General features: G+C 45.3%; 2 protein-coding genes across 7 annotated transcripts; one reads left to right on the top strand and one right to left on the bottom strand.

Moving 5' to 3' along the window:
• Nucleotides 1–3,973: 3,973 nt before the first annotated feature.
• On the top strand, nt 3,974–56,279 carry DENND11 (DENN domain containing 11; the record flags this gene model as incomplete). 3 transcript variants are annotated; one of them, XM_080819059.1, is made up of 9 exons in its annotated part: nt 3,974–4,241; nt 19,069–19,168; nt 20,143–20,301; nt 31,978–32,131; nt 38,721–38,859; nt 39,802–39,933; nt 40,136–40,286; nt 41,123–41,191; nt 55,858–56,279. In XM_080819059.1, the coding sequence occupies 9 exons, from the start codon at nt 3,974–3,976 to the stop codon at nt 55,985–55,987; spliced, it is 1,302 nt and encodes a 433-aa protein (XP_080675185.1). In that variant the 3' UTR covers nt 55,988–56,279. The 3 variants fall into 3 exon arrangements, with proteins under 3 accessions (XP_080675185.1, XP_080675184.1, XP_080675183.1); XM_080819058.1 differs by lacking the exon at nt 55,858–56,279 and adding an exon at nt 43,057–43,398; XM_080819057.1 differs by lacking the exon at nt 55,858–56,279 and adding an exon at nt 41,289–42,330.
• On the bottom strand, nt 50,954–122,558 carry AGK (acylglycerol kinase). 4 transcript variants are annotated; one of them, XR_013967676.1, is made up of 17 exons: nt 122,389–122,558; nt 119,583–119,700; nt 99,858–99,897; nt 96,964–97,043; nt 91,363–91,438; nt 86,333–86,425; nt 84,573–84,605; nt 83,176–83,270; nt 75,661–75,730; nt 69,271–69,350; nt 66,211–66,268; nt 61,912–62,059; nt 61,394–61,491; nt 54,334–54,922; nt 53,656–53,763; nt 52,904–52,988; nt 50,955–51,974 (listed from the first exon to the last, which is right to left on the bottom strand). XR_013967676.1 is itself a non-coding variant. In XM_080819060.1 (16 exons), exons 2-16 carry the CDS (start codon nt 119,681–119,683, stop codon nt 51,837–51,839), a joined length of 1,266 nt encoding a protein of 421 aa, XP_080675186.1. In that variant the 5' UTR covers nt 119,684–119,700; nt 122,389–122,558; the 3' UTR covers nt 50,954–51,836. The 4 variants fall into 4 exon arrangements, 2 of the variants coding, with proteins under 2 accessions (XP_080675186.1, XP_080675187.1); XM_080819060.1 differs by lacking the exon at nt 53,656–53,763 and having other exon boundaries at nt 50,954–51,974; nt 54,852–54,922; XM_080819061.1 differs by lacking the exons at nt 53,656–53,763; nt 122,389–122,558 and adding an exon at nt 119,820–119,871 and having other exon boundaries at nt 50,954–51,974; nt 54,852–54,922.
• Between the last annotated feature and the right edge of the window lie 887 nt (nt 122,559–123,445).

Here is a 123,445-nt window from a genome sequence, read left to right as displayed (position 1 = left end):
ACTTCATTATCACTTTAGCAATATAAACATTGATTAGATTAAGAGATCATATGTGGAAAACCAATGTATAAATAACTAAAGGAATAAAAGTGAATATTGATCCAATTTCTGGGCGGGGACCAAATTTCTAAATGTCAACTCAACATAAGAAATCGCAAAAAGAATGGATAAGTTTGACAAAATAAGATTTAGAACTTCTAAATTTCATAGAACAATTAAGCAGCATTGAAACCATAAAATAAATTGGAAATAAGATTAACAAAAATTATGCCAGACAAATGTATAATATTCTTACTGTATAAAGAACTCATGTAAATTGATAGCAAGAGTGCGAAGACCCCAGCAGATAAACAAACAGAAGGCATCACAAGCAGAAAGAGCGACCACAAATCACCAACATAGATTTCGAAACCATGATTAGATTCAGTCACAAAACATTAATTTAAAAACAAAATGCCATGTTCATCCGACAAATTGGCAAGAAAAAACTTTAAATGGCAATATCTAACTGGGACAAGAGTGAAAAGAAATTGATGCGCTTATATACCAGCGAATCAACAATTTGGCAAGATTACCGAAAACCTTAAAAATACGAATTTATTTCAACCCAGCATTGCCCATCTGGCACTCCGTCATAAACCAACATCCCAAATAACTGATTACAGCTGCCCTGTCTGTCACCCCTTCTTCTAGATTTCATTCCTTGCCTGACAGCTGCCTTCCCTGCTAGGCTCTAAGCCTGATGAGGAGGGATGTCTGCTTTCTTCATAGCTGCCCCAGTACTATGTGCAGGGCTTGGCATATAACAGGCAGTGTTAGTTCAGAGTGAAATTTGGCCAACACTTTAAACATAACAAAAAGAGGAAGGGCTTGATCATCCAACAAGGAGAGAATGGTTAAGTAAACTTTCAAACACACATACCACGGGAACCATTAAAATGAAGCATATAAGAAGTTCCTAATAGGATGGGGAAATGTTCATAGTCTGATGTTATGGAAAAAAAAGAATACAAAACTGATATACGGTACGATTTCAACATAAACGGAGAAAACTTTTAATTGCATCATTTATTTTAAGAAATCCCCTTATTTTTTACATGCCACTAAGAATTTTAGGATGTCCCAGCTGCAGGGTCTAGCAAGGTAGCCCCCATGCAGCTGTGGCAAAGAAACCCCCCACGCGGAGAGGGCAGGGACAGAAACTTGCTCATCTCCACTTTGTGGTTGGCTGGAGGGAAGGAAAACATCTCGCCCAAGAACGTGAACTGCAAACCAGTGTTTGAGCTAGCTTGCATTTTGCATTCCCGCTACCAGCGTGGTCCAAAGAACCTCAAGCAGAGAATTTAACTCAAAGTCGTCTCGGGTTGGTGGTGCCTCCCGATGGCTGACAAGAGCAAACCCAGATCTCCTCCGTGAGAACTCGACCTCCTCCGTGGGGCTGGCAGCACTTCTGAGTCACCATAGCGATGTTAGCAAGTGAAAAGCTTCACCCTAGAACTGGTGAAATAGAATAAGCCAAATCCTAACAATGGCCAACTCAGTGGTGAGCTTATCGATCAAAATTACTTGTAAATAATGTATTTTATACACATTTTTGTGTATTATAGATATATTTACATCATGTAGGTATGTTTTTTAAAGATTTCATTTATTGGGGCACCTGGGTGGCTCAGTGGGTTAAGCCTCTGCCTTTGGCTCAGGTCATGATCTTGGGGTCCTGGGATGGAGCCCCACATCGGGCTCTCTGCTCAGCAGGGAGCCTGCTTCCCCCTGTCTCTCTGCCTGCCTCTCTGCCTACTTGTGATCTCTCTCTCTCTCTGTCGAATAAATAAATAAAATCTTTTTTAAAAAAATAAAGATTTCATTTATTTGAGAGAGGGAGTGGCTGCCGGGGCGGGAGCGGGGGTGGAGGGGTAGGGGGGGAGGGGGGGAGGGCAGAGGCAGAGGGAGAAGCAGGCTTCCCACTGAGCAGGGAGTACAATGCAGGGCTCAATCCCAGGACCCTGGGATCATGACCTAAACCGAAGGCAGATGTTTAACTGAGCCACCCAGGGGACCCTAGGTATGTTTTATATACTGTGTTTTATAGAATGCAGATATATTCACTATTTGGGAACATAGAATTATTTTATTTCAAAATTTAAATATATGGGGCTCTAGGGGAACTCGTTCTAAAATATAACACCATCCTCAGGTCTCTGTGACTGCCCTGAACTTCCTCTTGCCTTCCACACTCCTTGCCCACCAGAGCTACTCTAATAGCTAATTTTAATTAGTTTCTTTCCTATCATTTTGTGAAATTCAGTATATCCCGAGAAGATAAATCTGATGGTCAGGTATAGAGCCTCTTTCAGACTGCTAATGTGTGTCGAAAGGTCTGTCTTCCGCATCATTAACATTTCTGAGCACCGTTAAGTTCAAGATACTGGCAGGAGGAGCCATTGGAACAGAGGGGTGAGTCTCTACTTCTATTCCCCTGCTTAGTTGACAAATGTCTGTTGTGCACCTGTTATGCAAGGCCTTAGGAATCTGATGATAGACATGGTGACAGTTGAGCTATAATATACACACATATAAACGGAGACTGGGAAAGACTCTAGGTTTAAGGCTGGGACATCTGAGTCTTCTGTTTACATAGCAAATTATATATAGGACATATATACATAGGATGAATATAGTATAGAGACTATGAGTTTGTTTCTTGGTATATACACAAGCTGAAGGTATTAAACAAGGGGATTCAGGATGGAGTTCATACAAAAGATCCGGAAACAGAAGTTCCTCAGGGGAGAAAGGCAAGTCAGAACCGAAACTGATGGTTTTGGAAATCGACTATGGATTTTCTAGGAAACCCCACTTTTATACTGAGAAATACTATTTCGAATGCCTCAACCCTTGAGTGTATCTGGTGGCTAAGTAATCAGAGGAGGTGGAAATAATGGGAATAGGTATTAGAATAAGAAAGCATGAAGCGAGGAGGGAGACTAGTTCAGACACCAGATTCATCCAAGGTTCAGGAAGGCCCAGCAGTTGGCTTGCTCTCCGAAGGGCCCAGGGGATTTATGCAGGGGCTGTCCCCTGGGGGATGTTGATGACTCCCCATCCTATGTGCCCTATGTGCCAGAGATACAATGATGATACAGTTGCACCCCTCTGCCCAAGGAGATGGTCAGTGACTGCCCAGGGCTGCCGCTTCCAGGCCGAAATCTATGACATAACAACAATCTATTTATGCAGCATTTAGCCTAAAGAAAGGGGGCTGCTTTCATCGTTTATCTTTTTACCTCCACCTCCCCCCTCCCAACCCCAAGGTCAGGTAAGTGACCGTCCACCACTCTCTCCGGAGACCTGGTCACCCAAACGGATGAGCCCCGGGCAGGGTCCGGTGAAGGCCAGGGCTGGGCACTATCCAGCTCGGTCAAGGGCACAGCAGACTGGGTTAGAGACACAACTACTTCCGGCCAAATACCAAAGCCCACAGCTCCGGGAAGCCAGGCCCAAGTCCAAATACCATCAGAACGGCCGGGGCTGCCTCTTCTGCTTCACTTCCCAGCCCAGCGCTAGCTTTAGCCGCACTTCCAGGATTATGTAACACATTTTTGTCACGGTCCATATGACCAGGGGAATGACAAAAATAATGATGGCGTGTAGACACGCACGGTGGTACAGTTATCCGACGGGATCCTAGGTGAGAAGGCACGTCAGCCCAGCGCAGGTGGACAGAGCCAGGTGGACGCGCGTCCGTGCCGCGGGACGTTTCCTGCAGCGGGCACACACAGGCATCGGTGACTCCAAACTCCGCACGCAGTTCGGCGAAGCGGGTGGGGAGGGCGCGGGACTCGCGCGGGCGGGGCGGCGCGGGGCAGGTGCGGCCTCGGGCGGTGCGGCGGCCCGGCCCGGCCCGGCGAGGGGAGTTCCCGCAGCCCGCCCCTGCGCCCGCCCCTCGCCGCCCGCGGCTCCTCCTCGCTTCGCCATGGTGGAGCGGGGAGACGCGGCGCCGCTGCTGCGCTGGGCCGAGGGCCCCGCCGTGTCCCCGCCGCAGGCCCCGGAGCTGCAGGCTGGAGGCCGGGGCTGGGGCAGCGGCGGGGGCGGCCGGCCCGCCGCGGAGCCGCCCAGGAGGCGGGAGCCCGAGGAGCTGGGCGCCTCCGAGGTGCTGCTGCAGCCCGGGCGCCTGGAGCTCGGCGACGTGGAGGAGGACCAGGTGGTGGCCGTGTTCGTGGTCACCTTCGATCCCCGCTCGGGTGAGAGCCGCTCCGGAGGGGGGCGGGGGGCGGGGGGCGGGAGAGGGTCGTCCACCCCCGGGCTTTGGGGGCGGCGGGGGGAGGGGCTCGCTGCGCGCGCACCCGCACCCACACACCTGCACCCCACCCCCCCTACCCCGCCGCCGGGCTCCCTCGGAGCGAGCAGAGTGCCCCCGCGAGGTCTGGGCGCGGGACGCGGGGCTTTGTTCCCTGCGCCCTCCGAACCCCTCTCCTCCCGTCCCGCGGCCTCCCAGCAGAGCCGCGGTCCGCGCCCCCCTCCCCGCAGCCTTGTTTGCACTTCTCCACGGCTGGCGGATCCTGTGTGCGGCCACGGGCTCGCTGGCTTTTGTTTTGTTGCTTTGCTGAAAGGTTTTTTTTCCCATCCAGAGCAGAAACGCCCCCCAGGTGAACTCCTGGAACGGGTTGTACCGAGCGTCCAGGTTCCCTGCTGCCCCGCCCTCGCTCCCCATCGCTCCCCGCACGGTAACTTTCCAGGCGGCCAAGTTCACTCGCTCTGACAACGTATTTTGAGGAATCCGTGCAGGAAGCATTAAGGGGTGGGAGTGAGGGATTAAGCTGGAGACGGACTAAAGGAGAAGCCTCCTCAAGTAGACTCTTCCTGGTTTATTTGGAGAATTAAAGGGTTATCTAAAATAATCTTGGACTTAGCCACCCGCAAAGTGTCCAAGTGAAGGGTAGGAGACTTCATGGGGGTTCAGAAGTGAGTGAATATGCTTCCTCGGAAATTCTCAGGCGGCGGTGAGGGGCGTCAAGCCCCAGCGCATCTGCTGTCAGCACTGACGGAAGCAGGGCTGGTAGTCCTTGCTCTGGGGTTTTAGGAAACCCAGGTATTTTTTCTGACCCTAACTCCCCGTCGGAGTCCTGGAGTGCAGAGTGCCTGTTAGTGGAGGACGAGAGCTTCCTCCTGGTGTCCAGGGATGGGCTCCGAAGCCCCGGATGGGCTGCCATGGGGAAAGGGTTGGGATCTTCAGGTGCGGGAAGACGCAGTTACCTGGCCGGGTCACCTAACTAGGACCAGGGATTCTAAACCAGCAAGACTCAGAAAGAAAGAGTGCCAGCAGGTGGAGGGACTAGGCCTTTGTTCCTTGGCCCTGGGGCTTTGAAAGTTCTTTGCCGGTGACCCACCGTTGGAAGTTAATTTCACATCACTGTGCGCTCATACACACTAGACTGACTGAAGTTCCATGAGATAGTACTAACCTCTTCTACCTGTAGTACATCTTGGTATTTTCTTTCTTTTTTTTTTTTTTTTTTTAACACCTCCTGGTCGACTGGTATGATTAGGACTCCCAGATACCAGTAATTTGAAAAGGTACTCTTTTGACCAAAGTGATCCTTATTGCTAGACAAAAACAGATACTTTGTATTAACTAATAATATGCCCTAAGCCCTACCCCATCACCTACAGGTGGATAGATGCAGGCGTGAGACTCATTCTGGGAAATGCGGGAGGATAACCAGAAGAAACAGCAAGGGAACACCAACAGGGTGTGATTCAACAGTGGTAGCTCCAGCAGCAGAGTGTAGGGAGGGGAAGGAGAAAAAAAATCCTACACTAACCACAGATGGAGTTGATAACATCGAAGAGCACAGCAGAGCTGGGACCCTTCCGCTGCTTTGTCCGCCCGAGCTGTGACCGTGGTTTGGCCAGGTTTGGGTATATGGAGTATTTGTGTGTTAAGTGTGATGGTGTGATGCACATACATACAAGGATGTGTCTGGAATGGTTTTCATATTAAGGCCAGTGTGGAAAGAAGGGCTTGTAACTGATACTTGGACACTGTGCAGGCATTTATTCTCAGTGGCGTTTCATGTAGTTGTGAGCATCGTTTATGCCCAGGTCATCCAGGAGCAAGCAGACCAAGGATGAGTAAGTAATTTGGAGCTATTAACTAGCCAATACACACTTGACCCTAAGTCCAGTGTTCTTTCTAGTGTACTGCATTGCCTGAACCTCTGTCCCCCAACTTTTTATCATTACTGTGTCCGGGGAGTGGAGAGGAAGGGAAGGAGCAGCGGGAGAGGTCAGGCAAGAGAATGAGTGTTTCACCTTGGTTGGTGGTTTTTTGTTTTTTTTTTTGGAAAGCATTGTTATTCCCTGCCATTTGACTTACCTCTCTTTTGTCATCTTTCCAGTCCAGGATGGCACTTGGCATCTTGTAAAAGTACTCGGATAGTCCTCTGTAAAGTGACAATTACAGGGTACATCTCCCGAAGTGGAGGTTTCCGGATCCCCCAGGGGTCCACCAGGACTCAGAGCTGCACTGTCCCTTGCGTGGTGGGTGAGGAAGTCATGGTCTAGAGAGCTGAGATGCCATTGCCCAGTGAGCTGGGGACGGTCATGGGACCAGGCCATGTCTCCTGGTTTTAGTTCGATGTTCTCCTGACTCTGCTGTGAGGCAGATCTGCCATGTGCTACTCTTGAATCTTGGTCCACCAGGAGTGGCCCGGTGGCTCAGTGGGTTAGAGCAGAGTGCTAGTAACCGGGACCCACTGAGACTTTTGTCCTTCCTTAGCCTGTGATACCAGAAATAATAAAGTGAATACTGGCTTCTTTACAAAAATCAGAACATATCACAGAACTTCTCGTGTTGGAGAAATTGTCTAGACTCTCTCTTTCTTGCTTACCTCTCCACTCCCCCCACCCCGTGTTTCTTCCACCTGTGTCCTGTTTCCTTCCCTAGAAGCTCCTCCCTTCTCCCCAGACCTACCCAGTCATTTACTGCCCGGCCCATGGCGATGTCATTCAGCTTTCCACCCGGCATATGTCCCCGTTGGCACCTGTGCACACAAGAGGGCGAGAAAGAAGGTGCAGGAGGAGAGAATGCACAGCTGTGGTGCATCTGTGAGGTGGGCGTGGTCTGTGCTGCGGGAGTGGTTGGAAAGAGAGGGTATAAGGGAGGAGTGGGGCCTTGCTAGGGTGTGGGTGGGTGTGCACACGGGCGCACACACGTCTGGCAGGAATACGCCGAGCGATTTGCAGACTATGGCGGTGAGGCACTAGTTCTTTTGTACTTCTGAATACAGATTTTCGGTTGGGCATCTGTAGGAAGAATCAGAGAAGATAGAGGCATAAAGAATGTGATTTTCTTTGGATTCATGGCTTGAAAATTATGCTGGTCAATCAATAAATGACATAAGGACTAAGGACTTTGGGTTCGAGTGGAGTAGAGGTGCACACACTCGCTCTCTCCCCCTCTCCCTCCCTCCCTCATTCAGCCTCTCCCTGGAGCCGGGAGCCCTTAGGATGGCAGTGCTGGCCATCTGGGCTACAAAGATGCTATTGACGCCAGGCCCAGATGCTAACTATGCAAGCCAGGTGGGAGAGGTTTGGCAGCCAGAATCTTGTTTTTTCATTGTGTTCAACCCATGATTCAAGCCCGGATTTTTCATTTGTATTTCGTTCTTTGAGTTTCTAGTACAATTTTCGTACTTCTGCCCACTTGTGTGTGGGCCTGCCGCAGATAAGGCTTTGGACACAAAGTCTGACACCAGTGACTCACTGGAGTGTTTCTTGATAAGAGATCTGCTTTAAAAGGCTACATCACCCCCCAACACTGAGTTATTTCATGGGGAGGCTGGGGGAATTCCTGTGCATTCTGTTTGCCTTGGGCTGCTGGGGGAAGGCTCCCGGGAGGGCTCTGGGGAAGTCTTGGGCGGGGAACTGAGGTTAAGATCCCTCTTTTCCCTTTGTTCTTCCTGATGAAGGATTAATTACTACCTGTTCTTCCCTCGCCTGCTAGCCACTGCCTAAATTATACCTCAACACCTGCTTAATTTCATCTCAATGCTCCTGTTTATGTCAAATGAGTGTTTTTAAGATCACTCCCACTAATTTTAATCTCCATACATTCTCCATGCAGTCCACACAATGCAAGCATTTTCTTTTACAACAGCGGAGACGAGGGGACCCAGCAGATTCGAGCCAGCTAGGTGTCCTAGACACAAGGTTGGAGCACTGCCCACGTCACCTGACTCGCGCAGATAGTAAATGGCTCCAGCCGTGGCTGGGGACGTGACCAAGTAGAAGGAGAAAGGAAGGTTTGGAACATATTTTGAGATGCAAAGAGCAGTCCTGAGAATAGCCAGCTCAAAGGGCAAAGAGAAGGCCTGCTCTGCCAGTCAACCGGGAGGCCCTTGGAACGAGTAACCATGCCGCATCGTTTCTCAGTAGTTCCCTCGGATGTCAGTGGAATACAGTTGTGGTTCATTTCATTAATCCCACATTGGCAGAATCTTCCCGGCTAATGGTGATTCACCTGCTTGTGGTGTTCGGGGAGAAGTCCGTGTGTGACCATCTGCTTTGAATTCTGTTTCTTTGCCTAAACGATAAGAGAGTAAAACAGGAGTGGGAGCCATCGTGCCCACTCGTTATGGGGTGCCCACTGTGGTCGGGAGCTGGGGTAGAGGTTTCAGCGACCTGGCCTCTGATCCTTCCAACACTGCTCGTCACTGCCATAGTGAGGAAAGTAGATGCACTGAGCCGTTCAGTCGTCTCAAGTCATGGAGCAGAGAGAGCAGAGCCCAGTGGCGAGCCGGGTGTCCGGGACCTTGCCCGCCCTCCACACACTGCTGTCAGGGTAACATGGTACAGGGCCCATGCAATGGAATGGTTTTCCCACCTGAAATTAATGCATTGGAATTTAGCCATGAATTGGCCTAGGGCTGACTTGAAATCACCAGGATTGATTTCTTCCTGCCTGAGGTTTCTTTATACGGACTCTTCTGTGCTTGGCGCTTACTCTCATCCCAGGTGGTTTTAAAACTTTTTAAAAGCATTTAAGACCGAAAGTCGATAGAGGCTGTTTCCTTTTCTGGTGTTTGGAGTCTTTTGAGGTTTCTTCCTTCTCTGGCATTTGGTGGCCCCCAAAGGAAAGGAGGGGAATGTGGTGTAGAGACTACAAGTGTCCCTGGATTCTTGCCTTTCTTCTGGAGACAAGATTCCTTTTTACTTCCTGGCCAGAATTAGCGGATGTATGTACGCTGATGAGGAGAAGCTGATGGACCCAGTTAAAAAAAAAAAACCCAAAACCCAAAGCATATGTTGAGGAGGAAAGAGGGCTGCAAAACTGCGCTCCTGAGGTCAGAAGGAGCTGTGACAGGAGTGTGAGCTGACACAGCCACTGCTTCTAATGTGAGGACCTCACGAGGAAATCCTTTTTTTTTTTTTTCATTGAAATTCAATTTAATTGCCATACAGTATATTATTAGTTTCAGAGGTAGAGTTCAGTGACTCATCAGTTGCCTATAACACCCAGTGCTCATCACATCGCGTGCCCTCCTTACTGCCCATCACCCAGTCACCCCATCCCCCCACCCCCCTCCCCGCCAGCGACCTCAAGTTTGTTCTCAGTTAAGAGTCTCTTAGGGTTTGCCTCCCTCTCTGCTTTCGTCTTTCTTTTCCCTTCCCTTCCCCGGTGTTCAAGAGGAAATGCTTGATTGGGAACCACCCAACAGGAGGGAGGAGGAGGAGGAAGGAAAGTCACGTGTTTCCCCTTAGAGATCATTTTGGGTAAGATCTTGTTCTACTTGAAATATTTTGAGCTGAACTTTCTAGCAGGCAGCAGCAGCAGCAGCAGAGGTCTGCTCTCCCCGAGGAGCACCGGTTGCCAAAGCCCCCTTGCATGGAAGCAGAAAGAAGACAGAGGCGGTCCTCCCTGTCGGGGACAGGAGCGAGTATGTCTTAGCGAGCCCAGGAGCTCCTCGCACATCAGCCCTGAGAGGCGCTGGTGTGCACACAGCTGCGGGCTGACCTTCCTCGCTTCAGAGTGGCGGGTTCCAACCATCTGTCCATCCACAGCCAGCCTCAGCCCTGCCCTCTAGCTTCCTTCCCCCGGGTGACTGAGCTGCCTGCCCAATAAGCTGGGCAGTCCTGGTGCCTTTCAACAGGGACATATTTGCCTTTGCATGAGCCCAGCCCCTGGCGCTTGCTGCCAAGCTCTCCTCTGCCAATATTTATTGAATGGCTGGCTGGATGTACATAATGCACTTGGCCCCACGTGGCCCTTCCCTATGAGTTGTGTTTGCAGCTAGAGGTGAGGCAGGGCCTCGAGGTGGGTCCACGGGTGGCCAAGAGGAGGGAGGAAGGAGAGAAAAGTAAGGGGGGAAAAGCACTTGTCATTGTTGACTCCTCTCTTTTCGATGGATGGCCCCTCAGATGAGCCCTTTCTGTCGACTCCTTCCCGTCCTCCGCTTCCTGGCAGGGTCCCTAAAGTACATTGAGAGTGTTTGGGAAACCAGAGGGCTTGCCGTGGGAAGACCGAGTCTGGGGTGGCTAGGATTTGGGGAGGTTGGAGGGTGGGTTCTGGCATTAAATGCCTCGCCACAACGATTTTAGTTTTGCAGAATCACTTACCTTGAAGCCTCTGTAAGTTGTATGTGTAAACTGGTTTCCAGCTTTTGCAAATAGTGTAATATTTCTGTTAAGCATGACCTTTAGCCAAGGTGCCTCTTTATTACCCTATTTATGACACGTTGCCTCCATTAAATTTTGCTTTTGCAAAGTCCTTTCTGCTTACCTTCTGTTTCTTCCCATCCCTATTATTTGCAGTATGCTCCCCAATTTGTATGTTCAAATTTTTTAAACCTCAGAAGAGTTGGAGGAGTAGTGCAGTGCAAACCTAGAGCCTACCCCCATTTGTGGACGCTTTGCCATATTTGCTTTATCCTTACGTTGCTCGGCGCTGATGTGAAACATGCATTCCTAAAAATCACTGTGTTAGGAAAGACTTGAGGCAAAAGTCACAGGGTCTATGGAGAAGATGGGGTCGGGGCATAGCACTCAAAAGCTGTCAGTGACAAGTTTAAAAGAAAATGGGAACCGAATACAAATGGTAGGACCGTTTTATATTTGGTAAATAGTTAAGAAATACATAAATACTCAAAGTATGGCACTTGACCTTAAGACCTGTCTTTGCGTAGGAAGGTGGATGTCTGAAGGGTTGAGCTTGTAATTTATGGTGCCGTGGAAGCAGGGCTGTGTGCCGTTTGATGGACAGTCATGACCCTGGAAATGACAGGTGCATATCCTAACATGGTGGGCTCTGATAATGCCCGAGGGCTTGAGGTGTGGAGGGGGCTGAGTCCTGTGTATTTCTGTGTGGCTCATTTCAGCTGGGTGCATTTACATTGTGACCGTTGTGATCAAAATCATGGATCAGCAGACAGGAAATCCTCTGTGATCAGATTGTCCCCTAATGTATCAAATGCTTTGGAACAAATTCAGCCAGCATTTTAGCAGAACTGACTCTGTGTAGATAGGAGTGCTTCTCTTTTTCTGCTGAACTATTTGACAGTAAGTTCCAGGCATCGTAACATGTCGTTTCTGAATACTTTAGGATAAATCTCCTGAGAATAAGGCCGTTTTCCTATATAACCACAATATCATTACCAACCCTAGGGTGATTAACCTAGGTTAATTCATCCCTTAGTTTATTTTTTTAGTTAATAAATTTAACTTTCTTTTAGACCAGTTTCAGGTTTACAGGAAAACTGAGCAGAAGGTAGGGAGAGCTCCTGTGCTACCTTCCCATCTAGTTTCCCCACGTTACTAACCTCTAGCATTCCTGTGGGATGTTTGTTACAGTTGCTGAACCAGTATTGATAAATTGTTAACTGAAGCCTGTAGTCTACATTAGGATTTACTCTTTGCGTAGTACATTCTATGGGTTTGTAAAAGGCGCAATGTTACGTATCCACCGTAACAGTATCACAGAGAAATAGTTTCACTGCCCTGAAAATCCTCAGTGCCTCACCTGTTCCTCCTTCCTTCTTCGCTGATCTCTTTACTGTCTCCAGAATGTCGCAGAGCTGGCGTTCTGTAGTATGTAGCCTTTTCAGACTGGCTGCTTTCACTTAGTAATATGCACTTGAGTGGCCTTCATGTCTTTGTGGCTTGATGGCTCATCGTTGCTGAATAGTGTTTTATTGTCTGGATGTCCCGCAGTTTGTTTATCCGTTCACCTGTTGAGGGACACCTTGGTTGCTTCCAGTTTGGGGCAGTTATAAATAAAGCTGCTGTAAACATTCACGTGGCGGCTTCCGTGTGGATATAAGCTTTCACTCATCTGATAACTGAAGGAGCGTGCTTGCTTGCTTGATCAAGAATATGGTAAGACTATGTTTAGATTTGTAAGAAACTGCCACACTGTCCTCCGAAGTGGTTGTATCATTCTGCATTCCCGCCGGCAACGAATGAGATTTCCCGTTGCTATGCGTCCTTGTTAGCATTTGGTGTTTTCCATGTTTTGGATTTTGACCATTCTAATAGGTGTGTAGTAGAATCTTGTTTTGATTTGGAATTCCCTGATGACATGTAATTTTGAGCATGTTTTTCTTATACTCATTTGCCATCTGTATATCTTGTTTGGTGAGATCACTGTTCTAATCTCATGACCCCGAGATCAGAAGGCGCATATATGTATATATAGGTGTATGTATATATACGTACGCACACATTGTTAAAGATTTATTTTTTGTCCATTTTTTAAATAGGGTGTTTATATTTTCTCAATGTGTTTTAGATTTTTTTTTTAAAGGAGGCAAAGAGGCAGGCAGAGAGAGAGAGATGGGAAAGCAGGCTCCCTGCTGAGCAGAGAGCCGGATGTGGGGCTCGATCCCAGGACCCTGGGATCATGACCTGATCCAAAGGCAGAGGCTTTAACCACTGAGCCATCCAGGTACCCCATGTTTTAGGAAATCTTTGGCTATTTTGGATTTAAGCCTTTATCAGGCTTTAAATATTTGTAAAATATAAAATATAATATTTTATATTTGTAAAATATTTTAACAATATTTTAGATTTTACAAATATTTTACAAATATATTTGTAAAAAATTTTATAATTTTTAAAATTTTTAAAGTTTTGTAAAAATTTGTAAAAATATTTTCCAAATATTTTCTCTCAGTATATGGCTTGTTCTTATTCTCTTAATAGTGTCTTCCACAGATCAGAAGTTTTTAATTTTAATGAAGTACAGCTTATCAATTTTTTCTTCATGGATTTTGCTCCTGGTGTCATATCTAAAAACTTGCTGAACCCAGGGTCATTTAGATTATCTCCTGTGTTACCTTCCAGAAGTTTTATAATTTTGTATTTTGCAATAAGGTATAATATTTGTACTGAATTAATTTTTGTGAAAGTTATAAGTGTCTCTGTGTCTAGATTTTTTTTTTTTTTTTTTGGCCTGTGAACATCCATTGTTAAAAGATTATCCTTTCTCCATTGTATTGCCTCTGCTTCTTTGGCAAAGATCAGCTGACTGTATTTGCATGGGTCTATTTCCGGGCTCTGTATTCTGTTCCCTTGATCTGTTTATCTAATCTTGTCTAATTACCATCTTGATTACTATAGTTTTTTATACTGTCTTAGAATTGGGTAGTGTCAGTCCTCCAACATTTTCTTCAGTATCGTGTTGACTATTTGGGACCTTTGCCTTTCCATATAAACTTTAGGATTAATTTTTTTTAATATCCACAAATAACTTGTTGGGATTTTGGTTGAAATTGCATTGGATCTATAGCATAAGGAAATGTGAAGTTTCCTATGATCAGATTGTTCTCCATTTCTAATTCAGCAAGCATCATATCTGAACAGACTGTATACAGAGATAACTTTTTTTCCTGCGCCCTTTGGAAGTAAATGCAGACACAATGATACTTTACTCCTAAACTCTTGAGTATAAACTCTCTAGGAAGAAGAACATTTTCTTACATAACCACAATATCATTACCCCTAAGGTGATTAACATTAGCTCATCAATGAGCTTTAAAAAAAAAAAATGCTTGTCCACAATAAAGCTGTTTTTCTTTCTTTTATTATTATTATTATTAAAACCCATCCTGTCCTGTGCTAAGCAGTGTGCTGTGTTAGGATCTGCAGGTAAAGTCTGCAGAGTTCCTGTTTGGAAGAAGTCCCGTCTCCCATGGAGAGACATCTTAGACGGTGATTCTGTCGACGGGGGTGAGGACTATAGTAGCTTCATCTACTTTCCTCTCATTCAAGGAGTGTGTCTGCAGAGGCGTCCTCCCTGCAAGGTAGAGAGAACTGTGCCCAGAGCCACGTTCTGGAGCTGGTGCTCATTCCATGATCCACCAGCTGCCCCTCATGGAACTTTCCCCTGAGGGACTTGCATCCATCTAGAAGTTAAGAATGTCTCTCCCAGGGTGTCATTCCCTCCATCTGAGTCTCTGAGTTTCTGTGCAGTGAGGATTGGACAGGCACAGTGGAACAAGGACAGTGGCTTTGAGAACCAGGCTGAGGAATGGGGGCTTTATTCTACAGGTCAGTGGTATTGAGTAACACGTGGAATTGGCCATGAATCCCGGGGACCCAAATTAACAGCAGCTTCATCAAGATAGGAGCTGATTCCTCTGTCATGCAACAGGAGGTCGCTGGCCTGGGGCTGGCACGCTGGCTCTGATCTGTGGGCTCATCCGGGGACCTAGACTCATGATGACTTGTCACCACATCTGCATCCCAGGCAGTAGGACGGAGGAAGGGGAGCAGACAGGAAGTACCCTGCGAGGTATCTTGGCTACTAGACCCCTCCTTCTGTCCAGATCCCACTGGCTAGAACCAACCTATGTAGTCTTACCTAGATGCAAGAAGGTACTGAGAAACAGTTGTCGTTTGGAAGGCCATGTACCTGGCTAAATAGAGGATATTCTATTCCCTGTAAGAAACAAAGAGTGCTGAGAAAGGAAGAAAGGAAGAGTACTGAGGCTAACTTGCACCTCCTTGAATACTAGCATATTTTCTTTTTAAAAAAAATGCCTTCTATAAAATTAGTCCCTTAAGATGCTTCTTAAAAATAGGTTTATTGGGAAAAAAAAAAATGGAAATGTTAAGGTCTCAGAAATTCACAATGCAGAGTAACCTATTAAAGTCTCTGAGAAGTTCTGCAGTAAAGAAATGTGTCTATCCTTGTTTAACCTAAGATAACTTGGCCGAAATCCCTTTTTAAAAATTTGTTTTATTTTTCGCAGAAGCCCTATTAGCATAAGCTTTGGAAAATGCCGCTTTGGGGATGATTAAAGGTTTCTTAGTCTGCAGTGATGTAGACATTTTTGCAGTAGTTCTACTCCTAGGGTTGTTGTCAACAGACATGTGCGCGTATTATGTCAGTCAAAGTTTAATCAAAGAAACAGAACCACTAGGAGATGTCTGAAGGGATTTATTGCAAGAATTTGATCTTACCCAGTCGTGGGAGCTGGGTGGACAGTCTGTGTGAGGCTGCTGTTTTTCTGCCTAATGAAGGAGCTTGAACTCTAGTGAGCAGGCAGTTACAGAAGAGGAGAGTGTATGTGGTTGGGAAGATGGAGAGAAGCTGGAACTCTTGAGACCCAGGTCAGTCGGCCTCCAGCTTTAATGATGTGGGTGTCCTGATGAAGCCGATGCCCTTCATTATGGAACCAAACACGCATCTGGCTTAGGAGTCAGAGAAGGTAAGAGAGAGGACCCAGGGGAGGGTGGGTCCAGCACTCACAGGCTTGGTTGCACTTCGCCCCTGCCCCCAATCGAGGTGGCCTGCAGATGAGCAACAGTGCACGTGAAGTGCCCGATGCTTCTGTACCAGCCATCTGCATGAATACAAGATGCCTACTGCTCCCCTTCCGCGTGCCCTGTCTCCCGGGGAAACATACAAGGAAGGGAATTCTGAGCAACCTGGTTCAGTGCAGGCGGGCTGACCCATTACAAAGCCACCACCCATGTATTCACCAGGTGACGAGCATAGGAATTTTTATAGCGGTCTCTTTGTAATGGCTTTGGATTGGAAATAAGCTCAACGTGCATCAGCAGTTAAATAGCTACTGTGTTACATGCCAGAATGGAAGGAGAAATGAACAGACCATTGCTTTGTGTATCAACATGAATGAATCTTGCAGAAAAGTATTGTGCAAAAGAAGACACAAAAGAATACAAACTGTGATTGTGTCCATGTACATTTTAAGACAACCCAGCTAATTTACCATATTAGAGGGCAAGATAATAGTTCCCGTGGAGAGGGGCTTCTGATGCGCAGGTGATGTTCTGCTGCTTGATTGGGTGCTGGTTCCACAGCTCTGTGCCTGTTGGGAAAATTCACAGAGCTGGTTTTGATTTGTGTGCGCTCCTGTACATGCAGTAAAAAAGTTTATAGGTCAAATTAAAGTTTTAACAAGTTACTGAGCAGTCACGGACCATTTCCTCCTCGAGTGGGAGGAAAGAGATGAAGTTAGCACAGGAGAGAAGGCATCAGGTATGGGAAGAAGCAGGTTCTGTGAGGGAGGAGGACGGAGTCTACCTGAGGGGCATTGCAGCTCTGTCCCAGGCTGTCCCTTCCTGGGACATGTGCTGCCATCGTGAAGGGTTAAGGCCGTGGACACAGAGGCCAAAGCAGGAGCTCACCAACAGACTCACCTCCGTGGCACGAGGGTGGGGACCATGATCCAGTATTTCTGGGGTCAGCCCCAGCCCTTTTTAAGTTCCCTGAGGCACTCCACAGGCAGAGAGCAGCTGAACTCCAGAGACCGGAGACCTGGATGGTAAGGGGAAAGGATGGGGATACCTTTATCCCCAAGTTCACCCCTCTTTCAGAGTGCACTGTGCTTTTTTTGTCTTTAACCCGGACACATACAACATCGTTCTAGCCTGTTTTATAAAATACTGCTTCCCCTTTCCAGGCTTTTTGTTTTAGCTCCCTGTTAGATTCATGATTCCTCTCTTGAAAGCTAACTATCCGAAAGCTCCGAGGCTGTGACTATGGGATTGGGTAACCCTCTGTGATGTCTGCCATGTTTGGAGATGGATCGTCTGTCGGGAGACTGGATACACAACCTCTCTGATGCTTCAAGCAGTGATCTGCAAGGCACGCTGGCTGCACTCCTGATGGCATTTCTAATGCCTATGAAAGTTTGTTCTGAAATAAAATCCCATGGTCCCCGCCACCCCATTTACCCTCACAGGCCCACCGCCCACTCCTGGGCAGACCATCCCAAGGCCTGCTGCTTCCGCTGCTCCCACCCCTGCCCCCCAACCTCTTCCCACCCTTCTCTGGCTTTGGAGGGCTCATTTCACACTTTCTCTCGCACCTGGCCAAGGCTGGTCCATGAGGAACACCAAGACCTGTGCCAGGTGCTCAGAGCACCTCAGAGCCTCTGTCTTCAGGGAATTCGTGTCCCTCTTGTACTGGATGCTTGGGAATTTATTTATTTTTTTTTCCCCTTCATTTAAGTTAGGAATTAAGTAGCTGGGAGGGATCTTACAGGTGAGTCAGCCTCCTCGCTTCCTGAATTGCCCTCACATTGCAATGAGGCAACCAAGGGTCAATAGCTTTTAGCAAAACCAAGCCTTGAAGCCAAGTCTCACCTGGCCCAGGTGTGTGTTTAACTGCTACACCACCATCCGCCACCAGGGGGCTGGTCTAGCCCAGTGCAGGGGGTCCAGGCCAGGCCCCTTAACTCCTGACAGCCCCTTCAGGGTGCCCGCTCAGCTGGTTAGGGGTGACTAAGCATGTTTCCTTAATGTCTCATTTCCTCATATGTAAAAATGGGAGAAAGTTGAAAATGTGATGATTACACAACTCTCCCTTGAATTGTGGGCTTTGAGTGAGTGCACTGTACCGTATGTGAATTGTGTCTCAGTAAGGTTGTTAGGAAAAAATGAAAGTGAAATCTCACATATAGCTTAGTATTTCTATTTTGAAAATTTTTGAATACGCAAGAAAATAGTAGTAAATATTCCATAGTGTTCTGGGTAACACTGTTAACTGCATGTCTCTGATTGCCTCAGTCGGATGAATGCTCATGACTGCTTGGTTCTAAATCCCATGTTCTCCTCTATCATGGCGTTTATCCCCCAGAAGTGTAATCATTTGGGCTCCTTGTTAATGTCTGGACTCTAATCTCTTTGAGGTCAGGGGCTATGTCTTACTTGACTTTGTAACTCCAACATCTAGCTCAGTAGAAACTCAGTAACTAATGATGAGTGAATGAGCCCCAAGGTTCTGGAAGCAAAGAACCAGTGGCTGAACCTAGGATGTGGGCCTCACCTGGGGAGAGAAGAGAAAGAGTTTAGGAAGGAAACAGCTACCTAGATCAGAGAAGCAGGGAAAGAACCAAAGTACTAGTCCATCATGGAAATCAAGGAAAAAGAAGAAGAAATTTTTTTTTAAGATTTTATTCACTTATTTGACAGAGATCACAAGTAGGCAGAGAGAGGGGTCCATGCTCCCTACTGAGCAGAGATCCTGATGCGGGGCTCAATCCCAGGACCCCAAGATCACGACGTGAGCCAAAGGCAGAGGTTTAACCCACTGAGCCACCCAGGCGCGCGAGGGAGAAATTTTTGAGGAACTCTCAAATGCTACGAAGAGGTCAATGAAAATGTGACTCAAAATACAGAGTTTGAGGTCTGTCAGAGTCAGTAGTTGTAGAAGGACAAGATGGGGCAAGAGCTCGGGGGGGTTAAGGAAAGGAAATGGGGAGCGAGGGTAAAAACACACCCTTGGAAGTGAGGCGGTGAAGGAAAGGAGGTTTGGAAGTGATTAAGCAGAATGACATCACCAAAGACCGTATCCGTGCTAGAAGGGAGTCTGTGCCCATCCCAAGGCGGAGATGGAAGGCTTCTTCAAGGCCGGTCTCCTGGCACTTTGGAGTAACCAGGGAACTCTGCCAGCATGTGGGGAGCGGATGAGGTGACGCACTTGAGCATCTTGGTGGCGGAGTCAGCGGTGCATTTACTGGGCAGCTATATGCCCTCAGCTCCTGCACAAGGCCTCTTCTTTGAATGATTTTCTTTTAACTTGGATCCTTCCTTCCCCTGCAGGAAACATGGTGGAATGGTGCTTACCTCAAGATATTGACCTTGAAGGTGTTGAGTTCAAGTCTATGGCCAGTGGGTCCCATAAAATTCAGTCTGACTTCATGTAAGTATTTCAGAATGCCAGTCTTCCGTGGACCATTTCCTCTCCTTACATCATTTCCCTTCAGAGTAAGGGCTCTCGTCAGAGAGGCTGCCAAAGGTGTGTGGAAAGGCCCTGAAAGTATACGTGTAGTTTGTGTTTATATCCGTTTTCTATCAAGAAGGTCCCCAGCTTTCATTAGAGTCTCAGTGGGTTTCACGACCCCCGAAAGTTAAGAACCATCAGACGTTCTCTCCCTTTTAGGAAAACACTAGACTTCTCTTGAGGTTTGGTTTTATCGAAAGAGTGGACTTTCAGTTCAGTGTGGGTTACCTTAAGACACTTATGTCCCCACACTTGAAGTTGCAGCTTTAAGTGAGGCCGGGTGATAGTCGTGTGTAATGTAGATCGGTGTGAGAAGGAGCAGACAGCTACAACATCAGGGTGATGAGGAACGAGGTAGCTTGAATCTTCTCATGGGGCTGCAACCAGGCTAGGAGGGTGAGAAAGGGGAAGGAGTAAAGGACAGCCCTGGTCCTGTGCCTGTTAAAAGTGTCAGGACTCAGGAAGTGAGAAAAAAAAAAAATCAACGTGGTTTATGCTCATAAAACAGTTCCGTTCCAGATGGTCCTGAAGAGGAATCATTGTTTTGGTTCCCTCTCACGGCATGGGCTGTGTTGCCAGAGAGGAGGAGGGATCTGTCCATGGTTGGGGTGTTGAGCGGCAGGCTTGCCAGAGGTCAAGTCCTGGCTCCCGCTGGATGAGCGTCGGTGCATTCCATAATCTCCTCGAGCCTCGGTTGTCACGTCTCTGGGGTTGAGTGGCTTGGACCAGTGTTCCCCTGTGGTTCTAAAAACAACATCTTCAGGCCGAGCCTTGTCAGGTAGAGCCCTGGACGCCGTTACTTGTTTTCCTCGGGACTGCATCTCAAATTAGAAAACAAAGCTGAACAACATTTCTCTGATGGTGATCCACGCTACACATTGGGTCCGTTCTAGCTATTTCCGAAAGGGGCCCTTCTTCGGCCTGGCCTGCTTCGCCAACATGCCTGTGGAGAGTGAGCTGGAGCGCGGCGCCCGGATGAAGTCCGTGGGCATCCTGTCTCCGTCCTACACCCTGCTGTACCGGTACATGCACTTCCTGGAGAACCAGGTTCGGTACGTGGCTTGCGTGCGTGTGTGTGGGGAGGCCACAGGGATGTGCCACCGGCCGGGGGGGGGGGGGCCCGTGTGTGAGGAGCTCTCCGAGGGGAAGCCTGTGTGCCCGCGCAGCAGATGGCCTTCCACGGACATCCATGGCCACATTTCATGCCTCAGAGGGGGGTCTTTCTGTCCTAAAGATTCTTCACGCTGCAGGGAACGCAGGATGGGTTTGCCTTCAGCTTGTGTTTTGTTTAATGACATAATCTGTTGACGGTTACCTGATCTTTGTTTACCCTAAACCACAGGAAATACCTGCTTGCCGAAGGTAGGCAGACAGACTATAAACTCTTCTTAAGCCTAATCCTTTATTATCTGGGGTTATTATGACCACTTGCGGTAAACGGAAAGGAATTTTTAACAGAAGCAGCAAAACCATTCATGATTTTATACATTTTTTTAATTGCTCTAATTTCATTTCAGATTTTAGCAGAGAAATCTATCCCTAATCCCTGAAGCATTATTAAAATTTTGGCACATTTGTCTCTTTTCTGGTATATATGTATTATACTTATAAAAAATATATACTTGGCATCAGACTCTACCTATGTTTTTATACCTCATATTTTTAAAAATTTATCATTTTAATTTTCTTATATAACAATCTTTCTTGGTCATCTTTGAAAGAACATGAAATTTGTTGTTTATGGGGAAAAGCTTATTTTTTTAAATATATATAAAAGTACAAATGATTTTTTTAAAAAAATTCTCCTAAATTTTAACACCAAGATATCCATTATGAATATTCAGTGAATGCCAGTCTAAAAGAAAAATAGTTTTACAAAAATAGGATTAATGCTTTACGAGGATTTAATTTTATCACATAGCGGGCTGGTTTGAAGTCCATTGAATTTAATCTTCCTTACAGAGTTCAGAGGAAAAGAATAGTGGAACTGAAGGAATTCTCAAACCTCCAGTGGATGTTTGGTTGTTTCCTTTTTTGTTTTTTGTTTTTTGCAATGACTTATATCATTTCTTGAGAGATTTCCTTCAAAGTTAAGGAAAAAGATTATGAAAACCACAAAGATAGTGTGTCGTTCCTATTTTTGTTGAGAAATAACATATATATTCTCAGCATAAGCGTCACTGGTGGTTCTCAGTGTCTCAATTGTGGACGTAGTCGGCCATCTTGTCTACCGCCTCTCAGCTCCTCTGCCCTAGTTCACATCTCAATTCTTACATATGGTGAGACTTACTCTATATTTAGTTCGGCAGTCCTGCTTCCCACTGTTCTTCAGTCTCGGTTCCATGTGTACCACCATGGCCACGGCTTGGCTGTGGCTTGCCCTGTTCCCCAGCTCCTGACTGGATTTATTCTTGGCTGGTTGGGTTTTGTCATCAAGTCCATCAGGTGCTTTATTCTGTCCCCCACGAGAGGATCATCGGTGCTGCCTTCCTTGAGGTCTTGAGCCCTTAATCACGTGTGTCTGTCACCATTCCTCTGGATGGGTAGAAGTTTCTGGAATCTTTCCTTCTTCCTCTCAGGATGCTGTAAATATTGCTGTTCTATTTTCTGATACTCATTGTCTGGAAAAGTCTCTGATTTCTAGATCCACATAGATACTTAACTCGTGTAGTGTCTGAACTTTCTTTCCAGGGATGGTTTGTCCCTTCTGATCTAGAGATACGCCTTTTATTTTTAATTTCGGGAAATTTCCGCCTGTAAGAAAATATTCAACTTTCCCATTGCATTTTTTTTCCTTTTATGCCCTGGTTAGGCATATGTTTCCTCTGCGTCATCCTCTGTATTTATCATTTTCGTGATTATTTTAATAACTCTGTAATGCTAGTTGTTCCATAAATTTTCTCAATTGTTCCCTATGGTTGAGCACTTAGCATGTTTCTGATTTTTTTTTTAATTGCTCCTCTGCACTCTGGAACTGCGGAGAACACCTTCATTTAGATCTCTTTTTCTGTTTTTGAAATATTTCCTCAGTTTTGTGTCTCAGAAGTAAGATTATGGAGTTAAAAAAACATTTTTATTGGGATCCTGACACTTTTTAAAAAATTATTATTCCTTTTGAAAAAACTGATTTCCCCAAGGAGACAATATTTTCTCATGGCTCAACTGTTAAAAATTAGAAGATGGCATTATTATTAGTTAGGGTCCTAGCTAAATGGCAGTTACAGGGGCCCCAAAATACAGTGGTTCAAATAAGGTCGAAGACTCTTTCTGATGTAATAGTCTGTGGTAGGCAGGTGCTCAAGGTGGGAAGCCTGCTGTTCCCTACGGTTGTTTAGGGACCCACACTTCTTTGCTCAGATTGTTCTATCATATCCTAAGAGTAATGATCGTATTCTAAGACATTTGTATTCAAAGCTGCTCACCACTACCGTTTGCATCTAGCCCAGAGGGAGGAGGGAAAGCCCCTGGAAATTGCATCATCTTTTCTCACTCACCATTGTCAAGTTCTCCATCACAAAGACACACCTAACAGGAAAGGAGACTGGAAGAGGTGGTCTCTAAGTTGGTGACCCTATGACCAGTTAAAAATTGGGTGATACTGTTGCAGACAGGAAAAAGGGACAGATGAACTTTGGGGCAAAATTAGCAGCCCCTGCCTCAGTTTGCCCTTTTCACTAGTCAAGTATCCATGGGCACTGTTCTTCCCACATGTAGAGGACATTCCCCACACCCCAAGTGAGACCTCATAGGGGCTCATCCATTTAATCCATTTAATGCTTCTAGTCTAAAATCCAGGATTTCCGTGTGGTACAAGGCCCCATCATTAGATCACCACACGGTTCCTCGTACCCTGAAAACCTACAAAAGAGTAGACAAGTCCATTCACTCCCCACCTCCCAAATGCAATAGAAAAAGTAGAATGTGGGGGGTGCCTGGGTGGCACAGTTGGTTAAGCGTCCAGCTTGGTTTCCACTCCAGTGATGATCTCAGGGTCGTGAGATCGAGCCCCACATCTGGCTCTATGCTCAGCTGGAATCTGCTTAAGACTCTCTCTTCCTCTGCTCCTTTCCCTGGCTCACACTTGCACATACCCGTGCACTCTCTCTCGCTCTCAGATAAATAAATAAATCTTTGCAGGGGATAAAAAGGCGGCCTAGGAACCACAGTACCGATTCCTAGATTCCTATTTGGAAAAAGGAAGGATGAGAACTCCAAGCCGCTATTGGTCCATAATGATAATGAACTTCTGCTGGGCGGGGATTGCAAAGCCTTCTCGTCCTGGCAGAGCAGTGTGTTCCTTGCTGAAACCCTGGTTCTGTTATTGACAGCCCCCTTGCCCATTTTCCTCCATGGCTCCTGGCTTTGCCTTCTAGGAGGTTCTTTGTCCATTTCCCACTGTAACCACTTCTGAAGCAGGCATGCTCTCCAGCGTGATCTTCTTGAGGCTGCATAGCTGGAGAACACATTTCCCGCTGATGTACGTCTGTGAGTGTAGTGGTTTCTTTAAAGATTGAGAAGTCACGGGTTTTTGTAGACCAGGCATGTGACAGTACAGATCCCTCAAAAACTAAATAGGCTTCTGGTCTGTTTGCTTCCAGTCCATTCCAGATAAAAGTATCCACTGCCAAAGATTTCTTTGGGGTCTTAGTTTTTAAATCACTGGACTACAGACTAGTTACTGGTGTTTGTGCTTGGTGTCTCTATCCTTTCCTCCTTTTAATGGCAACCGCCTTGAGGCTGCACCCTAAATCTGATCTTTGCAAATGGACATGACTCCTGTGACTCTGCTCCTAGCTAGAGACTTCCATAGGAGCTTTGAGAGAAAAAAAAATTTTTTTTAAAGTTTCTCTTTATTTGACAGAGAGAGCATACAAGCAGGGGGAGCGGCAGGCAGAGGGAGAGGGAGAAGCAGATTTCCTGCTGAGCAGGGAGCCTGATGCAGGGCTCGATCCCAGGACTCTGGGATCATGACCTGAGCAGAAGGCAGATGTTTAACTGACGGAGCTACCCCGGTGTCGCTTTGAGAGAAATTCTTCTGCATTTGGGGTACAAAAGCAGTTGACTTTTCCAGACCTATAGGATCCCAAAATAATTGGAGTCCTGGGTTCCTGAGTTCATCAGGACACACTGCCCTTCGCGTGTATCTCCCTCAGGCTGTATCTCCTTCCATTTCGGCTTGCGAAGCAGCCGGTTCTTACCTGTTTGCGTCTTCTTCATCAAGAGCCATCAGCGTTTTATTTCTACCACTTCCCCCTGAAATTACAAGTTCCAGTGACACAGGGCCTGTCTTCTAAATTACTGAAGTTCTAGCAAGTTTTTGCGACAGTGGAACAAGGGCTCCCAGCTTTCTGGCCTGCCACACCCCTTCTCACCACCTTCCCTTGCCAGCTGCTGAGCCGAAGGCCACAGTGTCTTTTCTGATACGGGGTGACACATTTCCAGGCGCCATCTTCTGCTTTCGCTAGAGTACAGGCAAGCCGCTACAGCAGAGAGACCCCACATGTAGTGACTCGAGGGAGACCGACGTATGGCTTTTCTAGCACAACAGTCTCGGAGGGGGACAGGCTGTCGGGGGGGGGGGGTAGGTGACTCTGTTCTGCTGGTTCATCCTGGGACCCAAGACTTTCCGTCCTATCTGCTCCTATCTCCTAGAGCATTGTCCTTGTTGGCGTGGTAGAAGTGGACCCACCGTTATCATGCCATGAACTTCTGGCATGCAGGAAGAGGAAAAACCACAGGAATGCCCCAAGTTGAACACATCCTTTCTCCTTACACGCCATCACGCAGTTCTTCGTTCCTAGCCACGCCTGGTAGCAAGAAGTCTGACAGTTGTGGTCCTTAATGAGGTGACTGTGTGCTAAGCTACAATCAGAAAGGTCTGTTACACAGGGAAGAAGAGAGTGGCAGGCTCTACCACTGGCATAAAATGAAAAGTCTAGGGGCACCTGGGTGGCTCAGTCAGTTAAGCGTCTGCCTTCAGCTCAGGTCATGATCCCAGGGTCCTGAGATCGAGCCCCGCATCTGGCTCTCTGCTTGGCAGGGAGCCTGCTTCCCTCTCTCTCTTTGCCTGCCTCTCTGCCTACTTGTCATTTCTGTCTGTCAAATAAATAAATAAAATCTTTAAAAAAAAAAAAGATAAAAGAAAAGAAAGGAAAGCCTTCACCCATTTCCCATATCCATCCAGTATTCCCTGTAATTGGGAATTTCTGTTAATTTCTCTTCTATCTTTATAAAATGCAAACACAAATAGATATTCTGTGTCCCCCCCACTTTGATGGGAAGAGCATCAAGTTAACCATGTCGTTTTGCACCTTGCCATTCTCGATGATCAATAAATCTAGGAGATCATACTCTCCTATCAGTACAGAGAGTATCATGTCTCACAGTTGTGTACGTGCCCTATAGAGAAGATCCACACTTTCTTTATCAAGTCTTTTTTATTGATGGACGTTTGGTCATTTCCAGTCTTTTTCTATTATGGATAATGAATACCTACGCACAAGTATCGTTTCACGTATGAACAGCATATGCGTACCTTAAATTTCCAGAAATGAAATTGGTGGTTCAAAAGGGAGAAGCATTTGGAATGGTAATAGATATTGTCAAATTGCTTTCCATAAAGATGGTACCATTTTGCATATCCCCAGTAGTGCAGGACAATGCTGTTTCCTCCCAACATTGCCAACACAAAAACAAAACTTTGAGAGTTTTGGCATTCTGATGGGTAAAACAAGGTACATGAGTATAGTTTTAATCTGTATTTTTCCTATGAGTGAGATTGAGCACCTTTATATTTGTTTGAGTTACTTGTTTTTCCTCTTCTGTGAATCGTGTCTAACCTTTGGTCCAGTTTTCTTTTTTTTTTCTTTTTTCTGGTTATTGGCTTTATTAATTTCTAGGAGTTCTTTGTATAGTAGGGAGATTTGTTCTTTGTGGAATAAACTGAAAATAGTTTTCCATTTTGTCACTCATCTTTTTAAAAAATTTTATTTGTTTTATTATTATTATTATTATTATTTATTTGACAGAGAGAGACACAGTGAGAGAGGGAACACAAGCAGGGGGAGTGGGAGAGGGAGAAGCAGGCTTCCCACTGAGCAGGGAGCCCGATGTGGGCCTCCATCCCAGGACCCTGGGATCATGACCTGAGCCGAAGGCAGATGCTTAACAACTGAGCCACCCAGGCGCCCCAGATTTTATTTATTTGAGAGAGAGAGAGAGAGAGAGAGTGTGTGTGTGTGTGTGTGTGTGTGTGTGTGAGAGAGAGAGAGAGAGAGAGAGAGAGCAGAGGGAGGGGCAGAAGGAGAGGGAGAGAGATAATCCCAAGCAGACTCCGTGCTGAGCACAGAGCCCGATGTGGGGCTCAATCCCGCCACCCTGAGATCATGACAGGAGCTGAGATCAAGAGTCTGACGCTCAACTGTCTGACTGAGCCACCCAGGTGCCCCGTCATTCATCTTTCCACATTACCTTTTGTCATGCAGATGTTTTTCTTCATTGAATTCATTTATCTTTTCATGGCTCCTAGATTGCCCAGTCACAGCTAGGAAGGTTTTCCAGCTTGGTGATTACAGAGGACTTGAGGTGACATGAGGGGAGGGACTTGCATGAGGGTGGGAGGGGGAGAGGAGTATTTGAGGTAAGCCCAGGCCCAGGCAGGGGCTGTATTGGACTACAGCAGTGACTTGTGTCTAAATTAACTAGACTTGATTTCTGAAAACACTGAGTCTGTGTTTTCTATCCATTCTTATTTTTTCACCCCAAATTTATTTACTAGATTTTCCTCCACAACTCTTAGCCTCAATATCTCTCTAGTTAATCCTTTCTGTGACTAGTTCTTATTAATCAGAAGACATTGGAGAAGTACCTTATAATTTTTAAAAAGTAGAAAAAGAAGGAGGAGTGTTACGGAATAAAAAGGACTTAGAACACGTTACCAGATCTCTGGACTGTGCTCAGATCATGATTCAAACAGCCAGCTGTAAAATGTTTTGGGGACAGTTGGTATCATTTGAATATGGGCTTGGTATTAATTTATATTCGGGCTTCATTATTAATTTTGTTAGGCGAGATGATGGCGTGGTGTTTTTGTTCCTTTTTAAATAGACTTTATCAGTTAGAGGTGTATACCAAAGTGTTTCTGGGTGAAATGTTAGGATAAGAGATTTGCTTTTAAAGTATTCTAAGAAGAATGGCAGTAGGAGAACAGGGTGTAGGTATAACCATATTGATTAAATATTAATCCTTGCTGAAGCTAAGTGATGGGTAATGGGGCTTCACATTCTTTTTTCTACTCTTTGTATAAGTTTAAAAATTTCTATAATGAGAAGTTTAAAATGCCAAATATAAAATTATCATGTAATTATTGTAGAAGACTGAAAAAAAAAGAGAAAAGCTCAAGGAAATAAAAAGAACATGATCCCACCAGTGAGACGTATCTGCCATTAACATTTATATCCTTCTAGTCTTTTTTCCCATATGTAAATGTATATGTATACAATAAAAAAATACAAAGGTCATTCAACATCTGTAATGTCTGAGCTGGTATGTTAACCTCCCCATGAATATCGTGCGTAATAGTTCTCAGCATCATGATGGTTTTTCAAGCATTTCGGTGTAGAGATGTATCATGACTTATTTAACTATATCACTGCCATTGGGCTTTTAGGTTGTTTCTTTTTAAAAAAAGATTTTATTTATTTGAGAGGGAGAGAGAAATAGCAGCAGAGATAGTGAGACAGAGCATGGGCGGGGAGGAGAGGGAGAAGCAGACTCCCCATGGAGCAGGGAGCCCAACGTGGGGCTTGGTCCCGGAACCCTGGGATCATGATCTGACCTGAAGGCAGCTGCTTAACCGACTGAGCCACCCAGGCGCCCCTTTTAGGTTGTTTTAGGTAATTTTGCCCCTGGAAACATGAGCATCACTGTAGGTAAATGATCGTTCATATCCAGATACAGTCGTTTGAGCCACACTCCTAGAAATGGAGTCACAGGGTCAGAAAGTACATGCAGTGTACAATGTGATCCAGATTGCAGGCAACCCTCCAGGAAGGTGGTACCCTTTTGTACCTACCCCAGCAGTAAAAAGAATGCCTATCTTTCTGTACTTGCAAATCCAGAAGACAGATGGGCTCAGACTGGGAGTGAATGCACAGAACGATGCAAGGTAGCCATCCCACAAAGGCATCTCTGGCTCTGACATTGAATGCATCAACGCTGGGGCGTGTAGGGGAAGGCAGGGTTAGCCGCAGTGGGCGTCCGCCTGGTCACGGGAGCTTATGTTCTGTCTGCGAAGGGGCTTGGGTTTAAGGAGAACCCCGTGTCCCTGGCCCTGCAGGGGAGCTCTCCATCTGGCCTGGACGCCTGCCTGAGGCTTCAGATCAGTTAGCATATACCGTGCGCCTCATTCTCTAGTGTTTACGAGGTTCCGTCTTGGACTCCCCGCATAGATGGCTTAGCCTGCATTTTGGTGTGGTACTTCCTTGTCTAAGCATCCGTAGAGACAAGATCGTCCGGAAGGTCCCCTTTTGCACATCTCTGAAGCTCAACACACGTTTCAGCTCTCAACCTTGCTTTAGTACCTTTCGGGTTATCTCGGTATGGCGGCTCGCTCATCAGTGTTGTCTGTTGCAAAATCTCCAGTGGGTTTACATTTTGTGGCTTTCGTACAACAGTTGTAACATTGACCTGGAGCTGCCAGTTCTGTTTATGCCCGTGCTCAGATGCGGTCGTCCATACCAGTGCCCTGTTCCGCTCCACCCGTCAGAGATCTCTGAGACTGTCCGAGGACAGGCTCCGGAAACTAGCTTTCTGTCTAAGGTTCTCTAACGTAGTGAGCTTTTCTTTAGAAAGCCAGTTCAAGTATAGCATTGTTTTTGTTTTTAAAGATTTTGTTTATTTATTTGACAGAGATCACAAGTAGGCAGAGAGGCAGGCAGAGAGAGGAGGAAGGGAAGCAGGCTCCCTGCTGAACAGAGAGCCTGATGCGGGGCTCGATCCCAGCACCCTGAGATCATGACCTGAGCCGAAGGCAGAGGCTTAACCCACTGAGCCACCCAGGCACCCCCAAATATAGCATTTTAAGGTAGTCAAACAGAAAAGACCATCAGTTGGGCATCCAATCCACAACCTAGGAAATGAAAAGTAACCCTGAAATTACCCTGGATACAGCCCCCCTTTAGTGCAGAAAACAGAGTATTGAAAATACAGTGAACTGATTCTCCCTGTTCCTTTAGGGAAATTACATCCTAGTGAAAACACCTTTGAACTTAATCATCTTTGCGTTCTTATGTGTTAAGCAAATTTTTGTCTGTTGGACACACATCCTTAAAGGTATCTAGAATCTGCCATTGTCTCAGAATTAAACAGAGCTGAGGCACCACAGGTTTCCCAGGGAGCACACGAGTAAGAGTGAAAGAAAGGGTTATAAGCCCCCACCTCCCATCGGCAGGCATTGTTAGGTCACGGGATTGCCTTCTTGTGCAAAGCTTAGAATGGAATGTATAGGAACCCCCAAATTAGAGAGCCTCCCCCCCAACACACCCTAGAGGAACTTACCTGAGTGTTAAGTTTCTAAAATGTAGTTGATGTTGATTTTTTTTTTCTTTTTTAAATGTGAATTTGTCCTAAGACCTCCTCCAGGAGCTTGACCTGACTCTTCCCCCTTTACCCTTTACCCTGTGTGTCGGGCCCTCACCGTGCACCCAGCTACATGTTGTAGGATAGCTGGGGAGGAAGGAGCCACATGTCATGAGTGACCAAAGTGGGGCATGAACTGCGTGAGGTATTCTTTCTGCCTCATTTTCCCCTCAAAGACTCCAAAGGTGAGTGGGGAAACAGCGGATTTTGAACAGTGTGATAACTTGCCTGAGATCTCACCGTATGGGGTGGCGGCATTGCCTTGGCGTCAGGAGCTGGGAGTTCCTCTGGAGAGGAGGCAGTTCGAGGGCAGCTGGCTCCCGGCTGGACTGTGAGAATCTTGACCCTGAGCAGTTTATGTCCAAGTTTGGGATCGGCCAACAGCGACGGATTAGGGCACTTGCCTATTGTGGTCATGGTTGTTCCGCAGCTAACCATGATTGGCTGTATTTTGATGCTTGATTGTTGCAATATGACGGAAATTGTAGGGCACCAGGAAAATAAGACTAAAAGGGTTGTTATGCCTTGTATTCCTTCCTGTGTTTGTTTCCTAAGGCTGTACTAACAAAGTATCCCAAAGTGGGGCTTTAAAGCGACAGGAATCCTCATGTTCTGGAGGCAGGAAGTCTCAAATCAAGGTGTCGGTAGGGTTGGCTCCTTCTGTGGCCGTGAGGGAGCATCTGCTCCTTGCCTCTCTCTTGGCTTCTGGCGGTCTGCTGGTGATCTTTGGTGGTCCTCACTCCTGACCTCTGCCTCTGTCTTCACGTGCTGTTCTCATGTGTATCTCAGTGTGTCCAGATTGCCCCCTTTTGCTAAGGTCATTGGTCCTCTGGAGTAGGATTCCCTCCAGCAACTTCACTTTAACTTGATTATCTCTGTAAAGACTCTGTCTTCAAAGACGGTGCTCTTTGGTGCTGAGAGTTAGGGATCAGCAGATCTTTTTTCTGGAGGAGTGTGAAGAGGGACAAATCACCCCTGAGCACCCCCATTCAACATGGCGCCACAGAATACCCACGATGCTCCTGTGCTTGACCCTGAGCACCCCCATTCAACATGGCGCCACAGAGAACCCACGATGCTCCTGTGCTTGACCCTGAGCACTCCCATTCAACATGGCGCCACAGAATACCCACAGTGCTCCTGTGCTTGACCCTGAGCACCCCCATTCAACATGGCGCTACAGAATACCCACAGTGCTCCTGTGCTTGACCCTGAGCACCCCCATTCAACATGGCGCCACAGAATACCCACGATGCTCCTGTGCTTGGCCCTGAGCACCCCCATTCAACATGGCGCCACAGAATACCCACGATGCTCCTGTGCTTGACCCTGAGCACCCCCATTCAACATGGCGCCACAGAGAACCCACGATGCTCCTGTGCTTGACCCTGAGCACCCCCATTCAGCATGGCGCCACAGAATACCCACAATGCTCCTGTGTTTCACTTGAAGGCAGGATTCTCCATGTCCAGATGCCCCAGGGATTCAGTGTGGCTTTCTTGGTTTGGGGGACAGTTGACAGGGCTCCCCACAGCCCAGTCTCTGCAGGCCCAAGCAGTTGGGGTGGGAAAATAATAGATTTTGAGTTTTTTTATTATTTAATTACTTGATGCAGAAAGTATGAGTCCTGATGACATCCAGTAATGATCGTTTTCCCTTGAGACACTGAGGGGTCAGCTTCCTCTGAGTCTTCTATAACAAAGCAAACAAGCATGGTTTCTCGACAGCGAGCGGCTTTAAGCTGGGGATTTGGGGTCTTGCCAGCTGTCCCTGTCTCCGCGTTCTCCGGGAAGAGCCACATGTCCTTGAGCGCACCTTGCCCTAGAACCATGGACGGTAGTCACAGTGTGTTCCTTCTGTGAGTTTCCCTCAAGGAGGAGAATGGGATTGAAGGCGTCAGGGAGAATCAGACCCCACAGTTGAGCTTTCCATAAGGATCTTCTGTAACCAAAGTAGGCATCCGAGACAACCTCAGAATGGGGGTCTTTTCGGTTTATCACTTTGTCCTTAAGCATTCTAGCCCGTGGGACGAGCAGAGTGAGTGGCAAACCCCGGGGCCGGAGCTGTTCTCACTGTGCGTGTGTTTGCAGACACCAGCTGGAAACGCCGGGTCATTACTCCCATCTGGCTGCATTCTACGAGGACAAGAAAGGGGTGCTCCACGCCGGGCCGGGGAGAGGCGGCAGCCTGCCCCCTGTCTACTGGCTGCCTTCCATCCACCGATACATGTACCCTGAGATGAAGGTAGGGCTAGCCCTGCGTTCACACGGTCCTGGGCTCATGTCTGCTACCATGGTGGTGGTTCTCGTTTTTGTTTTTGTTTTTTTAATTCTTAAGGAATTTATGTCTGGGACCTATGCCCAAAGTCTGGTTTTGATGGGTTTCCCACCTAAGCATTTGGGTTCTTTTAAAACACAAGGCAGCAGTATGCTTTCTAGACGTGGCTGTCACCATAGAGCAAAGCCACGTGTGAGGCTAGGCCAGTCGTGGCGGAGTCCTAGCAGGGGAAGGGGGCTTTGATCCTGGTATTGGCTGAGATAGTTTAAAACCAGACCCTTGAACTGAAAAGATGAAAGAAGAAGAACGTGATGAACAGATGTCCCGTTTCGTGGTTACTGTCTGCCTGATGCTGCCTTATCACGTTTTGTTCCAAAGTCCTTTGCCTGTGTGTCGGAATGTGTTCCTTCACAGTTCACAGCCTGAGGTGTTGGGAGGGTGCAGAGATGAGTAGGAACATGAAGCTCCTTCTCCCTCCCCTGCAGGTGGTCACAGGGAACAGAGCTCCCTGGTGGGGATTCTGTGCTGGGGTTTGAGGGAAAATTCCGGCATCTTCGAAGAGGAGTTGGTCCCTGAAGTACTTGGCTGGGTGAGAAGTAAGGGATGCTGATTCCAGACCGAGGGGAGGCTCCTGGGAGCCGTGGTCTGTGGCTCTCTCAGAACGTAGGCATTCTGCCAGTACTTGTCTATACCTGGTGCAGCATCTTTTTTAAAAATTTTTATTTATTTATTTTTAAAGACTTTGTTTATTTATTTGACAGAGATCACTAGTAGGCAGAGAGGCAGGCAGAGAGAGGGGGGGAAGCAGGCTCCCCGCTGAGCAGAGAGCCCGATGCAGGGCTTGATCCCAGGACCCTGAGATCATGACCTGAGCTGAAGGCAGAGGCTTAACCCACTGAGCCATCCAGGCGCCTCTCTTTTTTATTTTTATTTTTTTTTTTAAGTAAAGGATTGTTTCATCCCTGTTTTCCAGATAAACCAAGTGAGGTCTGTGAAGGTTCAGTGATTTAAGGCCTTACAGCTAGGATATAGAGCCAGGATTTAAACACGGGGCTGGAGCCACAGGTAGTACGTGCTCCCCACCCCACCAGCTCTGTGGAGAGGCGGGCGGAAGAGAACACAAAGCAGGTTCACAGGACAGAGATGCCGCGGGTTCGGCTCTAGACCGCTGCGGTCCAGTGAATAGTGCAGTAAAGTGAGTTCGATGCAGTGTTTGGTTTCCCAGTGCAGACAAAAGTTATGTTTACACCATGCTGTAGTTTCTTAAGTGTGCAATAATGCTGTGTCTAAAAAAAAAAAATGTACATACCTTAATGAAATAATAATTTATTGCTAAAAAATGCCAATCATCATTTGTGCTTTCAGTGTGTCATAATCACTGATCACAAATGACCATCGCAAATATAATAATAATGAAAAAAAAATTTTTTTAATTTATTTCTTGGGGCGCCTGGGCGGCTCAGTGGGTTGGGCCTCTGCTTTCGGCTTGGGTCATAGTCTCGGGGTCCTGGAGTCGAGTTCCGCGTCGGGCTATCTACTCGGTGGGGAGCCTGCTTCCCTCTCTCTCTCTGCCTACTTGTGATCTCTCTCTGTCAAATAAATAAATAAAATCTTTAAAAAAGAAAAAAAAGATTTATTTCTTTTAGAGAGCATGAGTGGGTGGGGGAAGGGAGGGAATCTCATGCAGACTCTGCTGAGCACGGAGCCTGACACGGGGCTTGATCTCAGGACCCTGAGATCATGACCTGAGCCGAAGCCATGAGTTGGGCGCTTAACCGACTGAGCCACCGAGGCGCCCCAATAATAAAGAAAATTTTGAAAAATTGTAAGAATTACTAAAATGTGACACAGAGATGCGATGTGGGCAACTGCCATTGGGAAAATGACACCAATAGTCTTGCTCGGTGCAAGGTTGCCACAGACTTTCAATTTATAAAAAATGCAGCAACTGCGAAGCCCAGTAAAGTGAAGGGCAGTAAAATGAGGTCTGCCTGTGTTTTGATGAGGATCGAATTTCTGTGTCAACTGACCAGGAGAGAAACGATTGGAAAAATAGGTTGGAATCAGATTGTAGAGAACCTTAAATACTTGAGCAATGAATTTGAACCCAGTAGGTACCAGTTAGGGTCTTGCCAGGAAAACGTAAATTATATTAGATGTTCCAAGAGTCTTCATGTTTAAAAAGATTTTATTTATCTACTTGATAGAGCACAAGCAAGGAGAGTGGCAGGGAGAGGGAGAAGCAGGCTCCCCACAGAGCAGGGAGCCCCATGTGGGACTTGATCCCAGGACCCTGGGATCATGACCTGAGCCGAAGTCAGACGCTTAACCCACTGAGCCACCCAGGTGCCCTCCAAGATACTTTAATACAGAGAATCCATAATCTAGGCACTGGAAGCCTGAAAGAGCAAAATGCGAGCAAGGGAATCTAGATATTTGTATTTATAGATAACTCCCACCTTCTATTAGTTACCTACTGCTGCGTTACAAAGTACCCCAATGTTAATGGTTTGAATTAATACATATTTACTATCTCACAGTTTCTGAGAGCCAGGAATTCAGGCATGTTTTGGCTGGGTCCTCTGCTTCGTGGTCTCCCATGAGACCGTAGTCAACATTTCAGCCAGGGGTAGGGTCTTGTCTGAAGGCTTGACTGGGGAAGTATCCACTTCCAAGCTTACGCGGTTGTTGGAGGATTGGTTTCCTTGAGGGCTAGTGGACTGAGGCCTACAGTACGGCTGCCTCTGTGTTGTCCTTAGTCCGTAGCAGGTAGGTCTCTCCAACACAGTGGCTTAGTTCATCAAAGTCAGCAAGCGCAAAAGTCTCCTAGCAAGGGGGCAATCAAAATCCTTTGTAACCTAACTGGAAGTGACAGCCCCGCAAAGTCGCCATCTTCTGTTGGTTAAAGCAAGTTGCTCGGGAGAGAGGATTACATAAGGCTGTAAATACCAAGAGGTAGGGATCACCGAGGGCCCTCTTAGAGGCTACCAGCTGTGTGCACCCTCCCAAGGCTGGGATAGCAGAGGCCAGGATGACATTATCAAAACTACAGGGCCTTGAGGAAGGGCCCTACACAGCCTGTGCTCAGGTGTCTTAGGCCCTCTGCACCTGCTGATGCTGGACCCTCGGGGGTGGGGGGGTTGGGGGGGATATGGCTCGGCTGCAGCTGCTGGGAGAAGCTGGAGGCCAGAATCAGAGATGTCCTCTGCTGCTGGTGAGATACTAGCAGGAGTGAGACACTGAAGAGAGCTCCTTCTCCCTTCCTTCTGCCTTCCAGCCAGTCATTTCATCCCAGGGGAGGAATATAACAGGAAGCCGGCTGCCACGGGAGTCCAGGGAACGTCGCTTAAAGAGTTCCCCACACCACAGCATGCCCCGAGAGGCAATAATTAAGAATTGTTCATTAAGGGTCATTAGGCGATTTTGGGTCTGTATTGACTGAACCCTGATCTTGTCCTCGCCACTTCTCACTCTGACCCACCTTTTCCTTCTCAAATTGCTGCTGGCCTATCTCAAACCCACAGGGACTGACCAGCATCTGACCGGGGTGTCCCTGGATTCCTCCTCCCCATAGGCCATGAAGGAGGGACAGCAGGGCGGGAAAGGAGAACCGCCTTCTGCTTTTGCTCCATTGAGGGCGGCTCCTGAGCACACATGTCAAACGCTACTTCCTGCAGGGGCAAGGGTACTTGGATAGGTCGCACGTGGAAATGTGAATGATCTTTTTACAAAACAGTTTGTAAGTACTTGTTAAAAACACCCATACCCTTCGCTTTGGCAGTCCCTCTCCTTGGGATCTGCCCTGTATGTGTAAACCACCAGAATACAGTGATGTCCCTCTAAGCGTATTGAAGTCAGCAGTGTAGAGAGTGGTCGAAAGTGAGAATGCCCCATATATTAGACAGCCTGCATAAATAATGAATTAGAGCATACATCGTTGATGTGGAGGGTCTGCCAGGAACTGTTTTTGGATGAGAACAGCAAAGTGCAGAAAGCTATATGTGATACAATCACGTGCTTTTGTACAATAATCACAGCATCAGGTGTGGCTAGCATACTACACACACACACACACATCAGCGTGGGACAGGGCTTCGGTATGCACTAGGTTACTAATACATATATTACCCGGGGGTGAGATAAGATATGGAGGGATGGTGTGGATAAGTATAAAAAAGGAAAGGACCAGGAGAAAAATGACAGCACTTGAAACAGTGGCATATATATGACCTGTGGTCCTTTATGGAATATCGCATATATGTACATATAAAGAAATGTCTATAGAAGCTTTCTCTTGAAACATAATATTTTGTAGTCACAAGTACATAAATATGTAGTTCAGTGAATTTTTACAGAGCAAACACCTATGAAGAAAGGTTTAAGTAAGCGTTTAAAGTTGGGATCAGATCTGAGACGGTTGCAGAGACAAAAATCACTGGCAAGGGAGGAAGGAAGGCTCGAGGCTTCTCTGATGGGCCCAGCAGTGCCTGGTAGACATCCCGCCGCAGGAAGTGGGGAAGTGGGAGAGAGCATAGGGACTGCGCCCCAGGACCAGATGGAGTCCCTGGGCGGCGGGTACGGGATGGAGGGGAGGCGAGGGAAGGAGACAGAGCCCACAGGGTCACCGGCCACAGCCAGGGAGTGAAGAGAGACTGGAGTACGTCCCTTGGAAGGCCGGAGGGAAAATGTGAAGGTGGGAGCTGCGTGAGTCAGGAGACGAGTTTCCTATAAAAGCTACAGCAAAATGAGGTCCAGACCAGGGAAACAGATTTTGGTAAAAGCAGGAGAAACGTCCCTTGATGTAACCCCTTCCCTCATTGCCCAGGCACAGCCCAGGCCCCACACCTCAGGTACTGGCAGTTCCCAGGAAGTAATGTGTTGTCTCTTGTCTCCGGGCCTTTGCACACACTAGTCCCTCTACCAAGAACACTGTTGGTCCACTTCCTCCTCCATGTTCAAGCCGAGACGTACCTGTCTCTCTGAGAATCGGGTTGGGTACCTCCTGTGAGCTCCTGCAGCCCCTGCCCTCTTCCGTCAGCTCTCAGGCTCGGATTGGATCGCAGGTGCACCTGCTTTTGCCTGTAGTCCCTACACTATATGGGGGGCCAGGGCCGGGCCTTTCCAAGGTTCATTGTTGGACTGAGCCTACTTTGCACACTTAGCACAAAGTTAGCATGTGAGAAATATTTCTTGTCCGAGTGCATCCGTGTGTGCATCCGTGAATGGATGAGTAAGTGAGACCAGAATTAAGGACGGATCATTTTATTCTGGGATCCTAGGACCCAGGACATGTTGAGGCAAAACACTACTGGGTCTTCATGCAGAGGAGGAGCATGCTCGGGGTTTCAGGATCACCAGAGGGGAGGCTGGAAGGCGCCTGAAGGGGCGTGGGCTCCTGTTCCTGTCCCGTTGCCTGAGTAATTTTGTGAAAGATAGGGGTTGGAGCAATCTGACCAGACCTGGTGGTTCAGGGCCTCTCCTGCTGGAGATCTGGGAGAGGCGTAGCACAGGGACGGGACAGGGACCCTCAGCAGAGGGCAGCCTTTCTGCCTGTGGGGGGCAAGTGAAAGGCGCAGATGTGGGGACGATGCCGTCCCAGGAGAGGGTGGCTCATGCTGCAGGTCCCCAGGGCTCCCAGCCAGCAAGCCCAGCCCTGGTCTCTGTGTGGGCGCAGCTTCTCAGACGTCCTCTCGCCAGCGCCCCAAGTGGGTGGTGAGCGCTATTGCTTCTGACACAAGGCGTGGAAGTGACCTTCCAAAAGCACTGCTGAGGGACAGAGCCCAGGGATTTCCTGTTTCATCAGCGCCTCCGTGCTGAGCATTTCACGTGGTTTTTTTCTCAGATGGTCCTGAGAGCCATGTGAGGGGCGGGATTTCACAGATCAGGAGAGCGAATAGGAAATGTTGGCTAACTTCCCCCAGGCCTCCCATCAGTAAATGGCAGAGCCGGGATTGGAATTCAGCTTTTCTGGGGTCAGAGCTCCTGGGGACTTCCTGGCCCAGGGCTCCTAGAAGCAGCCTTGAGGGGGTGACAGCCTCCTTGCACTTGGCAGGAAGGAAGAGGCTGGACCCCACGTGCAGCGTTGCTGAGCGAGGAGGCCCTTGAGGTCCTCCTACCTGTAACCTGCACACTCACTTCCCACAGTAGAGCGCCCGTACACATGGGGAGCTCATCACCTCACCCCTTCCAAAGCTCAGTAATGGTTTTGAGTTGAATGTTCTCTTTGAGGCTCTAGTGTCGATTCAGAAACTTTTCTGACTTTTCAAAAATTACGTTCAGCTTTGTTTCTTGTGAGCCCCCTCTCATGATCCCGAAACTCAGACCTCATTTCATTGTATCAGGGGAGCCGTTGGAGGATCGAAATCTCATCTGAAAGTGAGGCTCTAAAGTGAATAACACCATTTTGTGTGGAAGTAGCCATCCCTCGGTGCCTCTGTTGGTTGTTCTCTGGAGTTTGTGGGGGGCGGGAGGTAGGTGTTCAGCACACAGCTGTACTGAGTCATTTTTCACATCTTGAATGGGCTTGTCTCTTCCTCTCCTTTATTTTTTTTTTCAGATCACGCACCCAGCTGGCTGCATGTCTCAGTTTATCAAGTTCTTTGGAGAACAGATCCTCATCCTTTGGAAATTCGCCTTACTTCGAAAACGCATTTTGATATTTTCTCCCCCTCCTGTGGGTGTCGTGTGCTACAGAGGTAACTAGAAGGCAACGTTCGGTTTTCTAGAGCAGAAACCGCCTGAGTCTTTGCATTGTTGACCAAGTTCGGAAGAGTTTGGGGTGTCCCGGGGGGGGTCCCATGTTTCCAGCGTTCGACTGTCAGGGTTGGCCTTGTGTTGTTCTAGAATGGGCTCTCGTGGCAGAACAGAAGTTGGGTTGGGTGATGCACCCATAGTCCGGTGGGAAAGAATAGATGTGAGAGAAGGTGACTCTGATATGTCGAGGAGGTAAACCTGGCAGATGTTGGTGTGTGATGTGGGTCATAGGGTTCTGATGTGTGTGAGGTAATGGAGGAAGGGTCCAGGATGACAAGGATGGTAGGGCCACCAGGTGGGGGCCCAGGAGGAGGAGAGGGGGTGGGGTGGTAGCCTTGGCCTTGCACAGGAGGAGGACACCAGGCACCGGTGCGGTCGGGTCGGGACCTCGGGGGGAAGTCAGGCTGGAGAAAGAGATTTGACGGTGGCACAGGATGGGTGGTGTCCCTCGGGGAGAGCCAGAGTGAGGGGAGGTGATGTAGGCACAGGAGGTGAAGCAACACACGGGGACGACAAAGGTGACTGAGCGCGGCCAGTCAGAAAAAGGGAGGGAACCAGGAGATGCGGGGGTTACCACAGCCAGGAGTTACCAGGAAGGGGGTGGCCGACACTACCAGATCTGAAGCAAGACCTCGTGAGGGAAGACTGGAAACCGTCTGTTGGCTGTGTGAGGCCTCGTTGGTGTCCCTTGAGATCGCGCTCCGCTGTGGGACCGGACAGGCTGGCGCCCCTGCCCAAACCCCTCAGAATGCCAGAGCCCCGCGGTGACTCGGGTTCTAGGACAGGCTGCCTGCCCGGAGGGGGCGGCCAGCAGGCTGCGAGGGAGGAGGGGCACGCTCTTCGCCTCACCCCTCCTCCTCCCCTCTCCCCTCCCCGTCCCACAGTGTACTGCTGCTGCTGTCTGGCCAACGTCTCCCTGCCTGGCATCGGGGGCACCATTCCCGAGTCCAAGCCTTTCTTCTATGTGAACGTGGCTGACATCGAGAGCCTGGAGGTAGAGGTGTCCTATGTGGCCTGTGAGTACGGGGCCCTCCCCGCGTCCTGCCCACACGCCCTCGGCCCGAATCCCTCCGGCAGCCCCGCCGGAAGCCGGCTCCCCGGGGGGCCGCCTCCTCGCAGACGCGGGGCTCCCGGACCCCTCGTTTCCTCGGCGGGGCCGGGCGGGTGCGTTTCGGGGACGGCGTCCGGGTTCCCAGCCCCCGAACTCGGATGTCGCAGGCACCACAGAGAAGATTTTCGAGGAGAAGCGGGAGCTGTACGACGTCTACGTGGACAACCAGAACGTGAAGACGCACCACGACCACCTGCAGCCCTTGCTGAAGATCAACAGCGCCGACCGCGAGAAGTACCGGCGGCTCAACGAGCAGAGGTGCGGGGCGGGGGCGGCCCGCGGAGCGGAGGTGCGGGGCGGGGGCGGCCCGCGGAGCAGAGGTGGGGGGCGGGGGCGGCCCGCGGAGCAGAGGTGGGGGGCGGGGGCGGCCCGCGGAGCAGAGGTGGGGGGCGGGGGCGGCCCGCGGAGCAGAGGTGGGGGGCGGGGGCGGGGGCGGCCCGCGGAGCAGAGGTGGGGGGCGGGGGCGGGGGCGGCCCGCGGAGCAGAGGTGGGGGGCGGGGGCGGCCCGCGGAGCAGAGGTGCGGGGCGGGGGCGGCCCCGCCCGGCCAGAGGGGCCCGGGGTCTGTCTGGGAGGCCCGCGCCGCCCGCGCTGCGTCCCCTCCCCCGTGGTGCGTCGGGGTGGCACGTGCCCATGGGGTGACTTCTTTCCGGAGGGCCTCGGAGCCCTGGCGACCCCAGGGACAGCACCAGCCTGGAAGGAGCCCCCAGTGAGCCCGGTGTTGCCAACGTGCTTATGCGTCCTCTCACCTAATTCTCAGACTTTGGTTCTGTGACGTGAGTGGCCTCGTGCGGTATCAGTGGCGAGATCGATAATATCGTCCCCATCACCCCTGTTCGGTGGGCGATTAAGAAAGATGGTCGCTTGCCTGAGATCCCACGGGGCCGCAACGGGCCCGCACCCCAGGGGTTGGACTCCAAGCCCCGTTTATTCCTTTCCCGTCCGTTTTCCACAGCTTTGGGGCCGGGGCCTGGGGCTGCCCTTCCTGGGGTGGGGAGGCCCATGCAGGGGCCTGACTGAGGACCTGCCCGATGTCGGGGGTCCTGGAGCAGCATCGGAGCATGATGGTGGCCTCCCTCCCTCCCCCCCCCCCCAGGCAGATGCTGCTGTACTCCCAGGAGGTGGAGGAAGACTACAACCCTTGTGAGGAGGACCTCTTTGTGCTGTAAGTGAGCCCGGCGCGTGTGGGGTTTCCCTGAGGATCCCGCAGCCGCTACCGCTTTGGGCCTTGACCCTGCCCCCTGTCACCCTCCCGAGCCCAGGCACGTCCTGTGTTGCTGCCAAGCGCACTGGGAGCTGGGCTCCCTACGGAGTCCGCCTCGAGCCCTGAGATGCCATCGCGGGGACCCCCCAGAGAAATTAAGGCGAGAAGCAGGGAAGTTCAGAGAAAATGGGAGTCCCGATGTGTCTTTCCCGGGAGCATTCCCTGCAGACGTCCACCGCATAGACGCGTCTGTCCTTCAGGACTCAGGGCTTCTCCTCCATCGCCTTGTTTGAATAAAGCCGTTCCTCACATTCAGTATGAAGGGAGAATCAGAAATTGCGACTTTTGAACCCAATGAAAGCTCTTTCCCCTGAATGTGATGGTGGTCGGGGCAGGAGCCGTGGTCCGTATACCTCACGGCGTTTGTCTCCCGTCTGAGTAGCTGTGGGAAGCAGCGATCAGGGAGGAGGACAGAACAGCGCTTGCAACAGAAGCCATTCCCCCAGGTCCCTGTTGGTCTTCCTTCCCTGTGTCCTGGGGGGGGCAAGAAAGGGCCCTTGCAGCTAGAACGGTGCCTGGCTTGGAGACCTTTTTTTTTCTTTTAACTTTATTTATTCATTTGAGAGAGAGAGAGAGCGCGCGCGCACATGCAGGGGGAGCAGCAGGCAGAGGGAGAAGCAGGCTTCCCGCCGAGCAGGGAGCCCATTGTGGGGCTCGATCCCAGGACCCTGAGATCATGACCTGGGCCGAAGGCAGACATTCAACTGACTCAGCCACCCAGGAGCCCCGCGGATTGGAAAATTTCTGATAAAGTGTACCTCCCAATCCTCCCGTGATGTTGACATGTGACAGTGTATGAAATTGAGCAAAGAGCCCGCAGTGTCGTCAGGGTGTGACATGTTTTGCTGCATCTGAAATTCCCGAGCGTTGAGAGTCGCTTTGGGCCCGAGGAGCCTTTGCCGAGCCCGAGACCCCTGTGGAACACAGCTAGAAAGTTAGGAGAGTGAATGCCTTTTCTGCAAATGGCTCATATATTTATGTAGTACCACAAACCCATGACATTCAAATCATGCTCAGTGTATAATCCCACCACCACCAGCAGCAGCAAAAAAAAAAAATAAAATAATCAAAGGAAAACAGATATGGGGAACCATGGCAGTATTGGTGCCTACAGCTAGGCTTCCGTGTCCCCGTCCCCCCCTCTCCCAGTTTTGCTGGCTGTGAGACCCCCCTGGGCCTGCCCCAGCCCCTGAGCCCCAGCTCTGCCCGGCATGCTCTGTGGGGTCTCGGGCCCCCGGTGGCTCAGGCTGGGGGCTGGACCGGTCTGGGGCCCTGCTCTGTTCCCACCACGGCTCGCCTCTGCTGCTGGCTCCAGTGGCCTGGCCCCAGGGCTTTGAAGGTGAATTTTAGTTTCTCACGTTCAGTGTGGACCTCAGAGCTGCATCATCAGTGGGTTTGGGGTTTTGTTTGTTCTCTCTCCTCCCCTTATGACTAGGAGACAGAGGAACACAGAGTACGGGAACGCAGTACAGTATCTGTAGGAACCTTCCACAGGAAAGTTGGGTTTTGGCAGTCGGGCCATCACTGGTTCAAAGACTTTGCCAATCATACTGTGGTTAGTGTCCATGGTTTCTTTGCTAAACCTAGTGTCAACCCTGGAACTTTGATCCTATTTCCTTATTTTCTGGACTATTTCTGAGTTTGAAACCATTTAAAAGCACCTTAAAGCCATGTAGTCCCGGTTCCTCATGTGGGGATTATTGGGTGACTTGTTTTGTTTTGGCTTTTCTGCCCTCCCTTCCCTGTGTCTTCTCTGGTGAATGCAGGTTTTTCTTAGAGCAAAACAACCGGATATTTCAGACTTTGCTGGAGGTGTCCGCCAGTCAAGATAAAACTCTGACTGCTGAGCATGCCCGTGGCATGGGTCTAGACCCCCAGGGAGACCGGAGCTTTCTGATGGACCTGCTGGAGGCCTACGGCATCGACGTCATGTTGGTCATCGACAACCCCTGTTGCCCATAGGAAGAGTGAGCCAAGGCTGATGAGCCTCCCTCACGTGGGGATTTCACAACGGGCCCCAGAAGACCTCATTTTTTATTAAGTTGACACAAAGGATTATGGTTTCTACTTTCCAACAAATGTGATGTTCGCAGTCTCCTTTCTTCGCTTCCTCCCTAGTGGTAAGACGAGACCATCTTGGTTTTATGTCCTGCTTTGGTACGATGCCGGGATCCACCACTTTCTTCCAGAGCAGAGTCTCTCATCTCTTTGTTGAGTGACTTTGAGGGGATGCGGTGAAGGCCGTCTGTCACCAGGAACGGACTGAGCTCTGGAAACACTGGGGAGGACTGTTTGGAAAGTCTCTGTGGTTTTCATCCCTTGAGGTATTGGAGAATGAGAGCGCTGTCCCCAGACAGCGGTGGACGTGCATCTCCTGGAGGTGGAAGCTAGACCTCATGACCCTTCACGGTTTTTCTCCATGCCGGGAGTCCAGTGTCAGGATCAAATCCCTTTCCCTGTTCACTGAGGCAAATCTGAGTCTTGTCTGTTCGTGGGAGTAGAGACCTCAAAGAGGAACAAAAGGATGTTTCTGTCACTAAGGAGAGCTTCTCCAAGGACAGAATGACAGGAAGAGGTTTCCTACCAGCCAACTGGAAAGTAAAATTGTAGAATGAAGCCTGAAGCTTTCCGCAGAGTAAATTGGTGGTGGCCAGTCCGTGCCCTCCTTTCCCCGCGTCCCCCTCTAGGGACATCCCTAGACTCCCCTCTAGGGATGGCCCTGGAGCTTGCAAGCAAATTCATTATACAATGTAGTTTCTTTGAAGGGCTAACTATCCTTTTGGGGTAATTTAGGTCTTTTTAAAGGGTACTGTTTGTTGCCAGGAAAGGCAGAGCAGTTGGGGTTCAAACAGGATAGAGAAGACGTTTCTCCATCTGAGAGTTCTCTGGACACATCATAGCAGAGCTTCTAGATCAAAACGGAGATTGACTGGATTCCGTAATCCAGCAAGGATCTGAGCTGGTCACTCCGACTTTGGAGCAAGACTGTGTACCAGTTGGGAGCCCCTCACAAATTTCTCTTCCGTGGAGATGACATTCCTTGAGCTAAGTAGTTGGGGCCAGAGACTCCACATGTGTCAAGAGCGAATTTGACAGTGCCTTCACCTGGGGAAGTGGTTGGACCCCCGAGTGTCCGTGATGAGTTCACCTGCATCCCCCTGACGTGTTTTGGTCTGAAGTGACTCCCGTCGGTCCCTGCCTCTTCTCTTCGGCCGGGCATCCCAGGGATGCCGGCTTCGAGGAGACAGTGGTTGTTTGAAGCCAGCTCTCATGGGTAGAGTTTAGGTCTTTCTGGCCATAGGATTTTGGCTTGGGCTTCTGGGTTGTTGGTGACCGTCTCTTCCCTTCGCCCTTCTTGCCTGGCTGTGTCGTTGGCCCAGCCGTCCACGTGTCCACGTCTGTGACCGGGTTCCCACCAGACTAGTACACACAGCAGAGAAAGAACTTTCGAATGGATGGATCGCACGTCTCATCTCAAGACTAGCTTTTTAGGGCTCATTGCTTTATTCAGAGACGTTTTCACTGTAGCTCCTTGATATGGGACTCAAGACTAAAATTCACATGTACAAATGCAAATACCTACTGGTTAATCAAAGTAGCATCTTTTATGTAAATATATCAATAAGTTTGGGCGTTGAGGTGTGAACTGTGCAGCTAACACTCTTCTCTCCTCTGCAGTGTGGGTTTAGCCATCATTTCAGTAACGTACATGTTTACAAAAGCAGCTTCGCCACCTCTCTCCTTCGAGAGCAGCCTTCTCTCGTCTCTGGGAAGGAGCGGACTTTCTGACCTGCGTCGAGTAACAGTTACTTTTCGTGGTGTCTGAACGCTCAAGGTTTTCAACATTAGGGGGTGGTGTGTCAGAAGCAGGGCTAGGGGTGACAGAAAAGGTCGGGTTCTCTCAGTGGACGTGGGCCCTCTTTCTGGGGACCTGAGGGCCTTTGTGGGAAGCCGTCTTTGAGCACGTCTGCGCCCATGCCCTCCTGCACGCAGACACCTGTGTTTCTGTGGCTTCGTGTCTTGATGCTCATAGGTGTTCACGTAAAGGTCATAAGGTGAAAATGAGGTTCTGGTATTTTCCTTTGAATGCTGGGTGGGGCTCTGGGCTCCTAGCAGCTCCACACCCTTCCAGGTGGCCGTGGGGCCTCTCTGTGCGGTCCCCTCACACTCACGCAGGGGGCAGGATGGGTGCCGAGGGGAGTGCACAAGCAAGCCTGGGCTCAGCTGACCCCGAAACAGAGCTCCCCCACCCAGCCTGCATCCCTTCTGAGCGCGCGCGCAAGGACTCGGTCCTTCCCTGCAAGCTTGCTTCTGGGCCGGAAGTCCGGCGCCGCCCCCCTGCGGGCTGGCTGAGCAGCGTGCCCGGTGGTCACTGTTCGCATCCCCCGAGTGTCTCTTGCCTGGATTGTGATAGGAGCCTCTTGTTTCTGAGGTCACCTTTTGGCATTGTACCTGACTCTGCTCCCTTCCCCCCACCTTCTCCCCACTGTGTGCAGTTAGCAGCCCCACCCAGCGTCCTCTGCCGCAAAGCTCTGCTAAAAGGGGAGCTGGGGGGTGAGGTGACTGGCAGGACTCCCCGTGGTGAAAGCAGGAGCGAGAAGCCACACGGACCTGCTTTTCTGCCGTTGTTGAACAGTTTCCTTAAAACCCTTCTGTTTAGAAGACATGATCAGCAGTCTTCTTTCCTGCCTCGTAGGTCCATAAACTCTGGAGGGTCAGGGATTGCTGAAACAGGGCTGGAATCCTAGGGAGGAGGAGCTTAACTGATGATCGCCTTCTACCCCCTCAACTGTTGAGCCCCATCCCCCCCCCCCCCCCCCGCCACCCCTGCCCCTTTGGCTTGGTCCTTCCGAGACCTTGAAGCCTGATCTGGTGCCGTGCTGTGAGCCATGTGCTCACCTGGAAACATGGCTGACCTGAGACATCTGGGCTGCTGTCATTCCTGAATCGAGTCTGACAAAAGCCAGGTGGCAAGATGCCTTATGGGGCCAGGAATCCGGGCTTAGGGTTTACTGATGTCTAGCAAAATGTGACAGAGGCCTATGAAAGTGGGTTTTTTTCCAATTCTGCGGGCTTGGCAGATGGTAATATTCAGCCTTGGAGAACATGTCCAGTTGTGCTCTGGCTTAGGAGTCTCCTCGGGAGTCAGAAGCGGTAGGATTTCTCTCTTACGAGAAACAAAAGTGTGCGCCAGTTAGTTTAGCATCAGGGATGGCTTTAATCGGCAGGAAGCACTGCTTGGGCCTGGTATGGATCTATCTGTCCAGGGGGCCACCTGGGACCTCGTCCAGTCCTCCATCAGGACAGCTGTGAACTAGAAGGCACCTGCCCCCTGCAGCTGCCACCCAGCACGGCAGCTCTTCTTCCGTTCGGCCAGGGAACGGGTGCTGAATTCATGGGTCGTGGTCGAAATCATTGGGCCCAGAATTTGCATTTCAGACTTAACCTTGTTTTGTTCCCCATGAACATCAAGATGGGAATTTTCAGAGTAGTACAGCGCACAGACCTGAGCAGACTCATTTGTCAGTGTAACTACCTGGTATTTTAGTGAGACGATAAAGGTAAAGATAAGTCAGAGCTGGGTTGTTTTTCATTCTGGTGGCTAGGAGGGTGAACTGGCTATTTGTCTTGATACACTGAAAGCCCTTCCGAGACAATAAAAAGATGACATTATTCAGGGCCCTTAGGGAACCTTCTGTAAAGGGCAGTCATGAATTAAATTCTTAATGGTAGGACAGCAGCCCTCTGGGAAGAGGCAGGGACCTCAGGGACCTTTTTTTTTTTTTCTTTTTTCTAAAACTGTATAGCCCAAGGAATGGATTAAGATACTTCCTCCAAGTCCCTGGACAGATGAGACTTGCAGAAGTAAGGGCGCGCTAAGGTGCCGAATAAATGATAAGGCAATGGTCAGCCAGACTGTGAACTTGGCTTCGTTAGCATATCCATTCTGAAAGAGGCAAGAAAGTGAACATGGGGACCAACGTATCACGCAGGAGCTTTCACCTCCTTGTCCAGTTCCTTGCTAGCAGGCTCGGAATCCGTGAGGTCCAGCCCGAGGATCTTCCTGCCCTGAGCAAGGCTCCCCGACCTGTCCCTTCTCATTTCAGGAAAACCGTTTTCTGATTCAGGTAGGGGAAGAGGAGGAGTCAAGGGCTCCTTACTCCTGAGTCGTGGATTTTTGGGATTCCACTATAAGACTCATATACCTCTCTGTTCCCAGGAGCTGCTAGGGCACCGACTGTTGGGAGAAAAGCTAACTGTGAATTAAGTTCATGTTTTTCTTATAAGAAATGGGAGTTTATTTTTCTATCAATATTACTATGTGATGAGTGGAGTGTGCAGATGTTGAAATGGAAGGAGATTCCCAAACTATAAGCCTTGAAAAAATGCGAAGTTTTGTAATTTGGAAGCAACTGAGACCCCATAAACGTTTTAGTATTTGTTTTCGAGAGTGAGTAAGGAGATGGTGCTGTGAAATCTAAACCGCACTCTCTAGGAGATGAATGTGACAGCCTGGGGGAGGATGACACGGTCCCCGACCTTAGGGAAAATTCTTGTACAGTGTGTAAACGTGATAATGCTGATTAGGGAGCCTCTTACTAGAGTGGTGTGGTTTTATAACCTGGCACTTTAATTCTTTTCTGGAGCCGGAATACAGGGGCAGTTGGATGAAACTGCACATTTAGAAAGGAAGTGAAAATTTCATAGTGCTTATAAATGAAGATGGAGAAATAAAGCCCTTTAGAGTTATTCTAGAAGCCCAGCATAACTTGGGCTTTTAGCGGTAACATAACCTCAGTTCAGAAAATTTATTTACTTACCACGGGAGAAGGATAGGTGTGAATTACTTACGTTGGTTTTAGAATGCGGGTTTAGACTCACGATACATTTACTCTGCTTTTTTGAGGACAGGTAGGGAACACAGGGGTAGGTTAGGGCCTTAGAAATTAGCCAGGGATTATCCACAAAATGAAAAATCCCCACAGTGGTCACTAAGTTAGCTGGTTGCAAATATACTTCATTGCTGTTGGAGTGAAAACTTCCTTAGGCCAAATCGAGCGAAGATAAAAGTAGACAAAAATTCTGAAGGTGGCATGAGGAAGAGTTGGTAGCGGGCGCCCACAAAGTCCATCGTTAGGAAGAGTATGGAGTCTGTGCTTTCGAACAGACTGGGCAGGAGACTTTAGAGGTATAGAGTAGAGGAAAGCAAAATTAACCTCCTACCTACCCGAGCTTATTGGGTAAAATTTTTTATTTGTTGTAGGTCTGGGATATAAACCTTTTCTGAAAAAGGAATACTTGTAGCCTTGGAAAAATGGTTTTCCTCTTTCTCCCCAGTTAGGATCAGCATAGCCTCCGTGTCGCCTTAAGTGTCAAACCCCTACTTGGATTAATACCCCAGCGTAAGACTTAGAGCAATAGGAGACACTGAATCTATTTTTGTTTAAATTCTTTATCTCATAGTATGAAATTAGTAAGACAGTTGATCATTTTACCCTGAATTCTAGTGCATAGAAGTATGTTGTTCTGTTTCAAATGGTAAGAATTTTAAGGGCCTGAAGCTAGGAGTAAATGTTTAACTGATTTTGTTCTGTGGTACCAGTGACATCTGCATATACCCTGTCTGTAGATATCTGAACCAGGCTGCGTGCAGAGAGGTTGATATAACTATATTTACAGAATACAGTTTTTACAATTAAAATTCAGATTTTAACATGAACGTGTCTGCTGCAGTCCTTCCCCGGCCTGAGAGATGGGTTTGTGGCAGGAAGGAGGGGTGGCCCGCTGGAGGAGCGGGACCCGAACGCGGACAGCACGGTGACGACAGAGCCCGCCAGCGAGTCTGGGGCCCTTTCTCCGAGAGGCCGCGGTCCGCGCAAACCACCTCCAGGTGATGGGAACAAGAGCTGGGCCTGACTGTACCATACGGAAGAGAGCCCTGCACACACATAGCCACACGCTCAAGTTTTATTTCATTTTTAACCCTTTGGGGAGTTCTTTTAAGGCAGTACAGGGTAGATTCCTAATGTCATTGGCGCTTGTGTTCAAAGCTGGGTTCCTCCTTTCCAAGGTCTGTGACCCCCATCTGACGTCCCCTACTTGCTAGGGCTGGGGTGAGAACCGAGGGAAGTCCTTGCGTGTGTAAAGAAGGCACCGACACGTTGTCACTACGGCTGTGTGCACGGACCAGCCATGGGGCTCAGCCAGCGACTTGTGTCCTGGAAGACATCTGTTGGGGTTTTAGTGGAAATCATCCTAGCTTCTGAGTAAAGCCTTAGCCAAAGATTTCTACATGCAGGAGGTGGTCAGGGCTCTCCTCCACGCCTGCCTTCAGGGCCGGGCTGCCAAGGCTCTCTCTGAGCTGTACTGCGCGTGTCCTTCCCGTGGACACCGTGCGCCAGGACCAGGGCAAGAACAAGGCCGTAAACGAGAAGAATGTTCTCACGGGAAACAGCCTGAAGCAAGAAAGCAAAATTCCCACAGGGATCACGGATTTCAAAAGGAATAAGAATATTAATCTCTTAAATATCCTTCCCCGATCTTATGCCCCGTGCTTTCACTGGACGGATCAGAACCGCTAAAATACACACACGTGCCGGCCGCCCGCTGATCAAGGAAAAAGCCAAGCAGCGTGGGCGCCGGTCCTTTACAATCTGTCAGAAAACCGAGATGGTTCGGGACTCGCCTGGCTCCCGGAGAAACTGTCCCCGCGCCCCTCTGTGGGCACCAGGGAGTGGGGGCTCCTTGTGCAGGTTTGGACCCACCTGTTTTTGGGCAGCAAAGCACAGCTTTTAACACCTCTGAAGGACAGAACTGAACAGGTAAGCCTTGTTTTTAGTGCTCTTTCTTCATATGCTCTTTGTAGCTGCTTTATAATCCTTTTAAGCATTGGTCTTCATTCTCCAGGGGATTCATATGGTCCGAAAACTGATCTGTCTGGGGAATGAGCTTGTGGCCAAGGCCTGTGAGTTCTGCTTCCCCTTCCCCCCTTCACTCCGTGCTCCCTCTTTATAAAAAGAAAGGCTCAAAAAAAAAAAAAAAAAAAGCTCATAGCTCATGCATTCCGGGCACTGCCCTCTGGAGTATGGAAACCTCAGGGGCAACCAAACACAGGAAAATCCTGATGGTGGCATTAAAAATGAATGATAAAGCCTGACTTACGAATCCTTAGCAAATCAGGTACTTTCTAGTTCTCTATCAACAAACAAAAGGAAGATCTAATCAAGCTATTAAGTTAAAAGGGCTGTATGACATGAGAATTCTTTCTCTTGTCTAACTTAGGTGCTTCGACCTATAAAAAATGAAACAAGGAATATAAATGATGTTGAGTCCTATTTTAATCTTAGCTGTAAATAATGTTCTTGGACTCATTAAGGTAAAGAGCATTCTAAAAGTGTTAGTTTTTAATTATCAAAAATTTGCAGTATTGTTTTCATCAGTACAGTTAATCCTGTACCAAGTTAACACTCAAAAATTATTTCCACTTATATTTTTGTTGGCAAGAAAATAGGATAAAAGTGATAAAATGTCAGGCCTGAAAATAGATTACATTATGATAGCATTCTTTGCTGAACACAGAATGGAAATACCAAAGAACCTATTGGTTTCTTTTTGTTAATGGAGAGTAAGTATCAAATTGCTCTACATTTAAATTGCACCAAATATGTTAAAAGAGTGATATAACAGTTTTATTTTAAAATAATCAATATTTACATGACACCAGGAAACACATACTTTGGCAACTCTTAAGTTGATATCTAGAAGGGGGATACATGATCTTTCAAAATGCTCTTAGGGGGTGCATAAGCATAATAGCGGGGGGGTATGCTTTACAACGGTGAACAGGTGAGGTTGGGGGACCTCTTGGAGTAGAAGCACCTGGGGGAGGGTGCCTGCTTTTTACAAATGCAGATTCCTGGGCTCTACTCCCAGACTGAGTGACCAGGTTTGGGGTGAGCCCCAACCCTGTCAGTTTTTAACATGCATCCCAGGTGGTTCTCATGCAAACCCACAGTTAAGCACTACTTTAAAAAATAATACAAACTAGCCTTTTACAGTTTCTTAGTGAAGGCTGAAGACAAAAACCCCTCCCAGGTCGTTGGATTGAGCGTAGAACTGAAAAAAACTTAATTCGAATCTGAGCTCAGAAAGTAGCAGCACCCGTGGAGAAGCCTAGAAAAAGGACGGCAGCGGAGAGGGCAGGCACCCGCACCCCCTCAGGTCCCGGGAGCGAGACCAGGGAGGCCTGGACTGTGGCTGCACGCGTGGGGACCGAGGAGGTCTAGCCCTTTCCCAGCCTGCGCAGGCGGGCCTCTCCGGACCCCCCGGGGGGCAAACCACTGGAGGAGGGAGCAGGGGGCGCAGCGAAGGCTGAGCACGCGCTAGCGGGAAGCTCGGAGTAGGGGGGAAGCACTGCGAGGGCGGGGTGCTTGCCATGGAGGTGCCCTGGGATCCTGGGACAACACTGCGGGGACAGGGCAGGCTTCTGGTCCCACTGGAGGCCTAAAGTGCAGCGTGGGGGTGGCCGGCTCCCCACCTTGATGGCTCACGGGGCCGCGCCGGGCAGCATCTGTTCCCTCTTCCTGGGATCGCAGAAGAACTGCAGCTTCCTGGGGAGCAGCTTCACCTGCACAGGCATCGCCTCGTACTCCTCACTGTCGATGCTGAAAGAGCCCCCCGTGCCCTGTGGAGGAGAGGAGATGGGGGTCGGCTTCTATCGCCTCCCAGAGTATTTGGGGATTTGAGAAACAAGGCCATGATTTAAAAATATTGACTAAAATACAGGGGTCCTGCCGCACCTTCCAGGAATTCCTCAAATACAATGTTCTAGGACCTTCTCAGCCCTCAGCTGAGGAAAGCCGCGATGTCCGCTCGTTATTTTCACGGTTCTTCTTTAGGACTTACTAGGCTTTAGCCCTCAAGTACAGCAACATCAATGTTACAGATTCTGTAAAACCTTCCCTAAGTCATGCATTTAGTTCAACAGTGGCCATGTTGAAACGACAGTGCCACCCACTGTGGGGAACAGCGTCTGTTTTACCTACTATCCTTTCTGAGTACCGGGGGATGACGGGCCCGAGTGTGCAGACGCCATCTGCGGGAACTTCCTCCGGAGCTGTGACTTCTAGGATGACTACATAGTTTAGACTACATTCCTAACATTTCCCCCACTTATATAAGGTATTCCGAGCTCCGCATTTTGTAATACAGGAGACCACAGTGCCACCCCAAAAACCGTTTCCAAGACCTTTATTTACCAAAAAAAAAAAAAGAAAAAAAGTGAAGGTAGGCTCCGCTATGAGTATCTGCCAACTAGAGAATTCTGTGTGTCTTAAAGCACAGTAACCTCTGCATCATGGACATGCAGGAAACTAAAGGCCAGGAGATGTAAAGATCACCTTACAGAACCGCGCTGACCAAAGCCGGAAGGCTTCAGGAGTCCCCAGCTCAGCCCCAGACTCCAAAGGGCGTCCTCTCAAGTATCCCTTAACGTCACCCAGAGCCTGGCCAAGTGCTCAGCCTATACTAGGCAACCAGACATGAGGGTCTGTTTCTAGAAAGGAAGACGGGCCAAGAACGAACCCGACGCCGTGGGACGGGGACCCCGCTCACCTCAGGAAGCAGCAGAGTGCACTGGCTGGCCTGGAGACACTCGGTGCCGGCCGCACGCAGCTCAGGGTCCCTCACCTTTCTGCTTCTGTCGGTACAGGAGAAAGCACGTTCAGACACCAGGCTGGAGCCTGCATGCGACCCCAAGAACGTAGCGAGCTCCTTTGTTGAGCTTAAACAGATGGACTCATGCTATGCTGAACCATGGAATGTTGTGAATAACTTTCCCACAATGATTCTGCTTAGCAGTGTGACAGGTATTCCAGAGTGAGGAGGTTAACCTGCTGTAGAGAACTGCGTGTGAAGTTAAGACTGAGTGATTCTGTACCTAATTCTTGGGTCCTCAAAAATCCTGAATTTAGAAATTAGACTGAAATGAAATTTTTTTAGGGAAAATACTAAACTTGTGTTAGCTGGTACTTGTGAGTCTATCATTACTTGAAGGAGAAAACATTTTTTAAAGTAGACATTTCATATATATGATTCTCTATAGTCATTAACAGTCTGCTTAGCATACTACTATCTCTGCCTTATAGTAAACTTATCAGACTACATACACACACACACTCACACTCCCTCTCTCTCTCTCCTCATGCACGTACATCCTTGGGAGCCAGTCGTGGTCAACAGGATGAGTAAAAGGTAATCCAAGTAAATCAGTCCATTCTTTTTATCATTAAATGATAACATTAATTCTTTAGTATATGAAGCTTCAGAGTTTTCTAGAGTAACCTCACAATGTTCTAGTCCCATACCCAGAGGAAGCAGACAGTATTCAATCTCACTTCCTGTAGAGACCAAAGGAAGCCGTGTTCCTGCTGCCGAAGGTGAGGACAGCGGTGGTGCAGAACATCTGACTTCACCTGCATTAAGCAATAGAATCGGTTTTCTATTTTGGGATGTCAGTTTTATGGAGGAGATTTGAGTACAGCTGGCCCTGTGGGCCAGACTCTCAATTAAGACAGTGTGTGGCTTCTAGACACTCTCTAGGAGAAGGGAAAGGTTTCCCTTTCTTCCTTCTACTACAGATACAGCGAGGGAATCAAAGGCTGCAGAATCAGCTCTTCAGCATCTGAAGAATTTGTACCAAAGGCAAGAACACGACAAAGCAAAGACGTTCTGCCTCGGGTGCTGGTGCGGATAATGGAGTAGCCATGGAGACCGGGCTAGGGCAGCAGCGATGTCTGCTCCTTTCGTGGGCACAAGAGGGAGCTCGGAGACAAAGCAGGACGCACCATCGCTGAGCAGATTCCCAAGGTGCCATGGCAACCTGTGGGCTCAGAGGCTGCGCTCAAGCAGCCGGGTGGGGGTCAGAGCGTTCTTAACCAATAAACCTCCGGCAGAGGTCGGGCTTCACAAATCAGACAGGACTGGGACGTTATTTTTTAGTGGAAAAGGGGGAAAGCCTGGAGATTGTGCAAAGTGCTCCATACCTCTGCGGGTTTTCCATTACTGCCCTGGAAGGACAAGGTTGGGTGAGGTGCTTCCCTGCGAGAAAGACTTTCCCACACGTCCTCTCATCTGAGACTGCGAAACAAGCCTGAGGTAGTTAGAGGTGATCACAGTATTCCGTTCCACAGAGGAAAGGACCCAGAGGATTTACCGATCTGTCCCAGTCGTGAGGCCATGATGTGGCGGGATTGAGATTTGTAGCCAGCAACTCTGACCCTGAGCCAAGGTTTTGGACACTGGGCCATGCTCTCAGGAATCCTTCATCTCCCTGGAAAGGCAGCCTGCCCCTACACTCTGATTTTCCCAAAACAAACAGGAAAGGCCGAAGTAGGAGAGGTACATCCTACATGTCAACCCAAACACTTGAAGGAAAGAGGCTACACAGTCCCCAAACCACACAAGTCCTCCACTGGGTCTGCGACTTCATGGGGATCTGCATAGTAGGTGCTAGAATACAAACTACTCAGCCCATGTTTCCTACAAACCGCAGCCCACTTACCCTATGGTTATGAAGTCTCCTTTGCTGACCGTGTCGGGTTCAATGCAGATGTTCATGAAGTCTTCTTTGCTCTGCAAGGTCAAGAAGACTGACATTAATCCTCCCCATTTTGGCTCATGCAGCCTGTTGTCCTCCTTCAGCCTCAGAGGTTCATATCTCAAAGCTATTTATTATATAGAGACCTTCACTTTTAGTAACTTAATCCTGAAAATGTATATGTATTTTTTTTTTTTTAACATTAAGACCCTTACTGAAGTACAATTTACATACCATAAAACTCATCACTACCCAGATAAGCTAAACAAAAACTCAGGTTTGTCAGAACTCAGAGTAGGAGGTTTGGGAAGTTCTGACACTAACCATCACAGCTGTTGTGGTCTCTGGGGTCCCCTCCCCGTGGGTCAAGTTCCAGCCCATCTACCCCAGCCGGCCTCCACCTTCACTGTGCGTCAGCATCACACCACACCCACGGGATCAGCTTCTTGCTATGCAGAGCCCGAGTATGTGCGGGGTTTTTTGTTTTTTTAAAGATTTATTCATTTGAAAAAACTGTGTGTGTGCAAGAGAGGGGAGGGGCAGAGGGGAAGAATCGTCAAGCCGACTCCCCACTGAGCGCAGAGCCTGACATGAGGCTAGATCCCATGACCCAAGAAATCAAGACCTGAGCCGAAACCAAGAGTCAGATGCTTCAAGGAGTCACCCAGGTGCCCCCTAAGTGTGTGTTTTCAAACGCGCTGTGTGCAGTTTTGATGTGCAACCAGAGGTGAAGGGCAGTAGTCCCTTTCTGCCATGGTGATAGTTTAAAGACTTCTCATTACCATCCAGCAAAAGGTCTGGAAGAACTGAGCTCCAAGGCAGTGGCTATAAAACCAGACCTGGTTCTTGGGCCACTCCCCCCAGTTCTCTTCCAGTCAGTGGCTAGCAGTTCGAACCAGGCTCTCTCTTTAAATCAGAACCCACGCTTCTCTGCGTGCTTCAAACACAGGTATTGTTTCTTCTTGGACAGGTTCACAATCTGTTGCCCCAGGATAATCCATGAGCTGCTGGGAGCAGACAGCCTCTGCCTAAGATTAAAGAGCACCACCGAAGCACAGCTTTCTCCCTCGTCCGGGAATTACAGAACACAGAGGCGATGACTTGGCTCTCAGCTCACCTTTTATGCAACAACTTAGTGTCGACTACCATAAATTCTTCTAGGTGCTTGGGTTACTCCAATGAACTGAAAAACCAAGTATTTCTGCTTACGAAGAATCTGTCTTCTACTGGGGAGTGGAGGGAATAAACCAAAATATAAAATCTAACCATAATAAAGTAACGAGTTACAGGATATCTTAGAAGCACAGAAACAGGAAATTATAGAGAAAAACAATTGGTAAATTATAAAGTATATTAGAACATAAGTATATTAGAAGTATATGAGCATTTATTAGAAAAATGACAGGAAAAAAAAAACACAAGAAACACCAGATGGTGTGGGTGGTAGGAGTGACATTTTTAAAGACAGGGTCTGGGTGAGCCTCATCGAGAAACAGCTCTGAGCAGACATGGAGGAGGTGAGAGAATGAGCAAGGGGGGTACCCAGGACCATGGTTCTCCAACGTGAGCAAGTATCACCTGGAGGGCCTGTTAAAACTCAGACCCCGGCCCCATGCTCAGAGCTGATGGTTCAGTAGATCTGGGGTGAGGCCCAAGAACGTCCATTTCTAACGAGTTCCCAAGGACTCAAACCACTGGCCTGGGGAAGGGCGATCCACACAGAGGAAACCGCCAGGGCAGGGCTGTGCGGAGGAAGCACACCTGACCCGGGAAAGAACAGCAAGGAAGCCGGGGTGGCCGGAGCAGAGCGAGAGAAGGCGACGTTGGGAGACGAAGTCAGAGCAGAGGGGAGGCCGGAGCCCAAGGGTCTGTAGACCATTACAAGGCTGTGCGGCTGAGTGAAATGAGGAGCCGGTAGAAGATTCCAAGCAGAGAAAATATGATCTGCTGCTGTAGTTAGAGAGTTGGGGGAGAGGGGGTGGAGTCAGGAATCCATGCACTCACCCAGGTAAAAGACAGCGGTGGCTTGGAACAGTTAGCAGGGGCGTTGTGTTAAGCGCTGGCAGTATTTAGAAGCCAAGATTAGACGTGAGGGGGGACGGGGCAGCTGCAAGAGGCCGGGCCTGAACAAGCGCATGCACGGAATTACAGCCACCAGCCGAGGGGCGGACTGGATGGAGCACGTCTGTCGGCAGGTGGAAGGGAAGGCCAGCCGCTCAGGGTGGGACACGCGGAGACTGAAAGGTGTATTAGCCACCTGAGAAGAGAAGGTGAGTAGACAGTTGTACATAGAAGTCTAGCGAATAGTCCAAGTGCAGAAATCAACGTACGGTACTGACCAATTCACATGACACGACTATCTCAAAAGATGCTGGAAAGAAACTGGATAAAATTAAATACCCATTCATGATACAAACTCTTCGTAGATTAGGAACAGAAGGAAACTTCCTTATTCTTATAAATGGTATCTGTAAAAAAAATCCCACCAAACTCAAGAACATAGCAATGAAACCACATATATATATACATACATACATACATATATATATGTAATATACACACACACACACACTCACAATATGTGTGTGTGTGTGTGTGTGTGTGTGTGTAAAAGGTTTTATTTATTTGTCAGAGAGAGAGAGCAAGCGAGCACAAGCAGGCGGAGCAGCAGGCAGAGGGAGAAGCCGGCTCCCCGCTGAGCAAGGAGCCCAATGTGGGATCATGACCTGAGGCAAAGGCAGATGCTTAACCAACTGAGCCACCTGGGGCGCCACAATGAAACCAGCAGGAGTCTGACAACAATGTTGCTATCGCTATTCCTACTGAACACTGGACTGAGGTCCTGGCCAAGGCAGTAAGGTGAGAGAAAAGATTAGAAGGCTTAGTATTTGAAAGGAAAAACAAAACTTGCACTATTTGCAGCTGATATGACTGAATCTATACAAAATCCAAAGGAATCCATAAATTAGTAAGAATTTAGTTATAAGGTTGTTGATCCAGTATCAGTATTAAAAAAATCAATTACATGTCCATCTAAATCAAATATTTAAAAACAAAATTTTAAGGGATACCATCTATAATCGTATCAAAAATTAAGATAACCAGGAACATATCCAGCATATCCATAAAACCTCCCTGAAAGGCATTAACAGCCTAACGAAGAGCTATGTCACGTTCATACAACAGAAGAGTCAATATTAGAGAAGTGTCATTTTTCCTCCAATTGATCTACAAGTTCAGTGTAATCCTGTGATCAATATAACAGATTTTTTTAAAGATTTTATTGATTTGACAGAGAGAGATCACAAGTAGGCAGGGGCGGGGGAAGCAGGTTCCCCGGTGAGCAGAGAGCCCGATGTGGGGCTCAATCCCAGGACCCTGAGATCATGACCTGAGCCGAAGGCAAAGGCTTAACCCACTGAGCCACCCAGGTGCCCCAAATAAGAGATTTTTATATGGAACTTCATAAAATAAACCTTCTAAGGGATTTATAGAGGCCAAAGAGCCAAGAATAGCCAAAGAGACTCTTAAAGGAGAAAAACAGAGGGGACTCACTGTAAAAGGAAGATAATCAAAAGCAGCACAGTACTAATACAGGTTTAGACAAACGGAGCAACTGAAGAGAGAACCTACAAACACGCCCAAGGGACACCAGCTCTCACTGTAGAATAGGGGCTTACTTCAGTAAACGGTGCTTGGACAAGTGACTTTCTCTGGGCGAAGATTATAAAATCAGAGCCTCACCTCCATCGTTCACAAAACTCAATTATAGGTGCAAGTGTTTCTTTTTAAAGAAAAAGAGAATCATGTAATCCATATCATACCAGCCTGGGTTTTAACAATACATGATGAGTATCTTTCCGTGTCACTAAAGAGAGAACGTCTTAAATAAATGTACCAGAATGGATTTCATCAGTCCCCCGGTTCATTTGTTTCGCATATTTTGCTATTATAAATACAGTGAACAGAGCTGTACAAGAGATCCTAATTTTCACACATTCCACACCCCTTAAAGCCTCTTTGACTCTGAATGTACTTTTATAAATGATAAACGAGTTTGGAGCTATCACATGGCAGCTTCATTGTCTTTGAATATTTTATTGCATTTGCTTTTATTTTTAAAGAGGTGTGGAAACAGAGAACGAATGTGCTGCTCCTCGTGATAAGCAGCACAGAATCTTACGCTCTCATAATTGGCACCAAGATTAAAAGCACTCGGCACTCTGCATGTGGCTAATCTGGGGCCACAATCACAGCCTGGACCCAACTCCATCGGTTCATTGGTATTCCGTCATCAGAGAAAAGAGCCATGTTAAACAGCAAGAACAAAATACTAGAAATACCTATTATCAGAGACAAGATATAAAAGCAATGTATAATTAGAAATTTTATCTTTCTTTTTGAAATTCCTCTAGCATAGAATCTGTTTTTTTCAACCTTAATACCTCCATTTTCACCAGTCTTTGCTGAACTCCATTATGTAAGAAATAAGGGAATGACTACACCATGTATGTGTATGCATCTGATTATTCCTGTAGGACAAACTCCTAGAAATAGAAGCACACCCTTGGCCCTAGTAAGTCTTTTTTAGATGCTTTGGAGAGACCAGCAAGACACCGAGAAAGGGTGTCGTGATTTATAGATCGAGCAGGATTGCATGAGCGCCCATTTCCCCATGCACACCAACATGGCACAACCCAGCATGCTTAATTTAGGACATTTCTTTGTTCTTTTAAATTTGCATTTCTTCGATTTGAACACTTTTCCTGTTTCCTGACCTATCACACGCATATAAAAGTTATGTCTTCATGGTAATGTAGTTGTAAGAATTACAGGAGTTGACACGATGTAAAATTCTCAGGGCAGTTCCTGGCAGAAAGGACGTATTCAGCACATAGAAGCTATTTTTCCAAGTTTATGTTCTTTGTGAATTTCTGTTTTTGCCTGTGCCTGTTACTTAAAGGAGTCCTTTGCCTACTTCTTAAGAGTTTGTTGGGGGGCTTGGCGGGCTCTGAGCCAGTATATCTTTTCCCAGATACCAAAGGTTTTACTAAGAATAAAGGCCCGCCTACCGTAAGGAAAGCTATTAACTCCTGCTCTAGCACATTCTTTTTCCCAATTTGTCATTAAAGTTTTTGTTTCTAGTTTCTTCAATTGTAAGTAGACAAATGCATCAATATGATTTTTGCCTTAGACGCCATGCTTAGAAAGGCCTGGTCCTCCCCACATTTATACTGATAATCACCTCAATTTCACTCTATGCTTCATGAATTTCCTAATTTAATTCTTCAGTCCAACTGGGAGGTGAAGGAAACTGTTATCCACATGTTTTACAAAGGACATGTGTTACTTTCCTAATTAGAAAACAACTCGCTCCTCCACTAAACATCAGAGTCAGACTCCTAGGCGCATGCGCACGTTCATCAACACGTTCAAGTCCACCTGCAGCTTCCAGACGGACCAGGTCAAGTGTGCGCGACTATGTGGATCTGCATAAAACCCAACATCGTAATGCGTCCACAGGTCAGGGTAGCTTTCCTATTAGCATTCTTGCGAATACAAACTACTCAGGTTTCTTCTACAGCACAGGTCAGGAAACTCTGGACGGCCACAGAGTCAGAGGCAACGACCGACTCTGCCATCAGGGCACGAAAGCAGCCCCAAGCAGCGTGCAGGTGAATGAAAGTGGCTGTTCCAATAAAGCTTTTCTTATGGATATTGAAACCTGGATTTCGTAGGCTTTCTGCACATCACAAAATACTCTCTTGATTTTCTCACAGCCATTTAAAAACGCAGCGTCAATTCTTAGTTTGTGTGCCACCTAAACAAAAATAGGGGGCAGACTAGTTTTGTTAACCTCTGCTGTATTTCAACATTTTTTTAGCATCTGGTCAAGAGGCGCACCATCCAGAACTTTCTGCACCAACAGCAACATTTTGTATCTGTGATGGCGACTGTTTTCCAGTGCAGCAGCTGCTCGCCACATATGGCTAATGGGCACCGGAAGTGAGTGCTAGATTTTATCTGACTCAAAGAGCCACCATACTGGACCGTGCGTGTCAGCAGAGGGCACTCTATGTGTATGAGTATGTGTATTTTTTTTTTCTCCTGGAGACCTAAATCCATATATTTAATATAGTCACAAAAATAGTGGTATTCACTCAAGTAAACGTTCCACAATTTTTTATTCCTGAGACAAAAGGGAGCAGGCTAACTTTTTGTTTCTAAAGGTCTTCTGCCCTCAAGCCTCAGAAAGCCTGGCGGCTACGAAGCAGGGCCCAGAATACTGGCTCAGAGCCCGCCAAGCTTAAACCTCCCGCCTCACTCCACTGTTTCTTCCCATTGCTATTATTCCTTAAAACCACACCATACGCTCTTTCCCCTGATCCTTTCTTCTCGCCCCAAAAAGGCTAAAATAAAAATACCCAATTAGCGGAAGGGCAGGTGGCCTTTGTCACTTTCCCCAGATACCAAAGGCTTTGCTAGTAAAAAAAAGGCCCGCTCACCGTCAGGTCAAGGTGACTGTTCCGCGTCGTGATGGACAGTTCGATGGTGGACAGCTGCACTTCTTTCCAGACCTCAGGGCTCACCTCTTGGGAAAGGGCTGTGTGGGGGCATTAGATTCGGGTCAGTTTCTTCCGCTAACATTTCCCCACTCCCCCACCAACGGCGAGCTGCTGGCGCTCAGCCTGGCCACCCAAGCCTGCCTGCGGACTCTCTGCCTCAGTTTGATTTATCACCTAGCTTCTCACACACAGGAGGAGGAGCCAGGCTCCCAGTTAAGTCTCTATACCCAAACATCCCTGCCAAAGCCAGCACGACGACATAAAGGTCAGTGCCAGAAAGAGGGAGCCATGATCTGTCACCAGTGACGCAGGCTGTTCCCATGCATCGGACAGTGCTGGTTTGGGTCGTGCTCTGTGGCACAGTGGCCCTTGAAAGGCCTCTCCTGCATGAGGCAAGTGGTTCACATGGATCTGGGGGCCCAAACCAACCAGGGCTCTGTACCCAGCACGCGGCTCACCGTCCTGCGGCTGCGCCCAGTAGGACGCGAGCCTGCGTAATATTCTCCTGTACAAAGAGGGCCGAGGAGGGTTCTCTTCTGCTGCACTGGGAGGTCTCTCTATAGGTCCCGTGTACGAGATGGATGCTTGATGTGTCTGAGGCCACTCCTTTTAATGTGAAGAGAGAAAAACTTGTCATGCGCACCAAAGTCCAAACTCAGGGAGGAGCTCTGCAAAGGTTAGTCATCCACCTATGCCTGCCTGCAAGCAAATTAATCATCTCATGGAATGGAATTAGCTCTACTCTGGAGCACGGACTCCGCAATTTCTTTTCCTACTGAGGGCTGGTCTTGAAAACCATGAACTGGGTGACGGCTGCCTTCAACTGCTCTCACACACACACAGCAGAGAAGTCCAAGCAGACTAACCACTGTTTATACTTGTCAAAAAAAAAAAAAAATCAGTACAAATGAAGAGAGAATCATCCCATAATAAATTTATCTTTGGTTTACAGATGGTGACACAAAAATGAAATGCGTCAAATACCTTCTTCCCTTCCGGAATCCTATTCCACTCAGAGCCCAGAATGGCTTAGGCTAGCCTCGTGATCGAGCCAAGGCTTCAAAGACCATCATTCTCAGACTCTAGATTGTCTGTCTTCTAATTCTTGATACCCCAATCCAGTCTCATCAGTGTCCACAGGAATAATTAAAACACTCCCTAGTCACTCAGCCCCTGATGCGCTCTCTAACCCCCTGGCCACCCACTTCCACGGCCACATCCTGGTCCTTCCTGTTACCCAGAACTATTCCATCCTGGAAATCTAAAAGCTTGATGCCTTACTCTCTAACCACGTCCCATATTCTTCTGTTCTTCTGACTGGTTCTTTGTGTTCTTTGTGTTCAGTGTGTCTCTCAGGGTGACCCACTCCCCTGTTCTCAGGTTTCCATGCGGTGAATGACAAAGGAGTAACAATTCTGGCTCCTCTCTCTCTCTTTCCCTCTGTCCCCCGAAGTGGCTGTCCTGGGGATTCACTGCTTCCTCATGCAGTTGGCTTCCTATGGCAGTGTCTGCCCTAAAGGAGTGTCTGCCCTAAAGGGATGAATTCAATTCAGAGTATCTGGAAATCTGTGACCGCATTATCTAAGCTATGTCCTTTAGTCCTGCTGACATTTAGAAAGCTGGTATTTTGATTTCCATCTGCCTGGTTCCTGCATTTTTTTTCATAACTTGGTTCAAACTCCGAAGAGTAAGAGAGGGGTGTTATATTTTGGCCCCTGAAGATCCAACCCCACACCAAATTTCCAATCCCACTGAGAATTCTAGTCCCTGACCACACCATTCTCCTTCAGTGCCTAACTAACAGCTGATTACCTTAAGTCACTCTTTTTCCCATCACTGTTGGTCCTCCTGTGTCTTTGGTGTTACATCATGCGCCCTGAAAAGCCCCTATTCTGGATCAATCCTGTCACTAGCTATCTGTATCGCACATTGTGGCCCCATGTTATCAGAGGGGCAACCAATACTCCGGCTCAGTACACCTGTGCCATGACAAATTCTTGGTCCCAGGTCTTCAGTACCACTCGATAATCCTTCCAAAGCTCCCTATTTTCATCTCTCTTCAAAATCCCCCACCGCTACCACCCACCTCACTTTCAACAGATCACCTTGCTCCCCATGCTTCAGTGAGACCATCAGGACGTCAGGGAGAACTGCCTAGCGCTCTATAAATTTGTTTGCACCTGGACCTCTGTTCTAGTTTTCTCCTTTCTCAAGGAAAAAGGCGCCCTTCCTCTGCCCAAGGCTGACCCAGCACTGCGGGCGCCACGCCCTCGCCCCTGCGCCCGCGCTTTGCCGACTCAGTCTTGCTCTGCATCTCCTTGTCTCTCACTCTTTCCTTTCTTCTTGGCTTTTATTTCAGGGTAGAAAGACACAGCCCCTCTCCAATCAATAAAAACCACACTCGGCTGGCCCCATGTTTCTCACTAGCTTTTGCCTTTTCTATCTCCTTCCTTTCGAAGTGAGGCCTCCTGGAGGAGCGCCCCAGCCCTGCTGTCCATGCGGCTAACCCTACCTTTATTCCCGAACTTCCGTCCATGGGGCTCAGCCCCTCTACTTGGGAGGTGAGCAAACCTTCAGAGGCTGCTGAGTGCAGCGGGCACCTTCCTGCCCTGATTTAGACCCTGTGCTGCCGCTTCGTGACGCTCTGGCTCCCGCTGCCTAGCGGGTCTCTCTCGGGACTCTCACGGGGACCGCCCCTTCCCCTCAGGTTTCACGGGCAGCTCTGTGGCTCTTCAAATGCTTCCATTCCTCCGGGTTATCCCTGGCCTGTCCGTGCCATGTGCCAAACTGAAAATTGCATCTTTCTTCACACACGTGATCCTATTCTAATCTTGTCAGTGTTCATGAAAAACTCTAGATTGCCAACTAGTCCGGACCTCATCACTTCTCCCCTGGCTTACTTGAACAATCTTCTATCTGGTGCTCTTGCCTTAAACACCCACAAGCAATCTCTTGTCTACGCTGCTGACAAATAACTTTTCTGAAATGCAGATCCACTCATGTCTTTCCCCTGCTTAAGACTCAGTAACTCCGGGGTGCCTGGGTGGCTCAGTGGGTTAAAGCCTCTGCCTTTGGCTCAGGTCATGATCTCAGGGTCCTGGGATCGAGCCCCGCATCGGGCTCTCCGCTCAGCGGGGAGCCTGCTTCCCCTCTGTCTCTGCCTGCTGCTCTGCCTACTTGTGATCTCTCTCTCTGTGTCAAATAAATAAATAAAATCTTTTTTAAATAAATAAATAATTAATTTTAAAAAAAAGACTCAGTAATTCCCCAACACTGTCGTGGTCAAAGTCAGCTGCCACAGCCCAACCTGCCACCACCTCCCTTCCCACCCCTCGAACCCCCCTTCCTGCCATTCTGTTGTCCTGGCCACGTGACATCACGGCCACTTCCCACGTCCTGGCTCCTCCACCTGGAATACCCTTTATGTAGTCCTGCGTAGATTCAAACTTGAGAGGAAGTGTTCCCTGCCCTGGGAAGGCTGCTGCCCCTGAGGCAGATACAATTGCCCCCCCCCAATCTGCTCCCACCTTATCTTTCCATAGGCTCTCCCAGCACTTGCCACGCCCCTGCTTTACTGGTCCCTCACACTCCCCAAACACGGATCCTCCTTGAGGGCAGGAACCTGCCTTACCTGACTTTGTATTCCAAGTAGATAGCAGGGCTGGCCACACTAGATATTTAATAACCATTTGCTGAAGAAATGCTGGGAAGAGTTTACAATCTCCCTGATGTGACAGCTTACACACACAGCCACTCTGCTCTCCCCAACGGCACCCCCACTCCACCACTGAAATTATGCCCTTAAGCAAGAGTAACAATGCATTTTACTAAAACGGTCTGCCTTCAGTGTAGAAAGGCATTGCCCTCCAAGTTCATGCTCATAATCATGTAAACTGGCCACCCCCAGTACTTAGGGGTTTTGTTTTTTACATTTCTTTAACGCAACAAGAATTTATTTAGAAGGGAAAGGGAGCTATGTTTTCCAAATGTTCTGAAATGGACATGCATCACTTTTACAATTAGAAAAACACTTGATGCTCTGAATATTAACATCAGAACCAATATTTTCACAACAAACTTGATCTGCCAATTTTCAGACTGACTTGCCAACTTTTGAACATACTGCTTTGATTTGCATAAAAGCTGAACACAGGATGTCATCCACAGATAAGGATGACTTTGCTATTAGCATTTTCATTAATATACACCATTCAGCTTTTCTCTATGACAACATTTGTCAGTGGACAGGCTATAGTAGCAGCGCCCGATGGGATGGTCTCTGATGCTAGAAATATTCCCTATTTGTACTGTCCAAGACAGTAACCACTACCCATATTTTTGTTAGCACAGTTTGAAACCTACTCTATTATACACAAGCCTGTTCAATTACATACATTCGGATGCAAATCTCCAATTCATTTCCAGATACTAATGCAGACACCCTTACAAATAATTGATGAGATACAGGCATTCTACTCCAGGTTTGTCTGGCAAGAGTGAGTGAATAAGCAAAAGGAAGTGGAATATCAAAGAGAAATTAACTATGGGTTTGGTAAGGGAAGGAATGAGCTGGTAGATGAGGGGTGATGGCTTATGTAACAGGAACGCTTCCTGCATTCGTTTCTGAGTAAATCTCCCCCATTTGGAACATGTCATATGTATCTGTAACAGGGAATTTTTAAAAATCCAAACTGACACATCACAGAGTAACAACAAAATAACACAGGGCAACTTTCTACACTGGAAATTTCATTTACCTTAAGAGTGCTGAAGAAGTGAGCTGCTTTGGTTTTTAGAGGCCCGAGATACCAGTATCTGAGAATGATCAAGACAAAAACCTGGTTAGAACATTAAGAGAACTCGGAAAGGGCTAGACATCATTCAAGAAGAATAGTATGTTAAAAGTGCCCCTCCACTGTGGACACCCTGCACAGTTACCTCCAGTGTGAGGGGTGCACTATGAATACACTACTCCCAGCTCTGGAGGCCTGGGGATTGTGCTTTAGCAGAAAAAAAGAAGGATAGTTAAGTTTTTCATCTACATTTCAATGTCGTGTCAAGTAGCGCGTAATGAGTTACACAGTGGAGAGACCCTTGCAATTTACAAGAAATACATAATCAGCGTCTCCCTCTCTGAATTCACAGGTATCACTAATATATACTCTCAACCACAGAATACAGCAGAGTCTACATTCAAAAGGGCAGTGAGTGGAGGATGGTGAAGCCACAATGAGACGCAGATGCCGGGTGGTCTGGTGTGTGACTCACATGCTAAGTGTGAGTGGATCCTGTCTACCATGTTCTCTCACACACAGACGAGCACACGCACACACACGCGCATACCACTTAAAATCTGTAAATCAGCCTAACTTCACATTACTCATGTTATGCAGCTTCTAAACGGGAAATGTTAAATCTGGGAACGAAGAGTGTCTACTGCATACTGCTAAATACATAAAAGCTAGTGTAGAGAGAAAGATGCCTAATGGGAACTAGAAAAGTGACATAAAATAGATTCCTCTCTTAAAATTTATCTCTGTCTCCTACCAGCTCATCTTAAGGGCTCCCTATTTGATTCCACTCAATATGCATTTATTTAGCATTTACTATGTATATGAAGGAAAAAGAAGTAAAAGCATAAAACTCCTGCCTTTGAAGGCTTATAATTTGAGGCAATAAAGCCCAAAAAAGTAACAGAAAACAATAAATGGCTGTGTGTGTGTGTGTGTGTATATATATATATATCAGTGCCAACTGATATATAAATAAATAGAATATAACATATGATATACAAATATATACATATATATATACATTTCACATATATATCATGATTTATTGGTGAGGAGAGTCAAGGGACAAGAAATCACTACGGACTGAAAATCATCGGGCAACCAAGCCTGCATAAGAGCAAAGTAAGGGCATGGAATTTAGAGAGATAACCGGTTTAGATTTAGATCCACGAAAGAGGGAAAGAAGTCATTCTAGGCGAGAGGAGTAGCAAAGGCACAGGAAACACTGAGAACAGTAGCCACAGCAAAGACTTAAAAGTAAAGATACATAACTGTAGAATGAGGGTTGATGACGGATCAAGCTGGGCCTTGAATGCCAGAATAAGGGGGTTAGATAGAATCCAACGAGCAATGTGGAGCCATCCTAAGAATTATTCAGGATCACACTGTGATGCTATCCTAATGAGGGCCTTGATCATCTGATTTTTTCTAAGCTTACATAATAATTTGTTTCATTTCCCAGCTAGCCAGAGAGAAAGGCAGTTTATTCCTAACTATCCACAGTTCCACTCATCTCTACCAATGACACTATGCCTGTACCTAATGGCCAGCTAGGAAATCATTTCTCGCATGCCCACTGTTTCTCCAATGGCACACAGAGGGGCTCCATGGAAGGTCCCGGTCGAGGTGTTAGATAATCACCACCAAAATTTTAAAATTCACTGTTCAAAAATCAATCAAAAGAGGGGCAAGCGTGTGAGATCCTCCTAAGGGGGCCGACCTATGCTAGGGCTCAGTTGTTGATTAACACATTTCATGAAGCAATTTGTTCTCACCAGACATTTTCAGGGAAAACAAAGCAATTACTCTTGGCGAGTTGCTGGTATTCAAGATCACAGATAAAACATAAGGTGATTTGTTGGGTTGCCTGGGTGGCTCAGTTGGTTACACGTCTGCCTTTGGCTCAGGTCATGATCCCAGGGTCCTGGTATCAAGCCCTGCTGTGGGCTCCCAGTCTGCTGCTCCCTCTGCCCTTACCTCCTCCCCCCACTTGTGCACTCTCATTTGCTCTTATTTCTCTCAAATGAATAAAATCTTTAATAAAATAAAACACCATATGGTAATTTGTGGAATCAAGGTAATCACGGCCAACTTACAAATAAAAACAATGTAAAATGCTCAACAGCACAGCGTGTAAAACAATACAGCACCTCCCTCTCTGGCATTCCACCCTGGAGAACCTCATTAGCAGGAATAACAAAGTAAGACAAGTAAGAGAAATTTCCATAAAGAAAGCGTGGCAGGAAAGCTTATGAGGGGCAAGAGGCATCTTCTTGATAAAAGCTGTGAGACTGATCATAGTTCATTTAAACCATACTAAAATCATAAGCCAACGTTAGGGAAAAAAAAAAAAAAAAGGTAAAGAGAAAGCACTACCCACCAGACACGGAGTCAGTGCCCCCTCGGGAAGCCTGCGCCTGCACCACCCTCCACTTGGAACAGGACACGCACAGCCGCTTTCCAAGCCAACATTTTCATTCGGCACAGTGAACTCTCCGAAAAGAAGTCCACTCCCATGGAAGCCAGCCACGGCCCTCTCCTCACTGCCTCGGAGAGGCCCGTTTCCTCCAGCTCACAACACAGCCCAGCGTCCGCCTTTCCTTCCGTCTGCAGCCTGTGGTCTCTCGATCCACTAGGCTTTCAACAAGAATACCTCTCAGAGCCAGTCTCCCAGGGCTGGAAAAGCTCCATGAGGCTGGGCCGCCCGCAGGGCTGGCCCCACAGGCTGCAGGATGCCAGGCAACTCCAGGCCAGCGTGAGCCTGCCCTGTGCTCAGACACCATGGCCAGAGACACGGATGGGGTCTTGGCCGCTTCACTGCCAGCGAGTGTGGAGGAAATGGGCAGCTGCCCTAGCCTTTCTGTGTGTCAGATCTAAACCTCTGTCTCTCTTATTCATAAGTAATTCAACGTCCAGGCCCATCCAATTTCATCCTAGATGACCACTGTATATTGAAACCGCAAAGACGGGAGCAGAACAAGAGTTTTTAAAAAATCATCCCGCATCAGTACAGTAATGCTTTACTTGCTAACTTTGACGCCAGCATCTCTGAAGGATCCCCATCGAAGGCCGGTCACTGCGAACACGGGCTGTTCCTTTTCACCCTGGAAGTTAAGTACATTCATCTTCAGTTAAGGATTACAGTTACTTGGAATGCTCTACAGGTAGGTCCCCAGCAAATGCTCAGGGCCTACTTTTCCTCAAACCAAATTCTGGAAAGATGTTCAGAATCTCGGAAATTAACCGAGTAGTTAGTAAAAGGACCTGAGTAAACCACACTGTAAAATGAAATTAATTTTTCTGTAGTAGACCTCGTGAATCTGCTGGCCAGGAACATGTTACCGTACTTCAGACTTAAATTACAAAGTGGCTGACTACACTGGCTCATGGACCAGTCAGTCACTGAGTCGGCCGGAATTTCTCCTCTCTCAGAGACACGTCCAAGGCAAAGCTAATTTAAGCCTGCATTCTCTTTAGTGGTCCAAGAGCTCTCAAGTCAGAGGAAAATCCTGGTACTCTAGAACGTTTCACCTGAATATCTAAAACTACAGTCAGGTCTCTGTCATAACAAGTCAGAATAAAAAGTGATTCGGATTTAGTCCAGTGCTTTATGGTAAAATATCGCATGTTACGATCAGTGAGTTACTAATAAATCTATGAGTTAAGAAATAGAAAACATGCACAATCGAGCCACTGTCTTTAAGAGCTTGTACTTCATGACGGACCTTCCTTAGAGTATAAATATATGTGTGTGTATATGTGTATATAGATACAGATATATAAGTCATAAAAGGTCCTTTTCCCATAGCTCAGAATTACAGCCAAAGCCCAAGACTCTGCCCATATTCTAAACAGAGCTGTCACATGTGAGACACACGACTCCCCAGAACTTGCTAAATGGGGAAAGAATCAGTTCGATTTCCATTAAGCCATCGTACAACCAGCATCGGTGGACGATTAGGAACGGGAGGAGCCTTGACACTGTCAAATGCTGGTCTAGAGAAAGGACGTGAAGTCTTCCCCTCCATCGCACTTTACGACACCGAAACGAAGTGAAGGATTTGCAGGAGAATCATGCACTAATAGGGGCAGCTTACAAGGAAAGACACTGGCCTCTCGTCCTCGGTGTGTACCTGCTCAAGCAGCACATGTGCTTTTCTGTCCCTGCACCAGCTTAAGCAAGGAGGAGGGAACTCGGGCGAGGGACGGTGGTGCACAGAGGTGCTGGTGAGGCACCTCAGCCCAGCACAGCAAGGATATGCTAGTGTCCTGGGGCCAAGGGGATGTTGTGGAACACAGCAGGGCCTGGAACCATCCTGATGGTAGAAAGCTCACCAGTTTTCTCATGGAATTATCACTAATGAATACATATCCCATATTAGGGACTAGCGATACAAAAAGTATCTGCCCTCAAAGAGCTCCGGGTGCGAGGGGGGTATGCAGACATACACAATGACAGCACAATGCAGCGGGTTCACATGACGCAGACAGGCGTCGAGGTTTATGAAAGCACAGAGCAGGTGTGACTGTATGCGGCTGGGTAGGGAGGGGGCAAAGGAGACCGATGGCCAGTAAATACAACCTTTATAAACATTTAATGTTTATAATAATAATATAAACATTTAATTTATAAACAATTTTTATTAAAAAACTTAATACTACATTAAATTTTAAAGAATAAACTGCCAGGATTGAGGCAGGTTGAGAAGCATGGAGAGACAGAAAAGAGAGAAGAAAGGGTGGTCCAGCGTCAGGGAGAGAAGCAGCACCGTGTGAGTTTGCAGTATCTACAGGAAATACGGGACTATTTCCCCCAAGTGTTCCAGAGGGACTAGGAAGTGTCACAGCTAGTAACGACAGTAATGATGATAGAGGATTCCATGATGAAAGGAGTTGAGAAATACCAGAACTCCTTGGTTTGAAACATGTTTACTGCAGTTCTTCTTAGGATCTTTAATATGTTAATGTACATTATAAACTTCCAAAAGGAGAAATACACAGTTTCCCTGAATTGTTAACTACACCCCTTCTCTGGGAGGCATTCTGCATAACTAATATTCCTCGGGAAAGGCTGAGCTAAAGCATGCACTGTCACACCACGTCCTGGTTTAGTACTCAAGCCTTCCCAACTGCTGCACTAAGAATATTTTCTCTTCCTTCGGGGGGCGGGGGGTAGGAATATTCTGTCAAGATTAGCTGCAGAGCCGTGTAAGCTCAAGGTGTCATTGATTTGAGGTGCTATTCCTAGCTAGGGATGGGACTCTGGACAATAGGAAATGAGTGTAGAAAGATCTAGAGAAGCCCAGCTATCAGCCAGATGGGCACAGAGCCCCAGGGTTCAGGAGAGGCCTGGGGGTCCATAATGGAGAGACTGGTCCCTGTTGGGGTGCACAAAAAAGATGAACAAGGGCAGGCAGACAGAGCAGAAGCCGACAGACAAAATACCACCGGATGTTAACCCGACGAAGGCCTGGGTGACAAGAGTATCAGATGGACAGGTCAGTAAACAAAAGCAGACACAAAAGACAGGCACACAGCCAGATTTTAACAGCAAAGAAGATATGTTGTCCCAAGTCACTGACCCCCTGGAAAGAGAAAATGGCCTAATGGTTTGCTAAAACAAAACAACACAACACAAAACAGAACAAAAAACTAACTCAGAATTCTGGTTGGAATAAAAGCTTAAGGGACAGTGAAAAGAAAACCATTTTGGTCAACTAGGTAGGTAATTCTTAATTCCTAATCCAGGAATTTTAGGAACTCTAAAGAGATAGAAACAAATAGAAAAAATTCAGAAGTACTGAGGTTTTGCTCAGTCAGGGTTTTAAAAGAAGAAAGCCAGGCATGACAGAAGAAAGGGAGAAATTCTAACTTCCACCAGCAACCCTATCCTCCTCTTTGGGTTCTCGGTTGACAGGTTCTAAGAATTCAACTGACGGAACAAAAAGAAAGAACTAGAAAGACTTCCATAAGTCTTTCCAGTAATTACTTTCAAGTCAAATACTAGGCTTTGTAGGTGTCCATATGGGAAAATATCCTTCAGAAATCACAGGACCAGGTGCCACAAGTGATACCACCTGGACAAAACAGTCACGTCAAAAAGCAATGGACCGTAAGACAGAAAAATCTAGATTCTACTTCTGCCTAGCATGACTAGTCATTTTTTTCACTCTGTCAAATGAAAATACTAAGAGACATCTTGTCTTCTTAACCTGGAGGTCCAAGCGAGACATAAGCACACACTGCAAGAAGCTAAACACAGAGCATCACGGTAACGTCCAAGGACTGGATCTTCGGAGACGCTCCAGTTATTGATGTTTAATTGGCTTTGAGTTTGTTTTTTAAAAGAAGAAGAATCTGATATCAGGCCTTAACTATAATGCTTCCCCCCAAATTCTGAAAACAATTTCCAGGAAGAAGGAAGACCGAGAAGACAGAGTCAGCGTCATGGTGCCTCAGAAGCCACAGTGGAGGCTGCTGTGCTACGCTTCCGCGGGACTGACTCGTGAAGTTTTCTGCTTCCTGGGCTGTGTCATCAACATACAGAGCCTGTGGCCAATTTGATACTGGTTTCATTAATTCACAAAATCAGTACTTTTGGAAGAAAAGAAAAAGAGGAGATAAGACTTTTAAATATAAGCACAAGCCACAATTTTCAATTAAATCCTAACTACCCTGGAGTGTATTACTTCTCACGCTCTTATACGCAGCCGTCAGTCACCTAGTTGTTAGGAGATACAGCCTGAGTCACCTCCTCTGGTAAATAACATTTTAATATCTTCATAGATGCCAATCTGTGCTGCCTTCCTAGACTAGAATTTCTTTCACAGAGTCCTTCCATTTTGTGAGAATGACTTAGATTTACTATACGCTAAAGAACCCAATGTAATTTAAATCACTTTTATCATGACCAGTCACGTCAAGGTGGGGAGTCCAGGCATCACTACACGAAGAACAAAAGGAAAACAGGCTGTAAGCGCTTAGGTTTGCCAATTGCAAATATGCGTCTGGCCAATGCTGTGTAACAGCAGTATTTCAGGACTGAAGTTCAGCATGGTGACACAGTGTGGAACCTTCTTTCAGAGATATCAGGGAAACTTGAGTGAATATAAAATGTTTGGAGCCTCTGAAGGGCAACCTGAGTGTAGCTGGTACATTTTAGGACCGACTGTGAGTAAATGACAGGGCTCACTATTCATAAATTTGTTTGGCGTTAAGGCTCAGCCTTCTCAGGCATCTGCCCTTTTGTGGTGGTCAGGGCGGGGTGGGGGGATGATGGGGAGGTGGTTGATGAAGGAGGAATAGCTACTTAACTATTACATAGTGAGGGTATCTTTGTTTCTAGGAATTAAATTCTTTTTAAAGAGAGGATTCCAATCAGGAATCTGGAATGGCTACTGGGTTGCCTTCCTTCCAAAATTTTTCTTTTGGAAAAATGTCAAACCAAGAAACTCTTTAACATATAATGAACACTGTTTATCTCTCTCGACTGCATTCACCAGCCACCAACGTTTTCCCCCACTGGCTTTATCTGGGTGTGTACATTTTTTGTAGTTTTGTTAAATCATTTGCAAATAAATGGAAGACTTCATGGCCCTCATCCCTAAATATTTCAGCATGTATCTCCCAAGAACAAGGATAGATATATGTATAATGCTATCATCATTCTCAAGAAATCTAGCATTCACGTATATCTAAGATACATTCTGAACTAAATATCTGATTGTTCCAATAATATCTTTCGTGGTCTTTACATTTTTCTAATCTAGGATTTTGTACTGGATTTAACTATATTGCTTTAGTTTCCCTAATCTTGAAAGACTCTATCCTCTCTTGGATTTCAGGACATTGACATTTTTGAAGAGGCCAGACCAACAGCTGTTTTTAGAATGTCCTACAATTTGGATTTGATAGACTTTTTCTCATCATTGTTTCAGTTAGATTCAGAGAAGTGGACATTTTAGGCAAGAATCTCCATAGGTGATGTTGTATTCTTCTCAACAGATCACATGAGGAGGCAGATATTGTCCATCTGTCCCATTACTGGTGATGCTAGGTTTGATCACTTGGTTACGTGCTGTATGCTGGGTCTCTCTACCGTACGTCTTCCCCTATGTAATCATTTAGTAACCTGTGATGCTTTAAGACTGTGTTGATATATGTTCCCCAATAACCTTCTAACCAATGGTTTTAGCATCCACTAATTATCTCTATGAGTCATTTCATTAGTGATTGCGAAATAATAACTATCATTTCTTCTGCATTTATAAGCTGGAAATTCTCTAATATTAAACTGTAGGCCCACAGATTCTTCATTTTTATTTACTGCATTATAAGCCATTAGCATTATTATTCTTTTGGATGTTCAAACTGTCCCACAGTTGGCCAGGTGGATACCATCCAGCAAGTTCCTATGTATTTTCAGGTTATTTCCATTAGTTTTTGAGTAGCTCTTGGCTCTGTTCTCGCCTTGTCTCTGAAAGCCATTTCTTCACAGAGTACTGGTTTCTTTTACTAGGGAACAATATTTTTAGACCAAAATCTGAGTGCCAGGTATGCCCATTACTACGGGGTCTCATTGCTTCTAAGCCCTTTCAGTGGGCATAGCCAGCAAATATTTTTTTTTAAACAATTCATGAGTTCATCTACAAATCAATATTGGGTTAGACAACCCAATAGAAATATGGGAAGTTCTGCTCCCATCCAGGATGTAGGACACTACAAAGAACATTATCCCCACCCAAAAATGAGAAAAAGCCAGATAACCTACAAAATCATAATTTTTCTTGACCCCACCAGAGAGGGAGCTGAGACTGCAGGACAGCCAAGTAACCTGAATTCCAAAGACAAGCCCCTCCAAAGGATGGATGGGACATGAGAGCAAGAGGTGGCCACCATACAAACAGGTTAAGTGAAACCATCACTGTCCCAGTCACTGCTTTGTATTGCTGGCTCTTACCATTCCAAACCACCATAGAAGACAGTGAAATGCAGTCCAAAGGTAATCATTGGAGGAACTAAAAATAGTGACACTCTTCTGAGAGGAGATCTACAGGAATTCTTAATTATAACAAAGAGGTCAAGAGTTAGAATCTAAAACTGATAAATCAAAAAGCAATTTAATAGACTAAACACTAATCATCAACTGTACACCTGAACATGGTTATGATGGTAACCTTTAGGTTTGGGGGGGGTGTTTAGCAAAATCTTAAAAAGTAGCATCATAAGCATATTCTCTAGTGATAACAACTAGAATAAACAGGTAAAATTCTTCTTCTCTGAGAGTAATGCTTGAGATAGGAAAGGATATTATTTTCATTGTAACCCCATTTGAACTGCTACATCATATTTTCTTTAACATGTATGTGTGCATTACTTTGGTAATTTTATCAAAGTCTGAAAAAAAGACTCTACCTTGATCTGCAAGACATCAAGCGGAACAGTCTCTCCTTTCACAATGGCAAGGGTGGCATCTGTAATATGTCTAAAAAGACAAAGGGAGGAGATGATCATGTGTGGAAAACAAGCAACCCTTGCCCCACCACACACACACACACACACACACACACACACACACACACACACACTCCTGTCCAGAGAACTAACAGGTCAGGAAAAAGACCTATTCCTTCAAAATAGTCCCAGACAGCACAACAAATGAATATAAAAGAATTACTGATACAAATATAAGGGAAGGCTTTGGCAAAGAGAAGTTTATACAAGGCACTAATCATTTGTTTACTTCAAAACTTATTGAATCTCTACTCTGTGTCTGACTCTTATCACTGGAAAATATGATACTTAATATTAACAGCATCTTTCATTCATTCCAAGAAATTTAAGCACTTGAAAAAATATTATTTGACTCTAATAACCTAAAAGGTAACTAAGGGATAGGATTTGAGCTATCTCAGCAAAATATAATCTGGAACCCAAGACCTATTCTTCTGACTTCCCAGGATTACAAGGATGTAATTTTAATGGCTGATACTTTTGTTCATAGACACAAGACCATTCCTACCTACATTCTGATCATCAGTTAAAAAGTCTATAGGTAAGAAAACCTGGTACCATTGATAATCATACTAGGCATGTGAAAAAACTATGCTGAGCTTAAAAGCAGTTATAGGGTTCATACTCTAATTAGATCCCAGGTCAGACATGCATTAAGTTACAAGAGCCAGCCAAAGAAATATTAAATCAACAAGTGGCCAGACAATATTTGCTCTTGCAGCAGAAAGAACAAGTCAACCCAGATCAAACACTTTCCCTGCCCAGCCCGTCCACCCCTCAGTCACTTACGGACCGTCTCTTTGTTTGGATGGCTATTCTCATCCTTCAGATCTTCGCTGAAACGTCCCTGTTTACCCTAACCAGCCTATAGGCCCTTCCGTATAATTCTCTAGCACTATGGACTCTGAGATCAAACAAACTAAGGGTTTGGAGGGGATGAGGGTGCGGGGTTGGGTAATTCTTGCTGGTGGGTATTGTGGAGGGCACATATTGCATGGAGCACTGGGTGTGGTGCATAAACAATGAAGCTTGGAAACTGAAAAAAAAAAATTTAATTAAAAAAAAAAGGAAACGGATTGTCTTACTATGTTGTTGAGGGTCTGGATTTTACTGATTGCATTCCCATGGTATTAACATGTGTCCCCATTCCCTGCATTTCCTAAAAATCTCTATCTGATTCAGCTTGGTGTGTTTGGCAAAAATACTCCAAAGGTAGCGGTGTGTACTTCCATCAGAGGTGTGTACTTCTACCGGTAAGCAGATGCAATCTTTTTGCTTTTTTGTGTGTGTGATAGTAGCAACCACTGATAATCAATAGCTACATTAGTTAACAGAGTTGCAAAATCATGATCTTTCAATCCTATCATTCCTTCTAACTTATTATCTGGTCCATAAAGAGAAACTTTCCCTCATCAATGATTTAGGTACCATAAAATAGAGGTCATACGAGAAAATCAGGGCAAATGTTGGATTTCTTAACTTCACCAATTTTCAAAATAATAAGCTGATATCCCAGTAGCCTCTAAAAAGGACCAATAAGTTTTTCACCTTTATTCCAAAGTATCATTATGTACTCAGAGTTTTAAATATATTTGATATGTTTCAGTGCATTACTGTTATTAGCCTTACTGATACTCAAATTGTCCCAAATGAACGAGCTTCAAGGGTGGAGTACGAGGGTCAGTAGATAATCAGAAGGAACAATGAGAAAAAGCAGCGGAGGAAGGTCCCTATCAATGTCAACCAAACTGAGTAACAACTAACAGCTCCTCCCTAGCCCTTATTCACATAAGTAGAATTATCTATGTTTGAAAGAATTAGTTTAATATAAATACAATTTATACATAGCAAATTCCATCCTTTTAGGCACACTGTTCTACAGTTTTGGACAAATGCTTTCACTCCTGTAACCATCACCATGACCAAGATATAGAACATTTATGACATCTCGGAAAGTCCCTTCAAGGCCCCTTGTGGCCAACCCACTTGCCCACCACCAGCTCCTGGCCAACTACTGTTTCCTGTTTTCCAGAATATCACATGAATTGAAACCAAACATATGAAGCCTTTGCAGTTTAGCTTTTTAGAACTCCTAGCATGAGTATGAGATTCATTCATGCTGCAGAATGGATTTAAAGACTGTTTCTTTTTATTGCATAGTTGTATTCCATTGTACAGACTTACCACAGCTTATCCACTCACCAGTTGATGGATGCTGGCACCATTCCCAGTTTTTAGCAGTTACAAATGAAGTGACTATAAACATTCATGTATAGGTTTTTGTATGGACATCGGACTTCATTTCTTTTGGGTAAATACCTAGCAGTGTGATTGTTGCTCGTATGTTTAATTTTATTTATTCTTTTAAAGATTTTATTTATTTATTTGACAGACAAGAGATCACAAGTAGGCAGAGAGGCAGACAGAGAGAGAAGAGGAAGCAGGCTCCCCGCTGAGCAGAGAGCCCGATGTGGGGCTCAATCCCAGGACCCTGAGATCATGACCGGAGCTGAAGGCAGAGGCTTTAACCCACTGAGCCACCCAGGCGCCCCTCATATGTTTAATTTTTAAAGAAACTCCTTTCCATAGTGGCTGTACCATTTTGCATTTCCACCAGGAATATGAGAGTTTCAATTGCTTTGTGTATTTGTCAGCACTTGACATAAGGTTTCCGTCTGGTTTATTTAAGCCATTCTAACAGACACAGCTAATAGTGGATTTGATTTGCACTTCCCTAATGACTAATGACGAATATTTTTTCATAGGCTTATATGCCATCTATGTCTTTGGTGAAGGGTCCATTCAAATATTTTGCCCTTTTATTGGCTGTTTATTTTCTTATTATTGAGTTGAGGGAGTTATTTGTATACTCTGGATATTGGTCCTTTACCAGATATGTGCCTTGCAAATATTTTTTTCCCAGTCTGCAGCTTGTCTTTTCATTTCCTTAACAATGGTTTTCAGGGTCACCTGGGTGGCTCGGTTAAGCATCTGCCTTCGGCTTAAGTCATGATCCCAAGGTCCTGGAATCGAGCCCCCTGTCACTGGGATCTCTGCTCAGCAGGGAGCCTGCTTCTCCTCTCCCTCTGCCCTTCCACTCTGCTTGTGTTGTCTCTCATGCACATGTTCTCTCAAATTTAAATCTTTAAAAAAAAAAAACAACAAAAACAAAACTTTTCAAAGAACAAATGTTTTAAATTTTGCTGAAGCCAAAATTATTTTTTGTTGTTTTTCTAGTTTCTGCTTTTTGTATCCTAAGAAATCATTGCCTTGGGGCACCTTGGCGGGTCAGTCAGTTAAGTGTCTGCCTTCAGCTCAGGTCATGATCCCAGAGTCCTGGGATGGAACCCTGCTTGGGCTCCCTGCTCGGTGGGAAGCCTGCTTCTCCCTACAACTCTGGTGCTCTGCCTGCTGGGTTTGCTCTCTCACTCACTCTGTCAAATAAATGAATAAAATCTTAAAAAAAAAAAACAAAAAAAAAACATCGCCTAACCCAAAGTCACAAAGATTTTCCTCTAAAGTTTCAGGTTTTACATCTAAGTCTATGACTGATTTCGTGTTAATTTTTACACATATGGTTCATTTTCTTGCATGTGCTTAGCTAACTGCTGCAGCACCAATTGTTGAAAAAACTGACCTTTCTCCATTGAATTGCCCTGGCACCTTTGTCAAAAAAAAAAAAAAAAAATCAAGTGCCCAGATGTGTGTGAGCTTAATTCTGGACATTTTCTTCTATTGATCTATTCATTTCTTCTTTTGTTAACACCACACCGTCTTGATTACTGTAGCTTTAGAAAATAAGTCTTAGAATCAGGTCTTAGAATCAAACTTTGTTATTCTTTTTCAAAGTTATTCTGGGTAGTCTACTTCCTTAATTTTTCCATATAAATTTTAGAATCTACATGTCAGTATCTATAAAAAGTCTCCTGAAATTCTTATTGAGATTGTGTTGAATTTAGAAATCAATTTAGAGATACCAGACACCTAAATATTGAGTCTTGAAATCCACGAACACAGATATCTCTCCATTTTCCTGTTTTCTAGATTTCTCTCTTCAAGGTTTTGTAGTTTCAGCATATAAATTGTACACATATTTTGTTAGATTTATCCCTAAGTATTTCATGTTTTTGTAAAGCACTGTTTGTACTGTAGTGCTTTATTGTTGTATTTTAGAAAATACAGTAATTACTAAGAAAGCAAAGTATTGTGCCTAGAATTTAAGTACAACTATAAGAAAGGAGTCATTCTGGGAAGCCTGGGTGGCTGAGTCGGTTAAGCATCTGCCTTCGGCACAGGTCCTAGGATACAGCCCTACATCGGGCTCCCTGCTTTGCCAGGGAGCCTGCTTTTCCCTCTCCCTCTGCCTGCTGCTCCCCCTGCTTATGTTATGTCAAATAAATGGAGAAAATCTTTTAAAAAAATAAAAGGAGTCACTTAGAAATTACTATACTCTCCATTCAAAAAAGTATAGTTTCTCATCTAATATGACCTCCTAATCTATTCTGCTCTGTATATTTCTGGTTAATAATGTCAATTTGGTAGAAAAAGTCACCTTTCCATAGTAACTAACTGGAATATCTATAAAATGTCTTTTCCTTTAAAAGTGTTTTGCCTTAGGTGAAACAGCAAGAGAATAGAGTGTTCTCTTTGATTTGCTTATACCATTTTAATTATAGAATTGGTCTCAGTAACTGTACAGCCACCCTATTTGTTATTTACTGTTTTCCATACTAAATTATCAATAAATAGGCATAAGGTCTTCAACGTATCCAATAAGTTACCAAGCATAATTACCTGTTTACCTAACTAGTCCTTATTTTAACTTGTTAACAATCTTCTGAAGTAAGTAAGTACTGTTGTTGGACATTTGGTAAAGGCAGGTAAAGAAACTGAGGCTCAGAGAGTTTCAGTAAAATTCTCAAGATGACAGAGTAATAAGCCTGTGGCAAAACGAAATTCAGCTGCAGGTCTCGCTCTAAGGGTGTGCTCTCTCACCTGGCAAGGCAGTTGCGGTCGTACCAAAGGGCAACCCCACAGCGAACAGGCCTCCCCCTCGGGCATGACCAGGCTTAACATGTAAACATCTAAGTCAGGAACTGCAGCCGCTGGAATCGGCACTTCTGACAACACTGGGTACAACTTAAGACCCTAAATATACACATCAACTCAAACACTTAGATTACATTCCGGACTCCATAGTAAGCAAAACCAAGGTTAAGAAACAGCTTATTTTACTTTCCCATATTTCTCTATCAATACATCCTTACCCCATTTTTTCCCTCCAATACAGATGCTATCTGGGAAGTAAGCAGCAGTTTAGAAAATGAGATTCAATCTAGGGAAAGCAAGAGGCATGATCACAAGTTGAGATTAATCTGATAGGAATACATTAATTCTGGAGGAAGCTATTAGCAAGGATCCAAGAGCTCCGTCTGCACTGACTCTGAGTGGTACTGAGCACCTTGAGAGGCTTAGGAAGCACTTTTGAGAGACTGACCTTAAAAAAAAAACAACAAAAAAAAACGCTGCAACTGAAAAAGCCTTTTAATATTCATTTTTTTCCCAAAATTATATGGCAGCACACAGCTACAATACAACCACGAATTTATCATTCCCCAGCAGTAATTGAAAGTTCTAGCTAAAGCAGCTCTGTAGCACCAAACAGCTATTTTTTAGAATTATTTACCTGCAACATTCCAAATGCAAGATTCCTTTTTCTCCTGTAGTAATTATGGTACAACAAATCTTGACAGCAGTGCAAAAAGCAAAGCCTTGTACTTTTAAATGGCCTTAGGCATCTGCCATGTTGAGAGGTCTACAAAATTCTGAACCCAGGGCAGATTTACTTAATTACCTCAGAGCCCCAGGGCATGCTTATAAATTAAGTTTTATAAATCTTTAAATTTTAAATAGAAGCAGCAACAACATTAGCTTAACCCAGGGAAAATCAGCTCCCAAAAAAACAAAAGACCTTCAAGAAATTAAGACCTTGAGGGCAGCCACGCTGCACCTACCTGGCTTTGGGATAGGCAAGGCGTTCTCCAAGGAACATGGTCTCCCTCTGGATCACTGACATATTTGGGAACATTGGGGAAGGAGTTCAAATCATCTACATTGACATAAAGCAAAAGACTAACTCTCTAAGGTAACCAAGTCCCAAACGAGACAGAATTTATCTCACAAAAGCAAAAATGTTTGAATAATTCATTATTTGTTATACCCATCACCCCTCAGAAATTCTAAACTAAGAATAAAAAGCCTGGCAAACCGAAATGCCACGTGAGGCTTCAGGATGCCTGGTGAAGAGCAGACAGGCCCATGAGATGAAGGCTTGAAGCAGGAGCCGTTTTGACAAAGGCTGATATGGTTAGGTCTATGGTTAGGCCTTGTGTCTGACATATCGACCAAGACTTTTATGATATAGAGAGAGACAGAGAATTGTTAAAAGATATAAAATGACTCCTAAAATTCTAACAGCAAAAGTAAATCCACAAAAACCAACCTAATCAATATCCCAAAGCAGGAAAAAAAAAAAAAAAGCCCAACAGAAAATCACCTATTACCATTGTCATGATTTTAGAAGGTTATATAACCGAAAACGTTGTGCGAAGATTTTAATTAATGCCTTCAACAAGTATTTCTTTGTTGGCCTCCCCCAACTGCGTCACAAAGCTTGCATGAACGATCAGACGACTGACAATGAGAGCCTGCAAACGATTATACTACTTACCGCTGTCATAGCCAGGACTCAAGCTCAAGATTCCTATCCTCTTAAAAGACTACAGCTTTGTTTACATAACACTTTCACGAGAAAAGAACGATAACAACAATCTGCGCGACTCCTGAAGACAGTCAGACTCAGCGATTTAATTTAGATGCCAGGGCTACAGTGCTTTCCCGGCTGCTGTATCCATACTGCCTTCCACTTTAGGCATTCCCTGAAGGATGGGACTATTATCTATTATTTCACTGTTCTAGCTACTTATGTTATCAAGATAATGAAGCCGAGGCTACCCGTTCAGTTTTCACAAGGGACTTGCTATTTGTCATCATATATTTTTAAAGAAAACAAATAATCAATGCAAATCTGACTTCACTAGAGAATCTTCCAAAATAAAGACATAAAAACAGTTTGGATTGGGGATGCTATCTTCAAAACTGACAGAACGACATCAGTATTCATCTCTACACCTGACCTGGGCACTTGATACCAGAACACCGGGGTCCCAGAACCCGACAGGGAAACTCCCAGTGAACTAAAAGGTTGTACTTTGACCTAGGTCCTCCTCTTAATGATCTGTGGTTCCATGCTATCCAAACTAAAAGCAAACAAAAAATTCATATCACCCACGCATGAACTGTCCGTTCCCAGGCTCACTCACTCACAAACACTACTACCCCACATTGACAACCTACTGGACTCTGTTTCCGCTTTCAGCAAAGAGGGTAGAACTCAAACTACTGGTCTGTCCCAATGGGATAAATCCAATGGGAATTTTACTGAAGGAAGCCTAAGGGAAAAAAGAAGAGGAAAGTTTTTATGGTTATGGTCAGAGAATCAGACTGAACAGAGAGACACAGACGTGTCCATTATGACAAAGTAACTGACCCTCACTGCACCACCCGGTCTCTCAGGTCCCTAGACCCCAGCAATCAGATAATGCTAAGGCCAGAATGAGGCAGGCCTGAAAAACAGGACTCTCTGAATTTGGAAGAAGTATCTGGGTACTCATTAACAGCAACTGGTTGAAAGAAATTTGGTTACAAAAAGGAGGGTGTTAAAGCTTTTAGATAGGGGCGCCTGGGTGGCTCAGTCATTAAGCGTCTGCCTTCCGCTCAGGTCATGGTCCCAGGGTTCTGGGATCAAGCCCTGTACCCAGCTCCCTGCTCCGTGGGAAGACTGCTTCTCCCTCTCCCACTCCCCCTGCTTGTGTTCCCTCTCTCGCTGTGTCTCTCTCTGTCAAACAAATAAATAAAATTTTTTAAAAAAATAAATTTAAAAAAAAGGATTTAGATAAATGTGCTATTGTGACAGAGACTGTATTATGTTGTCACACTATTCAAAAAAGTTGAAGATAAAATTCAACTAGAAATACCTAACATTTGTGCAGTAACTATTGACAGTGCTTTATAAACTATCTCAAGTATAAAGAAGGCAAAGAGAATAAGCAAGTTCAAGTAGCAGTCCTTCCTCCCTCCCCCTCTCCCTTCCTCAGCCGAAACCACTATCCTGCCAATGCTGTGACACCTTTCCACCCCGTTATTATTCTTTGACGACGTATTTACACATCCATTAATAGTATGCAGTGCTGCTTTCTGAATGGCAAGACTGTATAGAAATGCGGTAACGTACTTTGGCAACCTGCCTTTTGTATTCAGTATTTTTTAGACTTAATCATTTTATAGATATTTATATATATGTCTATAGGTCTATAAATCTGTAAATATTTATAGATATTTATAGGTCTAATTCATTCATTCTTACTGCTACATGGCTTCCAGTACATGAATATACCATTATTTATTTATGAAGGAATTCTGTGAAGAGAATGTTCCATAGGAAAAATTTATATTTCAAACAACAGCTTTTCTGGTAAAAGCTCTCGAGTGCTCTGGAATACTGAAACAGAGGAGTCCGCCACGGATTGACCGAAGTGTTCTAGGACAAACGCAGCTGTACTTTATTTGCTAAAACCCAAAGCAGCACAATTTGTGCCCACCTTAAAATATGAAATGACAAGAAAAGGTATAAGGAGATAAAAAGCAAGGAAACGTAAAAGCTAAAATGCAGTCACTCTTTCTTGAAAGCTCACCTCATCTGCTCTTCGAAGAACTCCAGTAATAACCTACAAACATTAAAAAAAATTATTATAAACAACGTGTAGTTCCCTTATCAAACAAGAATTGGATTCAATTTTCATGGATCACAAACTTGTCTGTTCTCTTCTTAGAAACTGTGTCAAAAGATGTACTGGCTCTTAAAACATACAGTGTTCTGCAGAGGGATCAGAGCAAAATTAGATTGGATTCTTGACCTAAGATCAATAGCCCAATAAAGGCTAAGATGAAATAATTACAAAACCTCCACATTATATTAGCAAGATTGTTCTGCGTTCTATACACTGGACACAAATGTGAGGCACACAGCAATCATACAGAGCAGCCTGGGTCGCCCTACACACACACACACGCACACACATACACAGACACACACTCACAGGAACAAAAGTCACGCTTTGCTACACACAGAGAAGTCTGTGCTCTATAAAGATTTCTCATCCAGGAATATGAAGACAAGGGGAACAATAGCCCTCTTTTAAAAGATATTAATAATTTCAATTTGTACATGATGGTTTTTTATTTTTAAAATATAATATCCATGCCTTGCTTTAGTGGTGAAAAAATACCTGAAGAAGGAAATGCTTTCTCATCATCCCACATGCCAGATAACCATCATGAATCAGTTGCTTATGTTTTGGCATATTTCCCTCCAATCCTTTTTTCATTCAGCGCATATTTGTATATGACTGAGATCATACCAAATACACAACTATACCAAATACATAATTTGGTCTATTTCTTAAAAACATTTTGTGAAGTAAGGACGGATGCCAATCTCCTCCCTTCACCTCCTGCCTCCGTGAATTTCCGCATCAGATGGGGCCGTCATGAGGTCTGCTTCATTCTGTGTTGGCATGCTATCAGTATTCTTCACACTTCATTAAAAAGCCATATAAACAATTACGGGATCATTAGCACAGCCTTTCTAAAAGCAGCTTACTAAGGCTCACGTAATTACTAAGTCAAACATAGGACACTGCTCTGTCTGCTGTTAGCTCGGATCCCTCGACATGGAGGAAACCATTAGATGGAGGCAGAAGGCCATCAGAAATGAGGCCCAGCTGTGAACGACGGCCCACAGGAGGGGAGGACGGAGCAGTAGGAGGGGCACCCGCACAGGGCTTTTCAGGGGTTTCCAATTAGCAGCCCTCGAAAGAGCACTGCTAAGGCAATATACTTATTGTCCTATTGCACCAGAATAAGCACTAAGGACGTGAAATTTTAAATCAAAGGCAGATACATACACCTGAACTTGTAGATCCCTGCCTCTAACCATACTATTATGAGAGAACATTTCACGTAATGGAAATGATGTGAGAATAGAAGCATTTTTTCAAAAGAAGGATCTAAGTTTATTTTATAAGAACCATCCCTCATGATTAAAACTGATTCCCTAACTCTCTAACATACAGGGCTACTCCATCAGTCCCCAAAATATAAAAAGCTTATCATATGCATCATGGTTTCTTCTCCTTATTTATTCAATTTTACCCAACTTAAATTTGATAAAACAAAAATCCTCCTATATGTTGGGTATAAGGTTTATTCAAAACAAGAGAATAAAAGTGCATGACAGAAATGTAACGCTGCACTTGTTCCAGAGAGTAAGAATCCTAAAAAAATAAATTACAAAGAACTTCCTTAAATTATAACCACTTTATGTCAGGGCTCTAAGATCTAATTTCCATTTTCCTCACCTTCAAAATGATTTCGAACAGAAAAACAGCCATACCTCCTGCAATGTCCCATCTCCCCCCGCAACTATGATCACATCCGTGTTTTCCATCAGTTCCAAGAGTTTCTTGGCTTGGCCCTCATAATCGGTCTGAAATACAAAAGAAGCGTTTGGTAAATTTACCAGCCTAGAGGCATAAAATCAAAGATTTAAAAATATGGGACATTTTCTTTAGAGTCTGACACAGAGTCTTTCCTCAAATTCTACATAACTGATAGACACAAAAACTCAATAGCTATCAAAGTAATCATGTACACAGTTCTGTATTGTTTAGAACTAGAAGGGACCTGAGAAACCATCTTTAACCTTCCTTTAAAAAATAAAACCCAAACCCAGTGATCTGTGTCCACTTATACAGTTACCTAGTCAAAGGACTCATTTCCAGGCCAGTGCAGATTCTATTACACCATTTACCCGGCACCTTTCATTTGAAAGCAGGAAGTCAAGTGTATATGCAAATAGACACAGATGTAATGAAAAGAGCACAGATTTGGGAGCCCAAGAGACCCAGATTAAACCCCAACTCTGCTACTTTTCAGCTGAGTGGCCTTAAACTCTCAGGACCTTAACTGCCTCACCACTGAAATTATGTGTGCTGGGGTTGGGGTAGTAACAGCTTCCCCATAGTACTGCTGTACAGCAGTATAAGAAGCAACTAGCAAGGAAACCGTTCAGGACCAGTACTGTACTTCAATGAAAGGTTGGGTTTTGCTATGATTATACTATAAAGTACTGGTGTGACTCAGAGTAGTGACAAAATAGTACCTAAACCTCATTATTTTTATTAAAAGTATTTTCTCTCAGATACATATACAACCTTCAATGAATCTAAGCCGTTGCCTCTATAACCAAACATTAGATTCTAGAACACATAATAGAGATAACACTAACAAAGGAAACATCCTCTCCTACTGACACTGTACAAGACACACTAATAGACAAAAATTGAAGATCTGAATTTCAGATGGGCTAAAGCACCTGAGCACAGTTAACGCAGAAGAAAAAGGAAGTCCCTAAAACACACACCATGAATTTTACAAGGAATTATCTCACTTTTATTCTAAAAGTGAAAAGGCTGGCTTTATAGTTACACATTTGCAAATAGTAAATTTTTTTAAGAATATATGTCAATCAGATTAAAAGGAAGGTTTGTGAGTACCCCGAAATAAGCGATGGGTTTGCTACGGGTTTGCTAAGAACAAGGCATTTCAGACTATCCTCAACTTCTTTGACATTACTAGATCAGTAGATACAGGAAACCAGATGGATATTGTATCTGCTCTTCAGCAAGGCACCTGGTAAACTATCTGATGACATCCATGGGGACAAAATGGAGAAACGTGGAAATAACTTGTATACTAGCGAATACAAGTAGATTAGTTAGTTACCAACTGAAGGTCTGTGCTGCAAGTGAGAAGCTCAGGGCAGTGACATCAAATTGCAGGTAGATTCCACAGTGGAACCCAACTCCAGGCTTGAACCCACAACTCTGAGAGCAAGAGCTGAGCTGACATCAAGAGTCGGATGCTTAATGGACTGAGCCACCCAGGGGCTCCAAGCCTTTTTCTATACAGTGCTATCAACAACAGAGGTGAAAGGTGTATGTGTAAAAGACACTATTTTAAAAAACAGACACTGGCCTCCTTACTATTCCTCAAACATGCCAAGTACACTCCCGCTTCAGAGTCCTAAACGTGCAGCATCCTCAGCCCAGATCCTTTCCCCCCCGCATCTGCAGGACTCACTCACTTGCCTCAGGTCTCTGCTGAACAGCCATCTCCTCGCACCGGTCTCTCCTGACCTTCTGAACTAAACGAACTCCCATTACTCCTGGTCCCCTGACTCGGCTTGACCTTTCTGCACCGCACTCATCACCATCTAACAAACCATGTTTATGTATCTGTTTCTTTTATCTGCATCTCTCCCTTTCCCACTTTGAAGAGAAGCTCTCTGGGGACAGACATGAAAAGTGTATTTTGTTCAGACTGTATCCCCAATACCTAGAACAGGATTTATTTAGCTCACAGCAGGCAGTCAATAAATACTAGCAAAATAAATTAATAAATATAAGTACACAAATGAAAGAAACAAAATTCAAAAATACTTTGACAGATTTAATAGGCCATAATTTAAAAGATTATAGGGATAACCTATTTGAGGCTCTGGTGTTAAGAAGAAAATTCCAGGGCACCTGGGTGCTCAGTGGGTTAAGCCTCTGCCTTCGGCTCAGGTCATGATCTCCGCGTCCTGCGATCAAGTCCCGCAACGGGCTCTCTGCTTGGCAGGGAGCCTGCTTCCTCCTCTCTCTCTCTGCCTACCTCTCTGCCTACCTGTGATCTCTCTCTCTCTGTCAAATAAATAAATCTAAAAAAAAGAAGAAGAAAATTCCAAATGCAGCAAAAAAGGAAGGATTTTTTAAAAAGTAGCCTTATGATATTGAATAAAGAAAAGTGAATGAAGACAATAGGTAGCATAACATGACATTATAGAACTGTTACTTCTGCTGGGTATGATAATGATACTGAAGTTACATAGAAAAGTAGCCTTGTTTTTTTTTTTTTTTTAAAGCGCACACTGACGCATTGAGGGGTAAAACAACATGATGTCTGTAATTTACTTCGGAGAACCCAGCCATCAAGTGAAGACGCCTGCTGGGGACCCCCATGAGCCAGACACCAGCAGCCTCGACCTACAGACGCGTGAAGCAGGCCAGCCCCCCTCAGCCACGCTGCTGAGGAGCCCAGGTGTGACCAGCACCAGGGCAGCTCTCAACAGACTACAGACCAACAGAATCTGAAGCAGAGAAGGAGCTGTCCAGGCAGTTACGTAGCTGTAGATAATTCATATAGAAATCAATACAGCCAATAATGACAATAAATATTAACGGATTCAGGGACCCAATAAAAAGACCAAAAAAAGACTGGATCTTCTAAATACCCTGTTTTCATGCCTTACCCATAATGCATCTAAAATATAAAGATATTAAAAGGCTGAGAGTAAAGGGATAAAAATACTACACCAAGAAAAACTCAGCCAAAGTAAGCTAGTAGAGTCACTAAGAACACTAGGTAGGATAGACTGTGGCCGAGGCGGTACTGGTGCTAAAGAGAACCAGTCTAGAACAGGGTCAAAACTCAAGAAAAATAAAGCCATGTAAAACCTGAGAGCACCTACTAACATCATCTCAAAATATAAAAGGCAAAAATGAACTACAGAGAGAAACAGAAAAATCCCCAATAACAGTGGGAGATTTCTAAAAGCCCCCTCTCAATATAGTTAAAGGAGAAGAAAAGATCACTAAGGACACAGAAGACTAGAACCACACAATGGACAGACTTGACTTACTGGACATGTGCAGAACATGGCACCCAATAATGAAAACAAAACACATGCTAGGCTATTAAAACAAGACTCAAGAAAGTTTCACAGGCAGGAATCATAGAGACTACATTTGTTGACCATAATGCAATTAAAATAAGAAATCATTAACAAAGAGATAACTAGAAAAACTTTGTATCAAGAAATTTAAAAACGGGTCTAAATAAATCATAGGTCAAACAAAAATCATGATGGGACTTAGAAAACATTTTTAAATGAATGATAATGAAAATATTATACATCAACACTTAGAAGATGTACCTGAAGCAGTAGAGGGAAATTTATAGCTTCCAATAAATAGGAAAAGGGTGAAAAATAAAAAAGCATTCCAGTTAAAATGTCAGAACAGAACAGCAGAAAAAAATCCAAATTAAGTAGGATGAAGGAAAGAGTAAAAACAGACTAGAAATTCATGAAACAAACATAAATGAGAGGATCAACAAGCCAAAAAATGATTCTTGGCAAGGATTAATTGACATACCTCTCTATAGAGGTATATAGAGGTATATATCTCTCTATAGAGAGGAAAAAAAGAGAGGGCACAAATAAACAATATGAAGAATTAAAATGAGATACTACAAATGTAACAGAAACTTACAAGTTAAAAAAGAGGAAATTACGAACTTGATGCCAATTAATTTGAAACCTAGATGGAAGCAACAAATTCCTTGAAAATGTTGCCTGATGAAAATTAATTCAAGAATAGAACCTGACTACTTCTAGAACCATTAAAGACATTTAATATACAAAACAGTTTCCCCTCAAAGACAGCTCCAGGTTCAGATGGTTCAATCTGAGTCCACGTGAACGGACATTCAAGGAGGAACTCTTACGTAAGCATCTGGGGACCGCTCACATGTGGAGTCTGGAGCGTGTGTTATAAGCACTCGCAACAGTGCTAGTTCTCTTTCCCTTTCTCCCATCCCTGGAGACCGACAACTGGAAGACCACATCACAGACCAGTTGGACAAAGGAGTTCAAGGTTTCATGGTAACTGGACTAAATTACCTTTTCATCTCTGATTTCATGAAAGAGTAATATTAAAAATAAACCACAGACTTAGAAACATGACAAGAGTGATTTTCACCAAATGCACACACCTGAGTATACACCACACTCATCACTTAAAAGCCAACAAAGTGGAGTCTTGGAGCGTCTTCTATCTAGCGCATTTCCTTCTAACTTATTTTTGTCCCCCTTTTTTCTGAGCTAAATATCGCAAATTCTAGAGCTTTACCATTGAAAATTCCTCCCCAGAGAGAAAATGTTTACTTGTCTGTGGAGCTACCAAGAAATTAAATTAACTACTCAAAGTGGAAATTTTTTTTTATTTTCAGGAAAAGAATTCCTACAGCCATAACTACTTTCATCTTACAAGAGACAATAATTCCACACCCTAGCTTTCAGATGAAAGGAATCAAGTTCATGCCTCCATCTAATCTTCTTCTGAAAATGAAAAGCTGACAATGCTTTGAAAAAAAAAAAAAAAAAAAACTGCTTTTATTAACGATCAGAACAAAGACACAACGTTGATTTCTCTGTTCCCAGCTTCTTATGTTATAAGTGATTTCTGCTATAAAGTCAAGAGAAGAGAATAAGTTATAAGGAGTGGTAGCTCAGATAAAATCAACACTGTGGAGTATTCTTACCTTAACAACAGTCACATCCATGCCAGATAAGTGTAAAATTGGGGCAGCATTTTTTTCAAATAGAGTCCTTGCTTTGCTGTAGACAAAGGAAAAAACACAACAGTTTTGACACAAGCTCTCAAAAGGAAGAAGAGAAAGCCCAACCATCTTCACTAGAGGTGAACAAGAAACAGCCTGAAAAACACGGGTTTCCTTCACTCCTGCAAGCACAGGAAGGCGAACAATGGGTCATCGGGTTCTACGGGGAGAAATGGAGACACTACCACTCTGGGGCCTCCAGGAGTTTACCTTCTAATACAATCGGCTCTCACCCATCTGGGATGCTTGCGGTCCAGTCTAGTTCCTCTAGAGAAGAACGTGACAGTACATATGACCCCGCTCAGGACACAACGCTTGAGTCATTCAGCAAGTGTTTATCGAGCACCTACTACGTGCTAGCCACAGGGGTGGGAGCTAGGGATACAACAAGACAAAGCAGACAGAAACACCTGCAACTAAAGTAGCATGTAATAAGCCCTCAGAGAACTTACTTATATTCCAGTGGTAGAGGGAGGAGGGTGTATTTAACATTTTTCATGTGGCCCGAGGGAATATATTGAACCCCACAGAATACAGATACAACCTTTGAGGGAGAAACACATTTTTAACAATTTCATATACTAGAGGTATCTCCATTTCTTGAGTTTCAAACCTGTTGTGAAAGTCCTGGAGAAGGAGCAAAATTCTTTTCCATGAAGGCAGAATTTCTGCTACAAAAGGTGAAGTTTGAAAGTGTCTAATGCAATGTTAGGAAAATCGGCAGCTTGTCTGAAGCTCACAGGCAAAGTCACATCCTTCTCTCTGTGGCCCCATCACTCTGTATACATCTTTGTTAGGAATTTCCATATGGCATGACAATCGGTGATTTGCAGGACAGTCTTTGGGATGAGACTGGAAGCCTTGCAAAAACAGACATCAAATCTTATAATCCTTGAGTCCCCCAGCCTCTAGAATTATGTCTGGCACACTAAGATACTTAGTAAGTGTCTGATGAATTAATGCACTAATGCATGAATAAATGAACCTGCCCCAATGCAGACATGTAAATTCTGCGAGAAAGGAAAGGACAGGATTGTGAAGTCTTGTGAGAACAGAAACAGTTAAAGAGTACTTTGAAGAGACAGAGAGAAAGAGAGAGAGAGAGAGAGAGAGAGAGAGAGTGTGTGTGTGTGTGTGTGTGTGTTTTAGAAGCATTGTATACATCGTTCTGACAGTGACTCTTGTCCAAATCAGGTCAGGAGTCAGAAACACAGCCCAGGCATCAGGGGATGCAAAAGTTGCAAGAAGTCCCCAATGGCGCGGCCTTGAAGTTGAACATACCAGTCAGTGGACCTGTTTTTCACCCAAATATTTTCAACTACACATCAGAAAACAAAACAAAACAAAAAAATAGAACATTCGAAACCAAAGCGAACATGTAACTTTCACATCCACATTTACTCAGTCCTCTTTCAAAGATTTTTAAAACCAGGGATGCAAGTTTAGCAGAAAGACATACTAAGGTAGCTAATGAGGAGCATGTATAGTCAAGCACAAACCAAATTCAACATTCTTTAAAAAGAAATAACCACCAGGGGCGCCTGGGTGGCTCGGTGGGTTAAGCCTCTGCCTTCGGCTCAGGTCACGATCTCAGAGTCCTGGGATCGAGTCCCACATCGGGCTCTCTGCTCAGCGGGGAGCCTGCTTCCTCCTCTCTCTCTCTGCCTGCCTCTCTGCCTACTTGTGATCTCTCTCTGTCAAATAAATAAATAAAATCTTAAAAAAAAAAAAAAAGAAAGAAAGAAACAACCACCAAAGGGCAGACAGAAACACGCAACATTTCCTCTTAGGAATTAAAATAGAAATGGAGAAACTGCACAAACTGGACAAATTTTCACACGGACCGTTCGAAAAAAGTACCTCAAACCAAGGGCCTACCTGAGCACGTTGTAAGGAAATTACACAAATACCCCCTGCCCTTTCTCCTGACCTGAATTCTTACTAGAATGAACAGAAAAGGCTAAATGAAAATTCCCCCCTTCCAGCTCACCACAGGTGGGGCTTAACCCAACAAGAAAGAGCTGAGCTAATGATAGTACAAACGTTTCTCCTTCCAGGGTTGTTTCCATTACTGGATTGGTAAGAAAAGATCAGTTGGAGGTAGATCCGTTCTGAGAAGCAAAACTCTGGACAAGTCTCAATCGGCTATATTAATCATTTACAACACATCTGTAAGCCCCACCAAGTTAAAGAAATAAGGATTTGAACATTTGGGTTTTTATTCACATCTTTATGTGATCCCACGCTATGGAAAACCTCTAAAATTCTACTGTTCCATATAAAAGACTGAAAAGCAAGTGTTACCAATAAGAAATGCATTATTTATTATATAATTAAAGGTGAGAGAGCACCAGAGCTAAATAAAAGCTTTATATATGTACCGCAATTTCTAGGTTCACGTACACACAGAAAAATAATTACTTCTTAATGTATTATTTATTAATGCTAAACACACAGTTATCTTATTTAAGGTGCCTATGTCGTTTTAAACCAGTACTACATAATGAAATAGCTACATGATGAATTATATATTATGTTTCAGAGTAGAGCCAAGATGACAAAAATAGTGCAATTAAATAGTGAAAGCTTGGGGCGCCTGGGTGGCTCAGTGGGTTAAAGCCTCTGCCTTCGGCTCGGGTCATGATCCCAGGGTCCTGGGATCGAGCCCCACATCGGGCTCTCTGCTCAGCAGGGAGCCTGCTTCCCTTCCTCTCTCTCTCTCTCTCTGCCCACCTCTCTGCCTACTTGTGATCTCTGCCTGTCAAATAAATAAATAAAATCTTTAAAATAAATAAATAAATAAATAAATAAATAAATAAATAAATAAATAGTGAAAGCTTTAGGAAAAAAAAAGATGCTGGAGAGCTTCAGAGTGGCTCATACCCAGAAGCATGGAGGGATTCACCTTGCTAAAGGGGACAATAACTTTAGAAGACTTTCCCCGGCCTCACCTTTAAAGATAAAAATGTACTTTTAAACAGTAATCCACCTTTAAAAATGCCAATACATTTACATGTAAAAATATAAACAGAACCTAAAACTGCTCTAAAAAATTGTTTTCTAGTGTTATTATCCTTTGTCAGTAGGAACTTAAAAGTAACAGAGTACAGCTTAAACAAGCTGCCATAAATTTTTCTTTATCAGAATTAGCTGGCTCCTAACTAACTAGGTCTCTAAAGGAATAGGACCTAGAACAGCTACACTAAAGTAGGCAGAGGGAGAGGCACAAGCACGTTCGGGAAGGGCGGGGAAGCAAAGTAGAGAATGTTCTGAACCTAGCTGACATGTCAGTAATAATCACGTAGCTTATAATCCTTTCATCCAGTGCTCACCATGAAATGGAAATGCTAAACACATCGTAGGCATTATCTCACTTAATCGCAAAGGTACCTATTCTATACGGTAATTTTTTAAGGTAGGAGCCATCACTTTTCCCATTTTACAGATGAGGACACTGAGGATTTAAGTTAAGTAGTTCCCATAATATCACAGAGCAGAAGAATATCCAAGGCCGGTCCTTCAAACCCTGGGGCCCACAGTTCTCTGGTAGCTGCTGCCACAGGCCACCATTGTTTAGTTATCTTGGATATTTTGATTGTGCTGGGTTAGAACCTGTTCATTTGTTGGTATTGCTTATTAAACAAGAATGATCAATAGGCATTGAAATTGGTGTTTACGGGGCGGGGGGAGGTGGCTCTAACAAAGCCAGTCAATTAGGCAGAATCACAGAGCCAGTTCAGACAATCTGTAGGTAAATATCTTAAACTGCAGAATTTAAAGTAAGGTGTGGTGTGCTTGGGTGGCTCAGTTGGTGAAGCTTCCAACTCTTGATTTCAGCTCAGGTCATTGTGAGATCCAGCCTGGTGCCAGGCTCCATACTGGCTGTGGTGCCTGCTTAGGATTCTCTTTCCCTCCCTCTCCCCCTCCCTGCTCGTGCTCTCACTCTATCAAAAAAGAAAAAAAAAAAAAAAACACCATGATTTCTCCTCATTATCTGTAAAGCCACATTCACTATCTCAAATTACTGGAGAAACTTCTTTCAGAATCCCTGTGTCTTACACAAGACCACCAGTTATAAGCTGGTCCCAACTAGTCTTTTTGTTGTGTTGTTCTTAATATTTTGATGTCATCTGATGAAGGTCTTATAGAATCCAACCTAATACATTTTTTTTTAAAGATTTTATTTGACTGAGAGAAAAAGAGAAAGAGAGCACAAGCAGAAGGAGCGACAGAGGTAGAGAGAAAGGCAGGCTCCCCGCTGAGCAGGGAGCCCAACATGGGGCTTGATCCCAGGACCCTGAGATCATGACCTGAGCTCAAAGTAGACACTAAACAGGCTGAGCCACCCAGGCACCCAAGAATCCAACCTAATACACAGTTATTAATTTTCCAATCCTCAAAAAAGACAAAAAGAAAGGTTCTGGTTGCTAGGGATAATAAAAGATATCACTCCCCTCCCCACCTCAAACAACCTTTTCATACTATTTTTAAAAAATACTTTTTAAGTTTTAAATGATTTTTTCTAAAAGCCTTCAAGGTCTTTTTTATTCACCTTTCCAACTGAAGGAGAACTGCAACAAACACTGAAACACATTTTTGTTTGCCTGTGGTACTTTAAAATTTATAGACTTTTATTTTTTTAGGGCAGTTTTAAGTTCAAAGCCAAAACGAACGGAATACACAGAATTTCCATGGGCCCTTAGCCCAGTTACACACACACACAGCCTCCCCCACTTTCAACATCCTGCACCAGGGTGGGACCTCTGTTATAATAAATGAACAGAAATACATGATTATCAACCAAAATCCCAACTGTTCTTCACAGCTGAATTCCCACAATTCCCTCACACAACTCTTCCAGGCCAGCTAGACCAGGCCACAGACTGGCCTGCAACACAGCAAGGGACATAACTAGTTACTCTGGTGTATACACACACACACACCCCCCAAGAGCTATTTTCTCAGTCAGGAAGATTGAATGTTCTTCCTCTGCTGACCTCCAAGACCTAGGTCAAGGTTCACTCCTTTTGGAAAGAATGTTTCTGACTTCACAAGCCCACAATGTTTTGGCCATCATGGAACATCCTGGAACAGAGAAGGCCCAATCATTTACACCACAACAGCAGAAGCTGTCCCCAAGCAGGTAAGACTGACTTGAGAGTATTAATTCTGGGATTTTTTTTTTTTTTTTTTTAGTGGGGAGCAACAGGGCTCAATCCCAGGACCCTGAGATCACAACCTGAGCTGAAACCAAGAGCTGGCCGCCCAACCGCCTGAGCCACCCAGGCACCCCTAATTCTGGGATTTTTATTAAACTTCAATTAGACAAGTTTGCCAAGCATCAATTAGCTTTACAGTTCTAGCTCACTAACCACTATTTCTCCATCACAAATTAATCTCACCACTAGACGAGTATGCAACCTACTTCTTCCAACTCCACACAGTCCAACTAGCTTCCTGATATTCTGTGACATTGCCCCCCTCAGGACAGCTGAGCATGTGACAAATCACAAACTGAACTACCCTCTGCAAGCTGCAGGATTGAGAAAAACCGTCGCCTTCTTCACTTGTGCGTTGGGAGGAATGAGTTGATTGCCAAACACCTAAAAAGGAAAAAAGGAAAGTTTTAAGCAAATATTCTTTTATTCAGTTAGCAATTATATATATTCATTCATTCCAAAGGAATTTACTTCCAGGAGACATGGTACCTACTCTGGAGGGGAAAAATGTTCTTTCATGATTCATACTGATAAAAATACCATGAACCACCACCAAATCTACCATTATTTAATGACGATCAGCTAAATTTTGTAATAAAAAAACTTGCTTCATCTACTAGAGGTAAGTAACTTTTCTTTTCTAAGATGTGGCTAAGTTTATTATAAACAGATAACCAGCAAGGCCACAGTACATCAGAAGGGAAGTTTAACCCACCTGCCCATAGCCTTCAGAGTATAATCTTTTTCTCCTTCAATTTATTCCTAAGGCTTATTCATAAAGGACTGTGATACCAATTAATCTTCATATTTTCATACATGTAAAAAATAATCCTAATAGTCTGTTTGCCGCCTCCTCTTTGCAACTTGTATAACTTGCTAACTTAACAGCAGCAACTAGGCAATTAAGGAATGCACTTGTAATGAGCACTGGGTGTTGCATGTAAGTGATGAATCACGACATTCTAGTCCTGAAACCAATTTTTCCATATATGTTAACTAACTAGACTTTAAATAAAAACTTGAAATAAATAATAGCAATCATAGTAATAATAATAAGAATCCACAGCATCAACTGGCAAGGAAAAGAAATATTTACTTGGCACCCAGTATTTGCTGCTGTTCTACACATTATTCTGAGCGCTCAGAAACTTAGAAGGTACTAAGTGATCTCCTTTTAATAGTTGAGAAACCAAGATTCAAAAAGATTAAGTCAAAGTCACACGGTTAATAAGTCACAAGCCTAGAACTTACACCTAACTCCCAAACCCCAACTTCTACTCTGTCGGCTCTGAAGAGCAGATAAAGGAGGCAGAGTTCAGAGGCAGAGAACCAGCTGTGCAGACTCAAAACAGGAACTAACGTGAACTACTGCTATTCCCCCTGCAGAAGACCAGAGTCAGAATGTCGAGTCTTTGACGGTGGGGAGCAGGTCTGGACCAAGGAGGCAGAATTCAGGTATGGAAGCACAAAGTAAAGACAGGGGGAGAATGAGTTAACCAAGATTTGATTAAGTGACTCTTCTATTAAGTGACTACCACCCCTCCTGACAGTCCGCCAGGGAGCTGTTCTCTCCATAATCTATTTCTTCCTTTAGGAAAAAAATACACTTTTTCTGAAAGCTTCAGAAAGAAATTTTGTTTCATTAGTACAAAGTTTCTGGTACATTATAATTTCTACCCTGTCTTCACTTTTACTGAATTCGACCTTAATATTTTGCTGCCAAATCTCCAAACATTGTAATGCGTTCTTTTCCTACCCATAGTTTTTCTGGAATGTGGGCAAAATTTTTTCAGTCAGTCAGTTTCTCTGGCCTACCAGATTCCAGATCTACAGTTCCAGATTATTCTGTGTCTTGGTTTCTTACCTACTGGCAACTCCAGGTGCAGGTTTATGGCACATTAAGGAGCTTATGTAAGACTACAGGGAGTTGAGATTATGTGAGATTAAAAAAATCATTCTTTCAGGAATTTAGACTGTAAACGGCAGCCATAAACAGGAAAAGTAACTGAAGTCGGCTCCGAGGATGAATTTGCTTCTGTTTGCCAGATGGAAGGAGCTCCACGGGTGCTGGGACAGAAAGAACTCCAGCATGGGAAGAGGTAAATATGGGAGAGTGTGCAGTGACCAGAGGAAGAGTCTCTGAGAAAGGACGAGAAGGAACTCAGCACAGAGGGGAAGGGATTTTCCTTCAAGAAGAAAGCAAGGACCCTGTGACCACTCGTCCTCTGGGAGACCAAGAAAAGGCTCTCCTCCCAAGCTTTCCCAGTTGCTAATGGAAAATCAGCTCAGGGTGGGGATCGTTCATTTTCAAAACAGCAGAGCCATAGGAGATATAACAGAAAAGTAATCAAACTCTTAAAACACAGATTTAGAACAGTTAGATCACCACCAAAAAGAGCAATGTATTAATAGTATCTATTGTCATTGTCACCCGTGAAAACATTTTGGTAACAAACATGAGGTCTGCCACCTACCTCCTTCCACTAAATACATCATACCTTTGTCATTTTTTACTTCAAGTTTCTTTTTTCGTATTTCTGATATCATAAGCTTAAATGACATACAACAAAAAGGCAACCCAGTCATGGAAATTCACCTGCAAGGCCCAACCTACAAACTTGGAGGGGAGGAAAGAACAAAAATGTGATCCTGAACTCGAAAGGATTTATAATTCAACTATAATACCGCCAGATATATGATTATTTCAGTGCAGTATCATGGGCCTGGGAGAACAATGCACACATGGTATGAATCACCTGTGCTAAACAGACAGGCTTTAAAAATATGAATCAATGGCTTGAAAGAACATTTGACTTTAAGGGGTAACGCGTGTTCTGAACAGAAATCCTCGGGGGTTACTTGGATCAGGGAAGATTCAGGGCTCAGCCCGATCTTTAAGGACAACCACAGACATGAACAAACTCCCAGGGCTCCAACCAGCCCAAGTATGTGTTCTTAGGACTAATCCAGAAGTAAACAAGTCTAAAGGGGTGGGCGCTGGAACTGCTCTACACCAGATGGTTAACTTCCTCCCTCTCTGTTCAGAGCTGGCTCTCAGCCTGACTCATCCCCCCACAGTAGGGAAAAAATCCACACTGTACCAAGGCAAGGCACTGCACTTGTCCCCCAGAATAGCCCGAGTTTGCTGTGCAACAGAGATAAAGCACGTTCTGATTTTAGCATGTTCAGTGGTATTACCTGAGCTTCTTGACAGGCTGCTCTCCTTAGCAGGTTGTCACTATCAAAGCAAACAAAAGAAGGAACATTAGCTTTAATAAGCAGGTTACAATCCAAACGAACAAAACTGCTTTTTTTTCTTTAAATATGCCCAACTCTTCCCTATAAAGCACCCAAGTGAAAGTCTCTTCAAAACCTGTGACACATAACGAGCACATGTGAAAAGAACTTTCTCTGAATGAAATCCCATCTTGAGTGTTTCTACAGGATGGGGGGCAAAAGATCCCCTCCCTCCCAGATGTCTACATCCTTATCCCCTGAACCTGAAAATATATTATCTTAGATGGCAAAGGGGATTTTACAGATACGATTAAGTTTAGGATCTGGAGATACCAAGATAGTGCTGGATTATGCAGGGGAGCCTAATCTCATCACAAGGGTCCTTAAAAGCACAGAAAATTTTCCGGGCTGTGATGAGCGGCAAACAGGACTATGGAAGAAGGGTCAGAAAGGTGCAAGCTTGCTGTTGCTCAACACGGGAGGAGGTCACAGTCAAGGAACGAGGGTACCCTCTAGAAGCTGGAAAAGCAAGGAAATGGCTTCTCCCCTAGAGCCTCCAGAAGGAATGCAGTCCTTGTCGACATCTTGACTTTGGCCCTGTAAGACCTGTGTTGGACTTGTGACCCACAGAACTGTAAGATAATAGATGTGAGTTGTGTGAACTACAAAGTTTGTAATAATTTGTTAGCACAGCAATACAAGATGAATGCACATATCCTGCATTTTTCTTATCTGGTGGAAATTACTCAGGTGATTTGCCAGAAATAAATTTGATGTTTAGTCACTTTTGCTACTATGTTATCTCTTATTTTTTCTATCACTGTCAGACACTCAATTGCAGCCCAAATGGGAAATTTTGGCATGAGGTGAAACTCTGGCTTGCAAAAATGAAAACATTCTATCAGAAAAATGTTCATCTATGTAACATAAAGGTTCCTAAAATGTGTTTATGCCATTTATACTGTAAGTACACTTTAAATGGCCGATTGCCCACCAGGCTCCAGAATCTTCTTGAACGAGTCAACTCTAATGCATGTTGCTGGCATTGCTAAGATAGTAACTTCAACCTGGTTAACGACAGTAAAAAAACAGCCAATAAACAATGTATATGAAAGAACTAAAAAGAGAAAAAGGTTCTTCCTTTAAAAAAAAAAAACTCTTCCTAGACCTTCCTTCTAACATTGAAGTCCTCAGATTTTGCATTTTTACAGTTACCCAAAACTAATTTTGATAAATAAGTCTGAACTGCCAGAGAATAAACAGCCTTTTGCTTTTTGCCACAGTTGCTGTCCAAGGCTACACAATAATTTTTCTTCCAGAGCCAGGCTGAAGAACAAACCCTAGACATCAACAGCAGTCAGCTTTAACAAGTAAGCACCATGTGAGGGGAAGAAGCAATGATGCCTGCCTATGGGTATTTAGAATACAAAAGAATATAAAAACACTTAATTCAAAGGAATACGTACACCACTATGTTTACAGCATCATTTTCTACAAGAGCTAAATTACGGAAGCAGCCCAAGTGTCCATCAACTAATGAATGTTCAAAGATGTGGTGTGTTACTCAGCCATAAAAAAGAATGAAATCTTGCCATCTGCAAGGACGTGGATGGATCCAGAGAGTAAAATGCTAAATGAGATAAGTCAGTCAAAGACAAACACCGTAAGATTTCATTCATATGTGGAATTGAAGAAACAGAACAACCAAAGGAAAAGAAGAGAGAGAGAAATCAAGAAACAGAGTCTTAATTATAGAGAACAAACTTATGGTTATCAGAGGGGAGGTGGGTTGGGGGATAAAATCGGTGATGGGGATGAAGGAGCAAACTTGCTACGATGAGCAGGGGGTGATGTACAGAAGTGTTGAATCACTATTTGGCCCTGGGGGTACCACTACCACCACACAGAACCACACAGAACTGTGCTCCTCCAAACACTTGTTTCTTCCTATTGATAGAATAACCTGTGCCTCCAGTCTCTTCTGTGATGAACACATCCTACAGGCTGTTCTGTACAAGCCCTCTCTACGGCTACAAAGGCTACATACCTGCCCATACATCCCTGCCCATTTCCCCCAGCTGGCTCCTCCCCTCCCACTAGGGCCAGGCCTCTGAAGGTGCCAGGCTCCTTGGGGTCCTTCATAAGACACCATCTTCCTTACTGCACTTCAGCCACACGGACTCCTGTGGACCTAGATGAAAAGAGAATGGCCCCAAATACAAGAATACAGCACGTTGGTTCACTGTTTCCTAAATTCTTTTTTGCTAGAAGTAAAATTTTGAATGTTAACTTGTGATTAAGTATATGATTAAAGACCTCAGTTCTCTTGAGCTTGCTAATACTTCTTGATTTATCGGAGTGCTATTCAAAATCAAAAGATTTCTTTATAATTAATTCCCTGGATTTTAATGTGCCAGATGGAATATGCTGTCAATGCCACCTGTGAGAAAGCCAGACTATGTGCCAATTTAAATACTACAAAAGAAAATCTCATTATAATCATACTTAATTTTTTTAAACATCAAAAATGGCATTAACCATCTTGATTTTGCTCTCTGAACCAAGCTGTTTCTAAAAAATCAAACATATCCTCAAAGAGAAAAGATTTCTCCCATTGATCTATTCTGATCGTCTACAGCCAGCTCTGAAAACTATTTCAAAAAAAGAAATTCCAAAAATGTTCCAGGAAAGGCATTTTTATTGGAATAAAAGAGAAAATAACTTGAAATTCATAGAGCAACTCATGTGCCAGATACCACAGCCGTCATCTTTACAAACCTTTAACCTTTGTAACAACCTTGCAAAACAGGCATTATATTCTCATTTTATGTATGAAGTCGTTAAGGCTCAGAGAAGTAATGGACTTCCCCAAGATCACCATGTGACTGAACAGCAGACTGGAATTCAAACCCAAAATAAATGCTTTAATGCTTTTTCTTAACTTCAGACAATACTGGATGCATAATACTCATCAGAATATAGACTTGATAGCACATTCATTAATCATACATTACTTTTAATCTCATCTGATTTTTAAAATTTACATTCATACAATGTTTTTTCATAAGTTCAGGTGTGATAAAGCTCCCCAAAGTAGCAGGTGAAACCAACTCACTCAACACAAAGTGCTGGGTACCATACGACTCAGATCCTGTCCTGACCTGAAGCAGCTTCTGAGCGCGTGGCAAAGGACAGCTCTTGGCAAGTATCAGTGATAAAGGAAGAGACGTGTTTCTTGATAAAGGATGTCCCAGGCACTGTGCTAGGTGTGGATGTACTGGTGCATAAACCCAGCACTCCCCATCCTCACGAAGTTCACAGGATAGAAGGGAAGAAAGGCAGTTCAACAGTCATAACATGACATGACTCTTACGTGCTCTGCAACAGGGGCCCATTTAGGAACATCTAACCTAGGCTTGGGGGAATTAGAAAAGGCTTTTTACAGGAAGTGACACTGCAGTGTATAACTGGGGAGAAATAAAAAGTAGCAGGGCAAAAACAGGAAGGGGAACGCTGGCGAAGGCAAGAGCCTGTCAAAGCCTCAGAGTACGAGCCTGGCCAATCTCAGAAACGGAAAGTAGTTCTGGACAGCTGGACGCAGCCTGCCATGGGAGGAGCCCCAGAAGAGGAGGGCAGGCAGCACCCGGGCCCCAGCAGCCTTTTAAGCTATTTCAGGAACTGGGACTTGACCTTTAGGGCCATAAGAAGCCATGAGAGGGTTTCAGGAAGATGAGTGAGGTGACCAGATTTACATGTTAGAAGGATCATTCTGGTTGCAACGTGAGGTCCACATCAAGGCAAGTCTGGATCTAGGGACCAGGGTGGGTTCTCCAGGAACACTGGTCAGCGATGAGCACATGATGAGCCCTGGAACCAAGATCGAGGAGAGCACAGGGGTAGCTGATATTTAGGAAGCAAACCTAACTACTGGCCTGTGGGGATTGAGGGGGTCGAGGGCAGTGTCCGCATATTTTTACTGAGCCCTTGGCAGAAGGTGATACCACTCAGAGATGGAAGGCCGCAGTAGGTACTGGTTTGGGAGGCCAGAAGCTGGGGTTCATTCTGGATCTGCGGATCTGGGACAGCGGCCAGTGCAGGTGGAGGGGTCCGGGGGACAGCTAGAAATACACGTCTGAGATTGCAGACATTGATCTTGATTAAAGACACACCTAGTAATAGTGGGCTGCGAGTGGAGCAGATCGTCTACACGAGGCGGCGAGAAGCAGCAGGAAGAGAGGCCCTGAGCCCCGCGACAGAGGACAGAGAACGCCAGGTGAATCTCAACTACAGTGACACTGAGCCTCACTTGAAAAGGAAGAATGTGCAGAGGGGTCCCTGGCTGGCTCAGTCAGTGCAGCACGCGACCCTTGATCCTGGGGCTGTGAATTCGAGCCTCACGCTGGGTGCAGAGGTTACTTTAAAAAAATATTAAAAAAAAAAAAAAAGGAAAAGAAAAACGTGATGGACAACTGAGGCGAGAGGTTAAGAACCACTTCCTTGTCCCCATCACGCCCTTGATGCTGCCTCCACTCTCAGCAAGCTGCACGTTTTCCTCCTCCTAGAGCACACAATGAGCTTTACCCCTGCAGGGATCTGACCGTTCTACCTCCTCTCCCTTTTAAAAACTAGGCAGCCAAGCGCACCACCACCCACCCCTTTGCCCCGCCACAGACAGAACTGCTTGTCTTCTCTTCCTTCATTACAACTGCCTTGAATTCATGGACAGTTCACCATTTTCTCTTCCACAGCACACAGCACAGACTCTTGCAGATAAACGGTGCTTAATAAATAACTGTTTAATAAGTAAGTGGCAAATGTTTGAACAGGAAGGACTGACTCACAGTGCTCACAGGCAGGCTTTGACCTGTAGGGGAAACTGAAGGTGATTCTTCATGGAAGGACTTGGCATTCTCGAGCCAAGAGATCGCCTGGGGTAGCTGCTCACTGTGATCCCCACCAAAGGGCAAGAGGAGAAATCGCTGTGGTGCAGCAGAGGATGAAGACTTAGAACAGTCACGGACACCTGACAGATCAAGACGCATGGCTGTGTGTGTGTGCATGTGCGTGCGCGTGCGTATTCAGGGGACAGGGTAATGGAACTAGAACCATCTAAAAGCTGAATGAGGAACTCTTTTTGGTACACCAGGAAGCCCCACAAGAACTGTCCCAGTAGCTGAGTTTGGTATCAGAGAAATTCTAGACTGCTAATGGGACAAGAATCTGAAAGTGAACCTAAGACCCTTTTACCAAAACAAACAAACAAACAAACAAAAAAACCCAAACTACTGTATATAAATTCCAAGCCTATGCTCTACTACATCATGCTGCCTCCCAAGAGAATTGAAGTTTAACACAATTTAAAACAGTCACATCAAAAAAAGTCTCTGAAGATCTGCTCAGTACTAAAACGCAGGTTCTTTGATAGAAACCAGAAGCTTCTGGATTAGAAAATTTAAAAATTTGCTGATGTCACTCTGCCTGAGGCTTTGGAAGAACATGAACGTGCCTGCTACCACAGGAAATGGGATGCTCACAATTTATTCTGAGCCATAAAGGTTTTATTTATTACTTTAGGACTGCAAAATAAGATAAGTTGTTATTTGACATGGAAAGAAAAAAATATCATATTGATCCATCCTATTTCCCAAAAAAGATATTTCCTTCTACAGTCTAGAGGCAAATTGGACAGCAATTTCTACCACTGGCTTTTCCCTGGGTGCGCGCAAACCCGGTTTCTGCTTTACGCAAAGCAGATTTCAAGCTTAGATGTTTATAACAACTACTTCAACTTCTCTGAGCTTCCTAGAATAATTAATCATGATATTGCCAGTGGCACTGCCCAAGGATCATCTGTGTAAGAGCCCGGATGGAGTGGAAACGGAAGCACAGACAGAAAAGAACCTTAGAGAAGAGATTCCCTTGTGTGCAGAGTGGGGGACCTTTGTCAAGTAAACATCGCCCCCTCCCACCCCACATCCCAGCTCCCCACCCAAACACATGAAGGCTGCCGCAGCGAGGAGCATCATACATGGGACAATACTGCTCATCTCTGCCCGAGACAAAGACCTGTCACCAAGCAGGGAGACCATGTGGCCTGCTGAAGAACATGATGGATATTCTGGGCCTGAAGAATGCTCAGTCGAGACAAGTAAATTGTTAGAGTGCCAGGTCACAAACTCCAGGAGAACAATAAAGATGCTGATGACTCTGAAGAGGATTTTAGGGCCTTCTGGTCTGGGCCTTCCACTTAACCAGAGGATGGTGTTCCTTCTGGTTCTCCAGGCCTCCACATGATGTGCTACCTGCTACTTCAGAAATTTGTATCTTCTTACCTCTCCCAACCACAATGAGATAAAGAAGTTCCATAATGTCAGGAAAGTATCAAGGGTCAAGAAGAAATCCTACTGGTAACCATACATTAAGTGGTGACTGTCTGCATTTCAATGCCCCTTAGAGTGCATACAGGGAGAAAATAAGGAGTCAGACAAGCAATCACTGGCATTGAAATTCTGTCATCCCTGTTGTTGCTGGGGAAGTTTAGCAAAGGAAAAACAAAGTTAAGTCTACCATCAAATGTAAAAGACAAATGTATGGCACCACTTCGGTCTGGGCTAGTGAAAAGTACACCACACTTACGTCAGGAATCTTGAGGTCAGTGTACCTCTGGATGGACTTCTTTACTTGGTGGTATATTCAACAATATACAACGATCAACATTTTTTCTTTTTTTTAACATTTTCAGTAACAATATAAAGCAAGCCAAGGGCATTCTCTGAAGAACTGTATTTACTAAAACAGGAAAAGGAGGAGGGAGGGAGGGCATCAGTCCCTCAAGTCCACAGTGAATGAGAACGGATAATTCACCGAAATTAAAAATCTAGAGAAAATAGCTACCCTTGTAAGTTACACACAAGGTACTTTCCTCTACTTAGACAGATAAAGGGAAGACAGAAAACAGATTGCACAGAGGTTACGTCAGCTATTCAAGAAGAAAACACAAGGGGGGTCCCTTCTTTCCCTCCAGGCCTACCAGCTGTTTTCTATAAACCACGGGCATAAAGGGGTATTTACTCTGGGCTCTAGGATACAGGGCAGATCTTTTGAACTAGCAAATCATAAACTAGCCAGCTCCTACGGTCAGTGTTTCTGCTGTTCCACGACACGCACTCCCTGAGATGTCAGTAGACAATTCTCTCAGCAGAGCCTGGAGCAGCTAATACCACTCACAGAAACAGCCCTGAAAAGTATGTGAAATCAACAAAATTTAGATACGCCTCCTGCCCTTCCAGCTCAGTCCTCCCTGCCCCACCCTCCACCATAAACATATGGGAAAGAATACAGGTTCTTTTAAAAAAAAAAAAAATCCATTTTCTAAATAAAACGACAAAAGAGCTAAGAGGAAAGGGAATATAATTAAACTTCATTGCACCTTAGAAAAAAAGTTCCCCATTCCCTATCAAATCTGAGCTGACAGGCATGTTATTTAATTGCCCATAAATGAGCTTCTTTAAATAGCACCTATTAATACCCCAAACTTTAGCATCAGCTTGTGCAGAGAGAGAAGAGAGGGAGAACCTTGAAATGGCTGAAAAGCAATACGAACTGTTCCCTTAAAACCACAACAGAATGTGAAATGAGGAAAAGCTGTGAGGGGAAAAGCCCTCCCTACCTTACCCTGGTGCTAAACCAGCCCTGCCTAGACCGCCAACTGCCAAGTCAGAGGCTAATCCGAACTGATGTCAAGGTAAAACATCTGCTTTGTCAGAACCCCCAAGATACTGAAAGATGAAGCTCAAGATATTACTGAAACCATAATCTGTACCAAAAGAAGTAATACGGGTCCAGTCAAGTGTGGCTCATGCATAATTTATTCCTGGAATCTAACACATTTCCCCCTGGATATGCTGTCAGGGTCTCAAACCCAACATAGCTAAAAGGGAATAGAATAATACCTCCTCAAACCAATCCTCCCAGGCGACTTGCCTCTTTCTGTATCACCAATTATCCTACTCTTGAAACCAAAAAATGACTTCTCTTCCTCTCCTTCAACCAACCAGCCAGTCTGCTATCTGATGCTACTAACAGCGAGCACTTACAGCGGGGGAAGCCAGGAGCCAGGCACGGGACCAGGCACTAGGACATGCATCAGCTCACTTCATCCTTACACCTCACCTGCTAAGCAGACCTCATCAACCCCACTACCCCAGAAGGAGACCAAAATGCAGAGGTTAAGGACTTTAAGGGGCTTGATAAAGGTCACATAGCTAGTAAGTAGCGAAATGCAAACCACACACAAGTCTATCTGCCTACAGAACTCATGCCCACATATCATTCACACTGTCAAGGCTCACTGCGCCCATTTAGTTTTCCATTCCCAATGCCACCACTCTGGTCTGGCCTCTCTCAGCTTCTATGTACACTATCAAAGTGCCCACACACACACATCCGCAGCCTTCCCATGCCCTCCGCTCCAGGGTCTCTTACCCAGGGGGGCTGCACTACACTTCCTGAGCCCAACTTTGCTCATGACACGCTCCTCTCCTTAAACATCTTCACCGAGTCACCACTGCTCACCAAATACTACAAACTGCCTACACAAAGACTTCCGTAATCGGGCTTTTCCTCCCATTCTACTGAAAAAAAAAAAAAAAAAAAACTAGAGACTGTAGTCTCTAGTGAAGTCGAATTCTTTGCCAATCTCCAAAAATACACTGTGCATTTCCATCTTCTGCCTCTGTATCAGCTAGCACACGGTCGCACTCACTGAAGGCCCAACTCAAAACACATCCTAGTTAGGATGCTTTCTCCCACAAGGATGCAAAGCCAAAAGAGAAAAGAAGGGCTACTTCTGATGGAGTGCTTTCTTTGTGACTGGCCCTTTTCTAAGAAAAATCGGCACAACAACCTGAGGAGACGGGTTCTCCGATCATCTCCAGTTTACAGAGAACTGAAGCCCAGCCATGGTGCATTGCTGGCAGGTGTAAAGTCGACATTCTAACCCACATGGTTGCTCTTCCTCTTAACCGCGTGTGGCTCTAGTAACTCTCAGAAGCGACTGTCTTGACTTTGTAATGGGCGGGCCAAGCCGATCGCCTCTAAATGCACCAATAGACCTTAATATCCCCCCAAACAGGACAACTCAATGCCATGCACTTTCTGACATGATACCGTAAGAAATCCACAACACACGGAGCACCTGGGTGGTGCAGTTGGTTAAGCATCTGTGGATTTCAGCTCAAGTCATGGTCTCAGGGTCATGGGATCGAGCCCCGTATTGGCCTCTGCACTGGGCACAGAGTCCCTTGAGATTCAATCTCTCTCTCTCTCTCTCTCTCTCTCCCTTTGTCCCTCCCCTAGCCCGCTTCCAAGCTCTCTAAGTTTTTTTTTTTTAATCTATAACACATGTATGAGGCATTCTCGTACCAAAAAATTAAACCTGAATCCAATTATACCTCTGGAGCAGGGCTCCTCCAACTTCAGCATACACACAAATCCCCTGCGGACCTGGTTAAGTGACCATTCTGACTCAGCAGGAGTGGGGTAGGGTCCGAGATGCTGCATTTCTGATCCATTCCCAGGAGTAACTGTGTTGAGGGGCCACAGTGCACACTTCGGATAGCAAAGCTCTAGCATCTGGGTCTGATCACCAGTTTCCAAGACATAGGAACAGATTAAACAACTCAGGGCCAGGCTACAATGAGGAGAGGGATGCATCTGCCTCAGGTGCAAAATTTAGGCCAAAAAACCACAATGGGGACAAATATTTTAATACAATAATTTTAAAAATCAAATGAATGCAAAAGACACACGATGAACAAAACATCACAGTTTTAACTGAAAAGAGAACCAGGAGCACTGTTTTTTCTTCTCGTCTCAGGCTACAGGACTCTGCACAGCACTGACCGGTGTAAGTTATCCACCAAATCTTGAGTATGAGACATTCTCCAGGGCAAATGCAGACCTGCCAGCTTTCGAAAATACACACTATGGAAGAAGGAGGGGGTTAGAGTTTGTGAGGCTTAAGAGACAGGCACTGAATGCAATGTGTGAAAATTTGTTTTGATACTGATTTGAACAAAACCATGAAACAAAGAATTTAGGGATAATAGGTAAAAATAAACGGGCTGTATATTAGAAGACATGAAAGACTTAATTTTGTTAGGTTCATCATAATAGCATGACTTTTTTAAGTCCTTACTATTTAAAGATAAAGTACTGAAGTATAAATGATATAAGCTAGAATTTCTGGAATCTATGTAAAATATTCCAGAAAAAAAAAGTAGAGAAATGAAATGAGATTAGTAAAATGCTGATATTTATTGAAGCTGGATCATGACACATGGGGATTGATTATCCTCTTCTAATTTTTATACGATTAAAATTTCCATAATAAAAAAACTTGAAAGTAATCCTTTTTTTCCTTAGGCACCCCTAACATTCACTTTGTACCCTCACACAGGACATAGCCCAGAGTGCCTCACACTTCTATAATAAGAGTAACTGCTTTTTAAAATCTGTGCCAGGAGCTGTGATTATATGTCCTAAGTGTCCCAATAATGCTGCCGGATACCATATGCACGAATAAAGTGGAGTTTAACAAGCTCTGCCCAAAGTCGCACATCCAGCAAGTGACAAACAGAAAGCTCGCACCCAGACCTGCCTGGCTCAGAAGCCCAGATTTGAAGCATTACCTTCTAATATCTGCCTTATGCCCTATGGGGCTTAAGGCAGAAGACAACCTCAGCTTATGGTTCTTCATTGTTCTCATGCTCCCTTAGACACAGAAGCCATTGCAAGCGGTTAACATGAGGACCACCTGGTTTGGAATCACTGCTCTAATACTTACTAGCTGTGTGACCTTAGGGAAATTACTTAATCTTGCTGTCCCTCAGTTTCTTCATCTGTACAGGGCTATTAATCTCACACCAGTATGAGATTAATAACCACCTCAAAGCCGCTCGGAAGATAAAATGAGTTAATAAACATAAAGTGCTTAGAATTGTGTCTGGTACGTGACAAGCACTGATTAAGTGTTAGTGATTATTATCATTACTAAGTTCTCAATAAAACTGAATAACACTGAAAACACACACACGACCGCCCCCCCACCCAGGCCAACTTATAACCATTTATTTTTTCTTCTCCTTATTTTTACTTCTTTTGGCCACAGGCCTTGAAAGGTGGGCTCCCACCCAACTTATGAAAGTCAATGTATAATAACCAAGATGAGTGTTTCTATATTCAGTGGGGGAAAAAACTCCAATATTAATAAAAACCTAGGGACACATGACCCAAGATCACCACTATAGTATCATATTTGTTTTGCAAGTTTCACATGGAGGGATTCATAGTGTTTATCGGATTTTAAAATCTCCAAGGATCAGGAATTCTAGGGAATTCCTAGGGAATTCTGTGGGAAGCTAGATGCCCCACAGAAATCCACAGGAGGGGGCTAGGGGTTACAGGCCAAGGTTGGGGGCAGACCCAGCACCAGAGCATGGAGCCAAAGGACTCAGCTGAATGCCAGGAGCCAGAACGGGGCAAGGGCGGGGATACCGTTAACTGAGGAAAGAGTCTTTGTTGAGATGCTGTGCCAAGGCTCACCCACCAAAATCACTAGGAGAGAAACCAGAGCCAGGATAAGCAAAGACAAGATCCCCAGTGAAAGGAACAATCTGAGCTTAAATTAGATGCAGAACAGCGCAGACCAAGCTAGCTGGAACTGCTTCACCCTGCCTCTCTTGTGGTTACATTCTGTCTTCAAACTGCACCTTCCGAGCTGTCTTGTTACACATGTAAGGTAAAATAAATAAGGCTGAGATGTTATTGGACCATCTGGCAGATCTTTGCTTCCCTTCCTCACTAGCGGTCTCTTGAATCATTCGCTGCCCAGTTACCAGAAGTAATTCATTTTAACTCTCAAAGTACTGGACATATAGTACATCAAATTTCCTCACAATTACTAGCATTTATTGAGCCCTTAGGTCTATCAGGACTATGCTAAGAACTTTACCGTTACCCACCCGATCCTTCAATAACCAGTGCGGTGCTGTCATCAGCCTCTCTACAGGGGGCGGGGGGGCTAAGGCTCAGGGAGCGGAGGTCACGCTGCCAGGACGTATCAGTTCTGTCTGACTCCAGAGACAACTTTAGACTCCACTGCCTCCTACCTCCTTTCTCCTGCGCTTTCTATTAGCAGATTCCTTGCCACTAAAAGGGTGAGAAACAAGGGAGGACGACCGCAGGTAACTGTTGGCATGGTGAACTGAAGGAGCGGGAACGTAATCTCCCCCAGGGAGCCCAGAAAGCTCGAGAAGAGCAGTTGAAGAGGAAAGAGCAACACTTAGATTCTCTTTACTTCAGCAAACAGGGTCATTTCCTCCTCTTCAATTGCCCTTATGGAGTCCTGAGAGCAGTCCCTGCTGCTCCTGCCGACGCCTACAACCAGCTGCGGGGAAAGGAGGCAGAGGGAAAAGTATCACAGGGTTTTTTCCCCCTTGAACGTGAAGGGAAGGGAGGGAAAAAAAAGGAAAGGAATTCCCAAGGGAGAAGAAAACTTAACAGTAACAGTGGAAGAGAGCCTACAAATAAATAATACCTGGGTCAAAAGACAAATTCAAGGCAGCAGCCAAAATTGGGGCAGATAAAAATAAATATGTGCAACCTTTTCCAATTCTGTTGCAGAAAAAAACTTTTCCTTAGAAAAACCACGACCCTTATTAAAATCTTAAAATCAACGCTAAAATACAGGGAATTGTTATTATTCTCATGTGAATCCTACATCAGGAGATACTGTTTTCCTTCCAAAGGGAAGAAAAAAGTCAAATGCACATAATAAAACAATTTGTTTTTTAAGATGTATAATGTAAGATATTATGTTCACCCGTCTTAGAAATAAAAAACAAGTTAACTTAAAATTCTCTAAGATATTAGCAATTATTATATGCTTATCATGTAGATACTGCTCAGCAATATAAAGGAATGAACTACGGAAAATCCCGCAGCACAGATGAATCTCCAAGCCACTGTGCTGAGAGGAAGCAGCCTTTAAAAAAGAAGGCATATGGGGCGCCTGGGTAGCTCTGTTGGTTAAGTGTCTGCCTTTGACTCAGGTCATGATCTCGGGGTTCTGAGACCGCACACATGGAAATAACCAACCCAGCCCCAGGTAAAGAGTAATTATTCAACATATTGTTGAATAGCTGTTGCTTTTCTTTCCTCTTCATCTAATAATGCCACCCTTAGGACACATTTTTTGAGTTACCGGCCAGGTGAAGAAGAGTCGAAGTGTTTGGGAGGTGGGAAGAACACATGCAAAGGGAAAGAGAAGGATAACAGAACAGGCCTTCTTTTAGAGACTTCTGGAACATAGGTCAAGCTGATAGGCGATGGAGGTGGGACGGGAAGGGGCGAAGAAAAGACTACAGAGGAAGACCAGGGCCAAATCACAAAGGGCCTTTATGCCAGACTGAAGAATTGGGTCTTTGTCCTCTAGACCCTGGTTGAGTCATTTACAGGTCATCTGCAGAAGGAGGCTATGATCTGAGTTCTCTTTTGGAAAGAATATTTTGATGGTTGGTCACATGATGTAATCCCAGGATTGCTATTTGCAGACAATGTCAAGAGAAGCAAGATAAGGACCTTATGATACCCTTATGATACTGTACTTGAGAATAGTAGCGTGGTTATGATCACCTCAGCCAGGTGTGGAATGAGCATATCAGAACCTAGGAGAGTCCAACATCAAAGGGATGAGCAGATCGAGAAAACACCCTGCTTTTTAGGTAGCTAAAAAACAGAGTCAAGAATCAATGTGACAGAAATGGACTGAAAAGTATCCACTGAACTTGACAACCAAGAAGCTATTAGTGACCTTGATAAGAGCAGGTTCAATCAAATGAAATAGAAATCAAATTTTACTAAGCTTATTCTTATGTGAAGGTGGAGACTGCAGAGGTGGGGTGTGCTTTCAAGAATGGCAAAAATGGAAGAAGAGAGACAGGGTAGTGAATAAATGGAAAGACAAAGTTGAGAGAGTACATGTTCAAGCCACAAGGAGTTTGACAAGTAGGAGGGAAAAGCAGGAAGGGTGAGACTAAAGATGAGGTGAGGGAGGGGCTAACCAATGAGAGAACAGGATTTCGATCAGCAGTGGAGGGGCTGGCCCGGGCAGGAGGATGGTGACCTTGCCCAATGAGACAGAAAGGAAGATTATAAATGTGTGTGCAGGGGGTGGGGAAGAAAGAATGTCTGAGACCTGGAGGAAAGGTAGCTGGCTGGGGAAGAAGAGTTGGGGAGAGTGTTCCAGGAGGGTTCCGTGCGTAAAGGCCCTCCAAGGAACCCTGAAACAGAACTTCATGGAAAGAGACTTCTTCCAGAGTGTGACCTGATAATTCTACACACTAAAGTGTAGATGTGGCGAGGCTGGAGACGTATACACGTGGGGCCAAGTCACATAGAGCTGAGTCTAAAAGCAACAGCAGTCCGCACTTAAAAAGATCACTCTGGCAGGGTGGGGAAATTAGATAAGAAATGGGCAAGAGTACCTGTGAGGAGAGAACAGTTAGGATACATTTAATACGAACCCAGGCCAGGGATGACATTTCGATGGCGGTGACAGTACAGCAGGCAAAAAGAAAATTGAACACATGCAGAGATGTAGAGGAGGCAAAATTCACTTAGAAATGCATGGCCTGAATGTGGGAAAGGAGGAGCGAGGACAATCACGGGGTGACGTTCACGTTCTAGTTTGGGAAGCCAGAAAATGGTGAGTGCTACCGATCACTGAGAAGGGTGGGGGTGACAAGAAAGTCCTGATTTTCAAGTCGCTGAGCTTAAGGCACTGGTGAAGCGGGCAAGTAGGTAAGTCAGCAGCTGAACGCAGATGTAGGTCTGGAGCTCCGAAGAGGTCAAAACGGTAATGAACCTGGGATTTGCCTACTACAGCTGGAAACTGCAGGCAGAGATTCCAGAGGGAGAGGACACAGTGTGAGACCATGGCCTGTGGCAGAGTCCTTGAGAACCTCGAGAACCACTTCCCTCAGGCATGAGTGCAAGGGAAGGGCACGCCAAGAGAGCAAGAGAGCGACAGACACCCACACATCAAGGTGGAAGAACAGGAGCCGGTGAAAAAAAGTACTTCAAGGACAGTCAACTGTGTCTGGAGCCGGGCTTTTAAAAAGAATGGGAAATAAAACTGGTGAGAATAATTCTAACAAAGACTGGATAGGATAGAGAAGGAGTAGGAGGTTGGGAAACGGACAAAACCGATTCGAACGGCTTAACTGTAGAGGAGAAGGAATGAGAGATCGAAAAGGCTGGGAGGACGTGTGAAAAGTGCAGCTGGGAAGTGTGTGATGTGTGATGTGTTGGATCGAGAAATTAGGATGGGAAAAAAGTGAAGAAAGCAGAGAAGAGTGACAGATTAGGAAGGAACTGGAGGGCCCAAGGGACAAGAAGTCTTGGTGACACTGAAAAAGGGAACTAAGGTTAGGAAGTGAATAATGGCAGACTGAAATGAGGGACTGGGACACCGATGCTCCAGATTTCAGGAGCGGAACAGGGGCAAGTGACGATAAGGTTCTCAGCCCCCAAGGGTAGATGAAGCGGCAAGTGTGTGAAGTAGCAGTGAAAGTCCCAGGAGTGGATGAAGCCAGGGAAAGTGAAGGACAGGCTGTTAGACGGGTCATCCACAGGTAGTCTCAGAGCACTCAGCGAGACAACAAGACAGAGGGGAAAGGATGCTGGTAAACCAGGCACTGACGTCTAAAGTAGAGGAGATCCCGGAAAACTGGGGGGTTCACAGTCATACGACACAGCCAGACACGAGCCTCAGAGGAAAGGAGATGTTTTTAAGAAGATGGAAGCCTGGGGCGCCTGGGTGGCTCAGTGGGTTAAGCCTCTGCCTTCAGCTCGGGTCATGATCTCAGGGTCCTGGGATCCAGCCCCACATCGGGCTCTCTGCTCAGCAGGGAGCCTGCTTCCCCCTCCCCCCGCCTGCCTCTCAGCCTACTTGTGATCTCTCTCTGTGTCAAATAAATAAATAAAATATTTAAAAAAAAAAAAAAAAGAAGATGGAAGCCTGATGGTTTGGAATAGCTACTGAGGAACTAAAAGAATGCTAACCCAGCTGACAACCCACTTGACGGGCCACGGCAGCTCCTATTCAAGAGAGCCTCGGGTTAAGACTTTTCTCAGGGAAGAAACTAGAATATAATAAAAGAAGAATGTGAAGACTATCTGTGGAAATGCTGGGAATATATAGATAAAGGAGAAAAGATAATAAAAAGAAAGTATCTGAACATAGCCAAAGGCCACATATGGAAAACCTACACTCAACAGTGAGAAACAAAGCTTCTTAAAGATCAGGAACAAGGCAAAGATCTCACCATTTCTGGTCAACGTGGTTTTGAAAGTCCTAGCCAGAGCAATTAGGCAAGACAAAGAAATCAAAGCATCTAAATTGGAAAGGAATAGAAATTATCTGTTTGCAGATGACCTCTAAAGATTCCACACAACAAACTACTGGAACAAATTTAGCAAAGTTGCAGGATATGAAAATCAGCACATAAAAATCCATTATTTGTATACCCTCACAATGAACAATCCAAAAAAGGAAATTAGGAAAATAACCCCATTTATAATAGCACCAAAATATAAAATATTTTAGAATAAACCTAACCCAAGAAGGTGGAGGACTTGTACACTAAAAACTACAAATCACTGCTGAAAAAATGTAGGGACACCAATAAATGCATGCTTGTGGACTGGAAGACTTAATATCACAAAAATGTCCATACTACCCCAAATGAGCCACAGATTTAACACAATCCCTATCGAAATCTGTGGCATGTTTTGCAGAAATAGAAAAAAAAAATCCTAAATTCATATGGAACACAAGGGACCCCGATTAGCCAAAATAATCTTGAAAAGGAACCAAGTTGGAGGCCTCATACTTCCTAATATCCAAAACATATTACAAAGCTTAAAAGCTGGTGGTGTTGGCACGAACATGCAGACCAAAAGAACAGAGAACGAGTGAGTAAATAAACAAATACTTTACATTTATGATCAACTGATGTTAGACAAGGACACCAGGACAACGTAATGGGGAAAGGGCCAAAATGGATTAAAGACCTAAATATAAGACCTAAAACTATAAAACCCCCAGAAGAAAACACAGGGGGAAAGCTTCGTAACACTGGATTTGGCAGTGATTTCTTAGGACACCAACAATAAAGGCAACAAAAATAGAAAAAGACAAATGGGATTACATCAAACTTAAAAGCTTCTGGGCATCAAAGGACACCATCAACAGAGTGAAAAGGCAACCTATGGAACAAGAGAAAAATATCTGCAAATATCTCATAACGGGCTAAAGAAGCCCTACAATTTAACAACAATAACAAAACAAAACAAAACAAAACAAAACAAAAAAAAAACCAGAGAACGTGATTTTTAAAGACAGGCAAAGGATGTGAACAGACATTTCTCCAAAGATAAACAAATGGTGTCTAAACACTTGAAAATATGCACAATATTACTAATCATTAGGGAAATGCAAATCAAAATCAGAAGATGCTGTATTGTGCCCATGAGGATGGCCACAATCAAAACAAAAACAAAATAACAAGTGTTGGGAAGGATGTGGAGAAACTGGAAGCCTCCTAGAGTTGGTGGGATTGTAAAATGGTGCACTGTGGAGTGTAGGGCTTCCTCAAAAAATCAGAACCACCCTGTGACCCAGCAATCCCACTTCTGACTATATACCCGAAAGAAGTGACAACAAGATCTGGGAGACAGATCTGCACACCCAAATTCACTGGAGCAGCATTACTCATAACAGCCAAGAGATGGAAGCAACCCAAACGTTCATCAACAATGAATGGATAGAGAAAATGTGGTTATATCCATGCATAGAACAAAACAGGATCCAGCCTTTAAAAAGAAGGAAATCCTGCCATGTGCTGCAAAGTTAATGAACCTTAAGAACATCATGCTAAGTAAAATAAGACCGTCACCGAAGACAAACACTGTATGATGCCACTTATCCGAGATACCTGCGATAGTAAAACTAAAAGAAACAGAAAGTGAAATGGTGCTTGCCAGGGACGGGGGTGGGGAGAGGAAATGGGAGTTGTGTTTAATAGGTAGAGAGTTTCAGTTTTGTAAGATGAAAAAATTCTAGAGCTCTGTTGCACAATAATGTGCATCTACTTAACACTACTGACTGCACACTTAAAAACGGCCAAAGTGACAAACATGTGCTTTCTGCTACAATTTTAAAACAAAAAGAACACATAGTACTACAGAATACAAGAGAAAAGTTTGAGAAAAGGAAAAGCAACAGAACAATAGCGCTTGCATCCTGAACACACCCTTGATTGTCAAGGGTGGAAACAGAGCAAAATGAGGCCTCCAGACTCCAAAGGCATTTTGGTTCTAGCAGTTTCAGAGCTAACTAATTACTAGGGTATCTACAAGACATCCTGGACAGGGTACATGGAGACTGCCTCAAATCTTCACCTAGTAGCAGAAACGGCAGTGATCCTCAGGGATCATTTCCTGCTTGCATGGGCTGGGGGCTCCTGCAAAGGGAATCCTAGTTCCCATGTGGCAGGAGGTATAAGGACTCAAGGATGGTTAGAAAAGGGAGAAAAGGCACACATTATGTTTCATTTTCCATTTGTCGAACCATTTCCTCCACCTATTTTTTTTTTAAATATTACAAATTTTAAGCTTCTCAAGTCTGTTCTTTACATGCTAGCTAATGGAATTCAAGCACTGAGCCTTGAGAATACTTAGGGGGGAGGGGGGATCTGTTCCCTTTAATCTACAGCTGCCAAAAAATTCGACAACATGGTGCATCCTAAAATTATCTCTGACCCATGCAAAGGTGAACGGAGACAGTTTACAGAAGTATCAGTATGAATCTCCTTTCCACTGTGGAGACTTCTTTACAAAAGCTGTTTTCTGTTTAACAAAGCAGTCATTTAAGACACCTAGATGGATTACAGAGTGTTGTTAAATACTTGAGATGTCACCTTTAATCCCCAAAAGATGAAAATTTAATTGGCTCTCTTAATTATTTATATAATTTTACACAAAAACTTTCTTTAAATCTTATTACCACATTAAACCAGAAGGGAGATCTGGCACTTTCTTCCCCGCTTCATACCTAGAGGCTAATAAAACCCAGGCTGTTGAATTCCTTATTCAAACAAAAGGTGTGAAAGTCTTTGTTTCATTTCTATTAACCCAGGCTAATGGGATAAATGTTGAAAAAGCCATGGGGGCTGGAGAGAGCGGATTCAGTCAGGGTCTAACAGCACCAGTGGTAACAGATCAAGAGACGGTAGTAAGAAACTGAAAGAATAAAATCACAAGGAGACACAGGAGGTCAATCCCTGTCTACTAAGAGTTTGGGAGGGGACTTCCCTCTCAATTTCCTCAGCTTCCGATCTCACTACTATATATCCACTGTTATCCAGTGTTAAAGACACCGCACCGCTGTAGTTAGAGTTTTCCAGAACTGGTTACAAGAAGCCCTTGTCTTTATGGCTTTAACAATTTTCTTTTACACCACAATGTGCTACAGAGACGAGAACACTGAGCAAGATTTTGACCCTAGGCCCTTTGGGGTGGTTTAGTTGTTGGAGGTGAAGGTGGGGTGGGGCTGTTACTCACCAGTGTTTTCCATAAAGCCAATGGCCTCCCCATGTCAGCAGGCAGATCCCAGCTGTCGTTTTCTTCCAATGATTTCTAAGTGTTTTAAAGAACACAGTCATCTTCTCCTAAGGATTTGCTAGATTAACAGAGGCAGAAAAAGAAAAAGTAAGTATCCCCGCTCACTGTGTAGAGGCCCCCTAACTGCCTTCCATCCACCCGTCCTATCTTTCTTCCCTCATTCCTACTCCTTCTTACCACTTCTCTGGTCTCTTCCCATCTGCTCCCTTCCAGGCTCATCAACTTCATCCTCTCACTGCCCACCTGCCTTTCTTCTTTCTTTCCTCACTTCTTTCCACCTAAACTCACTGCTTCCCTCTGCTCACCTGAACCTCACGTATTCAAAGCAAGCAGAGAAGTACAGAGAAGTGAATTCCAGGCTTCCCGCTTTTTCTTTCTCCCTACTGTCACTATACCACTGTTAAAGAGTATTTGTCTATTACATATAAAGGACTCAACAATAAGTACTATGAAGGGCTTATTCAAAATATAGGAAAACACTAGCCCCTCAAAAGGAAAATAAGCAGAGAACATGCACAGAAAATTCACAGGGCAAATGCAAATGGCTGTGTGAAAATGTTCAACTTCTAATTAATTGAAAACATGCAAATTACAAAGAATTAGTACCATTCACCTCTAAAACTAATAAATGTTTACATGGTCATATTCACTGATGACAAAATAAAAGGAGACAGACACACTCACGTACTCCTGTAAGCAAAGTAAACTCACACAACTTTACTAAAAAACCAAGTGACAATATAGATCCTTATTCTGTTTTTCTTTTTCACAGCACTTATCATTTGGTGATCCTTATTTGCTAATTTGTTTTTGAGCTCATCGCACTGAAATGTCAACTCTATAAGAGTAAGGACTTTGTTCTGGCCACTGCTGTATCCCCAGTGCTTAAAATAAGATACAGCACATAATAGTCATTCAACAGCTAACTGGTGAATGTCATGGGGTTCAGGACATACTACCCCAAAATATGGCAACTTAGCATATTGAATATTTTGAGCTAAGGGAGTCTGAGAAAATGACAGAAGCAGGAAGGTCATTCTGACCTCCTCACCTGACCCTTCTTCCCTGAAATAGGTCATAAAACCCTCATCTATGAAATACACTCCCTAAACCCAGAAGAAAGGAACACCATCTCTGAAGACAAAGGATACCAAGAAGAATCCTAACAAACAGGCCTTCCTAACTTTCCCGTTTACTTTGATTTCCTCATATTCAACCTAACATATTCCCTCACAATTGTCCACCCTTCATCAAACCTAATTTTCTATCACCAACCATCAGCCTGCTCCTTGGCTGTAAACCTCACTTGCCCACTTGTAGGAAGTGAGAGGAGAAACCAAGCCAGGGCTGTACTTGGGCGACTAATTGAGTAAAGTTTTCAATCATTAGATTTGTAGTACACGTTTGTGTAGAACGGTGGCGTGTGCTGTTGAGAGAGTGAGTTTGAGATGCCCGGAGGATATCCAAGTTGATATTCAAATGATCAGTGGAGGTCTGGATCTAGCAGTCTGAAGCTGGGAGAAACGAGGTAGAAGATACAGATTTGGGACTCGTCAGTGTGAAGGTGGTCAAGTTTGAGTGCAGATAAAAGTCACCCAAGGTAAGGGTAGAAAGAGGGAAAAACACCAATACTGTTAGAGAACAATCTGAGAGTTGACAAAAGTCTGTTTTCATCCATGATTATCCACCCAAGATCCAGTGGAACTCCCTTTTGGTCACAAAACAGTGACCAAAAACATGGAAACATGCAGGGAATCTACTGTAGTGAAATGAGCAGTGGTTCAAGGATCCTGAGGCCTGGATTCCAGAGTCACTTTATGACCGTGAGAGCCTGGGTAAGTCACTTAGCCTCTACCCGTCTTTCCCTGTTAGTCAAATGAGAACACAACACCTGCTCTGATTAACTCAGCGGGCTGTACAAATCACCTCTGATGGGGCTGCGAATGCACATGACTCATTAGTAAAATGAGGATACTACACCTGTCTGATTAAGTCATTTGACTAAAAAGATCACATCTGAAAGAACTGTGAATGCACTTTATAAATTTTTCTGGATTTAAGTTGTCATGGCAATTGTGCAATATATGAGCCAAGAATGCATATTCCTTCTAAAGCACCCAACGGAATTCGTATTCCTCAATCTGAGTTAAAATCTAAATTTTATATGTTCAAATTAACATCTCTCCTCTGTAAAGCAGGTTGGCCAGCTGGTTGGTTGTTCCCGTTGTTTTGTTTGTTTGTTTGTTTGTTTTAAACAACGCCCAAATTCTAATTGTACTGGGCCCTCCTCACCAGGAGGTGGGGATTTTCTCACTAGGCGGCGAACCCCTCCCGGGTAGGCGCGGTCTAGGCATCTCTAGCAAACACAACCTAGAAAAGCCCCTGGAATGAATGAAGCCGTCAATCGATCAGAAACGATTCTCCCCGTTTTGCACATGAGTAAGCCGAAGCCCAAAGGGGAAGAAGAGTGAGTAAGGGTCACACAGGGCAGCGACAGCTCTGGTACCAGAACCCAGACCAGCTGACTCGCGGAGTGACACCCCGGACCCCGCCATCCCTCGGGACCCCGCCATCCCTCGGGGCCCCGGCTCCCTCCCTCTCGCCGCCGGCACCCGCGGCCCGCACGCCCGGCCCCCGCCGCCGCCGCGCGCCGGGCACGCTCCCGAAGCTCCGTCCCACACCCCGGAACCCTCGGCCCGGCCCGGTGCCCGCGACCCGCTCTCCGCCACCGCCCCCCGCCACTCACCCGGGCCGCTCCCGCTCAACGCCCTGCCTTCCTGTGCGCTCCCTCAAGCTTCCCCCGCGCTTTTACGGGAAACCGCGCCGCCGCGCTGGGGTTCCGCTGCGCTTTCCGACGCGCGGGGACGGCGCTGCGTACGGGAGCCGCCGCCCGGGGGCCGCCTACATTTTCCCTCCGCTCCTTGATTCATCGGTGCATCCCTTCACCCGTCCGGGTGTCGCTCCGCAGTGTTTTATGGGGAGCCACCACGGCAGACACTGCTTTAGGACCGTGAATGAACGGGGCAAATTTAGATCCTAAGCGCGAGACAAACACACAACGAACGGCGTGGTCTGAAGGGAGTGGGTGGGAGAGAACGACTCTAAATCGGGCGGCCTGAGATAGCCTTTCCGAGCGAGGGGCAACTGATGGCAAGGAGAGGGAGCAGGGCCGGCAAAGACCTGGGGGAGGGAACAGCCGGTGCAAAAGCTCTAAAGCCTGAGGCCGCTTGGCAGGGGGGTGGGCAGGGTGGGCGAGGCCAAGGAGTCCGCCGGGCGAGGAAGCTGGGGAGGTGGCCCGGGGGCTGCGGTCGCAGGGAGTTTGCCCGTTATACCGAAGGAGAGGGGGAGGAGTGAGGGGATTAAGCCAGGGGAGTGCTGTGATCTGGTTTACTTTACATTTCTCCATGGCCACGTGTAGTGAGTAAATCCCGGAGGCAAGAGAGCTACAGAGAGGCCGGGGCCCACGTGCACCACCAGGCAGCCGCTCTAATTCCTCCTCCTCCCACCAGCACCTGGCCCCTCCCCCACCCCTACGTTAGTGCTGGGACTAAATCGGTCAATCCCGGTTTCTTTCTTACCTTCTTCCTTCTGTCAACCAGCTTTGCTGAGTGTGGAGTACAGCCCCGGGGATGCGCTCATGGACCACACCCCGCATGGTTCCTGCCTCCGTAGAGCTTGAATTCTAAATTCCCCGTTTGCTACATATAGGCATGAGTCCTTTCTGTCTTCCACTACATGTACGTGTTAGGAACCATGAGAACATCCAGCGAGGTTGTGGCGAAATAAATCATACTCTGCCAGCT

This window comes from Martes martes, assembly GCF_963455335.1.
Source record: "Martes martes genome assembly, chromosome: 11".
NCBI lineage: Eukaryota > Metazoa > Chordata > Mammalia > Carnivora > Mustelidae > Martes > Martes martes.
This window is presented reverse-complemented; position numbering and strand designations above follow the sequence as displayed.

What these genes read in the sequence shown, in the direction of transcription:
- AGK (XM_080819060.1), bottom strand. Translation starts at nt 119,683, where the DNA reads ATGACTGTGTTCTTTAAAACACTTAGAAATCATTGGAAGAAAACGACA. An exon ending in GAGATGGGACATTGCAGGAG is followed by an intron (nt 84,606 to 86,332) that starts GTATGGCTGTTT and finishes TAATGTTTGTAG; the next exon opens with GTTATTACTGGAGTTCTTCG. An exon ending in TTCTTCGAAGAGCAGATGAG is followed by an intron (nt 83,271 to 84,572) that starts GTGAGCTTTCAA and finishes TTTTTCCCTTAG; the next exon opens with GCTTCCTTCAGTAAAATTCC.